Source organism: Mya arenaria, chromosome 11 (assembly GCF_026914265.1).
Source record: "Mya arenaria isolate MELC-2E11 chromosome 11, ASM2691426v1".
In the NCBI taxonomy this organism is placed as follows: domain Eukaryota; kingdom Metazoa; phylum Mollusca; class Bivalvia; order Myida; family Myidae; genus Mya; species Mya arenaria.
In genome coordinates this window covers 6,237,260-6,381,438 of record NC_069132.1, presented here as the reverse complement: position 1 = coordinate 6,381,438, position 144,179 = coordinate 6,237,260, and the positions used below count along the sequence as shown (strand labels likewise).

General features: G+C 36.0%; 4 protein-coding genes across 7 annotated transcripts; 3 read left to right on the top strand and 1 right to left on the bottom strand.

The window, feature by feature from the left end:
• The first annotated feature begins 8,734 nt into the window (after positions 1–8,734).
• LOC128209255 (damage-control phosphatase ARMT1-like) lies at positions 8,735–22,727 on the top strand. The gene is made up of 7 exons (XM_052913209.1): positions 8,735–8,787; positions 10,527–10,632; positions 11,527–11,637; positions 12,165–12,289; positions 13,688–13,853; positions 16,077–16,219; positions 17,052–22,727. The coding sequence occupies exons 1-7, from the start codon at positions 8,747–8,749 to the stop codon at positions 17,653–17,655; spliced, it is 1,296 nt and encodes a 431-aa protein (XP_052769169.1). The 5' UTR covers positions 8,735–8,746; the 3' UTR covers positions 17,656–22,727.
• Positions 22,728–37,094: 14,367 nt separating this feature from the next.
• Positions 37,095–48,186, top strand: LOC128209312 (homeobox protein Nkx-2.2-like). The gene is made up of 3 exons (XM_052913296.1): positions 37,095–38,104; positions 43,902–44,142; positions 46,408–48,186. Exons 1-3 carry the CDS (start codon positions 38,027–38,029, stop codon positions 47,247–47,249), a joined length of 1,161 nt encoding a protein of 386 aa, XP_052769256.1. The 5' UTR covers positions 37,095–38,026; the 3' UTR covers positions 47,250–48,186.
• Positions 48,187–79,384: 31,198 nt separating this feature from the next.
• Positions 79,385–101,174, bottom strand: LOC128209830 (uncharacterized). The gene is made up of 17 exons (XM_052914070.1): positions 100,868–101,174; positions 99,128–99,312; positions 98,815–98,885; positions 97,166–97,332; positions 96,535–96,635; positions 96,111–96,220; positions 90,314–90,416; positions 89,936–90,022; positions 89,438–89,528; positions 89,028–89,079; positions 87,702–87,811; positions 87,312–87,413; positions 86,642–86,819; positions 85,947–86,088; positions 81,332–81,415; positions 80,219–80,328; positions 79,385–80,065 (listed from the first exon to the last, which is right to left on the bottom strand). Exons 1-17 carry the CDS (start codon positions 101,166–101,168, stop codon positions 79,759–79,761), a joined length of 2,301 nt encoding a protein of 766 aa, XP_052770030.1. The 5' UTR covers positions 101,169–101,174; the 3' UTR covers positions 79,385–79,758.
• Positions 101,175–101,332: 158 nt separating this feature from the next.
• Positions 101,333–143,432, top strand: LOC128207927 (5'-3' exoribonuclease 2-like). Of its 4 annotated transcripts, XM_052911133.1 has the most exons (31): positions 101,333–101,544; positions 108,411–108,538; positions 108,781–108,892; positions 109,121–109,182; positions 109,506–109,617; positions 109,947–110,109; positions 110,386–110,436; positions 110,847–110,864; positions 111,024–111,113; positions 111,470–111,645; positions 111,900–111,979; positions 112,391–112,448; positions 113,185–113,242; positions 113,419–113,516; positions 115,585–115,806; positions 116,307–116,377; positions 117,458–117,542; positions 118,891–119,049; positions 119,643–119,805; positions 120,164–120,247; positions 120,634–120,737; positions 120,974–121,053; positions 121,546–121,602; positions 122,062–122,130; positions 122,459–122,632; positions 126,144–126,217; positions 139,883–139,931; positions 140,705–140,746; positions 141,728–141,857; positions 142,178–142,318; positions 142,792–143,432. In XM_052911133.1, the coding sequence occupies exons 1-31, from the start codon at positions 101,470–101,472 to the stop codon at positions 142,837–142,839; spliced, it is 3,033 nt and encodes a 1,010-aa protein (XP_052767093.1). In that variant the 5' UTR covers positions 101,333–101,469; the 3' UTR covers positions 142,840–143,432. The 4 variants fall into 4 exon arrangements, with proteins under 4 accessions (XP_052767093.1, XP_052767094.1, XP_052767095.1 ...); XM_052911134.1 differs by lacking the exon at positions 140,705–140,746; XM_052911135.1 differs by lacking the exons at positions 139,883–139,931; positions 140,705–140,746.
• The last annotated feature ends 747 nt before the right edge of the window (positions 143,433–144,179 follow it).

Genomic DNA, 144,179 nt, shown 5'->3' with positions numbered 1-144,179 from the left:
TACACAGATAAAACTTCTCTTCTCTTCTCTTTAAAATCAAATTACCGGTTTGGGCAGCAAGTCGTAGCAAAGCAGGATTACAGAGTATAAATTTCAACGTTTCAGTATTACTCATAATTAAAAATAAGTTATCAGTTTCAACGGCCTTAGCAAACAATGTAACACGGTAATCATCATAAAATTATGTTCTTCAATAAAGGATAGCATGAAACTCATTTTCTACAGTATCACAAAAAGGGCATTTTCTAGCTTCAACAGGTAAGTTTTCATATCTGCCAGTTTCAATTCGTAGAGGATCTACGCCACATCTAAATTTACTGTGTCGACCTGTGCTGCAGCGGCATGATTATTTTACAATACTTTTCTGTACAAAATTCAGTTTTTAACAAACAGTATGTACGCAATTTGTTGCGCCCTCTACCTGATGTACCAACGGTACTATTAATCTGAGCCAACCAGCCTTGCGAAAACTTATGCAGCAATAACTCCTCTACTTTACTTAAAATGTAAATGAGTGTAATACGTTTATTGAGCCATGATAAACCAAGATTAGAAAGGCGCGACCAGTAAGTACATATAAATTTCCACCGTTGGACTTAAATTGGCAGCCACCCCATTTCCCCTATAACTGCGGCATTGGTAGTATATCTACCCACACCAAGGAAAAACCGCACGGCCCCGTTACATACAGCATTTATACACTATAAAATGACTTGTTACCGTATACAGCTATCCCACAATTAATAACAGACCACACATCAGAATCAAAAAGCTTAGTGTAAACATCATAGGGACCCCCCCCCCCCCCAATTAATTTGCACTTGGCACCAGGCCCAATGCCCGGCTTGCACTCTGAGCAGTAATATTCCAGTCTTAGAACAAACAAGCAAAACTAAACCAAGATATGTGTTTCTCTCAACAACACCAATAGTATTTGACCACATTTAAAAATTGTACTTGTTCTTTCATGAGACTTTGGTCTAAAATGAACCACACTGCTTTTATTACAGTTAATCTCTATGCCATGCATACAACGCCAGTCATATAATGTTATGAACAAAAACTGCAAATCAGCTGAATTTTCAGTCACCAAAACAATATCATCTGCGTATTACATAATACATATACATTCACCATTGAGTGTTACACCTTTACCAAATGATTCAAAATACACAGCAATATCATTGATGTACATGTTAAAGAGCAATGGTGATAAAATACAACCTTGACGGAGACCGCAGGGTCTCTCAAAACAGTCGGTTTTAAAACCGTTGATTCTTACACAAGAGAGAACAGATGAATAAATTGACTTAATAGCTATCAACATTTTACCAGTAGTTAAGCCGAGCCCAAAGTTTATCTCTGTTAATAAAGTCGTACGCTTTACGTACGTCAATAAAGGGGCAGAATGTACTAAATTTCTTTTTTCTCCGAGTATCAATGAGAGAAGTTAAAGATAAAATATGGTCAGTGGTGCTCCTAGGTTCCCGAAACACGTTTTGTTCATCAACAAGCAGATTATTCGACTCCACCTAACCACTGAGGCGTGCATTTAAAATATTACAATACAGCTTGTATATAACGGAAGCAAGGACAATGCCTCTGTAAGACATAGGATCACTTGGATCAGTGGCTGAAGCAGATTATTCGACTCCACCTAACCACTGAGGCGTGCATTTAAAATATTACAATACAGCTTGTATATAACGGAAGCAAGGACAATGCCTCTGTAAGACATAGGATCTCTTGGATCAGTGGCTGAAGTCTTTGGGATTGGATTTATAATTGATTTACTCCAAATAGACGGTACAATTCCCTTATTATAACATATATTATATAAAACATGTAAAAACATAACCGATGTATCATTTTTAATAACTTCTGCAGGAAGTTGATCTATACCGCAATATTTTTCTGACTTCGCATCATCAACTGCTTTATTAACCTCCATTACACTTATACAATTGTTGAAAAAGAACACATGTTCATTGTTATTATTACAATTGTTAACTACCGTTGGGGTATGAGTCAACCTCGAGTTATTAAACAAAGAGCTATAATCTGACGTCTACTTAGTTAATACATCTGACAACTGATTGGAAATGTTGACATTATCCAACACCACTTCCATTGAAATCTGCTTAGAGTGGCCGACATCCACTTTACCAATATATTTTCAGAAACGACTTTACGGTCAACATTGCAGTCATTTAAAAGTTACTGTTGCATTGGAAACCAATACATACGTTTCGACCGCTGAACTTCTCTATCAAATATTTTACGGCTCTGAATATAACAGATTTTAATCGAAGTTTAGCATGTAGGTGTCCACTCTCTTATGGTTTGCCGGACTCCGGACCATATTGGGTGATATTAGGTAATTCTGCATGCCGGGGTCAGGTACGTCGGATTCCACTTTTACAATACACTGGATTCAGATTCCATAAGAAAACAAGCAGACATACATGACAGTAATGTATTGACTTTAATTTACTAATAATTATCGAGATTATAAGGGCCTCCGCACCCCTCAGCTCATTTAATCCTAAACTATTATTATTTTAATAATAGCAATGTATTTCTTGAAAACAAGTGAATGCAGTATAGAGTATGCATAAAAAGGCCAAAACATGTACATTTGCTGGTTTGTCAGGTATTTTGGCATGATTTTGTATTTTCAAAAAGTTGGAAAACTTTTCCAATTTGGAAAGCGCAGGCGATGAAAAGATCAAATAACGGAGTATGCAGAAATTAGTCTGCCCTATCTGACTAGCCAATAGGTCAGCTATGTCATAAGACGTCAGACTTAAGTTATTATTCTGTGTTTGGGATGGATAACAGGGCATGCTTGAAAAATAAAAAGTTATTTTCATGAATGTGTAACACTCACTCCAACCAGCGTCGTATACACTATTCAATCGTTTATTCACAAAATCAAAACAACCACGTCTGATGAAACACAGTTTATTGTAAGCAATTATTTATTTCTTAATTGTCAATTATTTTGTCCTAATAATCGGGAGGAAAGCTGACCCTCAGATCTTAACCAGGTATACTATCAGAATCCAAAACAGAAACAGACTCCTCCGCGAACTCCCAAAATGACGGTTTTCCTAATTACCCCTTAATAGTTTAACGATATCATGTGGTACCTTTAACCTCACTTGACATTAATCAGCTTATCGATCAATAGTTTCAGTGACGTAATATTTAGCTAGACCAAACCCTTTTTACAGAGTTTTAGTAAACAAGGTAATTAAACTAATTTCTGGACAGTACTGAAATTAGCTATTAGCGGTTGACCTTAGCCGTAGCCGATAGATCTTCGATGGAACCAAGTAATATATGAGTTTAACAAAAGGCAGATCCTATGATAATTATTATTCAAGTCTAAGTGCCATTCTAAACATATGCTAAAGCAATTGTCTGTTCCATCAATTCTCAAAATATCCAATCCACACCTGCCGGTAACGGTAATAAAGCTCCTATGAAAATATACGCTATGGCATTTTGACCACTTAGTTGCTTAAGATAGAAATGATGACTTAAAAAGGGATGAGTTAATATTGGCGAGGGTCATTGTGCTACAAATGAACAAAACATTAATGCGTACAAGCACTTAATGCCTACACCAAGCATTCAAATGGTTAGCATATCTGACACTGGATCAGGGGAACCTTGTTTCAATTATACAATGCAATCTGCGGCTCCATGAATTGGCATAAAAGAGTGGGGGACATCATGAAGGTTCAAACCTCGGGCATGCACCCCCTCCACCGAAAACCAAACCTCTTTGATTGAAAGGGGGTTTGGGGTCACCCTCTAGAAATGATTGGGTAAATTTAGTGAATTGGTGATATACTTCAGCTGAATCTCTCACGAACAGCTCTTGTTGGTATTTGTTAACAAAAGAGGAAATAACAGTAGACAGTTATTTTCTTAAGTAATGATATCATCTTTTTTTCCTGAATTCAAGAAAGCTCTCAATCTAGAAGTTGTGCTTGTTGCCGAGTTATACCCACCATAGGGAGGCAAAAGACAGATATATATTAAAATTATAAAGGGGGAGGTTTCTATTTTTCTTTTTGGTACAAGTTCCAAAGTACTTCAAAAGGGGCTGGGGTCAAATGTTCTTCCAACAGTCTGCTTGAACACTTCCTTGGAAATTTATATTCACAATTTCCTTTAGTTCCTTCAATCGTTCTTGACTATTAAAATGTTGTTGTTTTTTCATCAATTTACGACAAGTTTTCAAGGCAACTACTACCAATTCAAGAAACAGTGCCTTGATGTTTCATCGATAATTATGTCGTCATTGAAGTAGTAGTATTTATATCAAGTTAAAAAATGGGTAAGTATTAAGATGTATACAAAAGAATGATTATATTTGTCTTATAATAGCACTTAATTGAACACAATACGATTGTTAGAGTATATCAAAAGTTAAATCAAAGTGAAATAAGTTCAATTCTGATAAAAAAAAATGTATTTTGTATCCAAAGGTTATAAAGAAAGTTTGCATTTTATACAACTTCATTCATTTGATCAAACTGACTATCTGTTTAAAAATAGTCTTTCAGTGCAAATTGATCTATGCTGGTCCAGCCTAAACAAGTATTAACGGCTTTGATTTGTATGCGTTATTCATGCATAACCAAATATTCAAAATTATTAAAGACAATGATAAATTATGTATGGTTTAAGGTATTGAAAGAAGGATAACAATATGTTATAACAGTTATATTCAAGTGCTCTTTGGTATTAACTGCATTCACGGTTAGATGAAGTGTTCCATGACATACCTCCTTAGTCCTAGAACACTCTCTAACTATAACATGGTGAAGATGAAACAGATCATTTATAATTTGCTCTACAATCCATGATCCATCTTGTGGATATGCCTTCCCAGTGCTGACCTAAAGCAAGGCACGTTTCTAATTTCATAACATGGACAAGATCAAGAATTATTGTAATGAACTTCAACAAAAGGACTTAAAATGACGGGCTTGCTCACTACAATGTCTGTTTGGATCACCACAAAAATGAAAAACTAAAAATGTTATACAAGCAGTGATACAATTAAAACTACAGGGACAAGCCCAGTAGTCGAATATTCAAAAATAAACCTTGTCTGGAGGACCAAGATAAGGCCACAAACGACAATGAACAAGAGACACAAACGTATAAGCACTACATACACAAAAACAAACACAACAACGGACAACAAACTCTTTAAAATTGCTTTACCGATAAATGATGGGATAACTGCCTTGGAACGGTCAGTGAAACCTGAGTTCACTGGAGCACGGGTCTACTGGGGGTCTTAAACTTGTTTGTTTGGCCATAACTTTACACTTGTCCCAACATATATCAATAATTAAAAAATAAAAAATATAAGCCTCATCATAGCAAGCACATTTAATTATGCAAAATCATGTAGCAACAACCACTGAGGCAAGTCGATGCTCTGTCATTTAGCACTGCCGGGACTCCGTACAATGTATCAAACCTTACGGCAGCGCTTTTTTGCTCGCGCACTGACGGCATGAATAGAAAGGGTCTCCGTATTGTTCAAAATAATTCCGCATGAATTTTACCCTACTGTAAACAATGGCGGACATCGCTGTAAAAATGTTTTCATGGCAAGATTCGGTTGTTTTTTCGATTGCGCCTGGGTTTGCGATTGGCCTTGACATATTTCGAGTGGTTGGCACTGTCGGTTTTATAGAGACCATTTCAGCTTCAGTTAGTAACTGATCCGTTTGTAGATCTTACAAGTTGAAAATAAAATAAACCGCCTTGTAAACTTCAAGAAAGATTAATGACATCTAAATTTACCCGCATCGGAAATAGAGTCCACGGAAAAGATCCTCTCTTCTTATCCTATCAATTCCAATGTTTTAGATTTATAATACCAATAAATTATTGGATGTTCTATTTTGGACATGCTTAAATCTAGCTTTAATGTAAGAAATACATAACATATTAAATAGCTGAAACATAGAAGCTCCAGGGACCGAGTGGTTAGCACGGTTGCGTTCAACATGGATAGGGTCACTGTTTTGCTGGGATTTATTTATATTTACTATTATGAGTTGTTTTACTTTTCAATTTTTAGGATGATTTGACTATAGCACTGCTGGCTGAGGATATAATGTTACCTCGCCGAAAAGTCGCCAACTGATTGTACAACTCTTGCTCGTTAGCTCTTTGTGGTATGTGATATTATTTTCTTATTTATCTGTCTTGCATATTACGACACGTCTTAACTATAACTTTTATCGATACCCGCCGGTTTTTTCATGAATATAAATATGATAGATAATTTTGGAGAAGTAAGGCTAGCTTATGTGCTCACAAATAGGTTAACGGTGATAATGTTAATGTATTTTTTTTCAGGCGAAAAACATTAACACCTTATCTCCGTCATACAGTAGCTCAAGAGTAGCACAACAACGCGTCCAGGTATATTAAGGATCATTTTTTGTTTAAAAGAAGTTGTTCAAGAACAGAACATGTCTTATAGCGTTTTTGGGATTGTGTTTCAAAATGTACTTTCAAACCCTGACGATTAACATATTTCTTTTACACTGGAAACAATTTCGGTTGTGGGTTGAGAACATATGAGGACAAGCGGTGGGCAACAATTCTAATCGTGATGGGACTGAACAATTTTCTTGGAAGAGAAGTTCGTTCCGTATATCCCGATATACCATTGAATTACCGTGGTTTAAATAGTAATTGTGTTTATCCTGCTCGTGAGAAATCATTTTTATTTCCACAAGAGTGTGAATAAATATCTCCTGAAACAATAGTTATACTTTGAACAAGGGATAGCGATCAAAGTCAGACTGACCATATGTTTGTTGCCAACCACGAAGCGACTTCAGACATTGAAGCTTTCACTTACCAGTAAGAAACGGTAAACACTAACGTTTGTCAATACACCAAACGGATATTCTGCGATTAAGGTTTATATATGCCTCTGGTAACGAAACTGATGATTATTATATGAGGCAGCACCGGCAACCAAAAACGATTTTAAAGGTTACCTCAATCTTCTTGAAAAGCATTCGCGGACTCCAAAGCTCTCCTCAATCGAAAACGGTCTTAAGAACACTATTTTAATATCGGAAAAAAATAATTGAAGCATTAATTAATTCAGAGTAAGAGAAACTAATTACCACTTGGGAAACTCAAACATAAGTGGTATTGGTGTCATTAATGTTAGTCAATTAATTCCGTTGTAGAGAGGCGATACCAACACTGGTTCTTTCTCCAAGAAACTCTTTATAAAATAATATACGAAAATTACTCACCTTATCGTCATATCATATATCTGTGATGAAATGTCAGTTTGCAATCCTATGACATATTCTGTTCCTGTGAAACAAGGTTTACCAGTTCAGAGATGCTTTTGCAGAACGGCAATTAGTGGATTCTACAAGAATAGACACGACTCGTTTGTCATTGGCAAAACAGGCCCGCTCATTGCATGGTACTGTACAGCAAAAAATGTATCTCACGACAACCCAGAAATGTGTGTGATCTTCCAGTAGACATCGTTCTAGCTAAGGTTCCAATATGCAAAGTGGCCTGTGTTTACCGACCACCATCAACACCTTTGACAATGTCAACTGATGCATTAACCATTGTCCACGCTGAATATTTAGCAGGCTCAAAGGCCATTCTGATTGATGACTTTAATGTACACTTCTACGAGCAAGCACCGCAACAGCGTATTCTACGTACATAAGTTTGCTGCAGACCATGGTTATCATCAGCATATATCTACATAGTTTTCCCTTTATGTAACTCATTATTTTTATGTCTGTATCACCAAATAACTTCCAGTCGTTCAACAGCCTAAATAACATTACAAATTAAAAATGTTTAATCCAGTGGTTAGGAATTGCTTAACAATTGGTATGTATTTTTGCTAATATGCGATTAAATTTGAGGATGTCTGAATGTACGTACGTCTGTGTTAAATAGTCTGATTGTCTGACCGTTGTCATCTGCAATTTGTTTGTTTACACTATGTACATGTCACACTAGATGCCACAGTGTTTGTTTGATTTTTGGGAAACTTGACATTATGTATGTCTCAATGATATTTAAGTTTAAATACATGTACACACATGGAATATCACTCTGTTTAGAATTGAGCTGGTTTATATTTAATAAATACATTGCATGAATTGCATACTCATTTGTTTTGGGGTGTTTTCCCGTGTATGCTTGAGTCTTTTGAACAGAACGGTCATGTCAGGTTAAAAACGGAACACAAATATCACAATAATATGACCCGACTGTTAATAATTATGGTTCTTGAATTGCTGAAATTTAAAAAAAGTTTATATGTTGTTACTCGATGAGCCTTTGTCCGATCATCACCAAATTTAGGCAATATGTTTATGGGGAGAATATCTCGGCCTGGTTAAATAACCAGCTACGTCATCAATCAAGGATGATGACCCTCGTCCTCGAATTGGCAAAAACTATATTTACAACGTCCCCTCTCTAAATTGCAATACAACTAATTATCTTCAAACTTGGTGTCCTCAACATCAAATCAGTAAATTATATTCAAATTGTACAAAAATAACACCGATAATGTATTTTTACTAATATAACAACAATAATAAAATTTATGTTATTTTTTTAGAATTTGTATTCCAGCGGGAACATTCCAGCCGGCTTAGATTAGCTGGTGTACTGTAACCTGCTGCAAACGTTTATCGACATGGAGTCGGTTCCGCAAGCTCTTTCTGCCCGAAAGAAGAAGTACGACGTTAATATTATTGTTTTTTTAGAATCATGAACTAACGTTGAAAAGGAATTATCTCTTGTACTGTAATAATTATGTGTAATGTTTATTTACATTACTTTTTTAATCGTATGTTAAATAATAATATTATTTCGCGACTGAATATGATGCTGAGACAATTTGAGGTTACATTCAACCATATTGTATTTCTGTATTAGAACACGATAAAGTTTTGTACATTAGCTCTAATTATAAGTGTGTTTTGTTTTATATTTTGAGGTCCCATTGTAATTGAATAGATTTCTATTGAAATTAGCCAATATGTCAACATAATGGTGTGACATGCCCCCTTACCTGTCAGGATAAAGATTAAGGGCAAGTTGGGATTTTTACTAGTCCATATACATGTAAACAGCCGCTCCAGAGTCTTTGACGATTTTTGTTTTGGCGACACTACGCGTCGATATCCCACTTGTTGTTTTCCTAGCCAAGACAAATACCAGTGCTAAGTATATTGAGTGGAAAGATAACGCGCTCCTGCTAGATAGTTCCAAAATGGCGATGCTTTGTTGACAAATGCCGATCTGAATAAGTTTTTTATGAAACACTTATGTAATAAGAGAAAGATATTGGCTATACATAATTTATGTGTTTGTTTTGTTTTTTTTTATTTTATAAATGCAATGTTAAATATTGTGGAGTTACAGTTAAAGAATATATTTTTACATCGATATGAATAGGTCGACTTGTGGCGTTTAGGGAACAAAATGAATATCCAAATGTAAAAAAAATCGCTTAAGGCGCATTATTGTGGCTAGGATTTTTACTTATAACTTCTATACCATTCATCCAATTGACTTAATACTTCACACAATTGAGGACCATCTTACCATTAGGTTACATAACACCATTTCATCCTAAACACAAATAATGGCACCTGATTGAATTAGGAAATTAGGTTAAAGTTCTAGGGCACATTGCGTCTTGTTCAAAGTTCAGGGCAAGATGGTATTTTTCACTACTTACTTCTATACTCTTTATTCAATTGACTTAATATCTCACACAGTTGTTTACGGCCATCACTTAATTAGGGTACATAACTTCATATTATCCTTAATTCAAATATGGCCCATTGGGCAACTTTCGGTTTTAACTCATCTCAACATACTCTGTATTGCCTTTGGATGCTGATGTATTTTTTAATGCTTTGACTTTTAAACGTGCTTGTGCAACTTCAGAAACGACTCATATACATGTAACTGTATGATTATTTTCCAATTATGAAACACATTCAGTTTAATAATATGAGCTTCTTGGTTCCTTGACGCAAATGTTGGGTACATCTTGTGTTTTTTCTGTAAATGTTTCATCTTAATGCTCTATTCTAGATGCGTCATAACTCGCAGATAATTGTTTATTGGTGAAGAAGACATATAATGTTACTTCTTTTGTTCTGATTATTGATTGATTGGGCAATAATTGCCCCATTGGACAAGTTTCACCAGCCTGTTTAGTGCATGTTACCAAGAGACAGCCTCAAGAAGTAAATGAAACGATTAACAGGAATTTTGAGAAAATAAATTAAACAATGCTACATGCAGAGAATACAATTTCTCCTCAAAAAGATTTTTTACTTGTTCCATTTTATTTCTGCTAAGGACAGCTCAAGATTCAGTATTAATAGAACTTTGCTCCTGGCATAAGTTAAAACAATTTAACCTTTCAATTTTTAATAATATTGCCTTCTTACTTTCAGTTCATTCGCGTACAAGACAATCAAGGAGAGACTTCCAGTAATCTTAGCTAAAGTTGCAGATTCAGTCTTTAGAGCCAAAACTGTCATTAAAGAAAATCATGGAGAAGTGAGTATGTTTACAAACTCTACTAGTAGTTCAAGGGTTCATCTGCCAGATACATTAAGTTAGGATGTATTTATTATCATATAATAAGCTTTTAAACAAAACAAAAGAAGTGTTTGATTATCTAAAGCAGTCCATTCTGAGAAGGCAGAAGGGTGCAATGGTGATGCTGGTTTACATTAAGTCAGAGTGGTGCTACCAAAAAAGTACAGGGTGCAACACTCTCCTAGATTACTAATTAGCTTAAACCCTACATGTTCTATGTTCATGAAATTTAGCCTTGTAACAGATTTATATTAATATAGAAGATAGTTTGAAGGGACACTTTTCTGATGTCCTGTATCACATCAAGTTTGGGGTGTAGACACGAACCTATCATGAATGCATAGTCACGGTCGAAGCAGATGCATGTTTCCACACAGAACGAGAATGATACATTTGGTTATAAGAACATCCTATCATATTATGCCTTTTAATACATCTCTTCTTTGATTGCACTGTTCATAGTTTTAACTAATGATGCTGCCATTAGGTTTAATACAACATTTTCTGGAATTTCAATTCTGGATATAACATCTTCAATCAATGGCAAATGATTTAGTGCATTTCTTGAATATATTCACAAATCAGCAATTCAATTCTTTTGAAACAGTTTCTTAGGAAAATACAGTATTTTCCTGAAAAAATACTGTGTGTTATTGATTTATTAGTAATATAAACTAAAATGAACATCATCTTGTGAAAGGCAGCACTCAACACGCACTACTATGCTGATACAGGAGAGAAAATGATAGCAGCGTGATTTTTTTTTTCAGTACACCTTTCTATTATTTTCACTATTAGATATGGAGGAGGCTATGAATAGGCATAAAACGAATGTGCATACTTCTGTTTCAGCAAGGACAGGAAGATTTAAAGACCATTGCAGGCTGTGTTTCCAAGATGAGGAACGAACTGATGACCAGTAAACCCCTCATTCCTCTCGAAGATAACAGGTCTGATACAAAAGTATGTGGATTCCACTTTAGTTAGATGATAGCCATTTACATGCATTGTGCTTGTATAACATTAACAAGATGATATTAAAGTTATATATCCTTAGTCTGAATAAAATTATCTAAGTAGGGGTTGAACAATTGTAACAAGAGATATGTAACAATATATGGTTTCATTTTATGGAGTATAACTGGAGGTGTTTTCATACTCAAGCAAAAAATCTCTATGAGATTGAACTTACTATAATTATTAATATTAAATGATTCCCATAAACCTTTCATATGATTTTAGGGATGGCAACAAGTAGTCAAATCCATACACGAGTACTCAGACAACTCTTCCTATTGAGTACTTGGAAAAATTGGTTTTCAGAAGTGACATGTTCATGTTATCTGTAGTTGGTCATCGTAATATTGGCAAAACCCATCTATGTTTTTCATCCTTAAATAAGTGTCAACTAATGTACTTTATCAGAAATATACAAACATTATCACCGAAAATGTGGTTGCTGTTTCATGCATGATATTGTTACTGTGTAGGTATGGAATGATTACCTTGAAGAAGTAGCGGAGCGTGAGGAGGAGCCGCCATCTTGGTTCACCAGTTCCTGGCTCTATGTAGAGACCTACATGTACCGGCGCATACAGGAGGCTGTTGAGAAATGGTAGGGCGGGGCAGTTAGCAATTCAGCATTCATAAACATGATTTTAAATGTGTCAGTGGCAAAAACTCAGAAACCCTGCACTGGTTAAAGAAGGGTTTGCCGAGCTTGGTTCAAATCTGAAGTAATGTAGTTCTTGAAAGATAGGGATGCAAACAAATGGCAAGATTGATATTCAAATATTAGGTTATTCTTTCGATCGAATATTTGATTATTTAAATACATCTTTTAGAAGTTGTAATAAACTTTTATTATTATTATTATTCGCTAAAGTGCATTTTAACCTACTTTGTCGTAGCCAGTACGCTCAGTGGACTCTGAAATTCCCCAAATGAGTCTCTGAAATTCCCCATTTTCAGAAAGAAAAAAAGCATTACATTATGAACAAACAAAAACCAAAATCGAATAAGTTCAACCACTGCCTTCATATTTGTAAACAATGTGAAATTAGATGGATCCTAATGAAATGGCTTAATGCGCCAATGGAGGGTCTTTTCTTAGGACGAGCAGCCTTGTTCGGGGATAGACCTCTACTAAATATAACTGTAGAAAAACTGAACCAACTCTGGAAATAGTGAAATAATAAATAGCACCATATGTGGAGTTTGACTAATTGTACATCAATAGGGGAAATATATCTTTAAAAGCTATAATATACAGTTTCATTTCAAACCACGAGCATTATATCGAAAACATGGAAATAAGTTTAAAGAACATACATATAACTACATCATTGTAGCACATGTCATTTATATCATCACAGCGATTTGAGCAATGTGTCACAGCTTAATTTTCAGCCAAGACAACGCATTGGTGTGACGGCCGTTTCCTTTAATTTCTAATTGGCAAAGGCATTTGAATTTACCGAAAATAATAGAAATTTTTGATGTCACTTGTCTAATAGCCAGTTGTTGTAAAATGTTTTTATAGTACCCGACTAAATGTCCCTTAATGACATATCATATGACACATGTATAGTGTATTGTCAACACATTCACACCTCTGGTGTTATGGGCAAATGGCTTTAAAACATGACAAACGAACTTTATACACAGCAACAGAGTGGTAGGCAAAATATTTATTTTATTTTTTTTTATTTATTCAATAACAAAAAAAAAAATATTCGAATACTGATTTTGACATTCGAATACCAAGCGTTTGATCAAATATTCATTTGCATCCCTAGTTAAAAGCCATGAAGAATAACATAGATTGAGACTCTCCTTGCTGGCATTGGACTTATTGGCAGATGCTATTGCATAACTTTTAACGGTTAAAAATTCAAATAGTACGATGCCTCAGTTTAAGCATAATTAAACAATCCAAATAATCAAATACTAGAACATGAACATGAACTCCTTTTCTGTCATGTATTTGCTGACATCTAAAACACTTTTCCAGTGCAGTTCTTAAGCAGTATGACGTGTTCCAGGAACAGAAGGAGAAGGCGCTGTCAGACTCGCATGAGGCAGTGATGATCCTTCTCAAATACCTACTCACACTTGTACAGGAGATTGAAGAAGGCAAGAAGATTGACACTCAGCTGCTCTTCAAAGAGTTTATGCAGGTCAGTGGGGTGCTGCTGCATATGAATTCAGTTCTAATAGCAATTGATGGAGTTTTGAAATGGAAAATGTTATTATAATGCTATCTGAATGTTTAATTGAGGTAGCTATTTCTTATTATAATAGACGGTGCCTCTTATTGTCTACAACACAGATAAGTAATATTTAACCCTTTAGCGCATGTAAATGAGTATGGCAGACTTTACCCATTACGGCATGTAAACACATGTGGTCAACTCTTTCGACTACTGGCCCCAATATCATGAAAATACTTAATTCAAATCTCAATCTCAACTCATTTTACCACATAAAAGCATAGTATAACTCTAAATCTTGCATATTTTTATACTTTTTATGCCCCCTTTTGAAAAAAGTGGGGTATATTGTTTTGCACATGTCGGTCGGTCGGTCGGTCGGTCTGTCTGTCTGTCGGTCGGTCGGTCGGTCGGTCGGTCGGAATACCAAATGGTTTCCGATCAATAACTTGAGAACGCTTTGACCGAGGGACCTCATACTTGGTATGTGTATTGGTCATCACCAGCAGATGAACCCTATTGATTTTGAGGTCAGTGGGTCAAAGGTCAAGGTCAGTGTGACCTTTACATGAAAAACGGTTTCCGATCAATAACTTGAGAACGCTTTGACCCAGGAACCTCATACTTGGTAGGTGTATTGGTCATGACCAGCAGATGAACCCTATTGATTTTGAGGTCAGTGGGTCAAAGGTCAAGGTCAGTGTGACCTTAACATGAAAAACGGTTTCCGATCAATAACTTGAGAACGCTTTGACCCAGGGACCTCATACTAGGTAGGCTTATTGGTCATGACCAGCAGATGAACCCTATTGATTTTGAGGTCAGTGGGTCAAAGGTCAAGGTCAGTGTGACCTTTACATGAAAAACGGTTTCCGATCAATAACTTGAGAACGCTTTGACCCAGGAACCTCATACTTGGTAGGTGTATTGGTCATGACCAGCAGATGAACCCTATTGATTTTGAGGTCAAAGGTCAAGGTCAGTGTGACCTTAACATGAAAAACGGTTTCCGATCAATAACTTGAGAACGCTTTGACCCAGGGACCTCATACTAGGTAGGCTTATTGGTCATGACCAGCAGATGAACCCTATTGATTTTGAGGTCAGTGGGTCAAAGGTCAAGGTCAGTGTGACTGTAAGCTGAAAAAAGGTTTTCTGATTGTCCATATTTTATTTTCTTATATAGTAGACAGTAGAAATTTATATGTCACTAAATGCATGAGTTGAAGTATCAGTTTTCAGTGAACATCTAGTTTAATTATGCCCCCCTTCGAAGCAGAGGGGTTATATAATTGCTTTGCACATGTCGGTCGGTCTGTTGGAAGACCAAAGCTTGTCCGAGTGATAACTCAACAATTCCCGGACCTATGGTCATCAAACTTGACATGAAGATTAGGTATGACCAGTAGATGACCTGCCTCATATGCATCCAATGACAAATCAGCTGTCATTTCAGTCCATGCATATTTCATTCAATTGTCCAAATATTTCTGGCAACTTGGCGCTCAGGGGGCATAATGTTTGACAAACATCTCTTGTTGAAAATGTATTTTCTCATTGAATGTGTTTTTGAAAGATTTTGTCAATTTTTCAACGAATACTTATTCTAGAGCAAAAAATACTTGAGTGATTGTTAAAAGGCAATGATTTGTACTCAATTGTTTTGGCTGTAGAATATATTCCATTGGAATATAGACCAAAGGTTTTATTCAACATATTCAATGATAGAATGCGGTTTAAATAATTTGTAAAAACACATATTTTTGTCAATAAATATTGATGTTATATGGTAAAATGAGTTGAGATTGAGTTTGAGATTTGACTTAAGTATTTTCGGGATATTGGGGCCTGGATGTAAACAAGTTTGAGCGCATTTTAAATGGGTTAGTTAAATATTGAATATTTTTAAAAGAAAAATTTTGGGCTTGTATGATTAAAGAAAAAACAAACAAAAAATACTTTTCAAATTGTAAATGACATTTTTCCTCCTTGTCAAGAAAAATACTTCATTCCAAAATGACTCATTTTAATAAATGGATTTTATTGAATTAAAAACATTTGGCTGAAAGAAAAGAATATTAAAATGTTACTGCCTGAACTCTCATCACTGATATTGAAACGTTCATACAGCTTAGTTTTGCTATTCAATGATTGCTGTATGATGGTTATTCTCACTAAACGTTGTTTCAGGTGTGTCTATGGGGGAACAAATGTGACTTGTCCATTTCTGCAGGCCTGGAGAACTCCCAGAAGTCGTGTCCCCTGGACCAGGTTAACACACTCCGACCCTACATACTGATAGATGATCTTGATACAGTCTGGAACAAGATTGTGTATGTACAGTAGGGGTTTACAATGTAGTTGTGCATAATTAAACATAAATGTATTGTATTGTTAATCTTATTAAGATTTTATACATGAATTGTTAATTATTCCATTAAAAAAAGGTCTACAGAGAAATTATTGAAGGTAAAATGTATGAAGAAAATTTCTAGAGTTTATTCCTTATCTGGTTAACTGATTTTTCACTATTTTATATAATACATGCCTCCAAGCCAAACCTTTACCACCTGTTATAACCTTCAATTTATGGAAAATCCTGGCAAAAAAACTTTTTCTAAAAATAGAACACTTTAAAAACCTGTGATTCACATTTCAAACCTTAGGATTTTTTCATACAGTTTGCCGCATTATTTTGAGCCAATGAATATATCATTTAAATCATTTATTTTGTTCATATTTTAATATTTATGACCTAGCAAAAGTTTAAATTCACAATGGAATGAAATTGCACATTGAAGATCTAGTTAAAATAAACCCCAGCAAAATAGGAATATGTAGGGTTGTTTACCATTAAAAAGTTTTAGGTGGGAATTAATTTTTAAAAAATAGCTTTATTTGGTCTTGATTTTTACAGAAATCACTCTAAAAGACCTGCAAAATTGCATCCTTGTAAAAACAGTTATTTTCATTAGAGGCTGCAAGGAGGCATCTATTATAACATATTTATTTCATAATGCAATTTGGAAACAATTTGTTTAATAAACCAACAGTTATCTCATTTAAAAACTGCCTTCAAATTATTATATATAATGAACCAGTTGATTTCATTTCATAGTTTGCTCTTTGAATAGAATATATCAACCTTTTTTATTCATTTTCCAGATCGTCTGGCCCAGGAAGAGTGGACATCATACTGGACAATGCCGGGTTTGAGGTGGCCACTGACCTATGTCTGGCTGAATTCCTGTTGACCAGTAAACTTGCAACTTCTGTCAACTTCCACGCTAAGGCCTTTTCCTGGTTTGTGTCTGATGTCACCCCAGTGGACTTTGAAAACACCCTTCAACGTTTAATGATGTGCAATAGTATGGCTACAGACTTCTTCCTAAAGAGGTGGAAAGGGCGGTTAGAAGACGGGACGTGGAAATTGCAAGTGCACGATTTCTGGACAACTCCTTTTCCTTATTGTGAGATGAAATCCAGATCTCCTGACTTATATGAAGAACTCAGCAAATCTAAACTGCTCATTTTCAAAGGTGACCTTAACTACCGCAAACTGTTATCAGACCTAGACTGGCCCACAACAACCCCATTCGAGACCAGCCTGCAGGGGTTCGGTCCTTCCCCGTTGGTGAGCCTGCGGGCCCTGAAAGCAGACCTTGTCACCGGACTGCAAGAGGGGCAGGTAGAGAAAGTTGCTGCTCAGGACGCTAACTGGATGGTTGATGGCAGCTGGGCCGTCATCTCCTTTGCAGATAAACAATAGAAATGGGACTTTGATGGTTCCATCTTTTACTTCACCTGTAGATTTCAGGAATTGACAACAAGTTTAGAATCCAGATGTTAAATAATTACATTCATGATTGGGTCTCTATTATTTAACAATTTTTAACAACCTTAAAACATCTTTATGTATATCAGCGTCAGTGCTGTTACACCACTTTAAGAATGGGGCTGGAGCCTTTCTGATTGGGAAAAAGCATCATTTTGACTAAAATTGTGAACTTCACATAGAAGTTTTCAAGAATACATGAGAAAATAGACAGAAAGATAATATGCAAAAACAATAAAAACAAAAAAAAATGAAAAAACAGCATATGTTTTTGGAATTTTATTTCACAGTTGGGGGAAAAATTGTTTAACATCTGTAGTGGAAGATCTTTTGGCCTCAAATTGGTCAGATTTTTTATGCCCCCTTTTGAAAAAAGTGGGGTATATTGTTTTGCACATGTCGGTCGGTCGGTCGGTCGGTCGGTCTGTCTGTCTGTCGGTCGGTCGGTCGGAATACCAAATGGTTTCCGATCAATAACTTGAGAACGCTTTGACCGAGGGACCTCATACTTGGTATGTGTATTGGTCATCACCAGCAGATGAACCCTATTGATTTTGAGGTCAGTGGGTCAAAGGTCAAGGTCAGTGTGACCTTTACATGAAAAACGGTTTCCGATCAATAACTTGAGAACGCTTTGACCCAGGAACCTCATACTTGGTAGGTGTATTGGTCATGACCAGCAGATGAACCCTATTGATTTTGAGGTCAGTGGGTCAAAGGTCAAGGTCAGTGTGACCTTAACATGAAAAACGGTTTCCGATCAATAACTTGAGAACGCTTTGACCCAGGGACCTCATACTAGGTAGGCTTATTGGTCATGACCAGCAGATGAACCCTATTGATTTTGAGGTCAGTGGGTCAAAGGTCAAGGTCAGTGTGACCTTTACATGAAAAACGGTTTCCGATCAATAACTTGAGAACGCTTTGACCCAGGAACCTCATACTTGGTAGGTGTATTGGTCATGACCAGCAGATGAACCCTATTGATTTTGAGGTCAAAGGTCAAGGTCAGTGTGACCTTAACATGAAAAACGGTTTCCGATCAATAACTTGAGAACGCTTTGACCCAGGGACCTCATACTAGGTAGGCTTATTGGTCATGACCAGCAGATGAACCCTATTGATTTTGAGGTCAGTGGGTCAAAGGTCAAGGTCAGTGTGACTGTAAGCTGAAAAAAGGTTTTCTGATTGTCCATATTTTATTTTCTTATATAGTAGACAGTAGAAATTTATATGTCACTAAATGCATGAGTTGAAGTATCAGTTTTCAGTGAACATCTAGTTTAATTATGCCCCCCTTCGAAGCAGAGGGGTTATATAATTGCTTTGCACATGTCGGTCGGTCTGTTGGAAGACCAAAGCTTGTCCGAGTGATAACTCAACAATTCCCGGACCTATGGTCATCAAACTTGACATGAAGATTAGGTATGACCAGTAGATGACCTGCCTCATATGCATCCAATGACAAATCAGCTGTCATTTCAGTCCATGCATATTTCATTCAATTGTCCAAATATTTCTGGCAACTTGGCGCTCAGGGGGCATAATGTTTGACAAACATCTCTTGTTTTATATAATATCAAAAGGTACTTGATTTCAACTGCTTAACATAGCTTCTAAATGCTTATTTTGTATTACAAGGTACAGAATGATAATTTGGTAGCTCATTGATTGAGTAGTCTGCCAGTCACTGGAAGAACCCTAGCATCAAGTTTTTTTTTAGTTGGAATGGTAAGCAATTTGAAGTATTTTGAGGTCACAGTTTTTCTCCATCTATGCAAAAAGGTTGTGTCCTTTATGCTAAAATCAATCCTTCATTGTAAAGCAGACATTATAGTATGAGATATAAATAGTGATCTTATAAGTTCGACAAAGGTATCGAATTATAAATTTATTTAAATTTTTGGATTTTTTGATAAACTTTAAATGAAAGAAGAAACATGCTTTTTAAGGGATAACACCTACTTTACTGTGACCTTAAAAAGCAGAAAAAAATGAACAATTTTGCTTAAACTTGTCCTTGCAGACGACAATACAATTACAACAAACCCATTTCAATTGCTTCTATGAGCAAAGTTATTGACAACAATTGTCAAAATAATGTTTTCCAGTTATTTTATATACATAATAATTACACTGTTATGTTTTGTGATTATTAAAAAAAAAAGTTTTTTTTCAGAGACTGGGTCATAATATTTGTTGTTGATAATAACCATATTATCTGTGATCAGGAATACTGTGTATAAGTCAATGATTGAAATGTAAAGTAGCTAGTTCCATGTTGTCTTCCAATATCTTGCCTTGTAAGCTTTCTGTCTTTGGATTTTTGCTGTTTTTCACCTGTTAATATGTCACATAGGAACATTTTTCTTGAATTAGGGACAAAACACAAACAAGCCAAAACGAACCAGGTTCTCTATCAAGATCGCAGCAAACAATCAGATTGCTGCCATTAAATATAACATTATCATTTTTATTGACCCGATTCTGATCTGTGGAAATAAGAGAACGTGAATAGCAAAAACCATATAAACAAACATGTATACATGTGCATGCACAACTATAGACTTGCTTAAAATACTAACGAAACTGCTGAAGATGGTGTTACACAGTCACTGGTGTTGATATCCGCATGGATCCCTCGATGTTCTACAGAGGTATTACCTATGGACGTTCATGTGTTGCTCTGTCGGTCTTGTTTTGTTCAAAAGCTGGGACTCCTCGAAGCAGCCATCCAGGTTTTCTGCCATTACATACAGGCATTGACCAGTGATATCGATCACTGTATGCCGCTTGTGTTTGCAGAACTATAAATGAACCTCGTGCTCGGATGCCTGAAATATCATAGTTGGTCATGCCTTCTCCCTGGACCACATTGATGAGGATTATAAACTAGTGTTTTTGTACTTTACCTCTCCGCTGTCGTTTACATTGGTGTCGGTGAATGTATGTCAGTGTGAACACTCGGTCACATTTATTGAGGTCTCTCATTGACAAACTTTATAACCGTTTCACTATCAACTCCAATTGTTAACACTAACGTACCTCTTGTTCCTGCAACTCAATTTCTAGCAATGACGCCACCTCACCGCCGAGTTCCCGTTTTGCAGCTATGGAAACGGCATTTTTCCTCTGTAAATTAAAAATGGCCTTTCACAAAACTGTTTATTTTCAAAAAAACTCTGTGATGTAAAATGATAGTTAATAAATCAAACTAAAAGTTCAAATACTTGGTCGTGGATACTTATTCTAAAAGCATGGCCGCTGTCGCCTACCTCAAATATATGGTTAATTCGGTAAACAAGAATAAACAAAATGCAGGTTATCACCAATGGCGTGTACTATATATAACAGAGGTATCATCCGTAGAAATGCATGTTCAATCATAAATACAAATAAATAAGTGTACACACTGCCTACAAGTTAAACATTGGCGCGATCATAACACACATGTATTGTAATAGGTAAATATCTCGCGACATATTAAAACCTATAATACAATCACTGAATACAAAGATAAACACTCGAGTAATGGATTTAATGAATTACATGCAGTAATGTATACATAGGTATTATCGCACAGGTAAAAAGTGACGCAATGCGGGGTAAATCTGTTTTAACATCAAATTGAAAGCAAATATAAGGTGTCGGTTTGATATAAAATACTAACGTACGAGTAAAAGTTCAGGTTAATAATTGCTATCAATCAATATCTATCCAACTACTTCCACTCACTATAGTCACCACACCTGACAGTTAACGGGGCGGGGTAAACATTGCCATTGTGGGAAGTCAAGCGAAATGCAATTAAAAAAATAAATATAAAATAAACACCCTATGACATAATCAGCCCGGCCGACATACAACACATATCGAAAAGTCCAATTATTCCTTAAATAAACAAAATTATACATGATTCCAAGGAGCGAACCCTCGCTTTACAAACCATATCAAAGCTTATGCAACGCTATACAATATGTCTCGAAATTCGAAGACTCATGTAGAATAAAAACCAGTATTAACTTAACATATCATTTTTTTAAAAATACAGTCTAAAATTATCAATCAATTCCCTGCGAACGTCGGATAACAGGTAACAAGATATTGTCACCGAAGACTGGTCGACGTTGCAGTATGACGTACCTCGGCGGCTCCTGATACGTGTCTCTGGTAACAGCTGTCACGCGAGAGGCCAAGGGAAGCAACACGTTCAGATAAAAAGTACTAATCTTATTTGCGCGATGGACGCCTTCCCCTCTCATCAAACGCATTATTAGTTTTTTGCCAAATCATAGACTCCGTTGGTTTCACGAAACATACACGAACTTCGCTTGACCATTTACTAATACCCAAAAGACATGATGTGTTTACAAATCGTAATATTTGTACGTGTACTAAGCATGTTGTTTACTGTTCACTTTGCTCATTGCTAATGCTTTTGCACTCGTAGATAACACTTCCCTAAACACACGCACGTGAAAGGTTTTAAATTCGACGCTTCGAAAACTACGTTTCTAGTTTCAAGCATAAGTTGACAGACACTTGAACAGCCTGTTTGATCCTCCCGAACCTGGTTCAACAGATTGTTTCTTCATTTGCTGCTCTGCAAGCTATTACCTTTTTATTGTCATTTCGAAAATTGTACGTATACATAATTAGTTTTTTATTACATATTTATCGATGTATATATAAAATGTGTATTTATTTATCCTTTTGCTTCATTTCTAGTTGTCAGGATATTGAGAAGTGTTGCCAATACGCGGGTCATTCGGATGCTGCTTCTGTTTGTAAAAATCAGGAATAATTTGACTTTATAAAAGACGGCTTCAGATTCAGTTAGAAAGAGTTTAAGCTCTTGTCACCTCGCGTAATTTAACAAACCTATATTTGCAAGCATATCCCTGACAGGCATTGTTTATAACGTTATAATTTTTCTATGAGTGTATGTGTTGTTTTTATTGGTGCAAGTTCTTTAATTATGTATTTTATAAATAAAATTATCTGAATTCTGAATTGTCTACATACATGTCTTTCCCAACAGAACGAAAGGCTGACGTAAAGAGTAAGTAACAAGATCAAATGTATTACCATTTCCCGTTGAAAACGTTTGTGTCATGCATATGCAAAAATAGTTTACCTGCTATCACTGAAGTGCATAGGAATTGAAGCAGGTATATTTATTATGGAATGTTGTGCAGGCATTGATGTGTTTGTATGATTGCATCGTACCTCGGAGGAGTCAGCGTTGTCACCCCGGCTGGATTCATTCATTAGCGGGTGATGTCTGTATCTGGTCGTCGAGTACCTAAACGTAATACATTAATTGATAAGATGTTATTTGTTTTCGTTTTACTACTTCATTGCATTCAAGATGATGCTGACTTCGATGAGGCTTGTATCTTTCATTATGCACTTGCTGATAAATGGTTAGGGTTAGGTTAGGCGCCCGCAAACCGGCTTAAACCCCCAGAGAGTTCTTGCTTAGTTTTCAGGGACCGTGCCAAGACGGTTACCCCAACATGTAGAACTCAATAGTTTGATAGCTTTTTAATGTTGTCTTGTAACGGTGTATCGAATGTTTCGGGAGGGGGATATTGTTTTGGCATTGTCCTTCTGTCCATTTGTCCGTATGTGCGTTTGTTTCTGTACGGAACCATATATAAATAGGGATTGGTCAAATTGTTTTGAAACTTGGTCAAAATATTCCCCTTGATTGAACCTCGATCGCTTCTAAAAATAGGTCACTAGGTCAAATCTTAGAAACATATTTTGGAACACACTAGATGCATAATATTTGGTCCACTATTCATCGAACTTAGTCAGAAATAACACTGGGTCACAGGTGATCGAAAAATAGTTCAAACGTTATTTTTTGTCACGAACCATATAATGGGGATGCTAGGTCAGAATATGTTCAAACTTGGACAGAATGTTATCCTTGATCAAATCTCACCGTATTTGTGGGTCACCTGTGATAAAAAATAGGTCACTAGGTCAAATCATAAAGACATCATTGAAACACAGGCATTATATCGGATTAATTTTCTTGAAAATAATCAGAATAAGTTTGAAGCTGGGTTACATAGGTTCTTAAAAAGGCGCTAGGTCACTAGGTGAATTCTTAGAAGATCACTCTAGAGGCTATAGTTTTGCAATACTACTTGCCCAATCTTTATCAAACTTAATTAGATTGTTTGCCTTAATGAAATATTTTATCAGTTTGAAACTGGGTCAGGTGGGTTTAGAACAAGGTTTCAAGGTCAAGTTTAAATGCTACACTATATACGTTATTATTTAACGAACTGCATGAAAACTAATATCTCATATACAACGTACACCACTTCGCAGCCATATTGCATGTTTTGTATGGAAAATTTCACCAACACTTTGTTTCCATTCCATCTATTTTGCCTATTCAGGCGGCGGACCAATTCAATGAACTTGCTGGTTTTGTGTTTGTATGGCTTCTATACATGTGCCTTGAAACAACACCTTGGTTAAATGTAAGGCTACCGCGCCTGTCCCTGTAGTGTCCATTGTTTAAACAGCAAAACCTTCACCGAGTGTGTTGCGCTCATCCTTTCACATATTTGACTTCCAAAAAGGTTCTTGCATGGTTTGTAAAATGTACTTTAAAAAATGGGATGATGTATCGTTGAAACATTCAACGAAAAATGGCGTTAAAAGAAATAAAAACAAAAAACACTTTCAATGAGAGAAAAAATATACGATGTACGTTGTATAAGTTCAAGTAAAACAATTTTAGAGATACGCGCGATGCATTAGTTTTGCAATGCATTGTTTCCAAATACAAAGCCATTTTCTTTGGGCTTGCAGTGAGAAGTGACAAATCGTAACCTATTCATGTATTTATTTCACAAAAGGTGCATCTGGTATACCTAGCCACTAGGTGTAAAACATTGACATATTGTGAGATGACGACCTGAAAAGTAATATAAATATTCATAAGCGTGTACGTAGCAGTCCATTTCTTGACTTTACTTGTAATATGCTAGTTTGCTTTCTTTGGAAATTGTCTATTTTTATTGTGAGAGAAACTTTAAACAGGTGGTCCCCAATGTCACAATACTGCAGAAAATGTGTATTTCACGGCATTAATTGCGATGTCAATTCATGGGGAAAGCTCACTTTAAATACATTATTTTATTAAGATATAAATACATGTTAATGAAATTCGATAATTCATTCATGTGTTAATAGTTGGTTTTTGGTCATTGTCCAGATACCCTTTGAATGCGGATAGGGTCCCAAGCTGACCAGGGTGTTCTCACGCCCCGATTTTATGTCACAATATTCATAACCACTTTTATAACTATCTTCATTTTCCCAGCGTGTCGCACGATGATCTGTCATGATGTTAAACCAATATTTGCTGTATGATCACTTAAACAAATATGTTATATGTCTTGCGTTCGATTCGCGGGCCAAACAAAGCCGCGCTGTTGTTGGCATGTGTCAGGCAAGTTTTGTCAACACCGGCCACTGCCTTTTTAAACAGTCCAGCACATTAAAGATGAATCAATAAAACGCAAACAAGTGTTAAACGCATTATTCATGCGCAATTTATCCTTTTTGCAAATTTTTAAACATTTCAACATTATCATTCATCGAAATTGCAGCAATTTATTTGCAATTGTAACTGATCGAGGTGCTGCAGCCTCTGACACATATGGACAGCCTCGTGAAATGCTGACTGATGGTCAATGGTCATCGTCCCAAAGTGCAGCGGAATCTTTGTCATTGCAGCACGTCCATTATCCCCCTGTCGGTTTACTCTAATAGGCGCAAAAGATCAAAGTTCATAACAATATCAGTATGCTAATGTGCGCGAATATTTGAATATTGCCGATTAAAATCAATTTTATGCCGATTACCCATAATGCACGGGCGGAAAATCAAACACTCCAGCAATGGTGGCGATTTTATGAGTCTTCATATCCTTGCGAGGGATGTCAGTTTTACTGGTTTGACAGATTAATCCTTGCTGATGGACGGTTATAGGGGTGACAGAGTCCCGGAACAGATCTTTAACAACGTAAATGATGTCAATAATTAAATGCATTTCTCATTCTGTTTCATGTTTGACAAAATGTAAACATGGATTCGGTTTATCTGAGCTTTATTCTTTGTTTCCAATCGATAAACAAACCAATTTTTTTATTTAATTTTTTGAAAACAAAAACAAAACATTGATATTTGTGCAATTAAATACCAGCAATGGTATAATACCTGCTTTCTTAAATTAATTTCGCGTTATAACGCAGTAAAAATTATATATCCTTTTATGAAACAACGACTAGCGTACGCTTGTCTCGTCATCATGTAAAACTGTATTATTTTTTTTAAATACACTTACAGCTACAAAATCAATGACATTTTCACCATCAATTAATGGAACATTCTGTCTCCTGGAAACGAGGCTCATCGCCAAACAGCCATGTATTTCCGATGTTGACTTTCGATGGCTGGGTTTTACCTCGACAGATGGAATGAAGAGCTTATCAGTTGCAAGCTGCTCAACTACAACTGGATTATTCGTGGGACGTTTTATCATTAATAGTTTATTGTTTATTCCATGATTTGAAAATACCAAGCATACTTCCTGTTGTGAGTGTTTTTCATTGCGATTTTTTTTAGTTTATTTTAAACAATGTTTCATCTGCTACGGGTCTTTATATAAAAGATATACATGTATATATCGTCGAGTACTAGACATGAAAGCGAATATTGATTTAAATGTTGCATTAAATCCATTATTTTCAGACCTTTTGTCTACAAAATTGATCACCTTGGAATAAGAAAATGCGAATGATCAGCAAATGACAACATGCAATCGCCAAAGTTTTTGTTGTTGTTTTTTTTGTTGTTGTTTTGTATTGTTTGTTTGTTTTAGGTGTTGTTTTGTTGTTGTTGCTGTTGTGTTTTTTTGTGTTTTTTAAGTGTTGGGGCGGAGTGTTTCTTGTCACATTTGCACTTAGTTGCATTCAGATATATATTTATGTTTCCGCAAAACACCCAACGCACGGGTTGGGATGAACCAACGGCCATGGCAGATACTTGTATTCTTGATACCTTGTTCGAATGTTGTTCTTCCGAAACATCCACTATTTCAGAATGTATTGTATGTATGTTTTGTAAATGTATGTCATATGACAAGGAACATAAACGCCTTGCTTGGAAGAAACTTGACGTGAGGCCGGTGTAAGAATGATAAACAAAGAGCGCTTCGGATTAATACCAAAACAACAGTTGTTGATTTAAAAAAAATGTAATACAACTGACGCATTAAGTATACAACACAATAGTACAAATACAGCAGCATCATTGTGGAACAACTGACACATTAAGTAAACAACATAATAGAACACATACAGCAGCAGCAGTGTGAAACAACTGACGCATCAAGTAAACAACACAATAGAACACATACAGCAGCAGCAGTGTGAAACAACTGACGCATCAAGTAAACAGCACAACAGAACACATACAGCAGCAGCAGTGTGAAACAACTGACGCATCAAGTAAACAGCACAATAGAACACATACAGCAGCAGCAGTGTGAAACAACTGACGCATCAAGTAAACAACACAATAGAACACATACAGCAGCAGCAGTGTGAAACAACTGACGCATCAAGTAAACAACACAATAGAACACATACAGCAGCAGCAGTGTGAAACAACTGACGCATCAAGTAAACAACACAATAGAACACATACAGCAGCAGCAGTGTGAAACAACTGACGCATCAAGTAAACAGCACAATAGAACACATACAGCAGCAGCAGTGTGAAACAACTGACGCATCAAGTAAACAGCACAATAGAACACATACAGCAGCAGCAGTGTGAAACAACTGACGCATCAAGTAAACAGCACAATAGAACACATACAGCAGCAGCAGTGTGAAACAACTGACGCATCAAGTAAACAGCACAATAGAACACGTACAGCAGCAGCAGTGTGAAACAACTGACGCATCAAGTAAACAACACAATAGAACACGTACAGCAGCAGCAGTGTGAAACAACTGACGCATCAAGTAAACAGCACAATAGAACACATACAGCAGCAGCAGTGTGAAACAACTGACGCATCAAGTAAACAGCACAATAGAACACATACAGCAGCAGCAGTGTGAAACAACTGACGCATTAAGTAAACAACATAATAGAACACATACAGCAGCAGCAGTGTGAAACAACTGACGCATTAAGTAAACAGCACAATAGAACACATACAGCAGCAGCAGTGTGAAACAACTGACGCATCAAGTAAACAGCACAATAGAACACATACAGCAGCAGCAGTGTGGAACAACTGACGCATCAAGTAAACAACATAATAGAACACATACAGCAGCAGCAGTGTGAAACAACTGACGCATCAAGTAAACAACACAATAGAACACATACAGCAGCATCATTGTGGAACAACTGACGCATTAAGTAAACAACACAACAGAACACATACAGCAGCAGCAGTGTGAAACAACTGACGCATCAAGTAAACAACACAACAGAACACATACAGCAGCAGCAGTGTGAAACAACTGACGCATCAAGTAAACAACACAACAGAACACATACAGCAGCAGCAGTGTGAAACAACTGACGCATCAAGTAAACAACACAATAGAACACATACAGCAGCAGCAGTGTGAAACAACTGACGCATCAAGTAAACAACACAATAGAACACATACAGCAGCAGCAGTGTGAAACAACTGACGCATCAAGTAAACAACACAATAGAACACATACAGCAGCAGCAGTGTGAAACAACTGACGCATCAAGTAAACAGCACAATAGAACACATACAGCAGCAGCAGTGTGAAACAACTGACGCATCAAGTAAACAGCACAATAGAACACATACAGCAGCAGCAGTGTGAAACAACTGACGCATCAAGTAAACAGCACAATAGACAACATACAGCAGCAGCAGTGTGAAACAACTGACGCATCAAGTAAACAACACAATAGAACACATACAGCAGCAGCAGCAGCAGTGTGAAACAACTGACGCATCAAGTAAACAACACAATAGAACACATACAGCAGCAGCAGTGTGAAACAACTGACGCATCAAGTAAACAACACAATAGAACACATACAGCAGCAGCAGTGTGAAACAACTGACGCATCAAGTAAACAACACAATAGAACACATACAGCAGCAGCAGTGTGAAACAACTGACGCATCAAGTAAACAACACAATAGAACACATACAGCAGCAGCAGTGTGAAACAACTGACGCATCAAGTAAACAACACAATAGAACACATACAGCAGCAACAGTGTGAAACAACTGACGCATCAAGTAAACAACACAATAGAACACATACAGCAGCAGCAGTGTGAAACAACTGACGCATCAAGTAAACAACACAATAGAACACATACAGCAGCAGCAGTGTGAAACAACTGACGCATCAAGTAAACAGCACAATAGAACACATACAGCAGCAGCAGTGTGAAACAACTGACGCATCAAGTAAACAACACAATAGAACACGTACAGCAGCAGCAGTGTGAAACAACTGACGCATCAAGTAAACAGCACAATAGAACACATACAGCAGCAGCAGTGTGAAACAACTGACGCATCAAGTAAACAGCACAATAGAACACATACAGCAGCAGCAGTGTGAAACAACTGACGCATCAAGTAAACAGCACAATAGAACACATACAGCAGCAGCAGTGTGAAACAACTGACGCATCAAGTAAACAGCACAATAGAACACATACAGCAGCAGCAGTGTGAAACAACTGACGCATCAAGTAAACAACACAATAGAACACATACAGCAGCAGCAGTGTGAAACAACTGACGCATCAAGTAAACAGCACAACAGAACACATACAGCAGCAGCAGTGTGAAACAACTGACGCATCAAGTAAACAGCACAATAGAACACATACAGCAGCAGCAGTGTGAAACAACTGACGCACCAAGTAAACAGCACAATAGAACACATACAGCAGCAGCAGTGTGAAACAGTTGACGCATCAAGTAAACAGCACAATAGAACACATACAGCAGCAGCAGTGTGAAACAACTGACGCATCAAGTAAACAACACAATAGAACACATACAGCAGCAGCAGTGTGAAACAACTGACGCATCAAGTAAACAACACAATAGAACACATACAGCAGCAGCAGTGTGAAACAACTGACACATCAAGTAAACAGCACAATAGAACACATACAGCAGCAGCAGTGTGAAACAACTGACGCATCAAGTAAACAGCACAATAGAACACATACAGCAGCAGCAGTGTGAAACAACTGACGCATCAAGTAAACAGCACAATAGAACACATACAGCAGCAGCAGTGTGAAACAACTGACGCATCAAGTAAACAACACAATAGAACACATACAGCAGCATCATTGTGGAACAACTGACGCATTAAGTAAACAACACAATAGAACACATACAGCAGCAGCAGTGTGAAACAACTGACGCATCAAGTAAACAACACAATAGAACACATACAGCAGCAGCAGTGTGAAACAACTGACGCATCAAGTAAACAGCACAATAGAACACATACAGCAGCAGCAGTGTGAAACAACTGACGCATCAAGTAAACAGCACAATAGAACACATACAGCAGCAGCAGTGTGAAACAACTGACGCATCAAGTAAACAGCACAATAGAACACATACAGCAGCAGCAGTGTGAAACAACTGACGCATCAAGTAAACAACACAATAGAACACATACAGCAGCAGCAGTGTGAAACAACTGACGCATCAAGTAAACAGCACAATAGAACACATACAGTAGCAGCAGTGTGAAACAACTGACGCATCAAGTAAACAGCACAATAGAACACATACAGCAGCAGCAGTGTGAAACAGTTGACGCATCAAGTAAACAGCACAATAGAACACATACAGCAGCAGCAGTGTGAAACAACTGACGCATCAAGTAAACAGCACAATAGAACACATACAGCAGCAGCAGTGTGAAACAACTGACGCATCAAGTAAACAACACAACAGAACACATACAGCAGCAGCAGTGTGAAACAACTGACGCATCAAGTAAACAGCACAATAGAACACATACAGCAGCAGCAGTGTGAAACAACTGACGCATCAAGTAAACAGCACAATAGAACACATACAGCAGCAGCAGTGTGCATAGAAATGACTCTGAAAGAATAACTCAAAAAGAAAAATGTAAATATTGTACGATTGAAAGACAAAGCTCGAATCAAATTGGATGACAGGGGCCTACAGTGAAACTTCATCAAACAGGTATTGTTTCAGCGATTTACTGTTGCAAAAAGAAGTATAAATATCACTTGACTTCCACAGCTGCATACCAACCTTCATAATTTGAAAACGTGTTACTAATAGGCAACCTATACACACTTCTAAGCCAATGTATTGAAATCCAAAGACAGCCCATGTTAGCAAAACAAACTAACTAATGAATGTTCAGGTCATGTCAGTGAAGGATATGTGACGACTGATGGAAATGCTTTGAATAGTTTTAAGTAAGCTTCATCAAGAACACATTCAACAATGCAAGTCCTGTCGACGATTTGGTCTGCAGATTGATAAAATAGCAAGGATATAAGCCCCCTGGAAATAACGTTCGTTGGGGGAAAAGTATATTATCTCGCAGCATGCATTTATTAATCTGTTATCTCAGGAGATGATTACAGATGGAATAGAATCATCACATGCGGATGGAGACTACTTCCGTACTGCTGTGATATTCGCTTTCACAAGCCACACAGGAGCTCAGTTTCGGTTCAATGATTTGGCGTTAAAGGAAGCGTAACTTAGGGGTCTCAAATTTGACATGCGGCGCCACTTTCAGGACCGATATTTGATAATATGGTACCAATGTGGGCAGAGGGGACATTTTTTATTTTATTTTTACTATGATATTTTTCATAGATGCTGACATAAAGATGTTTACTTGGATACTTTAGGGAGCATTGGGGGCTTTAACCGTTATAGACGTTGACGTTTATGCTTTGATGGTTGTATAGCCAGGCATCGACTGTAAACAAGAAGCATTTTTAAAAACATACTAGGCCGTGGTAAACAAGCTGGATGACTTTTGTCCAAATGGTTTGAATATTAGACATTTCATAGATATTGTCTTTTGGTTTAATCGGTTTTTGGTAAGACCTGGGTCAGTGCAGATCTTTTGAAAGGAATATTATAACCATGCACAGTAAGCAGTTTTGCAACATTTGACTAAACACGTGTTATGTTTCAAAACAGAAATGTTTTCACCCCTGAAAGGGGAACAAGTCGACATGTGCTGTATTATTAGATTTATTGTAGGGCGTCATTATATATGACCAACAGGAACTGAGTTCTTGAGAACGTTTGTTTATTCTATAATGATCGACCTTGAAGGTAGTAAGCCAGTTTGCTTGTGGCTTGCAACTAAACACTCTTATAAAATATAATATCAGCTTTAATGAAATATCATTATACAATTACGAGTTATAACTAATAGTGTATTATCAAACATAATATAACTTTTCATACTTCTTTCATTTTATTAGCAAGTATTTCCTTTTTTATCTGGATGGTCAGCAATTGGTCAGCAGTTTCCTTCTATTTCTATATCGTCGGCTAACTAGTCGGCAATTTAGCATGACCCGAAATGACGTCCTCAACACAAGTACGGACACCAAGGCAGGACCGTATTATTCATAAACCAACCAAGTCCATAATCACTGTGTACGCTATTTTGAGGGTTTGACTCGTTGTGTTTACTCTTAAATGATGACCTGTCTTACTTTTTCTAGAAAAAAATCGTTCGCGGAGAAATACAATTCTTCAACTTTTTTAACAATCAGAGATCTAAAAAGCTCTTTCCGATTCTCCTTTATTTTATTTGAATAATTTTACAATGACGGATGAGATTTGTAGTTTATAAAGACCAATGGAAATCTTGATTTTAGTAAGTTCAATTCTGTGAATTTCACAGGAGGTCAGGGTAGAGAAGGCATTTATTTGTTTGTACAATGACGAACCAGGCAAAATTGTAAAGAAAATGGCAAACCAAAATTGCCAAACGTGAATTGTTTCAAACAAGCTTTCTCCAACATCAGATGCTTTAATTACCTCTTTAGACGCGTTTTCTTGCAATGTGAAAACCCCAGTCCTATCGAATACTATGAAAAGTATGCAATGTTCATGTCAAATGAGGTGCAGAACACGGAACATGTAGTTGCAAAACAGGATATGAGTGAAACCAGCCGGCTCAACTCGCAAGGAATTAATTAATGCAAAAGGAGTTTCAACCAACCAACGGACCAACTAGTAAGAGAATTGTGGATGAACGGTGACCCCATATTATTTTGGTATCATTAGATATCATTTCAAAGGGCGTTTTGTGAATAAAAAGAACACGTAGGAAACTATCGAAATATTAATAAAAGAAAAACATTTTTGGACTTCAAAATAAGGCAAAATAGGTCATTTTAAGTACGATTTAAGTTGAGAAAAGACCAAAAATAAAAACTGTAAAAACTTTACAGCTGATGTGTTTCGGTCAAATATTTAAAAAAAAAGTATTTAACAAGCAAATACCAAATACAAGGCATCAACATTTCACATTAATGCTCATGGTGATTTAAAGATGCACTCTTACTCCCAAACAAGACTTACCACAATTAATACAAATGTTTTAATATACCACAAAGGTTAAACAAATGTCGGAGGCAATGGTTCTTATGAAGGATACCGAGTTTAATTTGAAATAAAGGTGCAGAAAACACCGTATTTCTACCTTATGAGACGACAGTAGATCGCAGTAAATATTTTAGTACTCACCAATCATTTAATATGTTTGCGTGTTCAGCTATTAAATACCCGGTAACAATCGTGTTATCAGTAATCAATGTTTTCCAAAATGCATTATTTAGTAAGTAGTTAAAGGTTTATCACTGAAAATATGTTTGTTATGCATATGTATGTATTGATTTTGAATAAGAGTGACCCACCCCCGTCCCCCCCCCCCCACCCCAGGTATGGGGAATACCGGGGCCTTTGACTTTCGGTCCAGCCAATCCCCGACCTGCAAGTACAAACTGCTGATAAAATCCCCGCCAAATGCCCCCTGGATATCTAGGTTAGGCCCATTCCCCGCTATTTTCGGAGCGAAAACAAAACCTGCACCTTATGGATGGATATAAGAGATATCCATCGGAAGTACATCCAAACTATGATAATTTATAGCAGTCTCGGTTTGATTGAAATTGTTCATTGAAAGAAATGGTAATTGCAGTACAGTCAACGCGCCGCATTACCGACTGATGCAGTATTCTAGTAAACTCGTGTTGCACTGACCGTTCCAAGGAGGTATTCCCATCATTTATCGCTAATGATATTTTGATGAATGTGTTCTATTTGTGGTGTTTGTATTTGTGTATGTGATGTTTATACGTTTGTGTCTAGTTCATTGCCGTTTGAACCCTTGCATTGCTCCTTGAAACAGAGTTTATTTACAAGCCTTTGAAATAATTGTCAATAATGCAACGGATATAATTAGCGGAAAACAGTCACCCCCCCCCCCCCCTCCAAAAAAAAAATAAAAAAAATATGAAATAATAATAATAATAAAATCCCACCTATCCCAGACCAATTGCGAGAAAAAACAATGTCCCATTGAATGTTTGTAGCGTACTCATTTGCATTTGTACAAGTGCAGTCACAGACGGCCATATCCCGTGCCGAAATAAGAACAGCATCAACTTTGCCTTACGATAAAGGAAAACAATGTAAATGAACAAAGGGTGATAACTTGAAAAATACTGCAGCCAGAGTTATAGTTCTTATGCACTGCACCTCTCCTAAGCAATATATATCTTTATGATTATAAAGTTTGAAGTGTATATCTCAAAGATTTTTCAAGTTATGCCCCGGACAAAAACAAGAATGAAAATAATCAAATGGCAATAACTTAAGAAAATACTGCACCCAGAGTTATGGTTCATGTGCACTACATTTCTCCTCAATGAGATCTATATGTTTATGAAGTTTAAATCAATACTTTTCCAACTTATGATGGCAATAAACTTATAAACTACAGCAGCAAGGGTTGTGAATCCTGTGCACTGCACGTATCCTAAATGAGATTTATCTGTATATTAAGTTTGAAGTCAATATCATGAAGACTTTACATGTTATGCAAAAACAAAAAGTGATTATGAAAATTAACAAAGGGCAAACTCTCAAAAAATACGGCACCCAAAGCTATGGTTCCTGTACACTGCACTTTGTGCTCAATGAGACATATCTATATATGAAGTTATATAACAGCGCCTACAATTATTCGACCCCCTTCGCCTTTCGGTGGAGGATAACAATGGTCACAAAAGTACGTGTACAATTAACATATTATATCGAAGAAGGAAGGGTACTGAAGGCATTTGAATTTTACTATTATCAAAGCATTTATACTTTATACAAATATGGTCTATAATGATATCATCTTCATTGAGGAAAGCAGAGGTTCCAGTCACAGTGCCACACACTATATCCTCATGCATCGCATTGTTTGTAGCTGATGAAGATAAATGTATTTGAATTAATAGAAATGCATACACCATCGAAACCGGAAATAGCCCGATTTGCTTAGCGTTATGTCGTGTCACGCACGCCGATAATTCTGATTTTCTCTTCCATGATTTGTACGTCATTATCAATTTTAGAGAATTAACCTGACAAGTCAGCAGGCACAACGATCGTGAGTCGTGCGCTATTCGTCCTAATAAGTTTCAAATGAGATAGTCATCACCCACATATTGATTTCCGGTTCTGCGCAGCAGTCACTTCCGTAATCTCTAAACCGAGAGATTACAAATTAATTTTAAAAGGTTTTCAACTAGGCAGAACTCGGGAATCATTATATTGCAAGTCTCTAGAGTTTGCCTTAAATGAAGATCTCTTGTAGCTTCACTGATCACAGTATTTAAATGTTATATTCAACCTCTGCACCAATGGTATTGCTACACTTTCTTAACGGCTGTTCAACTTCTATCTAAATGTCTTAAGCACTGTGAACAATTTATCGACACATTAAATTGGTGGTGTCTACATACAAAAAAACGCCGGTATTTTTCCCCCTCAAAAAGGTGTCTATGTTAATCGGTGATCGCAAATACAAGATTTTACCAGGGCATTAATTTGTATTTACACATTGGTAACATTGCAATGCAGTAGAATATGTCACCTTTATTTATGACTGTAAACAAATTCAGGATACAAACCTTAATTGGACAAACCCCATAGACAGATGCGGCAGTAACGTTGTCAGTAAAGAATACGGGTATTGTTTAAACCCCAGCGAAGATGTCCACCCCGATTATCTGCTCGTATCGTAACGGATGTGATCGGGCTCTCGCTTATCTAAAGTGGGGATTTCGTGTTTATACATAGCAAATAAATGAAATTCTTAACGCAATTTATTGCATTTGTATTTCACTTTTATTTTTACTTTTTCCTTCGTGTGCGCAATATTGGGGTAAAATTAATGTTGATAACCTGGCCGACAATAATGATCCTGACCAACAGCAGGTGCGAGCAAACAGGGCATAAATTCAATTCGAGAACTGTGCCTCCTCTTCTGGTTTAGATGTAAATGCGTCTTTGGGCTATTCTAGCAAGTCAATTGTCTCTGCATGCAGTCAAATAATGCAAAATTTTCTTTCGGCATAGTTAAGAAAACTAGAAAAACGTTTATATTAAAATTGAACAAAAGTAAAATGGTAGATCGAGTTTGCTGATAAGATTTCATTAATATTTGTAATTGCAAGTATTGCTGTCGAAGAATTATTGCTCTTTATTTAATAACAACAACAACAACAAAAACAACAACAACAACTGTATAACTGCAGTCCGAAAGCCAGAATAATGAGTTTCCAAACATCTTCTTTTTTCTCAGACTTTTGCTGTGAACGTTTATAATCTAAATCTACTATAGTTTTAAGGATATATGTAGGCTTGTAAATATGTTCACCTTTAGTTTACTATTACAGGTGAAATGAATTATTTTTTCAATTATTACCACCTATAAATTGGGAGTTTATGGGACACATGTGAACAATATCGGAACATAAAGGGACGTGGGCCTGTTTTATCATCTAATAACGAGAAAAACAAACATGTTTTTACCGACGATTGAAGGGGCCTATAAAACGAGAGGTATTTGCATATTAGTATGGCATCATAAATATTGTCAAATGTGCTTATCACGTACCTAGGGTTTTGATTTTAGTTTTGATTTTAGTCTTTAGTTCGATGTCGGATAAGAAATAAACGAAGGCAATTGATGATAAATTATTTCGAGTATTGAGACAGATGATTGCGCATCAGTATTTAGTAAACAACCAATGACTTTTGTTGAATACGTTTACTGTTTGTGTACTGTTTGTGTTTGTTGTTATCAAAGTTTTCGTAAAAGGATGTGACCACAATAGGTCACCGAAGCGGCCTGTTATGTGAATACATTTAGCGAGCTGGGATAATTATGCATGAACACAAATAAAGAAAATCATTGAAACAAAGATAAAGGCAAAACAGGAAGAAATATTCAGGAACCAGGAAACGGATGTTAAAATCAAGAAAAAAGATCATGTACATGAGATGGACAACAGAAGATGTCAGATAGTTTGAGGGGCTGTATAGTACCGGACATACCGGATACTCGGGCAATAAAGCCGGATAAGACAAGGCTGACACGGGCTTTAACTGTCTTCATTACGGTCCATAATACAAAAGTCAAACACTAGACAGAGTGATAGTACTGCTATAGTAAGGACTAACGACTAATGGTATTTAAACTCAAGTCATCGATGGAGCTGTGATGGGTTTTTAAAGAGTCTTTAAAAAGGCCTTTGATTTTTTGCATATACATGAACGTTTATAGTACTTATACAATTCATTCATACTCCCACTCATCGTGCCATAAGTGACCAACCGGAATACATTATTTATGATTCATAAATATATGATATAGAAATCAGTAAAATATACTGGTTACGTTTTTTATTGGATTATTTCTGCAATTTTGTGTGGCTACAAAGTGACATATTATAAATCCTTTGATTGACTGTGTAATCCATTGAGTTTCGTCTTCCCATGCGTTTTGTCAGAATCGGAGTAGGAGTATTTCAACGACATACCTTTCAGAGAACGTTGTGTTCTTCAAGTTTAACACTTTTGAATACTACACCCGCGTAAGCGATAACCACTTGAAGAAACTGTTTCTGGTATAAGCGTGTGTATGAGGACGTTGGGGATGATGGACACCGATGCCCACCTTAAATCCACCACCGACGCCATCGCCGAGGCCTGGTCCGCGGTAGGTACTCTATCACACATACATGCACGTTATGCACGTACCAATATCGGATACTTGTTCTCAAGTCTTTACACTTTAGTGTTTTGTCTTATCTCACTTTGGATCTGGTTTTGGAGAAAATTGAAAACCTTGTTAAAATAACGTCAGACGATTGATATAAATATTGCCTTAGTATCTATGTATAGTACGCATCGATTTTCAAATTATGATTGCGTTCATATATCGGGCCGCCATACATATTTCCCTTTTGTTCTATAGACTACTAAATATTCATATTAAAGCAATAATCAGCTTTAAGTCAAACTATCAAATACACAATGCATCTTGGTCCTATTTGGTTGTGAATATAAAAAGGATGGGTCTTTTGAAATGTCTGTGTATTAACCTACAGCTCGTCACGCTTATCTATTTTTTAAAGAAAAAAGATACACTTTTATACCTTTGAAATCATTCGTTTGAAATTCATATTCAAGCATATATGGCTATACTTGGTGTTTATGTCCGGCATTATTCGTTCTTTTGCAGGTAATGTCTGTATCATGTCCTTGAATATTTAGAATTATTTATTTTTAAGTTGCTGACGGCTCTGATGTTCCTTGTATTTTTAATATTGCAATTATTGATAAATGTGGGGACAAATGCCGGGTTATAGCCCTATGTACTAGTTGAACCCCCAGTCGACTCGTGTTCCACTTACACTATAGTTTCACTGACCATTCCAAAGAAGTTATCCCACAATGTATCGGTAAAGCCTATTATGGTGCGTGGCTGGTATGTTTGGTGTGTTTGTGTCTCTCGACCAGTGTCGTTAGGTGTCACCTTGTGTCTCTAAACCGGGCTTAAATTGGAACTTTTTGGCTATAGTTTTCATTGTATTATTGTGAATAGCGTTTGACAGATTTCTTGGAACATCACTGACTATAATTTTCTAATCCCAGCATGCCTTTTAAGTTTGTCATAGCATTGAATGATAAGCTATGGTTATTGTTTTTAGGAGTGGGTTGTCCGGATGAAAAAAACTAAATCTGCTTAAGATTCGAAATTCCTTCTAACAGGAACATGAGCAAATAGATTAGATTATTGGCAGCTTTCTTATCTCATCGATATTATACGGTTTATGAATGATAGCTATTTTATTGAATAGATAATCCACGCAAACAAGTACTCGTCAAAAAAGGGGACGTGTATTATGTTTGGTAATCCAGGCGCCCATCCAACACCGTGAGTTTTGACCCCTACAAGTAGAAACTATTATCTGAATCACCTAATAGTAGATTAAACTCAACAGCTCGAGTCTGTGAAAATTTGGAGAAATGGCGATAAAGAGATTAAGATGTGCAAAGAGGTACCGTTGAATATTGACCAAAATGTGATGTGTTTTCAAAACGAATGACAGCATCAACGAAACCATTTCTACGGTAAACAGTTGCATTTTTAGGTTACCAAATCTGCCCATAGACACCGGAATGCGTAAAGGCCAGTTTGGTTGTCAGGTTCACCACTTTATTATCAAATCAAAGAAGCAACGGGTATTTAGATTTCCGTTTTCAAAGCATATTTTAGCATCAAAGGATTTGCATCACATCTGAGTGTCACATGTTTACAAATAAAAAATAAATACAGAATCCGCGTATTGTGTATTAGCCGTTGGATATTAACACATTCTCAATGCCTCCATAGCTGAATCACCACGCAGCTGGTCAGCGGACGTGTAACTGGTGTCCGCAATAAATTCTGGTCACATTTGCGCATCTGGAAGAAATCTTAATTATTTAGTTTTGCGTAACGCTTACTGATAATGCTGAAGAGCAGAGGCCAAACATTTTCAAATTGTGTGAAAGTTTTGCAGTTTTCTCTCGAGTTTTCCAAACATTTACCAAAACATGTCCATTTTAAATTGGCAAGTGTATAAGAAAAGTAGGCCGTGCGCAACATCACGCCTTTTCTCGCGGGATTACTCGGGATGATAAATTCATGGGAGGACACTGAACATCCACTCTGTAAAGCGGGCTGTTTTGGACAAACGATGAAAAATTGCCTTGTTGTACCTTGGATTAGAAGAGTCCTGAAATTAAAAGAATAAACCTGTTGATAAAAAAGAGAAAAGGACTACAGATCAAAATCGTGTTTTTCTTAATGCGTCCTTTCACCCAGGTTAGTGCACGAATTGCAAACAGATCGAATTATCGGCCAGACGAACTTCTTTGCTTATAATATTAAGATTGTTAAATTATGTTTAAGATATGCCTGCTCAAAATACCTTGTGGAAACAAATTAATTTACCATGTAAACACGGTAAAAGTTTTAAACATTAGAACGACTGTCCCTAATATTTAATGGAAATGCAAATCTTTCCGTCTAAACATTCAGATCAGGGTAAAATGTAAACATGCAAACTTAATCTTTATTTAAAAATGGAAATTACAAATCACAGCCATTATCTTGGATGTACGGATTTGGCATAAATGTTTGGAGTATGTAAATCTGGCCTTTCCGTTGTATAAAAACCAGCGAAGGAAAAGGTGCGTTCAAATAAAACAAAGAGAAAATACAGTTTATAAAAGATGCACGCAAACAATTGTCAACTATATGTAAATTTGTCATGAATGGCAATTTAGACGTTTTAAAAAAGATGTAGCATGTTTGACCATTATCAGCGCATCCCAAACTATAGGTATAAAGTATAGTGTTGGCAATAAAAGTCGGATGGCTTCTGCATGCCCTGAAGAGTGCCAGTTTGAAGGAGTTATTTTTATGAAATTCGCAAATTGGGATTGTCCATAGTTAAACTTCATTAATACAATGAAAGTTTGAATTACGTGCAAACTATTTTTTCTTACAACTGTCTACAATACCAAGAGTAATGGTTGTCATGTTAAAAGCAGGCAGGTGAGGGGTGACTTCCGTCTAAGATCGATATGATTTTCTTACTGTATAAAAGTAATGTTTTTACTTAAAACACAACACGGAAAAGTGTACAATATTAAGATAAAGTCAATTTTAAATCAAAAGAAGACGGACGTGATTTCCTGTTGTTCGAAGATACCACAATAAATAAATAAAATGGCCATCCAGTATTAGCTGTAGATGCCTATGGGATACAGAGTGGCGAATCTTATTATGCAGAGTAAACTAAGAGCCCCACTTCTAGTGTTTGTCTGCGGTGATTTGACAGTGACTAGAGCCCTAGTTTACACATTCCGTGAATAGAGAACAAACTCTTCCATGATTGCCCAAACATTGTCCATCACAACTTTCCCCGCGATCGTTTTCAACTTTATTTCCATGAAAACTTGTATACGCGAGGATCTCTACTAATCTTGTTTGTTGAGAAAAATTGTAAATTTGTTTTGATAATTTAAGGGTCAATTTTAAAACAGCGATCGTGATGCTAGAGTATCATGTTCGGGACGAATAAAAGCGAGTTTTCCTTGTGGAGGATCTTTGGGGATTTGTAAGGAATCGCCTGGCGCCAGTTTCTTCTGAACAATCGTCTCCGAATGTTTCGTTCAAAACAATCTTCGATAGTTGTGAATATAGTAAATTTCATGTGTATTTTTTAAAACCACTCGGGCTACATGTTTACTACAAAAATACACATTTTCAGTCAGATTCAGTTACTTAAAAGTTGAACCCGTCGCTATGTCCATTTGTCCAATTATCAATGACACATGCTTAACTATATAATATATATATACTTATTTGTCATTAACGAATCAGAGCATAATTGCTAGCATTGTTTAAAATATGGTTGTTAAAAGAATGCAAAACACGCTCCCATCAATCTAGAGTACACCCCAGCTCGCCGATATGCCTCTACCTAACGATTTACTCCAGCAAACAAGGGCCTGGTCTACAGATCCAATGTTTGTTTGCACCGTACATGGCTTTAAGTGGGTAAATGCAATGGGCTTTTCGGGTGTTAGACGTTTTACACGGAGATAAGGCCGTGTTTCAACCACGCTACCATCTCCCGCGGGATGGAACATCGAAGTGTAATTAACGCTCAGTGTCGTATAAGTGTTCCCTGCTGCGCAGAAATCAAAATACATGAGCGCTATCTTACAAATGGCTTAAGAGATTTTTTACTTCCATCTGCCATAACGTGTTTTTTTGCGGAACGCTAAAACTGTTCTTAATACCTTTTTTGTATATAAAAGGAAATATAGATACCCCCAATTCAATATCTCCAAACGTGCCTTTACTTACAAATATTTGAACATGCTCCGCGGTTTCCTGCAGTCCCTGTTTTAATGAAGTAAAATGGTAAATCTTATACAAAAAGCAAACTTTGAAGGGAGATTTATGTTTATATTGCAAGATAATCCGGCCATCTCTCACAGACGACATTTCCAAACAAGGTTGTGTAAATTTTCTTCTTAAAACGCTTTCTACAAACACGCAATTTCGGAAAGTCAAATATTGCCTTGCTCCTAAAGTAAACTGCCTACATGGGACCATATTTGCCCTGTCTGTTCACTGTCAACATGTGACTGATCTATGGGCATGGTGTATAACCATCTATCATGCATCGAACATGATCAGTGCATCTAGATTTGTTGTAGTTGGTGACCTTGGTACTGTAAAACACCGGTACCATGTTTGAGTCTGGGGGCTGGTCTGTCCAAAATATAAAGCCTACTCTTATCATGCCAAAACTTGTGGTTTCGGAATAAATACTCATACACGTATGTACTAAGTTTTAAAAAAGTAAGTTCAGAGTTACTCAGCCGATTATAACTATATCTAACGTCACAATTATACAAACCTTTAGACAAAATGAATGGTAGTACGGTAACCTTTTGCTCGAGTGTTCAAGATTCTTACTCTGTGCATTTAAGATTTTAATCTGGCTAAAACGATCATTTAAACCTCATCAGTCACTTGACCACGTGCGTCTCTGGCAACTATTACTAACTGTTGGTACCAAAATACTTTAAAATAACTTCTTTAATCAGCATTGTCGGTTCAACTAGATCATTAGGAGCGACATCTTGTTAAGCCGTTACGCAACGAGCCCCGCGCTAGCCTCGTTAACTGTCAGGGCTCGAGCCCCGAAAATCTGTTAAACTGTTTTCCATTACCACCATGAGTACTTGAAAGCAATAAAATAAGAAGAGTTTCGTCAAGTTTTGTAATGGACTGGCGCAGTAGTAGACGTTTCCAACACATTAATTGCCGGGGTTTTGGATTAATTAAACACAAAACCTTTGTCTGACAACTGGACAATTATCAGAGGCAATAAAGTAGCTCTCTAAATGGAATAAAGCTTTTAATTCCAGCAGAGAGCTTTAAGTTTATTCTATCACCACAAATGGTTGAAATCTGAAGGCTCATGGCTCTGCCACTCTTAAAGCTGTCTCCGCCTCCTTGGAGATATCGTGTGTCGCTTCCCCTCGGCAGCCAATTACCGACCACACGCTATCACTCTGAAAGGAAAGGCAAATATTTCTACTGGTTGGTTGGCTTTAATAGAAAATTCCCAATGAATAGAGTATCTCCTCCTCCGATATTGAGGACAGTTGCAATGTCAACAAAAACCTCTGTGAAATATAGCTATCATTCGAAAACCTCCTTCATATTGGCATGTGTTAATCACATTTCGATTTTTCTCCTTTAAACTTAAGAGCGCGGTTGGGTGCAGATTTACAGGAGACTTTGAGGACTTATAAGTCTAGAGACTTAACACTCATCTTACTTTTATCACGTATATCAGTTACAAGTGATCACCTTTTGATTTACACTGAAGGAATATTGGTTTGATTATTAAAGCGTTGTTTTGCTTACAAATGAACAGATGGATGGCAACTTGGTGATGAAATCAAGCAGCTTCAACGTCAAGGACATTCTGGACCTACATCCAGACGGAAAGCTAGCGTGCAGCCCCGTTTCCAACGGGACGTCAACGACGGCGGCTTTCCGGACAATCCCGAACATTCCCGAGCTGCCGTCGGTGGATTACGGCAGCTACGACGTCGGGGATAACCCGTACGCCAGATGGCTGCAGAATAACTCCGCTGACGTCATGCAATATACACGTACGTTTTCAAGATCTTGGTTTAATGCTGTAAGGTATTCGATGAACAATTGTAGTAATTTTGGATGCCTTGTGACCCTATATAATCTTGGTTATGTTTGAAAGTGTCGAAGTGAAGAGAAAGAACCTGTAAAAATAATACCGTGAGCATATTACAAACAAACGTTTTTGGCATTGAAATTTTGCAAAACAGGCCATTTCGCGTCTGAGTTCAGATTAAAGCAAAAGAAGCACAAACTGCAATAACTTCACATATAGTGTATTTTCAGTCATTCGTTTTACATATTAGTTATCCGCAAGTAATACTTTTCCGACTGATTATACCTACATTATATGTTGACACCTGGCATCCTTATTGAGCATTATTGCAAATAAAGGAGACAAGATGGAATGGCAAACTTATTGAAGCAACGGATACCTTGACTCCAAACAACCAAATAGCATAACAGTTGTTCCATCGTTTAGTAATGTTTTAGTTTTAACTGCCTAGCGAAATGTATACATGCGTCTATTTTCATTACCAGTATACGGCAGGTGGGGCAACATTGCGATCATTGAAACTATAACAATTATGACCCTGTCTGGCTTTATATAAGCCCTCCAAAAATCTTTATCTGCTAAATAATATGTACAACAATTGTCCCCTTGCGAAATAATAAAGTAACACCATACCCGAAATATAAAAACACATCAAAAGTGGCATGTTAATTGTCTTTAGAGATTTCATTCACAAAGAGAAAATAGTTTTCTGAAGAACAAAACCCCATCAACGCATATTTTCACATATTTGCACAGTCTTTTCAAATGCTATTTAGATTAAAATTTACCTGTACAATATATGATTTATACGTGCATATATAATTATATATGTATTTTATTTTAGATTTTACTATCATTATTATTATTGTTGTTATAATTATTATTATGATTAATTTATTTTATCATTATTATTATTATTATTATTATTATTATTATTATTATTATTATAAAGAAAGTATATTTATGTATATACTAAACCTACTCTTAGACAAATATTCAATTTCAATTCTATGTATATGACGGGAATCGTAAAAGCAGATATATGTATACATTATTTTATATTCAGGGAAAATGAAGCGAACTTTACTATTTTAACAGCTGCCATTAATTGTTTACGGTCATGTACAAAGTTATGAAACAAATAAAGAAAAAAATACAGTTGAATGAAAACTCTCATAATCCTACAGATAAATTCAATTAATATCTGGTTTGATACCATTAAAAGGATAAGACTCTAAATGGTCAAAATGGAGGAAACCTTTAATTTAAAATTTTAATATATCGCTCCACCGATTCCCAATTACCTTTTAATTAACACATCTTTTCTGATAATGTATTTCGCGATATATTGTGGTCTAATATTTCTGCAACCAAGTGTAAATTTTTAACCAGGTGTTATGTCAAAACGGCTAGACCTATCCTCTTATCTGTTGAATTATTTACTTTATCCACTTCAAAAGCAATTGAACGCACATTCAGTGAAGTTTTGTACTATTTGGATGTCCCAAACTTTCCCTATACAAATACAACCAATATTATTTTATCATCGCCAGTCCACTTTTGCTAATTAACAACTGATAACTAGCTAGCATTGTCATGATGGAAGATTAATGCGCTAAGTTTTCGGGGTTACAGAAAAGTCTTGTGAGTTTTTGCGTCAAACTGTTAATCAAGGGATTAGGGGATTACTTCATTAGTGGAAGTATCCCTGATATACAGTCATTGCAGGGCCACGTTGGCTACCAAAGCATCCGAAGGCTGTGATTATGTGGTTATTTTGTCCACTAACATTTTGCACCGTTTGTGATGTAAATGTCATAAAAAGGTTGACCTGTGCATGGTACAAAACGATTTAAAATATTAAAGATAACACATATTCGGAATATTTTTGAACCGAGGATGGTGCATAGTTTACAATTGTTTTAACATAATTATTATCCTGTTTAACCCTCGTAGAAACCCACGCTATACGGTACCGATAACTCTACATGTACATACTACGTTAAACTGTGGATGGTTTTAATAATCGTGACAATGCTTAAAGCTTGAATTGTGCAGTATTATGATACTACTCTCATTTCAACACGAAGTTCTTAACCAAAGAACTTAGACGTGTATGTCATGCGAAACTCTATATAGAGAAAACAAGGAATAATTGTACTAGAATACAAGGCTAAACATTGATAGACATACAATATATATACATACATATGATTTCTGTTTACAGATCTGAACCAGATGAACTCTCCCGGAAGCAGTTCTAACCAGTCTGGCGGGGAAATCACCCCTCACGATAACCCGGTGAACCACTCTACAAAATCGGTCAAATCCGAGCACGAGGATGCCTTGGAAGCAGACGACAAAGATGACGATGACATCATAGAGGAAGACGACGAGGAGGGTGGGGATGGGGATGGTGAGAAGAAAGAGGGTGGTAGTTCAGAATCACAGAAGAAGCGAAAACGGCGTGTGTTGTTCTCTAAGGCTCAAACGTACGAACTGGAACGCCGTTTTCGACAACAGAGGTATTTGTCTGCCCCTGAGAGAGAACATTTAGCCAGCATAATCCGTCTTTCACCTGTGCAAGTGAAAATTTGGTTCCAAAACCACAGATATAAGTTAAAAAGAGCTCGACAAGAGAAAGGGCTTGACCTGAATCCACTTCCTTCCCCAAGGAGGGTAGCAGTACCTGTATTGGTCCGAGACGGCAAACCCTGTCAACCAACTATGAACGGCGGGCTAATGAAATCTAGCGACCACCATCACAGCATGTCCTCGAATCTCAGTTCCGTCCCCCACATGGGCCACCATGGCTCTATGGCCGCCTCAATGAACAATGTGAACTCCATGAATGCCCTGCCGTCCATGGGGGACAGTCTCCAAGGAATGAACTCTCTCAACACTTCCCTTTCCTCCCCTATGAACATGAGCTGTGCTTACAACATGAACTCTGCAATGAATTCCATGAACGGGATGAATTTACCAAATATGAACAACTACACAAACAATATGAATGTGTTGCCTAGTTACAGTCACCCTCTCATGCAGCCACAAACTAGATGGTGGTGACGTATGTTCTAGTGTTACTATGGCAATCTCACATTGTGCTTTATGAACCTAGTATTTTTTTCAAATTAAGTTATTTTTCTACTGTTATCATGTACATCGCGCGTGTGAAAGAGACTTTGTAGAATAAGCCGCCTGGCGTTAGAGTGTGGATCTGCTCGAAAACACAGTAAGTTACTATAGTTTCGTTCATCTTAAAATGTTTGTCCCCTGCAATATAGTTCTGAGAAAATGTGCTTACCTAGATTTTTGTTCTCATTTTCCGAAGTAAAGGATTCCTGAATCATAAAATAAAATATTGCAATTGTTGCCAATGTTTTTTTTTTGGTTTGTTATGTAACAAAATACTGACAATCTTATGCAATTCAACATAATACAAATGCGTATTTAAGACGCTTACTCATATGTTTTACCGTTTAAGAAAACGTTTCACGTTACGTTTAAAACTGCTTAGATACGTGTCCCTTTCTGTTTAAACTCTGTTTTCTGTTTACGGAGTGACACTGATCAAATAAGCTGACTTTTACTGATCATTTAACTGCATTACAGTTTTGTTTTACATTTGCACTTCTCACTTTTTGTTTCATTTCTTGAAATGTTTTTTTTTCTGTTTTAATATGTCTTTTATAAATCAAAACGTGTTGGCCGTTGTTATTGGTGGCGATGTAAATAGACAAATCTGAAAAAGTAGTCCTCTTTGTTTTGTTCAACCATCCGTCCCGGTAGCATCAAATATATATAGTTGATGAGAACAATAAGCACTGCTGTTTTATATGTATGTGTTAGGATATTATACATACTATTAAATAAAAGCTCCATTTCATGTCGGTCATTTATTGACTAAGGCTCAAATTGAGAAAGTGACAGAGGATATTGAGTACTAGTGTATGTGCGTGCCAATAACTGGTAGAAGATGAAATAATCACAAACGTTCTCGTGTTCAAGCTGAATGCACGTGTAAATCCACGAACTTTCTTCTTTTTAAATAACTATGATATACAGAGCGTTTTTTTATCAAATAAATTGGAAATGGCATTTACTTTTACAAATATTTATTATAGAATGTATAATTTCAATTATTTTAAGATAAATATGGCAGAACAAAAACTCAAAAAAGCGTCTGAACATGCAACAAAATACATATTTATTTCGAGTTTGACAAAAAGAGATACATATGCATGCGTCTAAAACGAAAGCTGTAAAAAACTGAAGAAAAAAAACTAAAATCTTTGCAATATTTTCTGACAATGGATACAATATACAATAATATAGTCGGGTACAACTCGAAATATATCAAAATGTTATTTATATCTTCATTGATTTTATTATTTATCAGAATTCTGATCACTTTTCTCATCTATACTTACTAATAAAAACCGCACATTCAATTAACCCTGATACTGGTACGCCGTTTTATGTACATATTTTAAAAAAATGCATTTGCTTAATGTGTTATACTTTTATTAATTGTTTCTTGTTAGTTATATGATTTCCGATGCTTTATTGAGATTTATCAGTGAAATAAAAATGGCTTTTCACTATTTTATCACAATTTGATATTTTTCACTGTTTTGAAATTATAACCCGTTCTGCAGTCCACATCAAACATCAGCGCGAAAGACTACACCTCTCGCAATATACTTGTTGTTGCTTTTTCGGTGAAATATAAACAGATCTTACACTGAAACAAACATTTATCTTTATGTATCTGCAACAAAATTGTGCATACAATCAATGATAAAATGGAAATAAGTTACTGACAAAGGATGTATGATTTACGCATAGATTGTGTAATGGTTATTGTTGATTTGGAGGTCTTTATAAAGTTTAAACGTTCGTCTAGCTGCGCTGTTCCTGATTTATGACGGTACAAAATGGCCGGAAATATTTTTTGAAAACTGACAGAATGTTCCTTACTGACATTCTGAAAGACAATACTGGAAGGATATTTTGAAAAATAATTCCAACCATTTTGTTACTATTATAAGCGTTATTTTTTGTGCCATAATGTTCAGATACTTCAAAAAACACTCCAGGTTCTCATTGACCAGAATCATTTAATACACGTATCCATCAAAGTTCACATTACATGTAAACACTCTGTACACAGTGTACATACTCATTGTTACATTGTATGCTTTCCAAAGTATGGTATACAGAAATAATATATTATTTTTTTCAAAAACTAAGACAAAAAACGTATGACACCAAAAAGGCTAGAAAGATTGGATTGCGGGTATTTAGGCAATAACAGTGATGCTTAAACTGATTGTATATATGTCTTAAGCATATTATTTATAGTTTTTGGTAACAGAAAAATCTCAAAAAAACCCAAACAATTTTATTAATGAAAATAAAAAAAAATCATTTTCGAACCTACCTACCATATTGTTTTGGGGCATGAAACCGGATACCAACATATTTTTACACCTTAAATGAAATAGGTCGGGTCAGGCCAAACATACTTTTAATTAAATGGAGCCTTATATCGCAGGTTGTAGCCGTTTATTGTTATGTTTATTTTTTTCCTGGTCTGGTCAAGTCAAATTTATGCAGTAAACGAGTATAAAATAATATGGACACAGTTTGATGTTGCAGTAAATGACTCATCAATCGGAATCAAATGGAATGAGGCAGATCGAAAACCTGCAAAAACACAATAATACAACAATATGAACAGATTTACAAATGCAACTGTTTGGTGTTGACTACCCTTCATAAAGACAATCGACCCAGTGTTGGTCATTTCATAAAATCTGGACACGGCAAATTATTCCCTATACAGGCATATCAAACAATGAAGATACACTGCAGCTAAATGATAAACCATACACTATTTGAAAATTGGAATACCTGTACCTTTATTTGAGTCATTATATTTGCTCGACCCCAGATAACACCAAACGTAGATGATAGGCAATACCAATAAATTAATAAAACACTAGGACCCAATGACAAAACGCGATACGGGTAGGCCTATGATGTGGAATTCTTTAGATCTCTTTTGAGCGCTCATACCAGGCACAGTGTCCTTTGAAGTTAAAATTTACACAATGTTTGCAGCCCAGGCAGTATCTGGGAGATTGGGTTCGAGGGTGATTTATATCGACTGTCTGTATGCGGCTGAACCCTCGCTCATTCCTTTTGCAATCAGTGTTAAACATGCTCCTTGCGTAATCAGGTCCGTTATATCATCTTCTACAAACCTTTAAAAATCTGCAACGAATTTGGCAATATTCTTCGTACAAATGCGTTCATATTTAATATATTTTACCGCGAATGCGTGTGCTTTCGAAGTCTTATTGAAACATGTGGAACAATTGTTCTCGTTCAGCAGTTATTTCTTATTCTATCACTGTACCAATGTCGTATTAGAGATGGCAAACAACTGAACCGCTTTCTTCATTAAAACAATTACTAGAATCACATCGACAAGAATCTTTCGCATTTGGACTTCAGACCCCAGCAATTCCTGACGTCTTTGCATCCACACGAACATCTCGTGGCCATAGAGCGAGAAGATAAGACGAAGCCTCGATCCGCCGGTTTTATGAGTTAATTTCCAGATCTAATTGGACTATTTGTTAGTCTGTGTTGACAATAGGTAATGACAGATAAAGGAGAGATAATGTTTGCTGATATTCGCCCTCATCAAGTAGATAAAAGTGATTTACTGGTCAGACGGGCTCGGCTGGAACGCAGATAGCTGCAGACTTTAATTGATATTGGCGGAAAACTCATTCCATAAAGGTGAAGACCAATATTGAACTCTTGATTTCTCACTGCAGTTTTGCTTCTTTATTGGAAGCATATCAAGCCGCTGTACTTCATCTGAAGATCTTCTCTCTTAAAATCTATTGCCTCTCCAAGTCAACAGTGGGTTCAAGATGTGTGTAGCCCGAGGCTGGGGGAAAAGTAAAACTGTCAAGTACGTGTACTTATCTTGATACGTTTTCTTTTACAACTCTGACATTTACTTTAAGTATGACATAATTCAAATGTTCCAAGTCAGCATTCAAAAAGTTCAAAATTCAAAATGCGTATCATTTTCTTCTCTTATATTTCTGTGTTCATCAATAAAGATTTCAATTTGTATCGCAAATGGTCCAATTATGAACTCACTCCAGTTTAATCATATGAGGAAATAAAGATTCAGTAAGTTTATCTTTTGGGTTTGTTTTGTTAAGCATGTGTATTTTATCATCAAAGGTTTTCTTATTGCACTACATCTTATAAAATGGGATGCATTTCCTTCCGCTTGATTATGGGTTTAAATCAGATCTCAATGAAGACTGATCATGGAGAAAAATCAATGGACACAACACCCAGGTGTGCTTTTCAGAAAATTTGAAGCAACTTTCTATTAAAGCTTGAAAATATTAAATGAAAGGGAAAATACAATTTATTTGGTTTACAAAAGGTTTGTTCTTGATTTGTGTTAGCGCCATGTCGTAGGCTAGTCAATTTGGAATTTCCCGTCGCGCTAAATTACCGGCGCACCGGTATTGCTAGTTAGGTGGTCCTGGATTATCGGAATTGTGTGGTATTTACTTTTGCGAACAATCATGATCGAAATTGCAATATGATACTAATTATGTCAGATGCCATATTTGATCATGAAAATCGGTAGACTTATTGTGGCGTCGGTGCAGTATTTGTCAGTTTACATTACGAACCCCCCTTCTAGTTTCTGGAAGTGTTTATGTAATTGGTAAACATGTGCTTGCTGCACTGGCAATACAATACAAAAATCAAAGTATTGATATATTAGGTAGTATTTATTTACTGTTTCTCTTCTTTGTGTTTTTGATTTCTATTTTGTTAAACGCAGAAATAAACCAAGGTCTGGTTTTAAATTCTAACCACGACAGTCAGCTATTAAGAAACAAAAAGCTTCACTTTTAAGTATGTCGTTGAGAACAATTCCTCCACAATTAAGAGCTCTCGTCTGCAAAGTGTCTTATACTTGATTCCATACTTCAATTTAGCCTCATCTTCTCGCGGCTTATCGCCCAGTGAGACTGCGTTTATAGTCTGTAATTGAAACTTTTATATTGACGTTTCGTTTATCAACGGAGGTGTTTATGCAAATATTCCCCGTGTAAACGGGCCTCATTTCCTTTCCGAGCACCGTAAAACTGTTTGCTAATGATGCCTGCTAATTTAAGCACGCGACGTTTGATCACGGCATCACGAAATTGAAAGCAACTAAAGCGACCATTATTACCACTGTTTCCAAAGTTATTGGAAAGAGAAAATCCTGCTTTCGAAACAGCTTACGTCTCTTGCTGAAAATCCGTCTGCAAGGCTCCATCAAAGAGAAAATGAGAGGCATCGCTCCCGCTTGATGAATGGATAGATTTCACTGAAACAAGATTAGGGCAGAGGCGTGAGTGGCGCGGACATTAATGACGGAGAAGTCACTCGGCCAAAAGTAACAAGGTAATAGAAACAAGATATCCAGTAATCGGAGAAATAAGTGACAAGATTAAAGAGTGATGGGTATTAGGAATAGAATGATTCAATGATATCTCAGTAATTAAGATATCAGACACCTAAGTGAAAATATATTAACGTGTAACGCATGGCAGATGATGAACACGATTGCATTGAGTTCTTATATTATACAAGGTGTGAATGCCAACGTGTGAAATGTGACAAACTCAAGGTTATGGTACTAACTTGGCATATGCTTATTTGCATTGTAAACTTGAGTACCAAATTGCCCAATGGAATCTACAGGGACACGCAAAGTAGATCTAGGTATAAGGCTAAGGCCGAATAGACTCTGAACGAGAGACACACAACGTAAAAAAACACAGACAGACGCATCAACATATTTTTACCTTTTGGGGTCACTGCTTCAGAACGGTTTAATGTTGACATATGTAAAGGGTTTTAACGTAGGGTTCAATATCAACATTTTTGCTTGACCAAGACTGCGCCGTCTGATGAAATGGAGACGACATAAAAGCCTTGACAATACCACGCTTTGAATTGATAATAAAAGTCAAGCTAAAATATACAATACCGAACAAAAACAAAAACAATCTAACAATAAATTTGAATAAAATAAATATCATTTCGATGATTGAAATAACATTTAACTGTAAATTCTTTATATGATCGCCAACACGTATATTGACACGCACCCAGCTACTCAGTATATTTCAAATTCATTTGACAGTCTGCAGGTGGGCGATTTATTTATTGGCCGTGTCCTCTCTATGTTCCATCCACGCGGAAGGTTCCATAGCTGCCAACACGGCCGCTGAGTCGGCCTCCGCAGTAGATTTTCTACTCTCGTTCACGGTCGGCTGATCTAGCTCCGGAGCAGCATTTACCGGAAGTAACTTGACGTATTTGCCACGTGCTGAAGTCAGGTGGACAAATTTGCCGGATGATAAGTTAATGTGTTTTTGAATAGATGAACATTTTATAGGCGTCATAGTTTATTTTATATTAATCAAATTAATTATATACAGCAGAGGAATTAATTTAAACGGTACATTGACGGTAAATAAAACACCACGAAAGACCGCCATTGTTACTTGGTCATATTAATCTAAGCAGATACACTTTTGCGTGTGCGTTTAAATTTCATTTTTCATCACCACGACGTCACCAGTATTTAAATTTCTTAAATTTTATATCATAAGCTAACAATAAACATTATAGGCACAACATAATTGACAAGTTGTCGACATGACTCAAGAGTGATGAAAATGGTCATTGAAGAGGCAATGGACACGTCCTAAACACCAGAACAAACACTGATAGGGGTGTATCGGCGATGGAGAGGGACAGCAATGAATAGAAAACCGGGGACAAGTGACATGGACACGATTTCGACATGACATAAAGAGGCTTCACTATTGTATAAATATCATCTTCTACCACCAATACTGATTAATGGTGATGTAATGGCTGATAGCGAAGGGGTGGTCGCGATGTCAAGGAAATGTAATATGGCTTTCCAAATATTTGTAAATGATATTTCTAATATGAAAATGGATGTGAGTATAATCTTCAGCGGTTTTGTATTGATGAATTGGAATGATCCGAAATAAATAATAAAAAAAGCTTTTAAACCTTTTTGACAGAAACTCCTTACATAAAAAGAATAATTTTGAGTTACATTATGGATGCTTATTTTTTAACATTGTAATATGTATAATATTGTATAGGGCTTGCACTTTAGGTTGTGATGTAATAGTCAACACAAGCTTTCATTGAAAGTGTTGGCCTGTAAATTAATGAATAACTGTTATTAGCAGGTTTTATTTTTTTTGTAAATCATATTATCTGGTATGTTTTTTTTTAAATTATATTTTGAATAATCGTCTGTAGATGTTTCTGTTATAGTTTATCAAAATTCCATTATAGCATGCCTGGTAAGTCTTGACGAGCTATGACCAATTCATGTGTTTCATCTTGGAAGTTTTAGAATGTCGATGATTATCTTTGTCTATTTATGGAAAACTTATTTTAGCACACCGGATAGATATTTCTGGTTAACTTACTGGAACATTCCATCTGGCAACCCCATGCCAGATGAGCCACGCGCTACAACGCGCCACTTTTTACTTCGTTTTACTGCATGTTTTATGAAAATATTATTATGAAAATTCAGTAAAGCACAATTAAATATATCATTATGCATGAACTGTATTTAAAAATGAAAATAAATAATCGTAAATCGCAATATTTATGGTTCTATTTGACGTCCACATTAATATAAAAGCAATAAACGTCATGACGACAGTAAACAACGTCGCACGCATTTTTTTGTGAAATGTACAAAACAAAATGATGATTCAATGTTTGCAAGAAAAAAGACCAATCGTGTGTTTCCGGTCAGGATCGGAAAATTCGACCCTCGTGCGAGCTGCGTGGCCGGTAACTCGGTAAACCTCGTTACCGGATAACGGTCGGGCCCTCGGGTCGGCCTTTGAAACACATAATAAATATTTTAAAAGTTAATATGTTTTGGGTCCTCTAAATGCTTTCCGTTGCGCATTAAGGGAACACAAATTAAATAAACGTTTCAGCACCAAGAACAAATAAGGACAAACACAAATTACACCAAATCCAATGTACGAGTAAATGAGCATGGCGCTTACTTGATAATTATTTTAAAACGAATATAAACTATTAATTGCTCTTCATTGTACCTCAATTCATTAAACATCTAATATTAAAAGGAATACTGTCATTGGGTGTCAGTTAGGCGTTGAAACTTTTGGCTCTAATACGGCTCATCGTTAGTTGTTTGGCTACTAGGCTCGACCATTGTATTTATGTATGCATATATAGTATGTACTTAATACTAGTATACATAGACCTACATGTACTTATCAAATGAATTTAGTATATGATTATATTACATGTTTGTCATTCGGCCTCTGTTTCTGTCCCCCAAACCATGCTCAAATAAGGCTTTGGTTTGTTGTTCCACAAACCATGCTCATAGTAGGATTTCGTTCTTTGTTATATTAACCATGCTCAAATAAGGCTTTGGTTTGTTGTTCCACAAACCATGCTCATAGTAGGATTTCGTTCTTTGTTATATTTACCATGCTCATATAAGGATTTTATTCTGTGTTCCACAAACCATGCTCGTAGTATGCTTTTGTTCTTTGTTCCACAAACCATGCCCATATAAGGATTTTGTTCTTTGTTCCACAAACCGTGCCCATGTAAGGATTTTGTTTTTTGTTCCACAAACCATGCCCATATAAGGATTTTGTTCTTTGTTCCACAAACCATGACCATATAAGGATTTTGTTTTTTTGTTCCACAAACCATACCCATATAAGGATTTTGCTTTTTGTTCCACAAACCATGCCCATATAAGGATTTTGCTTTTTGTTCCACAAACCATGCCCATATAAGGATTTTGTTCTTTGTTCCTTAAACCATACTCATAGTAGTATTTTGTTCTTTGTTCCAATCCATGCTCCTAGTAAGCTTTTGTCTAATGGACTTTTTCCTGTAGTTTCTACTGTTTTATAAATTAAGAAATATACGTTTATCAATAATTTATAAAATCTTTCAAGTGCCACTCTTTATAATATACATCTTTGTGTTACCGTTTTTTTTATATAAACTATTTAATTGGATGATGATATGCATGTTGCCTTTGCTACACAAGGTAAAGAATTTACTTGCAAGTGAAACGGTCAAAACGTTGAATCTAGTCATTGTCGAGAGGACGGACAATGTTCGACGTGTCATTTCAACAAAGTGAATAGACATCTATGAGAATCACCTTGTCACGAAGCCAACACTGCTGTACGTCAGCTCAATTTTATTGAAAAAGAAACCATTCTTCAAACGTTCTTAAAGTTTGGCTCTGAATGGATAATGTCCAATCCGAATAAAAAATCCTCTAAAATCTGAAATTCAAAATTTATATGACAAACACTTTGAAGCAGCATTCAAACATATTTACCCCAAATTTCATTTAAAAATGGTAAATGATAAAGCGAAATGGTATACACTGATGGGTCATACACGTTTCTACATACAAATTCTCAAACACGTCATGGGTTTCCATCTTTACATAGGTATATCATTATGATAAACACAGCGATTGTACCAACAACTGGGAAATGCATAATGTATTGTTCCATTGTCATACGTAGCTATAATTATTTTATAATGAAATATAAGTAAGTAGCCATATGTATGAAGTATCTATAAAGTAACCCAAAAATACATAGGACGATTGGGGAGAATAGTCAGAAGACACTTCTGGCCCACGACTGTAGGTTTATGCACAGGTAGATCCACATGAGTCGACATCACCCCGGACAAGAGCAAAGATGTGCACAGGTAGGGCCACAGAGGTCGACATCACCCCGGACAAGATCAAGGATGTGCACAGGTAGAGCCACAGAGGTCGACATCGCCCCGGACAAGATCAAGGATGTGCACAGGTAGAGCCACAGAGGTCGACAGCACCTCGGACAAGAGCAAGGATGAGAGAGACTCAGCCCGACAGTGCTCTTCTGATTATAGCTTCCTCATCTGATCAAGGCGATAATGTCAGCTTCCTCCAAGAGTAACCCTCTAGACCAGGCATGATTCTATTGGAAATAAATCTATCATTTACCCGGTCCTGATTTTTCTTCAAACAATTTCCTTTATCTTTATGCTAACTCCACTTTATGTGTTTGCAATGTTTTAACGAATCAATATGGTTCATAATGAATCGTTTGTTTGCTAGATATCTTTATTAAGGGTTTGGAATTATATTGTGCTTGGTTAAACATTGTTACGGGATGTCATATTTGATAAGAGGGCTGTTAATTTCTGCGGCACAATCTAAATTACCTGTTTTGAGTTCTGCTCTAACTAACGACAATAAAAGCTATATGCAACATCTCATGAAAGCTTGATAACGCCATCTTCTTGAGAGAATGGTGACTATAAATTTTGCATAAATGCACTAGAAAATAAACGTTTTTGGAAAAAGGATGCGAATGGAACAGGTCAATTGAATGATTTTGAAACCACCTGTAACATCGAACCATTGTACACCTAATACAAACTTTACCAATTGATTCAACCAATATATATATATATTATTTTTACTGTAAGAAATAACTTTTTTAATCGCAGCAGAGTTTTATGAAGTAATATAATACATTTTCAACATCATCTGAAAGAAAACAGATAAACATCAGTGGGTTACAGAGAAATAAATCTCCCGTTTCAAGCACAATTTGAACGCCCCTCTGTCACAAGGGTATAAAGAATCGTGTAACATTCAATACGACACCCGCCCCATTGTTTTTATGTTTGCTCGACTTAATTGAGGACCATTTACCTACAGTCGACCGTGTCCTCGAGATAATCAAAGTAACAAATGTGATAAAATATATTTCATTCATAACATAATTTGTATTTACATTGAAAAAGTCGACTTTGGAAATGAAAACGAGCGTGAATAAAAGTTAATCATCAAATGGTAACATTTATCGGGTAAAAAATGTCATCAATGTTCCGCAAACACTTAGGTTTCCCATCGAAAGTGTTACGTTTTAGACATTTAAACGTCTGTTTTATTATTTCACAAATAGCACCAACTCAATTTAAAAACGTTTGTTTAACACAGTACACTTCAATTGATAAGTAAATTGACATTTCATCATTTGCTGCCAATGCCATTTCGACATGGCCATTTTCTACCCAGTGTACAGTACATATGGATGGGCAGCAACATATCGTAAGTATGCAAAATTAAGTATTTGGTAAGTTGCCTGTTCTGTTTTTGATTTCATATCTGTCCGACAATAACTTGTCTTGAGCTCTTCTTTTTCATCATAGCGGCTTGTATTTCAATTGTTTCACTTTACATGTATGAGATGGTTATTTTTTATGCCGCGAGTGAAAATTGTTATGCCCTGATGCTGGATTACGCATCCTTCATTTATAATCCTGCAGGCAATTGTCAATTTTATATCAGTTAACGGGCTCATAAGTGATAAAGACAGCAAATATGGGACCCAATTATCGCATTGTTCTGTCCTAAAGTCAACATTTGGGTTATTTCCTTACCATATAACGTAAACTCCATCTTAAAACCCAGCTCATGACCAAACGATAATGGCCGCTTAAACAAACGGAAGTAAGATAAAAGACGCAACCCTATGATAACAACGTAAACCTCAGTTTCGCACGATAAGGTATGTTTCTCGTGGACTGTTAAATACCAAACAAGACAAAACATTATGACAGTTGGGTATGCATGATAAATGGAGTTGTTTCCGTGACGCGCTGGTCAAAGTCCATTAGGTTTCTACAAGCTCGGCGGGTGAGATAAAAATATGAAGTGTTCTCAGCTAATCTCTTGCTGTTTAAACAATTATAGAAAAGCAGATTAAGCAGGTTTAATGCTTCTATTTGATAATGCGGTGTCGAAAAGGTGTTTTTCCATTTAAGGTATCCTTGTATCACTTTTAGCTTCGCTGATTAGATCTAGATAGCCACTAAAATTCGCCGACTTCTTGACACTTCAGTTATAATAATTCATTGAGTATTTGAACTTCTCCATTGCTATTTTAGATACATTATATGGAACATATTCTCTCTTCCAAACTGTAGAAACATGACAAACGCGATTTTACAACAACCTTTCTTCCTATTCGTTCTATATGATCTCTACTAAAGCCCTGTACAATCGGTCAGTTTTAAAACAAATAATTCATCTAATTCGGGTAATCAGAAGAGAACTATTAAGCCAATCTCTTCAGCGGTTACACGTAATGGCTACAAGGTTTCAAGAAGCCCAAGATCTCTGTAAATACATTGGAGAGTCCTGGGCTTCGCACATACTCCAGTTTCAACAGCCCATCTAGGCGGCAGCTAGGCTTTTGTAGCGAACGTTGAGAGGTCCTTATGGTAGCGCTAACCCAACTCGTTATGTTTTATACAACGGGTTTTGATACAAATATGCTCGTTCATTTATCTCGATATCCAGTACTCATGGTGAAGAGCTTAATTAAATGTTTGTGTGTTCTATGTTTTAATGTGACAATATGTATTAGCATTAGATTTAAGAGTCCTGCTCACGGAGTTTGAGTGTGCGTCACTTGAAAATGTATCGGACGTCAAGGGGTGTTGAACAGGTAAGTAAATACATAAAGGGGAAACAATTATTTGATGAAGAGCATACTAGTGATATGCCGTGAATAGAAAATCACTCCTGGTTAAAAGTATCTCAAACGTAATCAACCTCTTAACTGGTAATAATGGGTTATCGAAATTTTGAAACAACGATTCCATTATTTAAAACTTGATTTAATTTATACAGTTGTTCAAAAGTTATAAAAAACTAGTACAGTTGTTTAATTTTGGGTCAAAAGCAGAGTGTAGATCTATGAATATTTGGTCTAAAGGATAGTGCGATTTCCATAATAAAGAGTATGTTATACATCAAGGATATGGGTCCCTTTGCAATCTAGCTTAACTATTTTACGTTATTGGTAGTTTTAAAACCATATTTTATACATTTTTCTTTAATCTTAAATATATGATTTCCAAATATTACACTTGATGTATAATTAGTATAACCAAGAGTACATCGGATATCTTCAAAAGGCCATCCATGAAATTATCAGTGATTTATAATGAATTTCATGGCTTTAATCTTTTCTTCTTGTCTTATCTTATGCAATATACCGTTAGAATATTTCAATCACGATGTTTACATCCAAAATTTTCTTTCCTCCACTGTTTGCAGACAAACGCAACATCAGACGACAATTATTGCTCGTTGTCAGATCGAGGCTTTGTCATGTCATCCGGGTAACATATCACACTGTTTATTTCTCTTGGCTGGCAGAAACTACTCGGTGTATTCCAATAACTGGGTCGTCATAAAAATCTACAGTAATTTTATTGGATTCATTGACTTGTACAGTGTCAACAAATGGACAAGCATCGTCACAGAAATTTATAGCACTTGTCGTAAATATGTGATGACGTCATGTTATTATGACGGATAAGTTTCGTTTGCCATCTGTCCACAAATATGAAAAGTTCAGAAATGGATATGTTTCCAATTTGTGCTAGACTAACTTTATTACAGTATGAATTCGTGTATATAAGATACAATTCTAAATCTCAGTATTCAAACATATTTAATAGAATGGAATGTTGAACAATGTCAGTTGTCTTAATAACTTTGACCACAGTTGTTAATCATGAAAGGTTCAGAAATGGATATGTTTCCATATTAAGCTAGACTTAATTTTTTATAGTATGAATTAGTTTAAATGGGATAAGTTCTAAATCTTATTATTCAAACAGATTTTAATAGGCTGGGATGTCGGGCAATGTTAATGGTTTTGAAATTTTTGACCACATTTGTTAAACTGTTATCCGCGATGAATATTTATCGATCAACATTAAACATGGCTTGCTTGTTGTGCAATATAGCGTTTATTCTTTCATTAAACATGGCTTGCTTGTTGTGCAATATAGCGTTTATTCTTTCATTAAACATGGCTTGCTTGTTGTGCATTATAGCGTTTATTCTTGCATTAAATATGTTTGTTGGAATTTCAACTTCAACTTTATCTTTTAATCAATTAAACGCAATGTCCTGCAATGCAGTACGAACACAAAGCAAATAGAATTCACATGATTGTTTAAGGAAAACGGCTGACATATATCTAAAAATACACATTTTGCTTTTTCTAAAACAATATAAGTCAAAATATTCCTAAAAATGTTTAATAATCAACTGCATAAAATATTCTACTCAAATGGATACAAAAAACTATTTGTATAAATATCTTAGGCTATATTTCTAAAAGAAGTTTATTAAAAGTATGCTAAAATTCAAGAGATTGATAAAAGAAAGGTGTCTTTAATGGAGATGACTTTTATGTTGATTATGGAATTAGAATTGCCTTTATGGCCATCTTCTTTTGTGTTCTACTACTATGTTTATACATGTTTATATATGTGTAATAAAGATAATATGATCAAACCGTTAATAAAGTTAACATGAACCAACTATATTTATCAATATTAAACCAGATTCGGGGCGGAAATCCAAGTTTGTATTAGACTGTTTTAAAAGCGCATGCAGTTCGACAGTTAATTTATCAACTTTCTCTTGTAAAACATTAATAAAACGAGTATTCGAATTATAGAACTTTTACACTTTCAATTAGTAACAGTACAGGCCCTATTTGGTTTTATGGACGTGGAGCAAATGGATTAAATGGTAGTATTGAAATAGAAACAGTGCACATCAAGTCAGTCATGAAAACTACTCCTTTGTATAAGAACTTCATCAAAGTTTGTTTTCGTAATTAATATCTTTGTAAAAAATTGCCAATATTATTAAATATTCGTTTAAATATGTTAAAAGGTGAGAAATATGATATGGTAATATGCAAAATATACGAATCCTACATAGCTTTCAAAGACATATGTATTTGATAGTTTTAATGTGGACTTACTTCTTATATTTTATTGGGGTTAAAAAACAACATCGCAGATTTTGTTGTATCGTTTAGGAAACGTTGTCAACGTTTAAGGCTCAAAATGCTCCAGACAGAAGTATTGAATCGAAACGATAATTTAATTCCGATAATAAATGTATAAGTCAAGTCTAATTATGTTATTAATTTGATTTAAATTCTGTATTGTTAAGTGCAATGTAAGGACTAAACTGTAACATCAGAAAATAAATGTCAATATCTTATTTCATTCAGAGTGTAGTCCATTATTCTACCCTCTTCATAATTTGTTTTATTAAGATGCGCCAGTATGATACTATATTATTCAATGCATGTCAATTATAATTCAATAATAGATTTAGAAGTGTGCCTATTTATGCCCGGCACTTAACTTGCGCGAATGGGAAGCATTTTGAAAACGGGTTGAAAGAGACTCTTAGAGTTACTTCGTGTTGAATAACTGGTAAATACTTGAACTCTCCACGTTGAGGAAATATTTTGAAAATGCGAAGTGTCTGGGTGGCCAATTTCTTCATTGAACGACCATTTTGTAATGGATAGAGTGATCTCATAACCAGTGAAATGTGATAAATTTAGTTTGAATGTAATTTGAAAATTCAATTATTGAATCAGAGTTGGATATTTGCTTGGTTTCATTCACGTTCATTTAGACGAAACGACTTACAAGGGGAAAACATTACACGTCTTGTCATTATAGGCTACACACTTAATATTCATCACGTTTTCTATTTTTTCTTCCAAAATTAAAACTTTTATAATATCAATCCATAATAACAGGTATGAACGTATTTACGAAGTTTCTTGTTGCTATGGCGGTGCACGTGAGGCGTTGGACGCCATATTGGCTTGTTTAAGTTGGACAAACCGACGTATCTCAGTGTCAACAACATTTTCCTCTTGTCTGATACCATTTCGCGCAATAACAGCCTGCTATCGAAGGTTTTATCACGCCGACGACTACATATCTACGGTTTTAATGCACATTGATTTCGGTTTTCCGGCGTCCATATGGTCCGGGAAATGTCAGGCGTCCAGAGTATGGATAAAAAACATTACCTCGCGTCCTTAAACAAAGCATGTAAACTACAAACAGGAAGCTTTCCGGGAAGAAATTAAATATCAGTATTTCCTCGGAGATTAATATCGAGACTTTTAACTTCTTTTTTCAAAACATATGAAAGCAAAACATTAATAATAGAACAAAGCAAACATGACGTTTATTCCGTCACCACAATATTGAGTTTTGCGGAAATAGTTTTTAAATATGTTACCTTTTTTTAATTTTAAATCGGAGTGTTTGTATTAGGACCAAGGGTCAACAGCAACATTCTTCTCCTGTCCGATACGTGTGAGCATGTTTGCTCCCGGGATCGCCACACCGTGCGCATCGTCCCAGGTCGATCATAACCATCGTGACCACTCTCCCCACCTGGGCAGGGAGCGCACTGTTGGAAATTAACTTTGTCATAACATAACACAGTCCAGGCCTTAGATCTATTTTACCTTGCGAACCAAACGTGCGATTTTCATTACCGTACCAGGTCAGCGTTGACAGGGAGGGCGAGGTCACCTTTCATTGGAACATAATGGTCAGTAATGAATTTACTGCCCTCAAGAAAGGTCTTTTAATTTAAGGTGTTATATCACGCCTGTGTTGGCCGATAATTGTGTAAGAATTCTACAATAGATCTCATTTCAACGGGCACCTGTACGAGCGAGATCTAGTTTAGATGAGCATTTTATCCTCGTTTGATGTGGCCGGTCCGTGTCCGCGATATGTTTTCTCCAATAATATTGTTTTTGTGATTACAGGCACCACTGAAGACGGCTTGAAAGATATACCATAGATTATCAGTGACTGTAAGTAACGCCGGGGTGATAATGACATGGGGGCGAGAGATGACTGCTGCGAGGAGATCGTCCTCCGTAAACGACCAGTCATTATGCTTCATCGAAAATACATCTCGTCAAAGCTCAAATGTCCAAACTTGCATCCATAATTTTTTAGCACAATTTGTGGACTTGATAGTAACAATTGCATGTATATTATGATAGCTAAGGATTGACAATACAGGATGACCAATGCTTTGCAAACACGAATATGCATGCAGACCTCTTCGAAATCTTACCTAATTAGATTTAAATAAGAACACGGCCAAACTATTAGCCAAAAATGTATTGTCTTTTTTTTCTTTTCTCTTTTGTTGTTTGGCTTCTTATTATTGTATTAATTATCCTAATAGATATGTAGCTACAGTGCATTTCGATGTAGTTTCTTTAAATGCATTCATAAAACAATATTTACACCTCAACTTCCATTCCTTAAATGAACTGCCTTCCGGCAGTTGCGTTCATCAATCGATGAACGATTGCGTTCATAAATTGATGAACGCAACATCTTCGGATATGTTCGGATCGCAATTCATTGCATAACAATATACATGAAAACTATTGATCTTGTTATTGTTTGTATTGTGTCAGCAGTCCCGTAAAATATAAATTAACATTTTAGAAAGGTTTAAGTTATTATATTTTAAACGTTTTGTTGCCAAAAGTGTTTCAATTTTACGTTTAAAAGTGATTTCAAGTGGTTGATCTTTTCCCGCGTTATTGTGACGTCATTTAAAAAAAATGTTTCCGGTAACAGTCGGGTCGTCCTATTTACAGAATGGGTAAGAAAGGATTACTGATGGGTAATCCGAAATGAAATGAAGTACTTTTTTTAACGTTTCTTGAATAAAATAATGTACTATTGGTGTAAATATAAGGAATGAATTGCGGGGTTGATGTCATTATCGGGGTATGAACGCAGTTGGGCTGGTCTAAGTGTGTGGAGTCCGAAGGACTCCACGCGTACTATGAACGCAGTTGGGCTGGTCTAAGTGTGTGGAGTCCGAAGGACTCCACGCGTACTTTGACCAGCCCAATTGCATTCATATCCCCGATAATGACATCAACCCCGCAATTCATTCCTTAAATATAAATATACCATTAAATGTTAGTCGTATGTGCGCCGATAAAAATAAAGTGAGTAAAGAATCCCTTGCATTACCTTCATAGGGATAACTTCCAAATGTGTGACACCAGGGACTAAAATTCTGGTAGAAACTGCCCAGTATGATGAAAAAAGAAACATTTAAAACAGGTGGTACAACTTTATTGAAAGATGAAAATCCCGACGATCGTTTCCAGGGAAAGGGGCGAAAGCTAATCAAAGGACTGTGAACATTTTCGAGTGTTTCCAATCGGTTTAGATATTCTCTTTTTCTATCCGTTTAATCTGGCCCCTTTTTGTGCCATTTCCAAACCCTTTTTTATCTGAAAGACTTCGTCATCAGTAAGTGACACTTCTTAGGCAATAAATCCCACAATATGCAAATTTGTTTAAGTAATATTAGCATAATAAACCAATCATCATTCGTTTGGTAAGAAGCTGACAATATGAACAATTTGTCGTCTGTTATTGACACACTGTCGTCTGCGATTTTTTTCCAACCGCGCGAGGAAATCTGCGCGAGCGACACACGTGAAACCATGACGACCTGTCCAGCTGGCGGGATAATGTCGTCTGATTCGAAACCTATTCTACTCACAATAGCTCAAAACGAGTTAGTCTGTCATGGGAAAATTATTCCACCATTAATCAAAACACACTGTGCAGTGGACCAAAAATACCACTTATAAACGGTTTCGCATTAGAATGGCGATTTGACTTAAGAATTTGTCGTTTAACCCTTATTAGCATTTGGAAGTCAACTGCCGAATCGAAACGTCTTAATCACACATGGGAACTACCAAAAATGAGGCAGGTCATTTAAATCCCGACTTTTGTGCCCATATTTGCTTTGCATTAGCGCTGGGGCATTAACAAACGTATCAACGTGTATTCAATGTATTCATATGATTTTATTTAGATATTTAATTGATTAAATCTTGTTTAATTCGTTCAATATTGCTTTTGTAAACACCGGGCCAGACCCGGCGGAGGAGGAATAGTAAGATCGGACCACGTGATTTTTGCTGCTCCGTTCTGGCAGTAAAAGTTACTTACACATACTAATTCCATCACTGGCAGAATTTATCTTACCGGTAGGTATAGAAGTATACCATGGTATACTAACGCTCTAAATTTGAGGATTACTGTGGTTGTGTTTAAAGGCGCACAATATAGGTTAGTGTAAAAAATATTTTAATGCATTATCGTGTTCAACTCATTTAACCTTGACGATCAAAATAAAAAAAATACATATGATTTAGGTAAAGAAAAAAATAATAGTATTTTTTAACTGGGGGATTTATGGCCACGTACCTATTTTTTTTTAAAGAAACATTAAGATCTATAAAGGCTAATATGTTTTATATGTACCTAAATAATATGTGTTTTTTTGTGTGTTTTATTATTAAAGTCAAATGCGTTAAATGTGCGCCTTTATTGTGTACTTCCTTAAATATTTTTGCATGGTTGGAATATTGTTTCAAATTTGTTTTAAATTTGCAACATCTATTTCTACGATTAAATTGTTTGAAAACAATGTTTTTTTCTTGCGCCAATAAATAAGGCGGAAATAAAGATAGTCCGGTCTTAGATGTGTCATTTCCGAGAGACCGTGTTCATGTCAGAAGGAGTTGTTACCTAGGTTATAACTCATAATTGATAATGATTGTCAAATATCACATAACGTTATATTGCTACTCAAATAGTTCGAGTTAAATAACCATTAACTCGGACAATACATAAAACGAATTGGACATCCGGCCAGAATTGTAATCATTATCAGTGGTCAATAAACTTTATTTACGAGTTGACAATTTAGAAATATTTTTACTTTTAACAAGACATTAAGTGAATTCGCTCGCGAATGACACATTATCAAGAAAACCTAAACAAAGTTATCAAGGGATTTAGCCGAATGAAATTGAAATATATTGAACTTAGTTGATGTTGAGCCCGTCAAAGGCGTTTGATGTTCTATGGCCTATTTGATGTCATCAAGGAGCACTTGACCACAAAAATTACATGTCCACTAATAAAGCAATACCAGCAATGGCATTTACAACTCGCGCGCCGCAAACAGAGATGGACAATATTAATACAATCGCAGAACAAGCTTACTAGAAATGATTCAGTTTAGGTACATACTGTGATAAATTGAAGGAGAAAATATGCTAGCCGGGCGAATAGTATTTGTTTCGATTGTTTTTCAGTTTATGCAGGACTTTGAGTTTAATAAAAAAAAAACGGTATAAATTCCAAGTTTACTTTTCTCCTTTCATTTGTGGATTATAATATTAATACAAATGACATGAACAAGCAATATATTCAATTGCTTTTTTACACAAATACAATTAAACTATCTATGTCATATTCAATAATAAATACTGTTTGTTAATATTAAGTGTAAGATTCAATAATAACTTGTAGAAAAAAAATACTGAGAGAAGGGTTCGGGTTCTAAATATGGGAAGTTTGAAAAATGCGAAGAGGGTTTCACTTAACAGGGGTGCTTCCGTTCAAAATAATTCGTGTTTTCCCAAGTCTTAAAAACCAGTTATACAGTACTTTGATATACAAACATTATTTCACCATTTACGTAATCCTATTATAGGCGGTTTCCTACTTATACAAATATGACACTTATGAGACAAGAGCGTACAAACATATATTTTTCGGTCCACATGCCATAAGATGTTTGTTTTAAGCATGTTGATGGGACGACTTTGGATGAGTTTGGCAATACTTTGGGGCGATTACAAGACTTAAGGAAATGAATGTTCGATGTTCTTAGTTGTAGTGGGGTCAAAAGTGGATTTTCATCAACGGAAGGTCAAAAAGATTCCAATCCATCAATTTCTTTAAACACAGGAACACTTAAATTAAAATATTTAAAAATGAGGCGATGTTATCTTTGAAGACGATCAAACAAAAAACAAATCTGCATCGTTGCGTTGATCCCGAGGACGCTTCCTTATTCATTTATTTTAAAATATTTCTTTATCATCTTTTAATCAGACACTGTCTGTAATACACAATTCAGCTCAACTCATCTTCATATTCACCTCCGATAATGGTATGTGTAGTAATCATTAATAATGACTGTACTAGATACAAATTGCAAAATGCCCTATACAATTAGGAATGGAGCTGCTATACGAATCTCACATACTGGATAAATCTCAACTTAGACCCTCAAAACAGCTATATATATAAATACAAGGTCGCCTCAAGAATGTTCCGCGCCAAAAGACGGCAGAACAAACGTTTCTTCTGCCATTGACAACAGTTCTTGAGCAAGGTTGATGTCCCCCTGTCCGACACCAGCAATAAAATACCATCAAACACGCCCATGCTGGCTTCGTTCGTATATACGAGGTGAAGTCAAAAAGATCCCGGACTGGTTTTATATTGCGCAATCTTGACGTCTGACTATGACGATACTTGTCACACATAAATCCTATCAACATTTTTACATTTTGTAAGCAAAATTAGTTACATACCATTATTTTTTCTAATCCAAAAACTGACAAAAGTACAAAGGCAGTCCGGGAACTTTTTGACTGCACCTCGAATATATACGCTGTGGCTTTTCATATTGCACTGACAAGTATTACATGTATAGCATCGATGGAGGGAAATTTTCAAAACATTTTTAGCAATTCAGCAACTATCTAAAAACAAACACGGCCAAAAGAAGATTTTCTATTATCAAATGATGTGTTACTATACACTATACATTGCATTTTAGCTGCGATTGAGGGTTCAGGCAATGTCATTTACGGAAATCGTTCAAGGATTTCATAGTATGGCATATTCCTATAATCTTGACGATTTTATTTATCGGATTGAATATTTAAGGACACAATTAACACCTTGTTGGTTCTGCATCTTTATCTCAATTATGCACAAGCATTCGCATAGACAGACACAGAAAATACAACAGCTGATCACCAAATAAAACAAACATGATTTAAATGTAATATTTCTTATATTTTGTCCAAGTTCATGTAATGTTTGTAGAGTTAAGAGTTTATTTCAGAGACATTAGGCAAAATGCCAATGTTTACACAAGCAATAAAATGTTTTATGCAAAAAAACATGGTCCATGGTCTATCAATCTTTAAATTATACAAATACAAAATGATTAAACAATTACAGTACCAAAGTAACATATACGTAGCGACAGGAACATTGAAATAGTATCCGTAATATATATAGTAGGTCAACTTTGAATACATGCATCGGTAGTTTACTATTGACACTGGTATTTTAAGAGATGAATAATTCCATGATATTATTTCTCATATCCGGTCTAACAGAATAACATTTTTCTAAGTTAGCTTTTCTAACATCAGTCTACAATTTACATTCAAGAAGGAAACAATATCAATATTCTAGTTCTTGTAAATCCCTTTTACCAGTCTCTACTTTAAAGCTGTGCGCAGACACCCTTAATATTGACAATGCAATTCTATACTTATCAATATATACATCTTTCTTACCTGGTTTCAATGAGAAACGACGCGTAATGGGCACATGACATGCGTCTCCCTCTTCTACATTGTTTATAAGTTATTGTTGGAATCATCTGTTACAACTTCAATATCGCCAAACACAACTTCAGAATATGAGCAAACCTCTTCGTTATCGGGTGCACTTTCTTTCTCCATGTCAACGTCAATACTTTAAATAATGACATTGGTGATGCTAAACATGCTTTTCATGCCCCTCTATAACATATGGCGAATGTATAAACTTACCAAAAAAGAAAGATTTACCCCGCTTCTTTTCTTCTTAAGTCCACATAATAATTCTAATCTCCAGTTTCAACTCGGCATATGTAATAGCTATGTTGTTACCTACACCACCAACCATGTGGTTTAAAGGCATAACAAGCAAGATCGTTTGTTTTTCATATAAAGAAGAGGTATCATCGAGGTTTTAGGAATGACATCCGAAACATAGGACGCCCGCTCAGCAGAGCATTCAATGAAAACTGGAGGTTATTTAAAGAAAAACTTAAAATAGTCAAAGAAACAAGATAAATCACAAAAATATCACACTAAAATGAACCATGGTAACCCTGGAAATAAAACGTTCTGAGGTTTTTTTAACGGAAAACCTTAAATATTCAATGAAACAAGATAAACCACACAAAATATCACATCAAAATGAACCATGGTAATCCTGGAAACAAAACTTCCAGCTGAAGGAGAGAGCCTTGCAGTCTGGTGAACATAACCGGTATAGCCATCCATGGAAGTGATAGTTGTATCTATCGCACACAGTTGAAAGATCTCTGGGAAATACCCACAGACAATATTTTGACAATAGTCTTTACCTCAGGGTTAATGAATAACCTAAGAATCGTATCAATTTGTAAAAAAGAAGAGCAACCAGAGCGGCATTCCTTTTCTTAAACGTAATAATCAAATTATGGGGTGAACCTGAGCGGCAAAATCTGAGGCTCTAAATGAACAGAGTAGCTCAGTGCTCACCAGGGAACCAGTTGATACTCTCTCTAATATACCAGAAAGTAAAACTCATGAATGATGTCAAGTATAATACTCCAGGAATTGAAATAACAAACTATTAAATGCAACCGTACCAGACCGTATACCATTCTTACAGATCAATATCATAAACATAGAGATATATCCGATCTTCACCATCTTTTACCATCAATCGTTGGCACTGTTAAAGTAACACTTGACTGGAAACAAACTAACATCACTGCAGTACCCAACAAGGGAGACAAGACGAACCCCGCTAATTATTGCCCTGTGTGGCCGATTTACATCATTTGTAAAGCAATGGAACTCAACGCATTTAGCCAAAATGATGAGCCATCTTGACCAGAACAAAAACCTCGTCAATTTCCAACAAGGCTTCAGAGCTTATCAGTCCTGTAAAACACAACTCCTACGTACGGTTGAGGGTCTTACCGAGTCGATAACTCGCAGACAAACCAACAACCTTCACATACTAACCTTCAGAAAGGCCTTTTGTGTTCCACAGGCGCATGCTGAAAAAAATATAGCACTAAGGAGTTGCTGGCTACACCAATAGCTTGATCGGTCGAGTCCAAACTATGCTACCGCCATGAAAGAGTAGTACTGGACGGCTCTTTGCAACAGACTCTCTAGTTATTTCCGGGATGCCCTTGCGCACTGTGTTAGGACCCCTGATGTTCATGTTATATGGTAACCGCATTGCTGACAAGTATCTACAACAACTGACATTAAGCTGCTTGCTGACGATCGTCTCCTCGATAAAACCATCAACAACGTATAAGATCAACACCGACTACAATGTACAATGGTCAAACACTTGGCTTATGAAATTTATCGCCTCCTTCCCACCAGACCTTCTCGAGACCACTGCAATAACAACTTCTATCCGCGTACCATCAGAGACCGTGTAATGCCATCCCACTATACCTGCCGGAGAACGATGCAATAACAACTTCCTCTCGCGCACCATCGTGGTGTGCCCTTCCACACGATTTTTCGGAAAACACTGCAATAACAGCTTTTTCAATGTAACTTCGTGTGTATTTGCATATGAAGCTTTATCAAATGTCGGAGATTTTTTTAGAATACTAAGTTATTGTTGTTGTTGTTTAACATTTTCTCGAGACAATAGAACTGTGAATAAACCTCAAACGTGAAAATCACAAGATATTTCTATCCCGAGATGCCGGAGAGGGCTGAGTAGTTACGTTTGTTCTCGTCGTTAACCTAACTACATGTATGATGTTATACCAGCAAATCAAGGGGCGGGGCGCTACTATCTTAATAAGTTTTATAGGGAGATATAATGTCAATAATATATACATGTGCACATAACACACACCTTAGGACTAATATTAGCTTAAAAATGCTTGTGGAGTTCCGCAATGCTCCTTATACAACGGCTTACGCCTCTATTATTTGATTCTGGGGAAGAACACACCGCCCCAAAACTCCCTCAAGATGTGTCCCACTAATGTCAAAGTTTGGATCCACTCATGTACATAGTGCTGACGACTTGGGGGTCGGAAGGTACCTTGTCAAGTGTGTAGATCAAAGTTTATAGAAGTATGGTGGTTTCTATATTTACCAAATGAGAACAGTTCAGGTCTCAAACATATCTCCCATTGCAGTTACACTTCATCAGTGTTCGTTTCACGAACATGTAATCCTAATATGGACCGCACAAAATTGTTAGGCGCATAAGGCAGTTAATGCAACCCTGTAATTCAGTACAGACATTTTAAATGAGAAAAATATATGGTGGGTTGCAATTTCCGTAATATAATACCAGTATGACTGTAAATTTGTTTTAGATATTTGTTTTACATAAACATTCAATTTATACGGATTGAATATTTATTCGTTTCAAGAGTATACATAAAATCATGGGCTTAAAATGAACATGCGGATTAGAGGAAACTTTAAACAAGGGAACGCGGGCCGTCTAGAAATTTAAGATTAATGGTAAATTAAAAGTGTTTGCCAAAGTCTAAAATTAAACATGGTACCGACGTAATTTGAAATGCAAAACCTCGATGCAAACAGAGCCATCAAACAAGGTGCATTTTAGCGAAGAAATTGTATTTTACTGAAACAGTAGATTCCTGTTTTATAGACAATCGCTCGAATCCAATTAAATTTCAAAATATTTGTCAGTTACGGCTTTAAGTCTGATTCCCAATTTCTAAATAATTACTGGAAATCGATTCGTCGTCCTAGACAAAATCACGATAAGATGAATTTATAAACTATATTTTAGAATTCCTTTACCTCTCAAGTGTATGAGAACAACGTGCACTTGGTTTGTTGTAAAACGATACTTGATTCAAGTTACGCTGTAATCTTCTAAAACACGTTTTAAGAACATGCAAAAAGGTAAAACCATTAAAGCCTTCATGATTGATACCAACATCAGTTTTTCCTGATAATTTCAATGTATTTGTTGTTGTTTTTTAAAAGGTTCTGTTTTTTCCAACAAAACGCGAGTCCAAACATTTAGGCAGTGGTTTCCTTTTGAATAATCTTGACTATTATGTGTATCTCTGAAAGATCTGGATGATTCCATTGAAATGCCTTTACTTCTCTTAAATAACAAGCCAAGAATCACTTGAAACAATTTGTTTGTTAAGATCTTTAAACGCGAGTGGGACTATTGAAAATATAAGTATACTCGCATAACATTGTATTAATCAAGTGTTTCAATTATTAACCGCAAGTGTTGACCACTTCGGCCGTCATCACACCCAGTAGTGTTCACGTGATAGGGGCTCATAGATGGTACTCAACGCCAAGTGCCTCGCCAAGCTTTATACTCAAAAGTGTTTACAAGTATTATGACAGTCTTAATTTTGAGCCTGCTACTTTAAAGTGGAATTTATGAAAAACTACAAAGATTGCCGAGTAATCTAAGATCGAAGGTCATTTAATATGTTTCACAAGATAACAATAAGCCTTTACACCCTTTCTGAAGGGGGACATAATTCGCGGATTCACATTCAAAGAGTGGAACAGGCTGGGGGTATTATGGCAAAAGATTGTTCTTTTCAAACGCGTATATCCTTGACGTAGTATAAACCCAAATTAACCACAATTTGGCTGAAACGCACGTTCAAAAGGAGGCCTTGAAGCCTCGCGGCGAACCACAAAAGTCCAAATATGACCCATGCTTTTTTTAGTTCATTTATTCATAAACTAAGGAAAATGGTGTTTTCGAATATCTCATATCTGTTTTCATCAAGATGAAACTAGTGTGAAAGACAGATGCTTCGGCATCACAACGCGCATCCAAACTAGAATTAGAACTGTTCAGTTTATACTAATATATTTTTATCTCGATTTTAAAGACCGTTGAACACTGAATTGAATCACTCTCGTGTCCGTTTCCTGGGTAGAAACCAGTACTGGTGTCATTTTTGAGAGGCCACGAGAAAGTATCCAATGTGGGGATCGATCCCACAACCTCTGGGGTGGAAAGCAGACACCTATACCACTCTCACCATCTTAAAACCATGGCGTGTACAGCTATGTCAACGGTTCCTGACATACGTAAGTGGTTTTCTCTTTTCAATTATAACTTGGTCGTATTCCACGATACCAAAGGATTAGTAATTTACATGAAAAACGTGGCGACTTTTTACAGCCGTCAACTACAAAGATTTGAAGGATAAATCGTGTACATCAAAAACGCAATTATTATCAAATTGACAGCCAGAACATACTTCAAGTAAGTGTCGACGATTAATTGTTCATCCCGAATCAATCAGGCATACCAAAATATAACGCCGAGATTACTGGAACCGCCATGGGCTCTAAATGGATGCTATAAATCGTCGAGCTGATGTATTTTACAAATATGCCAACCGTTACATGAAAAGCCGAGATTTAATTTTGGACAAAATTTTCCTTTTGAGCGCAAGATTTACGTAGAGCTCATAAGCCATAGTGTATCATCCTATAGTTTGTAGATGAAGGTATCAATCTTCAAGGATTAGCAAGTATCTATAGGCGGAGGGCCACAGACCTGATCTTCCGAGATTAATCAGAGCGCGGGCTCGGGTTTATTACACGGGCTCTCAAGTTGCCAGGATGTGGCCAATGGCCGATTATGTAGCTGAAGGTTGGAATGCGTCCATTGTTATCAATTATCTAGATAGTTCTTCTGTGACAGATAGGAGCAGAATTAATTAACTGCTGTAGATGTGGAACTGTTGTATTATTGGCTGTCCGAATTGTTTACTGCCTTTGTAGAAACGTGGCCAAAATGAGTCAATCCAAACGTTGGTCAAAAGAAAAGGAAGCTGTCGTGGTAACCAACACGTCTTAGCTAAATTCAATGGCAATTAATATGGATTTACAACCTAAGTAACATTATTCCAACATTGTTTTTATAAAACAAACAAAGCAATGTTTGGAGAAAGTTAAACCGATCATAAAAATTCATGCTAAAAAGTTCAGTGTCATAAAAGTGCCCATATTTTTTTTGGTAATATGTTTATGTTTTTTATTTAAGTAAAAAGTGATCCCACGTGCAGGTGCAGTGTAGCAATTAAACCATTTCTTACAATAAACTATATCCTACAGTTTACACAAATAAATATGGCTTAGTCTTGATAAATGAAAACAATCTCAAAAGTTTAACAAGCCGTTGAAAAGACATCGTTTACTGGGTATTAAGTTCTGTTGGTATAACATTTGAGACAGGAACGTGACTAAACTGAGTTTGAGAAGATTTGAAAGTCTCACCAGTATAAAGGTAAGGCCCGATTCCTCGACAGGATGAAACTGCGTTGTGTATGACCGAAGATCGCTAACTATGACTTGATTCGTTTAAATCTCTAAAATAACAGAACGACAGGGACGTGTGGTGCGTTATAAATAGTAAATGACAAACTCATACCGGTATCCTATCGATAAAAATTGTGAAAACAGTGAGTACTCATTATCAGATAATGTTAACATTTCTTTTAAATGTTGAACAAAACACAACCTACACGAAGGACTGAAAACTAACCATAGACAGGTGGATTAATTTGAGGAATGGCAAAAACCATTATTTTGACTGTCCTTAATTATTAAATGACAGAGAGTTCTATAAATGCACCTTAAGACTGTAGAAAAGCTATAAAATTACAGAACCAAGGGGAAATAACTTATTTCCTAATCACTAAGCAATAAGTAGTTATCTCCCATTCAACAATTACAGCACATCATTATAAAGATCTATACATGGCTATGATTCCACAAGTTTCAACTGCCTCATCTTCTTTTCTAAAATATTTATTTGAGTAAGGAGTTAGAATATTATGATATCAGTATAGAAAATACAAATTTATATTAAAGATTCAAAATGCTATCTATTTATTTAAACCATGCATTTGTAGAAAAACAACAATTATACCATCAACAGCCATGATATACATGTAACTGCGCCTTCTACAACAGCCATGATATAACTGCACCTTGTACAACAGCCATGATATAACTGCACCTTGTACAACGGCCATGATATAACTGCACCTTCTACAACAGCCATGATATAACTGCACCTTCTACAACGGCCATGATATAACTGCACCTTCTACAACGGCCATGATATAACTGCACCTTCTACAACAGCCATGATATAACTGCACCTTGTACAACGGCCATGATATAACTGCACCTTCTACAACGGCCATGATATAACTGCACCTTGTACAACAGCCATGATATAACTGCACCTTGTACAACAGCCATGATATAACTGCACCTTCTACAACGGCCATGATATAACTGCACATTGTACAACAGCCATGATATAACTGCACCTTGTACAACAGCTATGATATAACTGCACCTTGTACAACAGCCATGATATAACTGCACCTTCTACAACGGCCATGATATAACTGCACCTTGTACAACAGCTATGATATAACTGCACCTTGTACAACAGCCATGATATAACTGCACCTTGTACAACGGCCGTGATATAACTGCACCTTGTACAACGGCCGTGATATAACTGCACCTTGTACAACAGCCATGATATAACTGCACCTTCTACAACGGCCGTGATATAACTGCACCTTGTACAACGGCCGTGATATAACTGCACCTTGTACAACCGCCATGATATAACTGCACCTTCTACAACGGCCATGATATAACTGCACCTTGTACAACAGCCATGATATAACTGCACCTTCTACAACAGCCATGATATAACTGCACCTTGTACAACGGCCATGATATAACTGCACCTTGTACAACCGCCATGATATAACTGCACCTTCTACAACGGCCATGATATAACTGCACCTTGTACAACAGCCATGATATAACTGCACCTTGTACAACGGCCATGATATAACTGCACCTTCTACAACAGCCATGATATAACTGCACCTTCTACAACGGCCATGATATAACTGCACCTTCTACAACAGCCATGATATAACTGCACCTTCTACAACGGCCATGATATAACTGCACCTTGTACAACAGCCATGATATAACTGCACCTTGTACAACGGCCATGATATAACTGCACCTTCTACAACGGCCATGATATAACTGCACCTTGTACAACAGCCATGATATAACTGCACCTTGTACAACAGCTATGATATAACTGCACCTTGTACAACGGCCATGATATAACTGCACCTTGTACAACGGCCGTGATATAACTGCACCTTGTACAACGGCCGTGATATAACTGCACCTTCTACAACGGCCATGATATAACTGCACCTTCTACAACAGCCATGATATAACTGCACCTTGTACAACGGCCGTGATATAACTGCACCTTGTACAACGGCCGTGATATAACTGCACCTTGTACAACGGCCGTGATATAACTGCACCTTCTACAACGGCCATGATATAACTGCACCTTCTACAACAGCCATGATATAACTGCACCTTGTACAACGGCCGTGATATAACTGCACCTTCTACAACGGCCATGATATAACTGCACCTTCTACAACGGCCATGATATAACTGCACCTTCTACAACAGCCATGATATAACTGCACCTTGTACAACGGCCGTGATATAACTGCACCTTGTACAACGGCCATGATATAACTGCACCTTGTACAACGGCCATGATATAACTGCACCTTGTACAACCGCCATGATATAACTGCACCTTCTACAACAGCCATGATATAACTGCACCTTGTACAACAGCCATGATATAACTGCACCTTGTACAACAGCTATGATATAACTGCACCTTGTACAACGGCCATGATATAACTGCACCTTGTACAACAGCCATGATATAACTGCTCATTCTACAACAGCCATGATATACATGTAACTGCGCCTTCTACAACGGCCATGATATAACTGCACCTTGTACAACGGCCATGATATAACTGCACCTTGTACAACAGCCATGATATAACTGCACCTTGTACAACAGCCATGATATAACTGCACCTTCTACAACAGCCATGATATAACTGCACCTTGTACAACGGCCATGATATAACTGCACCTTGTACAACGGCCATGATATAACTGCACCTTGTACAACGGCCGTGATATAACTGCACCTTGTACAACGGCCGTGATATAACTGCACCTTCTACAACGGCCGTGATATAACTGCACCTTCTACAACGGCCATGATATAACTGCACCTTCTACAACGGCCGTGATATAACTGCACCTTCTACAACGGCCGTGATATAACTGCACCTTGTACAACAGCCATGATATAACTGCACCTTGTACAACGGCCATGATATAACTGCACCTTCTACAACAGCCATGATATAACTGCACCTTGTACAACGGCCATGATATAACTGCACCTTGTACAACAGCCATGATATAACTGCTCATTCTACTTCTACAACGGCCATGATATAACTGCACCTTGTACAACGGCCATGATATAACTGCACCTTCTACAACGGCCATGATATAACTGCACCTTCTACAACGGCCATGATATAACTGCACCTTCTACAACGGCCGTGATATAACTGCACCTTGTACAACGGCCATGATATAACTTGGGGAGAGGGGAATAAACATGAACATAATTCCGCTACGAAGTCGAGTGTAAACAGCCTATAAGTGGCATGTTTACACTACCAGTATAAAGAAGACAGTACAGAGTCACGCTCTAGTAAGTTTTCAAAAAAAGAACAAATACGGAAAAGGCCGAGATTTATCTCGAATCTTTCCGGGATGCTCCGAGACGTGCATGATACAAAGTGAATACATATGACGTAATCACCTAGCTCAATCATTGGCTCAATTTAGCGCTTTCGCGCACTATATGAAAACCCCATCACCCTTTGAATATATTTCCGCCCAACTGTCAAAGTGAATTGACTTCGACGATCGATATATTTCATGGTCCAAAGCATCCACGCTACATTTACTGTTGCTTTTATTTATTTGAAATTGATAATGTTATTGTGTTTAATACTTCTAGACTTAATTAAATCTGTAGCGTGCTTGCCGAATGAGTATTACCCGATGGCGAGGGTAAATTTACAAAGTGAACAATATCAAATTATTGGACAGCTTTGTTATCAAAAAGCGGCCAGCATCTGATAAGTCTTTCAGTACCCCCAAAAAGAATAAGCCATCAACAAGTTCTAGTAACCGAGTTACTCAAGATTGATACTTTTTAATATTCAGAATATGTCTTAAGTGTAAATTTCTTCTTTAATTAGACAATATTATAAGGGAATAAAGCAAATAATAAAATTGCAAGTTGATTTTTCATTTTGCGAGTTGCCTCAAAAAGCACTCGCGAAATTTTGCGAGTGCTCCTCAAAGTTAAATTCAAACCATGTTAATGCAACATCAGCATATACAAACACTGCACAGGATGCCATTAAGATTAACAGGTAGCACACTGGAACAAAACTTGAAATAAAACACTAAAATCACCAAATGCAAACTATTTGTTCATCACTTGTTACATCACAGATGACTGGACAACTGTTTCACAACATTCTCCATCTAATTCATTCTATACAACATTATTTTTGTCCACCATCCTGTTGTGGCATGTTCCCATTCCGAGAGCCTGGTGAGTTTGAGAGTCCAAGCCCTGCCCTGGGGAACACTGTTGTGTCTGACCCCTGGGGTGGAAAACCAGGTGCCCCTCCCCCTGGGGGCCCTGGAAAAGGGAAGGAGGCGCCCGGGAAAGCAGTGGGGCTGAGCCCAGAGAAGGGTGGGGGATGGTGTGATCCCATCGCTAGGGGTGGAGGTCTGGCTCCCATCATTGGAGCGTGGCCCGACATCATGCCTGGATGGTCAATGTCTGGAGGCAGTCTCTCCAAGTACCTGTAAGATTTATATACTTTGTAAATGAGTTATGAAATGCCCTGATATATAGCAATGAGAAATATAGAAAAATCATATGTCTATACTGTTTTAAGATTTTCTAGTCTACATCTACAGTAAAATATATAATAGAATTCTGGCTATTTAACTAACCTTGGATTATATTGTTCAATGCGACCCTTGAGAATGGATGGGCCCAGAAACTTGGCCAGCTCAGACAGACAGTTGTGGGCTGCTGTAGATGTCAGCGCATTGTCACAGCCCTGAAAATATATCAGTCATATGAGTGTATTGATCATTTCCAATGTTCAAACATTAAGTAAATGGGTAGTATAACTTTTTATTTTACAGGAATCTCCATTTACATTGATTTGCTTGGTTTATATAGCATAATTCCAAAACAAAATACAGACATGGTAGCGATGGATAAAAATAAAAAGTCAGCATTTCTTGTACATGTACAACTACTAAATGTGTTTCAATATTGATGTTTGAACACGTTATTCAACTAGGAATACTGGCATTACTAATAATAATGTGTTCTGAATTTTCCTTAAATTTGATTGTTTTCAGAATGAAAATGTGCATACAAAATGAAAAATTCTCTGTAAGAAACTCTTAGTACACAATCTGTTACAAGAAAGCTCAAAGAAATCAGAAGGCTAGAAAATTTTAAATCAAAGAACTTGCAAGGCTGGTGAATATGGCATCAAAGAACTTACAAGGCTGGTGAATATGGCATCAAAGAACTTACAAGGCTGGTGAATATGGCATCAAAGAACTTACAAGGCTGGTGAATATGGCATCAAAGAACTTACAAGGCTGGTGAATATGGCATCAAAGAACTTGCAAGGCTGGTGAATATGGCATCAAAGAACTTGCAAGGCTGGTGAATATGGCATAAAAGAACTTACAAGGCTGGTGAATATGGCATCAAAGAACTTGCAAGGCTGGTGAATATGGCATAAAAGAACTTACAAGGCTGGTGAATATGGCATCAAAAAACTTACAAGGCTGGTGAATATGGCATCAAAGAACTTACAAGGCTGGTAAATATGGCATCCAAGAACTTACAAGGCTGGTGAATATGGCATCAAAGAACTTACAAGGCTGGTGAATATGGCATCAAAGAACTTACAAGGCTGGTGAATATGGCATCAAAGAACTTGCAAGGCTGGTGAATATGGCATAAAAGAACTTACAAGGCTGGTGAATATGGCATCAAAGAACTTGCAAAGCTGGTGAATATGGCATCAAAGAACTTACAAGGCTGGTGAATATGGCATCAAAGAAGATCTCTAGGTACATCTTGAAATACCTCTTCCCTAGCCCTGTGGCAATATGAGGTAGCTGAAAAGACAAGGTGTTGCGTAATTTGATATTCCAGCCTGAAATATTTAATGACATAAGCTTTGAAATCCCAGAAGTAATCTGAAAATAGGCTTTCCATAGGGGGAAAAGAAAATCATCCTTAGCAATTCGTAGAGGTTTACTGTAAAATGAATAATGTTCGTGTGCCATTAATGTTCTTGGTTTTAGTGGAAAAGGTGATACACAAATTAAAGATCCCACGAAATATAGACCTTTTATTCACTTTTTCAATTGCCTTGCTATGTACATACTCTAGTATATTCTTAGGGCTATTCCAGTTAAACATATGTCCCACCTCAGGACGGCAAAATAAAGAAATTCTGTAGGGGGTAGGTCTTTTTCTTAATTTGCTACTGTAGGGGGTGGTGATAAGTCCAATTTCGCTTCTATAGGGGGGGCGTCATTTTCTTTTTTGCTTCTGACCGTATCTGCTCATTTATATTCACTGCCCGATGGTGAAATACCGGGTTTTTTTTATCCATATAACATATTTTACCGAACGTCGTGTACAGAATTGGTTTGGATACAAATTTTCGCGATATTACGAGTCGGTTCCGCGGTACCGGAAATCAGAAGAAGTTGCGTCCCTTGACAACAAGATGGCGGAGGCGCCAGAATTTGTAAAGTCGTGGTCGAAGACCAACCTACAAAATTGGCTAGAAACCAATAGTTGCGCCGCATGTGTGGATACGTTTCGTGGTAAGTATACCAAATTGACAACAGTTGTCTAGAATTTTATTAGAAATCATAATTTGTACGTATTGCGTAAATGTTATAAATCCGAATGTTTCGTCCCCTTAACATTTCGACCACAAGTTATTTTTAGGTTGTATATAATTACATGGGTGAAAGTTTCTTGCCGTTATCCACCGTTCTTGCCGTTATCGTAAATCGTACATTCTCGGTCAGTTCCGATCTTCCACATCTTTTTTCCAACATATAGATCTATATAGGAAAAGTTCTGTCAACACAATCTGTTTAGTTTTTCCGTCATTTTTTAATGATTTTTCAAAGTTTCGGAAGTTGCTATAAATAACTATAGAATGACTGAATAACAGAGAATTTTTTAACCAGAAACGGAGAATGGTGTCTTGCGGACTGTCAATAATGTATATGTCTAGTGAATTTGTAGAGGCATATATGCTTAGGATTTAAACAATAAAGCGAACATCAGAATTTGCATGATCTAATCAGAAGACTGGGATAACAGGTAACAGAGTTTTATTGTCTATCTAACTGGGAAAAGGTGGTATTTCTGAACACGGGCACTAGCCAATTACGAGTCAGAAATACTAGACCAAGCCTTTTCTATTTCTGTCTTGTCCAACTCCTATTTAAAAGTCATGCAACAGTATTATATAAATCAAATTTGGCTCTGTCCTATGGGGAAGTGCTGCCGATTTTTTTTGTACTTGTGGACTTTGTTGCATTAATACATGATTTTGTTTTTCATCCATGCGGTTTCCCATGGCTATTTCGGGCTTTTCAGTTTCAAACACTTTCACCCATGTATTAAATGATGAGAATTCACTCTCTTTTTTTGTGAACTTTGAAAAAAATGTTCCGTAAATACTGCTATTGAATTGTAAAAATGATATATTACAGCTGCAGGAGTAGCTTGTACTTGAGCGATCCCCAATCAATGGTAAACATAGAATAGTGGTGGCTATAGTATAGTCCCCAAATAATGGCATTTTGACTTCATTATGTTGCACTTTGGGGATCGTTCAATTATAAGTGTTCCCAATTGGAGAATCAAAGGTAATAAACTGGTGTGGTGAATCTTTATAGAATAGATCCGTATTAATGTATCTTTGTACATAGATGCTAGATTAACTTGCAAAGGCTCAATACCAATATAAACATTTATTATATGCCTCTCTCTGATATCGGGTATTTTCCCTTGTATTCCTAGAGTGGAATACGGAACCTTGTATTCCACTGAGTGGAATCCGATTCCGTATTCCACTGTAGCTCACGTCGAATAGCAACCATTGACGTCGTTAAGTAAACAATGACGTCAAAACGTCAACTGTTATTCATTGCGGAATTTACAACAATCGTTTTTGTTCTTTGTTTACAGTGGCAATGTCACGTATCATGTTAGAATCTATGTTACTGTGTGAATTTAACCCTTAGACACAGAATAGAGGCATATAATAAACAGATTACCAACGGAGGGTGGGATACGAATCGTTGTATCGGACTCTCGGCGTACTTGGTAATATGATATTAAATGTTAATGCTCTTCAAAAATAATTTTTGTTAAATGTTTATTTGATTTAATACTTGTTTAAAGTTCTTTTGTTTAATTGTTAAATATATAAAAATATATTTGTATTTGTGACCCTACATTTGTCCATCTGTTCATCCATCCATCTGACTGCCGAACGAGGCATCCGTGTTCCATGGACACATTTTCTTGTTCAAATTTAATTTGAAATATCTAAATAATGAAGGCCTCGATGACACAGCTGGTAATATGCTAGGTTAGTAACCTGAAGGTTCCGAGTTCGAGTCAGGCCTCCACCTCTGCGATTTGGCTTAGTATTGTTTCACCCGGGAACAGAGGGTAAGGATAACCGACCGCCTTTAAATGACCAAAGATGTTGAAAATCAGTGTTATACAGGAGTATAGATCCCATTTAATGGCATCTCTACATTGCAGTGATTGTCACTTGATAGTTTAATGTTTGAATGGTTCTATGAAACTTATAGGTATTACTTTAGCTTATGGTGAGCTTTTGGGATCATTAGGTGTCTGTTATCCACATTTGGCCTGCGAGCATTCTAGTCCAACAAATGAGCTGGAAATGCTGGAAGAACATCACATCTTCCGTCGGTCATGTTCATGTGTTAATTCAATATACATTTTCAGTTCCTTGAGCTAAATATAACAAAATTATTTCCATACTTGGATAGGAATATAAAAGAAACAATTGTTAGGTTAAGGCCAAAACAAATAATTTTATTCAAGAAATATACACCGATTCAAGGGAACAAACAAGCAGCCTCATGTGGCTTAATATGCACTTATAGCAACATATGAAGAAACAAGAGAACCGTGGTGTGTAGGTTATAGTCCATATAATGGAAAATAACCAAATTTATTAATGGAAAATAACAAAATTTATTACAAGCGAAGCCCAGTAATAAGTTTTGTTATTTTCCATTACATGAGCTGTAACCGACTTATAGTTCACCCTAGTTTCTAAGCCAATCATCGAACAAGGCCGTATACAGCGTGCCCATTGGCTGCTCGAAGTTCATTTGGCGCGCGCCATGTCTGTTGACCTAGTTATAATAATTAACTTATTGGGTGCAGATGTGATCTTATATGAAACCTATTCGAGCAAAGATTTGAAAATCTATGGGTGATGATTGGCTAGGGTGAGCTATAAGGTCCTATATAGCTCACCTGATCAAAGAGTTACAAAAGAGTAATTGCAAATAATCTTTGCATATAGACGTAAAAAAAAATAAACTTCTCAAGGGGGTCCGAATTTGCTCAGAAAATATTCTAAAGGGGGTTCTTTTCTCATCAAATAAACTTCTGAAGGGGGATGGTCCATTTTGAAAGTGCCTTCCTGGGGTGGGACATATGTTTTACTGGAATAGCCCTTAACAGAGGTCGCAGTATACAGCGTAAATACCGAACTCACTGTATGTCTTACTATAATTGTTTTGTTAATATATGAATCTGCCTTTAAGAAATAATAAAACAAATCATTTTATTGTGTTTTTATCAACCAAATGACAGAAACACGTGCTGTTACGTGTGCTGCTCATGAAAATCTCAAGTTTTACGAGATGTGTGTGTTGAATGTAGGTACTCGAATATTTTCTTGAATGAAATATTTAATCAATTACATTGATTGTTTACTCATATATACACACCTTCTCGGTGTTTTCACAGTTTGCACCATTCTTAATTGATATTTAATGGCTTCGCCTATCTTTACCTAGAAGACAGAAATCACGTGCCCAACACGTGGAGATTATGCAGACGATTGCAGTTTCTGAATTTTTTTCAAAACAGAAACACCACCAATTCAAGTACTCACGAAAATGTAAACTTTCGTAAAACCACGAAATTCCATTCCAACAAATATAAATGATTTCGCAGTATATTTTAATTTTCTTGTTTTTTTTCTTTTTTTACATGAGAAATATATTTCCACATGAATATTTCCACTGAACAAACATTGAAGTCAGAGTTATTGACATTGCAATACATGAATGTATAGTCCCTGGCAACATGTGTACCAAGTTTCAATTGAATGTCTAGAACGGTCTTTGAGCTATGGCCAAGGTCAATGCTTTTGAATGACAAGGACACCATCGGCAACAACACCAAGGCTATCACAATTCTTTTTTTCTTCTAAATTCCTTTGAAAAACAACGCAGCTACAAATTTTACATGTATATCATTTATTTCAACAAATGATGTTTCTCTTTTAACTGTTAATGATCTGAATCTTATCCATGTACATTGTATGTGTGAACCTACCCTCTGACAGAGTGTTTCCTTCATATGGAGGTGGTGGGTGTAGTGTTCAAATGACACAGCCTTCACCACCAGGGGAAGCAACTCAGCAACCTTAGCAGCAAACTTCTGTAGCTGGGCCAGCTCAGCAACCACGTTTATACAGCTGCAAAAAGATTGTTACTGGTACATCCATCATCCATTTACATGAATATTGTAAAATATCAGAAGTTTAATCTAAGGTATCAGTAAAAACAGATGCCTTAAGCATTTTGTTTATTTCAAGAACATTTTTAAAAACATGTACAAGGGCTTTATGAATGTACATTTCTTCAAGCCTTATATAAACCAAATAAGACATTTTTTTCGTGGTACTTCCCAAAGAATGAACATCTTCTGGCTCATATTTCTTAAACAATTTATCTTATTTCCATTATAACAAGATCAAGCTATGCACAATGTTTTTGTTTTTAAATAAATTGTGCAATGTTCTCCTTTAATATACACATGTTTTTCAAAAACAATGGTAAAGATAATGAATAGAAAGCATTTTTCATTGGTAAAGTTAAGTTTAAGGAAGTAGTTTGGCTAAAGAAAACATAACGCTGATGTTTCGATAATTTGGGGCCTGGGGTTTGTAAAATTCTGCTGTGAAGAACTATTAAAACCACATTCAATATATGGGTATTGTTTAATTAATGAATAAAACATTTAAATACCCATCAGCAAGTTCCCATGGCTCCGGGTCCTTACGGAACTTGTGATCCATACATCCCCCCTCCCTCTTACCCCGCCCCATTTTAGGGGCCAGGGACCCACATGAGTACATCTGCCTGTCCGTATGCAGATCCTGGTCATTGTCACGCAGCTTCTTCGCCACACCGTATGTAGCTGGACCTGATAAAAACAATGTTCCATGTAGCTTAGAAAATAGTGAAAAACATGTACTTCTTAATGGTATAATATAATTATATACAAAGCAATTGAATGCTATTCATGAAATTGTTAAACGATATCTAACTAAAAAATATGATGTGATCATTTAAACTGTTAAGCTCTACCTTACAGTGGGCCAATAGTTCAGAAATTTGTTTACAATGTTGTTAACTTCATTGTTGTTAATTTTCAAATGTTGAAATATGTTTTGATTGGTTTTATGTATTTCATTCGAACAAGTACAGCTGAAACAGTTTGATGAAGTAAAATACCGCAGACCACAAGTGAGTTCTGAAATCTTTCAAAGTAGTTAATATTTTAAAGTTAACTAAGTTGTTTACTTTAACGAAGTGCTGAACAATTGGCTGAGTGTATCCAAAGATGGACTCCTTGACATGTAAACGGGCCTTATGAAAAAATGACATAAAGCTGTAAGCCCTATGGAAACCCCACCTTTATCCAAGCTGCTGTATTTCTCTGCATTCTCTGGCTGTTTCTCAACTCCAGCAAGCCCTTCCTTAACCTTCTGATAAATCTCGTTAAAACATTCCTCACCTGAAACATGTTATCACAATTGCTTTCTTAATCACTGCATTTTGGACTAGGAGGTCAACAAAGGATTTGATAATATGCTGGTCTAAAACACAAGGGTTTCTCTCAATGGTTTACCCTATATATTATCCATTGTCATTAGATTATATATAGGGTACAAAATCGTGAGATACCCTTGTGGTCTAAGCTATACAAAATATCAGTGCCAAAAACAAAAGTATCCAAATACAAGGACCAATAAACATTTTAAGAAACACAAATTGAAAAGGGCAAAAGTTTTAATGTTATTACCATAAGCCTTAACAACATTAGCTAGGGCGAGTGCTGCCCCCTGTCTGACGGAGGGAATGTTGTCCTGGAGGTTACTGAAGAACAGTGGGTACAGAGCTGGCAGGGACGACCTGGAATACAGAGACAGCTATGTTAAATAACAAAGAGAGGGTGAGCTCAGATCCCTGGCTCACTGACAGAATGTTGTCCTGGGGCTTACAGAAGAACAGTGGGTACAGAGCTGGCAGGGACGACCTGAAATACAGAGACAGCTATGTTAAATAACAAAGTGAGGGTGAGCTCAGACCCCTGGCCAACTGACAGAATGTTGTCCTGGGGCTTACAGAAGAACCATGGGTACAGAGCTGGCAGGGACGACCTGGAATACAGGACAGCTATGTTAATTAACATAGTGAGGGCGAGTGCTGCCCCCTGCTTGACAGAGTAATGTTGTCCTGAAGGTTACTGAAGAACAGTGGGTACAGAGCTGGCAGGGACGACCTGAAATACAGAGACAACTGTGTTATATAACAAAGTGAGGGTGAGCTCAGACCCCTGGCTCACTGACAGAATGTTGTCCTGTGGCTTACAGAAGAACAGTGGGTACAGAGCTGGCAGGGACGACCTGAAATACAGAGACAGCTATGTTAAATAACAAAGTGAGGGTGAGCTCAGACCCCTGGCCCACTGACAGAATGTTGTCCTGGGGCTTACAGAAGAACCATGGGTACAGAGCTGGCAGGGACGACCTGGAATACAGAGACAACTGTGTTATATAACAAAGTGAGGGTGAGCTCAGACCCCTGGCCCACTGACAGAATGTTGTCCTGGGGCTTACAGAAGAACCATGGGTACAGAGCTGGCAGGGACGACCTGAAATACAGAGACAACTGTGTTATATAACAAAGTGAGGGTGAGCTCAGACCCCTGGCTCACTGACAGAATGTTGTCCTGGAGATTACTGAAGAATTTTCTACCTAATTGCATAATATGGTCATTGTCAAAATAAACTACAGTACAACAATTTACAGTGATATCTTTCACAGTTTCTGCATGCAACAGGTGATGATAAAAAGAAGAAAAACACCAATGCTATGATAGTACCTCAACTTTTTTTCTGACAAATATAGCTAGATACAAGTGTGTTTTGTATAAGTCAGGGAGCCTACAAGTATATTCATATTCTAAAGAATCAATGTAAGCACTATTCAAACATATCTATATTCATATCTTAGTATAAAAAATACCTCAAGTAAAATTGATTACAGACCTTAAATATCACCTTACATGGCAATGCAATTGTTTAAATTTCTACAATACCTGTGCCCTGAAGGAGCAAAACCCTACCTGGAATCTTCCGGGAAGCAGAGAACAAAGTTTCCACAGGCCACACAAGCAGCTGGAAAACAACAACAACTAATAATGAGTGTTCTTCATTGACATAACATTGATGCAGCTATCAGATAATGATGATCTAGTGAACACAACCTGACATTTCTTATTTGATCATTATTTCCTTCATTAAAACATTTTCACATAATAAGAACTAAATATCATCACATTTTTCTTGTACAGACAGACAGAAAAATGTAATACTTTTAACATATGACCAAATCAATCATACAACAATATACATAACCAATGGAGCTACAACTAAGGTTCAAAGCTGTAATTACATTCAAGGATAGTAATTGCTGTTAAGTTTCAACTATAGTGACTGCCAACCCAGACTAAAATGGAGCGAAGCAGACACGTACCATCCCTGACTGGCCAGCTATCGTCACTGAAGCATACAAGCAGGGCATCCAGTAGACGGGGGATTTCTGATTGGACCACTTCTTTGCTGACCTGTTGGTTAAAATAACAATAGTCCATGTAAAAGTGCTTTAATCAGGGGTGGAAACACACTTTACATTTGTGATCAAAGGAATGGTTGACTTGTAAGCTGGCATACCGGTACTTATTTTGTGGGGGAAAATAACTGAAATACTGACTCAGTGAAATTTTCCATAACAACTATATGGGGGTTATTTTGGATTGCATAGAGATAACCTGAATTAGGGGATATTTACATGTTTTCAGATAATATTTCCCATATGGCATAGGAGAGGCTAATGGATTGCTCTTGAAAAAAACAAACAGTTGTTGATCACATTTTAGATCAGGTTTCCAACATATTCGGTATACTTTAAGCATAAGTGAATGATTGCTTCATCACAAGATTATGAGAGTTGAGTTATTAAGGGACAATGTGCCTTAGCTCCCAGTTCTGCAATACAAGCACAGGCCGCCTCCCGTACAGCATGGTTATCAGCCTCTGTCGCCTCTATGTAGTAATCAACCTGTATCAGGGAATACAAGTGTCTCAGTTTTATTTAATAACATATCTATTATGATATGAAATAATTTTATTGTTTTACAAAAAAGATTTTTGGTTATTAGTAGAACTGGTAATAGGAAATTCATTATTTCCAGATTAAAATATAAACTGTTTTCAGTGAGTTTGTGTGAGAGTATCTTTCTACAGCAAAGTCTGTTCAAAATATATGTCATACAATTAAAATATCATTTCAAATTTGCAAAAGAATATTCATTATTTTAGACAATCAAGTTGAAAAGATATGAATCCATACCACTTGCTGTATGTATTTTTCCACAAGCTGTTTGCCCTCCGTCCCTGCTACTAGCTTCCATGTGTCTTGAGAGTAGATCCTTACACCTTCCGCCACGTAATACCTGTAACATAGCACACACTTATAGGAACAAAGTACCTGTTAAATGACACACACTTATAGACACATGAAGATGAGCATAAAAACACTGTTGCAAAGCAAATGCAAGTCTGTTGTTGTTTTTTTCAGTCAGAAAAGGGGCACATGTATAACAAACATATATTTTGTGTGATTAACCTTTAACTATTATTTATGCCATTTTCGCACCTCATTTAAAATACTAAGTAGTGAATAACGATATGCCAGTATTTTCCGTTTTCCATTGAGTTGTATCACTTTCTTGATATACTACTTCTAGAAACTGTCTAAACAATCAGATCATTTTATTTAAGGATTAAAATTCGAATTTTTGCATTTTATTGGGGTATGGTATGCAATGGGGCTGTTCAAAATGGGTGGAGTCCAAATTATATAAAATGATCTGATTGATTTGTATACGAAAATACAAACATATGTACTTATATGACTTGAAATATTTGAAAGTTGCTTTTGTGTTATCAAAAGCACATACCAGTACCATGTGACATCATAATGATGCCCACCTATTAAAGAACTTGCCCACATGTTAAAGAAAAACTAATAATTCTCATGAACATCTTTGTACCGACATCATCAACAGCAGAATCCCTCTCAACACAACAGAAGGATTTTTGTTTAAATTCCTCTAAACAAACTAGAACTCCGCGAGTCGGATGTGTCGCCTGATGAATTAATTACTGTCGTCATTATAGCTGTTAGATTGGCATTTTATTCATTTATAGACGCCAGACGTTGATATAGATGTTGCCATTAAACTTTCAAGTGTAGGTCACCCAGGCATTTGAACTGAAGGTAACAACGTTAAGCCAGGAGCAAGCAATTGGTTATATAAGCAACAAGAGTTGTCGTAAGACAGCGCGCTCGACTTTGCCGCTTTGACTTAGAAGTGAATACAATAACAATGTAATATTACCATGTTTGGTCTATTTATGTCAAACCTAACTAAAAAAAGAGATGTTTGTCAGGATTATATGGACAATTGAATGAAATATGCATGGACCGAAATGACAGCTGATTTGTCGCTAACATTGTATGCCGTTGAGGCAGTTTTAAGATTATGACCATTCAAAGTTTGAGGATAGAGTGTGTTATGACCATGACCTTTGACTCTATGACCTCAAAATCCATAGTAGTCATCAGCTGGTCACCAAAAATCTAAATGTTAAGTTTGAGGGCCATGGGTGCAAGCATTGACAAGTTATCACACAGACAAGCATTTTTCATTCAAGGTCACTGCAACCTTGACCTTTGATCCAATGACCCCTTAAATCATAAGGGGTCATCTACAGGTCAGACACAACTCCAAGTCAAGTTTGAGGGCCATGGGTGCAGGCATTGTCCAATTATCACTTGAAACATTTTCGCATTCAAGGTCACTGTGAATCTAACCTTTGACCCAATGACTCCTAAAATCAATAAGGGTCATCTCCTGGTCAGGCCCAACTTACATGTCAAGTTTGATGATCATATATTTAGGCATTGTTGAGATATCACTGGGAGAAGATTTGCTAACTTTTTGCGTTAAAGGTTACTGTGACCTTGACCTTGGCCTGATGACCCCCAAAGTCAACAGGGGTCATCTACTGGTCAGGCCCAACCTTCATGTCAAGTTTGATGACCATAGGTCCAGGAATTGTCGAGTTTGCTTTCAAGGTCACTGTGACCTTGACCTCTGACCCCTTAAATCAATAGGGGTCATCTACTGGTCAGGCCTAACCTCCAAGTCAAGTTTGAGGGCCATGGGCGCAGGCATTGTCGAGTTATCACTCTGGCAACCTTTTATTGTTCAAGTCACTGTTACCTTGACCTTTGGCCCAATGAACCCTAAAATCAATAGGGGCCATCTACTGGTCAGGCCCAACCTCCAATTCAAGTTTGATGGCCGTGGGTGCAGGCATTGTCGTGTTATCACTCAGACAACCCTTTACCATTCAAGGTCACTGTGACCTTGACCTTTGGCCCGATGACCCCCAAAAACAATAGGGGTCATCTACTGGTCAGGCCCAACCTCCAAGTCAAGTTTGAGGGCCATAGGTGCAGGCATTGTCGAGTAATGACACGGACAACCTTTTACCATTCAAGGTCACTGTGACCTTGACCTTTGGCCCGATGACCCCCAAAAACAATAGGGGTCATCTACTGGTCAGGCCCAACCTCCAAGTCAAGTTTGAGGGCCATGGGTGTAGGCATTGTCGAGTTATCACATGGACAACATTTTACCATTCAAGGTCACTGTGACCTTGACCTTTGGCCCGATGACCCCCAAAAGCAATAGGGTTCATCTACTGGTCAGGCCCAACCTCCAAGTCAATTATGAGGGCCATGGGTGCAGGCATTGTTGAGTTATCACTCGGACAACCTTTTACTATTCAATGTCACTATGACCTTGATCTTTGACCCGATGGGCCCAAAAAACAATAGGGGTCAGCTACTGGTCAGGCCCAACCTCCAAGTCAAGAATGAGGGCCAAGGGTGCAGGCATTGTCGAGTTATCACTCGGACCTCCTTTTACCATTCAAGGTCACTGTGACCTTGACCTTTGGCCCGATGACCCTCAAAAACAATAGGGGTCATCTACTGGTCAGGCCCAACCTTCATGTCAAGTTTGATGACCATACGTCCAGGAATTGTTGAGTTATCACTTGGACAAGCTTTGGTCTACCGACGGACCGACCAACCGACCGACATACCGACATGCCTGTGCAAAGCAATATACCCCTCTTCTTCGAAGGGGGGCATAATTATTCAATACATAAGGTGACTTTGATGCTGCCCTCCCACCACCGAAAAAATGACGCAAGTCATTCAAATAACTTGATTTCCCATTATGAAAATGTGGTAAAGAATATATAAATATGCCTTTCAAAAGAAATTAAAAAAAAAAATACAAAAAAATTCAAGGGCCATATAGTATAGCCCTCCTAGTTTTCCCTTGGTAAAAATATGGTTAAGAATGTAAAAGTGTCAAAAGAAATTTAAAAACAAATAAAAAAATATTCAAGGGACATAATTTGTATTGAGGGTTAAAATGGAGTTATGTTTCTTGTTGTAAGATGGTCGTAAATAATTTTGAATTTTATTAAGTGCATTGAATGAAAGGGATAGAAGTTTTTTTTATTAAAATCCCAACTTGCCCTTAACTTTTACTTGCCTAAAACTTTAACCTAAGTCAATCAGGGGCCATAACTTGTATTAAGGATATGGAGTTATGTAACCTCATTGGGTGATGGTCCTGAACACTTGTGTGACGTATTAAGTCAATTGAATGAAGGGTAAAGAAGTTATTAAATAAATATCCCAACCTGCCCTAAAACTTTAACCTAAGTTCCATAGTCAATCAGGGGCCATAATTTGTATAAAAGATAATATGAAGTTATCTAACCTCATTATGTGATGGCTCTGAACAACTGTGTGAAGTATTAAGTCAATTGAATGAATGGTATTGGAGTTTTAAGTGAAAATCCCAACTTGCCCTAAAACTTTAACCGAAGTCAATCAGGGGCCATAACTTGTATTAAAAATAATATGGAGTTATGTAAACTTATTGTGTGATGGTCCTGAACAACTGTGTGAAGTATTAAGTCAATTGAACAAAGGGTATAAAAGTTATTAATAAAACCTAACCTGCCCTTAAACTTTAACCTAAGTTCCATAGTCAATCAGGGGCCATAATCTTGGTAAAGAATAATATGGAGTTATCTAACCTCATCATGTGATGGCCCTGAACAACTGTGTGAAGTATTAAGTCAATTGAATGAAGGGTATTGGACTTTTAAGTGAAAATCCCAACATACCCTAAAACTTTAACCTGCCCTAAAACTTTAACCAAAGTCCATCAGGGGCCATAACTTGTATTAAGGATAATATGGAGTTATGTAACCTTATTGTGTGATGGTCCTGAACAACTGTCTGAAGTATTAAGTCATTTGAACAAAGGGTATAGAAGTTATTAATAAATATCCCTACCTGCCCTAAAACTTTAACCTAAGTTCCATAGTCAATCAGGGGCCATAATCTGTGTAAAGAATAATATGGAGTTATCTAACCTCATCATGTGATGGCCCTGAACAACTGTGTGAAGTATTAAGTCAATTGAATGAAGGGTATTGGACTTATAAGTGAAAATCCCAACTTGCCCTAAAACTTTAACCGGACGCCGACGCCGACGCTGGAGCGAGTAGTATAGCCCACCTATTCTTCGAATAGTCGAGCTAAAAATATGCACAAAAAAAACTGAAGTCAATGACATTGAAAAATAATTTGAAGATAATGGATAAATACGATTTCAGGTGTGAAATGAGCATTTCTGTCTTGCTTCTGTCTAAACTGCTATCCAGACCGGTTCATGATGGCTGAAGTAAGACTCCAATTCACCAACAGACAAAATTTAAGCATGAAAATTAACAATGGGCAATAACTCTAAACATAAAGATGCAAGAGTTACGGTTTTTGTGCACAGCACTTTCCCTCAATCAGATATACCTACGGAATAAGTTTCAGGTTGATACCTCCTATAGTTTACGAGATATGCCACGGACAAAACCTAAGCATGAAAATTAACAAAGGGCAATAACTCTAAAAATATGGCAGCAAGAGTTACGGTTCTTGTGCACTGCACTTGCCCTCAATGAGATCTATCTAGCTATGAAGTTTCAAGTTGATACCTTATTTATTCTTCAAGATATGCCCCGGACAAAACTTTAAGCATGAAAATTAACAAAGGGCAATTACTCTAAACATATAGATGCAAGAGTTACGGTTTTTGTGCTCTGCACTTTCCCTCAATCAGATATACCTACGGAATAAGTTTCAGGTTGATACCTCCTAGAGTTTAAGAGATATGCCACGGACAAAACCTAAGCAAGAAAATTAACAAAGGGCAATAACTTTAAAACTAAGAAAGCAAGAGTTACTGTTATTGTGCACTGCACTTGCCCTCCATGAGATCTATCTACATATGAAATTTCAAGTTGATAACTCTTATATTCTACAAGATATGCTCCGGACAAAACTTTAAGCATGAAAAATAACAAAGAGCAATAACTCTGAAAATATGGTAGCAAGAGTAACAGTTCTTGTGCACTGCACTTGCCCTTAATTAGATCTATCTTCATATGAAATTTCATGTTGATACCACTAACAGTTTAGGAGATATACCCCGGATAAGCGAAAATGGGACGCGGACGCCGCAGCCGACAAAAGTAACCCCTATATGTCGTCTTTTCAGGCGACACAAAAATGTATGTAAACAGTTGCCATACTTCTTGCACAACCCTTGTCCATATGCATCTCAGGCAACTTATATACCAAGTTTCAATTAAATGTTTAAAAAAGTTCTCGAGTGTTGGCCAATGTTAAAATGTTCAAACAATGATGCTATCACAATACTGCTAATAACAAATAAGCTAAAAACAACTAGAGCAAAAAAAGAAAGAAGCATAATGCTCATGAAAATCAGTTAAAAACTGTAATGTAATTGAAATGAGGAATAATTTCTCAGTACAATCTATATAACTTAAATGATTTTTAAAGACAACAATATGTTTAACACAAATTAAAAGATCTACTTTCAGGGAACAACCTATCTGCAGATCTTTAATGAAAGCAGTTTCAGTCAGCTGGTCACGCACTTGATTGCAGTCCTTATAATCAAGCCTACCTGTTCAGACACATGCGGGGCAGCAGGACGGGGAAGAACTGGTGTCTCGCCTCGTCTGATGGCAGACTCTGCAGAAACTTCCTGGTCGCAACTGATGAAGCCAGTCTCACCTGTACAGTACAAATATTTGAAATCAGGATATTTTGTAAATCAGTCTGTTTTTTCCAGGCTGCATCAAATTTGAACAATGTTTTCATAAGTGGTGGGACATAAAAAAAAAACAGTATGTAAATGTTATTGTAAGTTTAATTAAGCTTGACTGAGTTATGGTCAAAATTAATGCTACGACATCAAAGCTAGAAAAATATTTTAACATTTTTCCTCGTCAAATATACACTTTTGTAAGAAGCTAAAACATTCCTTTACTTAACAACAGGAAACAGGGAACATAATGAATTTTGCAATATAAGAAATAGATAATTACCTGACTCCAGTTGTCTGCCAGCCCCCGACCCAGGTAGTCAGCAAACTGGTGACCAAACTTCAGTATGGCATTGTCCTCATCCAACAAGGCTGACTCTGAACCTGGATAGGTAAACAGCTTGTACAGGTAAACATTCAGGATGTTCTTTGTTTTAAAAACTAGAATTTACCATTGTACAGGTAAACATTCAGGATGTTTTTTGTTTTCAAAACTAGAATTTACCATCATTTTTGGGGTGTGATTGTGAAGAAAGCTATAATCAAATAGTCCATTCCTGGGTAGAAGCTAGTGACCATTTTAGAGAACATTCCTTATGAGGCTCAAATACACAAATGTTTCAGTGATAGGCAGAAGCCTATACCACAATATAAATCTCCCACAAAAGCCTTCATCATAATTTGATTAGCAGCCTTTGGCTAAATTCTAATAAAAACATTCAGATACAAGAACTTAGAATATTTGAACTATTTTAAAACATAAATGTGAGCAAAATGATCTGATTCAAGCACTCATAACATCAACAATACAGAAAAAATTTATATCCAAGAAATCAGTAAATTAGCATATTATGATCAGAAAAATGTAAAGAAAAGAAATACAAATAACAAGAGTAGTAAATATATATTTTCACCTTCCTGGACACAGCCACAGGCAACCAGGCTGGAGCACACATAGTAGCCAGTCTCCCGCACGAACCGGTTGGTGTGGGTGAGTGCCCTGAATATCAGGTCCAGGAGATCCTGGTCCACAAAGGGGTTAAACGCTTGGCCTAGACCCTCTATAATACACTGCAGGCATCTAAATAGATAATTATTGATTTCTATAAAATGCGATGCCATAGGTTCAACAATCACTCTAATTTATTTTAGCTCAGATTCAATACCATTTCAATTCCATTTCATGGGTAATACTATAGCTATAAGATATGTGATGAATACCCCAAGATACCTGGACACAGGAACGGATTAATATTGATTTTGGGAATTTAAAACATAAGCATTTAATTTTGGCGAATCTTTTCATAATACTTCACTGATAAATGTGTATTGATATGCATTGGCAGCGACCAATATTAATACAGCTCTGTATTCTCATTACCATCTCATCCCTTATGAACATCTTTGTCACAACAACACAGTACCCGGATTTATAATTATTATGTTGCACAACTAAATGAAATTAAATGTTTTTGCTCTTCTGGAAGCATATTGAAATTAATATTAAATCCATCCCTAACTATCTTTAAACAAGAGGCCCAAAAGGGCCTATGCTCTACTGGCATGGCTTTTGTGGTCATATCAATCCAGAGCATGTATGTATGGGTAAAAGGCAACCGACATATAGTTTATGTTTTGTGTTTGGGTTACCTGAAAACGTAGCACGTTCAACATCTGAGCCCAGAAAGTATTGTAAGCAGATTAGCTGCATGAACTATTTTAATATGTGCAAAGTAAAAGTCATCCGACAAAAAAAAAATGCTTTCAAAACTGTACTCATAGTAAAAATTTCTGTAGTTTTAAAAGTTAAAAAAGTTGGTCAAAAGGTCAAAGTCAAGGGCATCCTAGGACAACATTGATCAATTTGAACAAACATTCACAATCAGTTGTGCTGAGATGGATGCACGAACACACAAAAAGATTTTCAAACCTTTCCAGATTTATGTTTACCAAACCTGTGAACCCTGGGTGTGGCCAGTAATGACACCAGGTGCATAACTTAAACATTCACAACCAATTTTGTTAAGATGAATGCGCAAACTACAGAACTTAAAGCTAAAAAATGGTCTTTGGGCTTTCAACAAGAACAAGGCAGAGTAATTCACATAATCAACTGCAGAAGCAAAAAGCAAATTGTCTCTCAAAATCCTAGTCTTGCAAATTTTCTCCCTTAACTCTAGACTTGAATTTACATGTACATGTAAACTTGGCTAAAAATAGAATTCGCTCATGCAGACCTGGCTAAAAATAGAAAGCATTTCTTTAAAACTTTCATGGCCCATAATCTAGGCGTTCATGGGCAGATCTTGCTGGTTTTCGAAAGGAACCAAGCTCTAATGGATATCTAGATACTGTACAAGTTTCATCGAGATACAATCAAAAATGAAGACTGTATCGTGTTCACAAGCAATTGTTTACAGACGCACGAACGCACGACCGCACGGATGCACATACTACGTACACATTACCATCGCATAAGCTCTTCTGGCCTTTGGCCAGTAGAGCTAAAAACAGATCATTCCAGTCCTTGACTCCCTATTATCAACATGTTTCCCTAACTCACTTCATCCATGTTTCCAGAGATTTCCAGCCTGCTGTGTCATGAAATATCTGGGCTGCTTCTGTACTGTGCCTCTGTAAGATGTAAACATTTATGAAATAATTGCTGAAATCGTGTACTGAACTTCTGTTAGCAATGAAAACAGTACAATGAAAACAGTAATATCAATTTTACTAAATATTGATAGACAAGAGAATCACATGCAAAACTCATACTTCTCAACAGGATTTAATTTGGAAGTTTTGACTTCTGGTCCCTCTTGTTTTAAAAACAGTCAGCTAAAAGCAGAGTTATTAAAATCATTCAAAGGTAAAACCTTCTCTCCACGAGGTGAACTGGACAATTTTTCTATGAGTCTTTCAGTCTCGTCTTGTTCTGAGATGACGCTGTCTGTGAAAGGATCCCGTTCCAGATTTGTAGCTATTCCCTCTAGTACATTGGCCTTCACTGTGATGTAGATATCTGGTCCAAACTTTGCACAAAGGCTGCCAAGCACATCGCCTGTTTTTTTAAAAATCATTACAAGATTCAATTGTCACTGTCTATTATTTAAAGTTTATTAACAGTAAAAATTCAATCCATTCTGAAGAATGTAAGCTATTGTTATAAGTTTAAGACAAACATTACTTAAGTTTATTGTTTAACATTTCACTTTTTACAAACAATAACTACAGAATGTTTATTTGATTCAAATTCCTAAATTCCTAAGCAAGCAATGCAACTTTCTACAAATTTAGAAATTTTAATTATCCTTAAAAATCCCTGTCATAGTCCCAAGCAGCTTTAATGTAAATATGTAGGACAGTAGCACGTGGAGAATGACGTCACAGACCATGTGCACATTTTTCAGATCTGTTTTTTGTTACAAATAAACAACTGTAACTGTTATATATATGCAGACACATCTATGTTGCCAACTATGCTATTACATTGTTATTTTTCTTCCCTCTTATGCAAACATAACATATTTGTGTTATCTGGTTTCTGATGAGTTTTGTTTAATTATTATATAATTGCTTATTATATCTTTAATCGTAATCATTGCCATGGGTAAGAAATAATAAAAAAAATTCTTGCAAGGTACGACACTCTTTCAATTTCTAATCTTTCAATTTCTTAACTGATTTTGATTGAGTTTATTCCCATTCACAGCACAACAGTTATGGAATAGCAATTAATTTTCATATACAAATTAATTTTAAAAGCGATCAGAATTTACATACTCCAGGACATCATGTATAGGGTGATTTAAGTATAAAATGAAAGGTTTTTGACCATGAATTAAAATATTTTGTGAACACTTTGGAAGATGTTGAGGTTAGAACCAAAAAAGTTTCATGCCAAGTTTGAAGTTACTATGTAACCAAAACCTGTATTGTTAAATAAACCGTCAGAACTGTTCGGATTTACAACCTAAACCAGAATATAAACTTTGAAGTCAATATCTTGTAGACTTTTCAAGTAATGCTACAGACAATATTGACCCCATGTAGACACTCCTACAATTACTTTAGTAGTATCGTCCTAGTCCCAAAAACGCGACCAACCATGATTTGCACCCATTTTTGTTTTTACCTGGTTTCTTGCTGTCAAAACATAGCGATATATACATTAAGGACACCTGCAAGGCTTCAGGGCACAATTTTTAAACAATCGGAATATTTCGGCCATGGCCGAGTTGCTACGATTGTATTTACGAGGTCTATCTCGAAGCTTGTCGGAGGTGGCCCAGTTATTACGATTGGGTCGAGTTGTTCCGCTTGGCATAATTGTTGTCTGTGTCAGTCAACTTTTGTTTTATTGGAAAGGTAAATAATGTGTTTTAATGCATTAAATGCTTATTTTGTGCAAAATAACATTTCACTTACATGATAAAATATGAATATAAACCTTTATGATCAATTTAAACCATAAAATACTTCACTTAATACAATTTCAATATTTTTCAAAACACCCCTGGTTTTGGCACAAACCCATTTAGACGTTAGGGATTGGAAGAATCCCGTATAACACGTCTATAATTTTAGACTAGCGCACAGATTAAATATAAATTTACCAGCAGCAATTCGAACTCTGAACTCGCTCTCATCAGCCAATTCACCCACTTTTGATATCAACATTTGTGAGAAATCTTCGCTACTTCTCCCATGCTTTATAAGAGCTTTGGCTCCCATGAGGGCTCCATGTTTAGTTTCCCATTCAGCTGTGCTATCAGACAACATGTCAGCAAATTTTTTCTCAAGCTCCGGGATGGCAGCATCTTCAGCCTCGTTCAGAAAGTTTGTTATATCTTCAAAACCTTTGTCTCTGTCTAATTTAGCTTTACTACATATTTTTTTCAGAATATTTTCATCCATTTTGTGTTGTTAGAATAACAACTAAGGCTATCCGAAAAGGTCAAAAATGTAACATGCGTTGTCATTGGTTCCTTTCGGCACTCAAAACCAATGCAAATCGTTAAAAGATATATGCCGGGTCTGGTTTCGGGCTGCTTATTCAAAGCTAAAGATGAAAGCAGAGAACCATTTATCCGGAAGTTGATCTGCTTCACATGCTGTTCGTAAACAAAACTTGAACAGAGCCTTTTTATCAATTTCTTTCTTAAGTGGGTTATTTTTCATATCAAACACATTGAGATCGTTTAAACCAAAATAGAAGATGGGAGTTCCAGCATTTTTCCGCTGGCTGAGCAGAAAATACGCCTCCATTGTAGTGCATTGTGTTGAGGAAAAGGTCAGAAAAAAATCTAAAATGTTTTCGATGTTTTGTAGTCCAAATAAGTACGTGTACTGTTACGGATTTTGTAAGGATTTTTTTATGTGGCAAATCCTTCCCGTACAATTGTATGTCGTACCGTAATTCACCTAAGAGTTCGGACACTCAATATTCGGACACCCATAATTATTTTCCAAAATAATTTATTTTGCGTACCTAATTTTCGGACACCCAAAGGACATCAATCATAACTTTCACAGATACCAAGTTTCACAGACGAAGATTATTGATTTTTATCTTTACAATGCCTGGCTAGATTACCTAACCGTTAGTCTAAAATAATAGACGTGTTATACGGGATTCTTCCAATCCCTAACGTCTAAACGGGAATGTGCAAAAAACGGGGGTGTTTAAAAAAAATTGAAATTGTATTAAGTGAAGTATTTTATGGTTGAAATTGATCATAAAGAGTTATATTCATATTTTACCATGTAAGTGAAATAATATTTTGCACTAAACAAGCATTTAATGCATTAAAACAAGTTGTTTACCTTTCCAATAAAACGAAAGTTGACTGACACAGACAACAATTATGCGAAGGGGAACAACTCGATACAATCGTAATAGCTCGGCCTCCTCCGACAAAGCTTCGAGATAGACCTCGTTATACAATCGTAATAACTCAGCCATGGCCGAAATGTTCCGAGCGATTTAAAACTGTGCCCTAAAGCCTTGCAGGTGCCCTTCATGTATATATCGTTATGTTTTGGCAGAATGAAATGAAAAAAAGCCGTCAAACTCATAATTATAAGTTGGATATTTATTTTTTTGTGTACGGAACTAATATAAAATAACATTATCTGGTAATATTTCTTGTTTTTATGATATTTTATAGACGCTATATGCTTTAACCCGGAATCCTGATCGGAACAACTACCCACTTTTGATACTAAACAATTTGTACGTGAAGGATTTGCCATATCAAAAATCTAAAAAAAATCCGTCAACGTACAATTATTTGGACTAACCTAACCGTATACACCACTGTGACAAGTTAATTAGTTACTACCCATCCTAAACGATTTATTGCCTGTTGAGAAGGAAGTGTGCTATATTTATTTGAGGATTAAAGAAACAACAAGGGCAATCAAGGCATTAAAAAAACATAGACCTAACATGTTTGTAAAACGATCTGCCAATAAACTTTCAAACTTGTACCACACTTATAGACTATATGAAGCAATAATCGTACAATTATACATTAATCCTTCATAGCAATATCCATGCTCTCCACAAGATCCTCGTGGGTATAACTGTAAGTTATGTGACGTCACACAGTGTGACTCTTTGATCTGAAGCCCATAGAATGTGTTAATTCAGTTCAATGCATATATCAAATGGTGTTTTAATTAACTTGATGAAGGATTTACACTTATAGGCGTAATAAATAAGTTTATGACCATTGATTACTACGGATAAATTAATAAGTGGTAATAAGTGGTAAAATGCAAACATGAAGAAAAAAGGCAGGTTAAACAAACATGTAAATAAAATGTAAAAATGATAATTTTCTATGTATTCGGACAGCGAAAAAAATAATTAATTTAAGGTCTCCGAACTCTTAGGTGAATTACGGTAATTAAGAAACCATTCATTTTGATCGTGATTTAGGGTTAAAGCACAGTATGTCTATAATATAAGACAATATTTTGCATCATTAAAACAAGCAATATCACAAAATTTTATTTGTTGTATCAGGGATACTGGACTTACCGAAATACGATTATTTACCAAAAGACGGATAAAATTACCGAAATATGCATGGAAGTTACCGAAAGACGCCTTATAATGCATTTATTTTTAAATAATCTTGTATATATATATATATATATATATATATAATGATTATACGCATTGTAGCCAAAAATTATATAAAAAATATTTAGAAAAAATGACTTTATTAACAAAAGAATTTCCCTTTTTTAGTCAAATAGAGTTATCTCCCGTCGTCAACCAAAATACGATTTATGGATATGGTTAAACTGAAAGTTACCGAAGGAAGCCTGCTATTGTATTTATTTTTTAATAGTCATGTATATTTGATGATTTTACACATTGTAGCCAAAAATTATAAAATAATATCTAGAAATAATGAGTTTAATGACAAAAGAATTTTCTTTATTTAGCCAATAAGAGTAATCTCCCGTTCTCAACCGAAAAACGATTTATGGATATGTTTAAGGTGAAGTAAAAACATGAAAAATATATACAGTTAACCTAATACTAATTTTTTATTTTATTTTTCATCATTTTTTTACATACATGACATATACATTTGAATAACATCGAATATGGAAGGCTGCATAGTGCATAAACATAAGTCATAAACATAATAAAATTACATGAAATATTGAACGCTGCAAATACAAAATAAAATGATTAACTTGCAATATGTATTTAAATAATTGACAAAGACATATACATATGAATGACATAAGCTATGGAAAATGTACATTGCAATCAGCAGTGCTTTTTTAGCCAATTTTATTGAAAATTCACCTTGTGTTACAAACAAATGTGTCACACATACAAACAATAAAATTGGGATTGAGTTATAAGAATATACTAATAATGACCTTTGAATGCACCATGCATATATATGACCATAAAGAGAAGAAAGTTGTTACTACCTAAGTTCATATGTGCATGGCAAAAATGTTGCCGGAATCGAATTATGTTTCATTATTATGTGCAATAATTATTGCTAACTATGTAGATATCTTCATCGTTGAAATCAAACAGTTAAAATTAAAATACTTTATTTTTTATGTTTGAGCATGGTGCATTAGAAATAATAGCCTGCATTTCCAGTGTCTGCAATGGGTTTGGATTAGTCTGAGTCTTCTGACGTACGTGGGCGCTTAATGCTGGTTGTGCGGACATTAACCGGGCATCTTGCTCGGACAATTCAGAACATTTAGCATGTACCCAATTTCTACAATTAGAACAATATATGCATTGATCACTACTACAGTCAACAGCACATATAGCACAAGGAAACTCATCCATCATTAATGATTTCAGAGTGTAAAGTTCTATTAATTTGGACTTCTTTAATACTTACAGCAATAACTTACCTTTTTACTCGCGATTGTTATTTATGAATCTTCAAATGAAGCCGTCAATTTGTGTAAAATCACCCACAATTATAAATGTACACGTACTGCGGTCCTTTAATGCGTAATTATTATGGTATTAACTCAACACGTGTCACAGAGCCGAAAAGGGTTTACCAAAATTAACACACTTCCAATTATAACAAACTGTCCCCCAAAAAACGTGCCGCTACTTTGTGGGGTGTCATATAGGGGGTGATAATTATGTTGTTTTAAACATCGCCTGATTTTGCGTATTTGGTGTGGTCTGGTTAATATTGTCCATAAGTAAGCTAATTTATCTGAAGATGAGAACTTCGCTGTTTAAAAACTTCTTTTTTTCAATTTTTATATAAAGCAATATTATAATTTGAAAGCCCTAAACTATACTGTAGATCTAAGTTAGTTTAAAAGAAAATGATTTTAGTGACATTTTCGACCTATTTCAAAGGCAATGTTTCAAATATATTCCAAAATACTTTCAAATGCTGTTTATTGATCTAACATTTCCATAAGAATATAAATGCTATTATTTGAATCAAAATTCATAATCATATTCATAATACAACAACTAATAAGTTAATTTTACCTGCGTTAAATTGTCTTTCGGTTGGCGAAGGGAGACAACTATTTCACTATTTTATATTGTCTTTATATAATTGACAAATAAGTAAATATTTTCATTAACTTTTTCACTTTTCTGAGTGTGTTTTAGTTATATGAATAATACGAGATCATCATTAATTGGAATTATTGTTTATTTTGGAAGCTTTTATCTGTCTTTTGGTTGGCGAGTCGGCACACGGAATTTGATCTCGAAAACTGAAATTTCTGCCTATTACATCATTGTATTTTAATATTTTTCTCTAAAATTTGGTTTGGTTATGTATTTGTATAATATTAATATAAAAACAATAAAATAAATGCATAAGAAGGCGTCTTTCGGTAACTTTCATGCATATTTTGATAATTTTATCCGTCTTTCAGTAAATAATCTTATTTCGTTAGTCCAGTATCCAGTTCTATCATATTAGTTCCATGCACTTAAACTCAATATCCAACAAACAATTGAGTTAAAGGTTTTTTAGCTCGACTATTCGAGGATAGGTGGGCTATACTACTCGCCCCAGCGTTGGCGTCGGCGTCCGGTTAAAGTTTTAGTGCAAGTTGAGATTTTCACTTAAAACTCCAGTACCTTTCATTCAATTAATACTTCACAAAGTTGTTCAGAGCCATCACATGATGAGGTTAGATAACTCCATATTATCTTTTATACAAATTATGGCCCCTGATTGACTATGGAACTTAGGTTAAAGTTTTAGGGCAGGTTTGGATATTTATTAATAACTTCTATACCCTTCATTCAATTGACTTAATACTTCACACAATTGTTCAGAACACCCAATTAGGTTACATAACTCCATATCCTTAATACAAGTTATGGCCCCTGATTGACTTAAGTTAAAGTTTTAGGCAAGTAAAAGTCAAGGGCAAGTTGGGATTTTAATAAAAAAAACTTCTATCCCTTCCATTCAATGCACTGAATAAAATTCAAAATTATTTACGACCATCTTACAACAAGAAACAACTCCATTTTAACCCTAAATACAAATTATGTCCCTTGAATTTTTTTTTTGAATTTTTTTTGACAGGCACATTTTTACATTCTTAACCAGTTTTTTACCAAGGGAAAACAAGGACGGCTATACTATATTGCCCTTGAATTTTTTTTATTTTTTATTTAAATTTTATTTTAATTTCTTTTGAAAGGCATATTTGTATATTCTTTACCACATTTTCATAATGGGAAATCAAGTTATTTGAATGAGTTGCATCATTTTCGGGTGGTGGGAGGGCAGCATCAAAGTCACCTTATGTATTGAATAATTTTAGTTAGGTTTGACATAAATAGACCAAACTTGGTAATATTACATTGTTATTGTATTCACTTCTAAGTCAAAGCGGCGAAGTCGAACACACTGTCTTATGACAGCTCTTGTTGTTTATTATTCTTACTGTGAAAACAACAGCATGCACATAAAGTGTAGTCCAAATTATTGTACAAGGACATATTTTTTATATGGAAATCCTTCACATACAAATTGTTTTGTCGCCATTTTGGGCCATTCATTTCAATTGGATTCTGGGTTAAATCATGTAACATCTTAGTCTGTAATAGATCATAAGAACAAGCCATAATTTATGATATTTCATATTAGTTCTGTGGAAGAAGAGTCAATATTGAAAGAACAATTATGAGTTGGAGGTGTTTATTTCATCTCAGAACTGTCAAAAGATAACAGTATGAAGGTCATCTGCAGCGCACAATGATTTATAACGTGTTCATTTCCCATGTACTGCGGTACCAAAATTACTTTTTTTATTATTGTTTTTTTTTTTCGTTTGTTCATATATTTACCTTGTGGAGACATAGATTAAATGTTATTTTTCAAGGTTTCTTAATTTAAACTGAAATATAGCTTTAAAAGTATACCTTAAATGTTTTTATAAGGCTTATTAACATGCATGCCATGATAAACCAGCTTGGGGTCTTTTCCCAACTCAGGCACCAGGGCAATTTTACAACTATTCAAAGTTTTAAAAGTTTTATGTGCAATTGATCTTAGTAGATAATGAATAAATATGAGTCAGTTTTGTATATAAGAAATAAAAAGTTCAAACCTCAAATGAATTAAAAAAAAAATCATCACAATTATTAAATAAAATGAATGCTTTTAAATACCGTGAATGTTGCTACATTTTCTACCCATTAAGAAAAACAAACATTCCTTATTATTGCCGAAAGTTGTGTTTTGATATGTAGAAGACATATGTTTAGTGGACCATTTTATTGATCTCTGATTGGTCATAAGTGGCCTTTCAACTCCGCCTATGGTCAAGGTGATGGGTAATTGTGACTAAAGTTAAGTAGTCACTATTCCATATTTTTTACTGTATATATGACTAATCATCGATTCAACTTAAATTTTAAGCAGATTTGGAAGAGTTTGCTGAATGTGGAAAATGTTAATAAATATAATGAATATTTAGCATGAATGGTTCTCAAAAAGACTGGCCCTGCACATCCGGACAGTTACTGTACTGCACATGTCATATTATTCGTCATTTTCATGCAGCATTTTAATATCCAATCTATGCCCAAAATCAGACAAAAACTAAATTACTAATTAGTACATAGGTAGAAATTTTGCTCAGTTACTCAGTCGAATAGGCATGAGCTTCAAAAAAATAAAAAGAAGGACTGTTGCTTGTAATGTTAGCATACACCATATTTATTATAAAAAACACTTTTACAGTAACTTTACTAAAAGATAAATATGTTATCTAGGCTTGTATTACCTTTTTTTCATAAATGCTAATAATAGTCGAATTAAACACTTGTTTAACCAAATAGTTTGACACCCATTCTTGCAGCCATTTTACTGTCTCGCTCTAAATGGCGAACAGTCAGCATATAAAAAGCTAGTATAGTCATGACAATCACGACTATTAATAGGTAAAATGCCAAAGCCACAATATATCAGATATTGTGCGTTTACCATCATACAGGGAAACAGAGAGATATTCTAATGTGACAGAATTAATAGACTTTGATATATCAAGTAAATAATACCTTGAGTTATGAAAATAATATCATTATGACATGCATACAGCTTTACCCCGGGCATGATAACTGATGTAATATCTTGAATTGTGACTTATTTTCAGCCAAAGGAAGTAAATGGGGAAAAGTTTCCCGTGGACTCGAGCAAGCCCAATCCAAATGACATTGAGTTTGACAACCTGTACCTGGACATGAATGGGATCATCCATCCGTGCACACATCCTGAGGACAAGTATGTCTTCTCCAATTATCATGTATCAGATACCATATAAACCTATTGGCTGCAATTTTGAAGTAATACTTTGAAAAAAAACATATTTAAATTATTGTGTTTTTTTTATACAACTTGAGTATGAAAGTTACCAAAGTATTACTTGTAATTCTATAAATATCATAATAACAAGAAAAAGAAGGATAAAAATCCTGTTGTATTTGACCATTGCTGTATGATTTGGATATGTGTGTCTATTTCAGGCCAGCCCCAAAGAATGAGCAGGAAATGATGATCCTGATATTTGAGTACATAGACAGAATTTTCTCCATTGTGCGACCTCGACGCCTCCTGTATATGGCTATTGATGGAGTGGTATGGGTTTCTATAACTTGTTTTTGTTTTGTGGGAACAAAAAATGTCATCAAAAAAATGAAATTTTTAAATTCTGTTTGTTACATATTAAAATCTGTGATGGCAGACAATTACAATGAAAAACAGCAATTACAATGAGGTTTAGTGCCAAGTGCATGTTATGTAGCATTGCTGTAGCATTGCCCTGGTTTTAGTAGGATTTGTTACATTTATCTTCATTTATTACAGGCTCCTAGAGCAAAAATGAACCAGCAGAGAAGTAGACGTTTCCGTGCTTCTAAAGAAATGGTGTAAGTCATGCTCAAGTATCATTTTGTTACCATGTATGTTATACTTAATGATTTGCGAATATCTTAAGTTCAAAGTACATACTTAATATTTACTATTATTGTTAAATGAAAAATACAAATATAGGGTCAGAAAGAGCAATAATAAAAATATATGAAAAATTCTCTTTCTAAAAAAGAAAACAACTGATATTAATAAAATAGTGTTCAACATTTACAACAGGCAATGACATGTTTTTAACTGCAAACATTAAGTCTTTCACAAAATCATTTAATTATGATATTAGTTTATCTTGTGTCTCTAAAAAGTCTTGATAAATTTGTAGTGAGACAGCTGAAGAGATATCTCGCATACGGGAAGAACTGCGTATGAAGGGCTGTGAAGTCCCACCAGAGAAGCCGGCATCGGAGAAGTTTGACAGCAACTGTATCACACCAGTAAGGCACTCAACATTTATAAGTTTAATTTGAATACAGGATGCTTGGAGATCTGTTGTGTGAGGCACAATCTATATGTTCGATAGAACAGATGTTTGATGATGTTCGGAAGTCATTGACTGGCATTGTTTTCAATGGAAACAAATGCCCATGCAACATGATGAAAACATTTTAACTATAAGAAAATAACAAACAGATAAAGTAAATCGATTTAATATTGGAGCATATTTTAATTATAGAATATTACATAAATTTCCACTTCTTATCATGTTCCTGTATTAGATTTCTTAAAACAATTGTCAATAGATAAATTTCCAACCTATTCCTAGGGTACTCCATTCATGTTCCGGCTGGCGGACTGTCTGCGGTTTTATGTTCATGACCGCCTGAACAATGACCCGGGCTGGAGGGGCATCAAGGTCATACTGTCCGACGCCAACACTCCCGGGGAGGGCGAACATAAGATCATGGACTACATCCGCAGACAGAGAGGTAGAGAAGTGTAATTAGCTTGTTTATCAAGATAACTTGTTCCTTTTATTGTTACATGCCTTGATATTTCAAATGATATTCATACAAACATGTAATTAAACTGTTAACAGCTCTTAGCTCATGTACATGATGTCAGGATTTTATGAAATAAGCTGGAAAATCTTATGTATGAGTAGACTGAAAATGGCAAGTTGCTTATAATAAAAAAAATTGTAAAGCATAAAATGCTTAATATAATTGTGTGATATTACAGTACGTTTTCTGATCTGTTTCCAGCCCAGCCTGACCATGATCCTAACACCAGCCACTGTCTGTGTGGAGCTGACGGTAAACATTTAATATATGTCATTTATTCAGTTTAAAATCAAGTTTGTAATTGTTTCGCATACACATTTACATGTAGTAGGATGAGGTAAAACAAGTGATATATTGTGGCTTTGGCATTTTACCTATTAATAGTCGTGATTGTCATGACTATAATAGCTTTTTATATGCTGACTGTTCGCCATTTAGAGCGAGACAGTAAAATGGCTGCAAAAATGGGTGTCAAACTATTTGGTTAAACAAGTGTTTAATTCGACTATTATTAGCATTTAAGTTCAGTTTTGGTTCAAGATTTAAACAGGAATTTCTTGTATAAACATTGATTGGTTTTATCAAAGGTTCCTATTATTTGAAACATTTATTGATGATAAATCATCATGAAAATAATCTAAAAAAAATTGTTGTTTTTTCAGCTGATTTGATCATGCTTGGTAAGTTAACATTGTCTTTCTTATGTAACATATGTGTTTTTGTAGCTGTAGTAAATGTTTAATATAGTTCTTTCATGAATAACTTCAACGGTAACAAATGCTTTAACACATACACACAACTTTATGCATGAACATGAAGCATTCCTTGTCACATTTTAGGCTTGGCAACCCATGAGGTGAATTTCACAATCATCCGAGAGGAGTTTAAACCCAACAAGCCCCGCCCCTGTTCCCTGTGTGGACAGATAGGTGAGTTTGCAAATCTATGTCATGTGCAAACAATTTGTCATGTTGATAGTATATAGGTCTGTTCTTATGAAACCTTAGCTGTGACATATTTTTTTTATGGTTCACTGTCCAGGTTTGAATGACTGAGATGAGGCTGATATTGATGTTGGCTTATCAAGATTTAATGCAAGACTGTCATAGATCACAATAAGGAATTGCATGTACTTAAAACCCAAGAAAAATTTACAGGTTATGTCATTTCCCCATCTGTCCCACATTGCATGAGATGAAGAATTGCCAGGGCCTGACCAAGATGCCATTTATCTTCCTTAGTCTTTAACCCACAATATTTATATCATTTTCTGTGTTCCCCCCAGGCCATGAGTTGAAGGATTGTCAGGGCCTGGCCAAGGAGAAGCAGGGAGAGCATGATGAGGTTGCCGCCCCGTTCTGTGAGGAGACGCCGTTCATCTTCCTGCGTCTCAACATACTGCGGGAATACCTGGAGAGGGAGCTACAGATGCATGGGCTGCCCTTCACATATGATTTTGAGGTGGGTGACTGGAACATGTAGATGTGCAGTTTTAGTAGTTTATCAAGAAGCATTGCCTTTTGTAGATTAAAGGCAACATTTCTCGTTGATTTGCATAGATTTTATCTTATCATTTTTCAAAATCTTCTGTTATTCACTTAAATTTGAACTTTCAATTTGATATTTTCTGCATATTTTGTTTTTAATTAATCAAAATCAGCTGAACATGCATGTTGTGTATCTTTTTATGCTGAATCCTTGTTTCTGTGTTTCAGCGAGCCCTTGATGACTGGGTGTTCATGTGCTTCTTTGTGGGCAATGACTTCCTGCCCCATCTGCCCTCCCTGGAAATCAGGTACGCAATACATAATATCACATTTTAGATGAGTTCTGGAGCCATTGTATAAAACTTTTTGTATAAAGTTGATATTTGAAGTTTTCCACAGGTTATCTATTGGCTAGTTAGCTCATCAAAAAACGATTTGATTGATTGATAGATATATAATGTTTACCAATCAATAACAGTTGGATAACTCTGACCAAATTCAAAACTTAAACAACCTTTTACAATTGGCTTCTGATTATAGCTTTGGTAACAGTAACATATCACTGCATTTGAAATTTGCTTAAAAATAGCTACTGGTGCAATAATTACTGCTGATTTTTATTCACTGTAGTAACTAGCGATTGTTTATAGTAATGTATATGTTCCATTAAAGCATAAGTTTTTTATTTGTTCTTCAAATATTTTGCTGATGTCTTTCAGGGAAGGTGCTATCGATCGATTAATCAAACTTTACAAAAATGCTGTCAGAAAAACTGGGGTATGTCATTCTCATGAAATCATTAGTAAATGAAATTGTATTAAAACAGTTCATTATTATTTCTCGAGTTTAAAACTTTTATGTAAGGGTTTTATATTTTAAAGATAATCAACATCTCTAATGCCCTTGTGACACAATAATGATCAGCCAGTCAAGTCTTCTAAATTTAATCTATGATTATGTCTTCCCCATACTATGCTATGCTATGTCAACATGTCTGTCTGTAATACTCATTACTCTTGTGTCTGCTTTGTATCTTCTCAACCTCTTAAAGTATTTTTATGAGACTCAGGTAAAAAAATGTCAAACACGACAACAACCAAAACCCACTTTTCCTGTTCGCTCCTAAAGTCAAGGAAGAATTTCATAAAACTATTGTCAAATTTTCACTTCAATGAGACAACGATCAGAACCCACATAACAGCCGTGCTAGTTCAAGGTCGCAAGTTTGAGACATAGATGTCATGTCCACTCCATTGCTCCAGACTCCTAAACCTTTTGATGGTATCTTAATAACAATTATACAGTAGTTAGATATCCATGAGAGCTATGTTCCTTAAACCAGCCATGCAGGACTGTATTATGCTTGAAATGCTTCGGCTTTGGCCAAAAAAATCTAAGGGAGACAACTTGGGGGAGACGTCTGATTTTGTATTCAGAATCAGTAGACAAGTTATGATTCAGCGTTTTAAATTTTCCCTTGGCTAAATCTTTGATTTTCTTATGTTATTTTCAGGGTTATCTGACTGACTCAGGAGTAGTTGCTTTGGAACGAGTTCAACTCATCATGCAAGGTACAATTTGAATCAAGAACTATGTATTTCCAGTTTAAAATTGTTAATTGTTCAGATGTTTCAGTATGCAGTTTGAGTGATTTATTCCCTCTGTTATTAGGCATTACACTCTTGGAGATCATAATACCCAGTAATAGTTTTTCCTTGTAATTTAGCCATTTATTGATACATTTTAGATCTTGGGGAAGTAGAGGATGAAATCTTCAAGAAAAGACGCACAGATGATGTACAGTTTAGGAAAAGAAACAAGGATCGAAGGAGAAAAAATAGAAGGGTTAGTCATTTTTTGCTCGACTATTCTATTTATTAATAACTTCTATACCCTTCATTCAATTGACTTAATACTTCACACAATTGTTCAGGACCATCACCCAATTAGGTTACATAACTCCATATCCTTAATACAAGTTATGGCCCCTGATTGACTTAGGTAAAAGTTTTAGGCAAGTAAAAGTTAAGGGCAAGTTGGGATTTTAATAAAAAAAATCTTCTATACCGTTCATTCAATGCACTTAATAAAATTCAAAATTATTTATGACCATCTTACAGCAAGAAACATAACTCCATTTTAACCCTAAATACAAATTATGGCCCTTGAATTTATTTTTTTTAATTGTTTTTATTTTATATTTTTTAAATTTCTTTTAAAAGGCATATTTGTAATATAATTCTTAATCACACTACAATAATGGGAAATCAAGTTATTTGAATGACTTGCGTCATTGTTCGGGCGGGCAGGTGGAAGGGTTAGCATCAAAGTCACCTTATGTATTGAATAATTTTAGTTAGGATTGACATTAAGAGACCAAACTTGGTAATATTACATCGTTATTGTATTCACTTCTAAGTCAAAGCGACGGCTCTTGTTGGTACAGATATTTACAACTTGTTACATGGTGACTATACGTCAATTGATAAATGATATTAATTAATAATTAATAACTATTGTTCAATTCTTATGGCTCTACTAGTAAATAATAAAAAAATTATATACAGTTCTTAGAGCAGATTGCAGCAATAAGAATACATTGAACAGAAATAAAAAGTATCAGTGTGTTAAGACAGTTCATGTATAAATTTCCCATTCTTTTTTAGCTGTACTGGCCAAAGGCCAGAAGAGCTTATGCGATGGTAATGTGTACGTAGTATGTGCATCCGTGCGGTCGTGCGTCTGTAAACAATTGCTTGTAAACACGATACAGTCTTCAGTTTTGATTGTATCTCGATGAAACTTGTACAGTATCTAGATATCCATTAGAGCTCGGTTCCTTTCGAAAACCAGCCAGATCCGCCCATGCATGCCTAGATTATGGCCCTTGATAGTATAAAAAAATGCTATTGTGTAAACAATTGGTTGTGAACACGATACAGTCTTCAGTTTTGATTATATCTCGATGAAACTTGTACAGTATCTAGATATCCATTAGAGCTTGGTTCCTTTCGAAAACCAGCAAGATCCGCCCATGAATGCCTAGATTATGGGCCATGAAAGTTTTAAAGAAATGCTTTCTATTTTTAGCCAGGTCTGCATGAGCGAATTCTATTTTTAGCCAAGTTTACATTTATATGTTAATTCAAGTCTAGGGTTAAAGGAGACAATTTGCAAGTCTAGGATTTTGAGAGACAATTTGCTTTTTGCTTCTGCAGATGATTTTGTGAATTACTCTGCCTTGTTCTTGTTGAAAGCCCAAAGGCCATTTTTTAGCTTTAAGTTCTGTAGTTTGCACATTCATCTTAACAAAATTGATTGTGAATGTTTAAGTTATGCACCTGGTGTCATTACTGGCCACACCCAGGGTTCACAGGTTTGGTAAACATAAATCTGGAAAGGTTTGAAAATCTTTTTGTGTGTTCGTGCATCCATCTCAGCACAATTGATTGTGAATGTTTGTTCAAATTGATCAATGTTTTCCTAGGATGCCCTTGACTTTGACCTTTTGACCAACTTTTTTTAACTTTTAAAACTACAGAAAATTTTACTATGAGTACAGTTTTGAAAGCATTTTTTTTTTGTCAGATGACTTTTACTTGGCACATACCGGGTATTAAAATAGTTCATGCAACTAATCTGCTTGCAATACTTTCTGGGCTCAGATGTTGAACATGCTACGTTTTCAGGTAACCCAAACACAAAACATAAACTATATGTCTGTTGCCTTTTACCCATACATACATGCTCTGGATTGATATGACCACAAAAGCCATGCCAGTAGAGCATAGGCCCTTTTGGGCCTCTTGTTTCAATATATTATGCATAATTTGGAATAATGTAATGTATAATGTAGATTTTTTTCATAATTTGTCAAGAATTGTTTAATGTTTTCTACATACATGTATTATAGATGGATGACAAGCCACGATATATTCCTGGTGGTATGTTGGCCCCACGGCCCTTGGGTCGGGATGGGGGTGGAGGGCGTGGTCGGCCGGGGCTGGGCTCCTCGGGTAATGTCAGACAGGAGGCTTATCAGCAGAGAATGCAGGGATTTTCCACCTCCAGTACAGACCGCGACCTTGCCAACCTGGATGCTGCACAGGCTCTCAAGGCCATGATGAATACTGAGGTATGTTAAGGTCAAATTTGGAATACAAATATGATTTATTATCACTAATTAAATGCTTGACTATTCCTAGAGTAAGGAATTACATTAACTTAGCAAGAATAGTGAAATGCAGTCTCTTCAAGCAGGTCTTGGTGGATCATAACAAATAAATGGTCCAGTTAATGAAATATTTGTGAGGAAAAAATCAATACTCTAACACAAGTTTCTATTTTAGATTTTGACCTAACTTTGTAGCATGATTCTTTCTTGGACAAGTTATTGTATTTAAAAAACGAAACTGTTGGAGTATGGCTGTTGTAGTCTCTGTTGAGGGTTTCCACTGTGTATTTCAAAGTTGTCACCACTATAGGGGGCTGAGTTATGAATCCAGGGTAGTGCTCTTGTGGGGTCACAGGTGGAGGAGCCACCTGAAGCTTCTGAGTTTGAAGATTTAAGTTTTACTCCAAAACTCTTGATAATTGATGAATATAAACAATAAATTCTGCATTTGTGTATTTCAGAACAGTGGAGAGAAGCGTAAAAGAGATGGTGAGGACAGTGACAGTGATCCTGAGCCTGATGATGAAGTCAAGTAAGAGTTGTCTATCTTACACTGTGTCTACTTTTCATATTGTTGTTCAGATTAAAAGAAATGTTAGTGTCAGAGAGAGAGAAATGTAACAGGGAAGTTAGGACAGTGAACCAAAGCCCAATGATGAAGTGAAGAAAGAGTTGTCTGAATTAAACCTTTATTCCATTTTGGCGCTGATACAGTATTACGTTTTTATATGTTTTCAGGGCTTTTTCTATAGTACCCACGGGTCCGACTATCGGACCCATTCCCAAAGCAAAATATAAGATATTTTTCCCAATCTTCAGAAAAAAAATCCCAATCCAAAAAAAAAAAAAATAATTTTTTTTAGAAATCCTTTTAACCTGTACTGGTTCATTTTCATCATCCTAATAAATTATGTTTTGTGAAATTGTTTTGGTAATTGAACTCAGAAATCATTAATTTTCATCACTTTCAGCGATCTGAAATATGAAATATAATCTGTCATGATTTATTGCAATATATATTTACACCCCAAGGATTGATATTTCAGCCATTGTGGGTCTTTTAAAGGGAAAATAAACTAATATTAAATAATTTCCTAATTTGTAGGAGACTAGACCGCTTTTACTTTCAACTGTAAAATTTCCCAATTTCGGCATTTTCACGACGCAAAATTTCCCAAAATGTCTAGGGTCTTTAAATGGGCAGAAAAAGCCCTGGTTTTGATCATACTTACTTAATACCTTTAATACAAAATTATTGCTATCAATTCTAAAACCATTATATGGTGGTACGTTTGTCTATCTTTTTCCTGGGTTCTCTGATTTGATCTCTGGATCAGGTCACACTCCTCATGGCCTTAGGGATCAATTATTCAACAAAAGAAAGTTTCGGCAGTTAAAAGTAGTTTATTGTTATTATCTGATTAACAACATCTCATACCATGAGGAAAATAAAAATAGTCGCTGCCATCTGGCTGGTGACTGATAAAAACTGAGAAAACTAGATTGTGACTTAAATTAGTGAAGCCTGAAGGTCTATCTTCACAGTTGGGTTAAAACTATTAGGTTGATATGCAAGTTTTACAAATGTGATAAATACTGTTTTTTACGACAGGCTATGGGAGGATGGTTGGAAAGACCGATACTACAAGAGCAAGTTTGATGTGGAACCTCAGGATATGGCCTTCAGACACAATGTGGTATGTTCCAGCTTTAATAGATAACAATATGGCTTTAAAACACAAGGTGGTATATCCTCTCTTAAATAAGGAAATGGCCTTCAAGCACAATCTTGTACATCCCAACTTAGATAACAATATGGCCTTCAGATATAATGTTATATGACCCTGCTTAGATAACAATATGGCATTCCGACATAGTAGTTTATGACCCTGCTTAGATAACAATATGGCATTCAGACACAATGTGGTATGTCCCAACTTAGATAATGATATGGCCATCAGACTCTATGTGGTATTTCCCAGCTTAGATAATGATATGGCCTTCAGACACAATGTTGAATGCCCCAGCTTAGATAACGATATGGAGTTCAGACTCAATGTGGTTTTTCCCAGCTTAGATAATTATCTGGCCTTCAGACAAAATGTGGTATGTCCCAGCTTAGATAACAATATGGCCCTTAGACACAATGTTGTATGTCCCAGCTTAGATAATGATATGGCCTTCAGACGAAATGGGGTATGTCCCAGCTTTGATAACAATATGGCCCTCAGACACAATGTGGTATGTCCCAGCTTAGATAACAATATGGCCCTCAGACGCATTGGTGTATGTCCCAGCTTAAATAACAATATGGCCCTAAGACGCATTGGTGTATGTCTCAGCTTTGATAACAATATGGCCCTCAGACACAATGTGGTATGTCCCAGCTTAGATAACAATATGGCCATCAGACACAGTGGGGTATGTCCCAGCTTAGATAACAATATGGCCCTCAGACACAATGTGGTATGTCCCAGCTTAGATTATGATATGGTCTTCAGACGCAATAGGGTATGTCCCTGCTTAGATTATGATATTACCTTCATATACCTACCACATTGTTGTATGCCCCTGCTAAGAATATTTCACATTTTGAAAAATTATAAGGATGTCAAAATTTGGTGATCTGAATATTGAGTAATTCTCATAAAATTATTGAATTATCTGAATTAATGTTGGGTAATACTGAGAAAGCAAGTTATATTTTACAGAGTTGATAAATGAATTAACTTCTCATTATTTGCTATATGATATAAAATCAAATGCTCTTGACAAGATATAATACAAATAATACAACACATTTACTAAACAAACTTGTTATCTCCCCAGGCTAACCACTATGTACGAGGCTTGTTATCTCCCCAGGCTAACCACTATGTACGAGGCTTGTTATCTCCCCAGGCTAACCACTATGTACGAGGCTTGTTATCTCCCCAGGCTAACCACTATGTACGAGGCTTGTTATCTCCCCAGGCTAACCACTATGTACGAGGCTTGTGCTGGGTGTTGCGCTACTATGTAACATATTTCTCCATCTCTCCCCAGGCTAACCACTATGTACGAGGCTTGTGCTGGGTGTTGCGCTACTACTACCAGGGATGTGCCTCGTGGAAGTGGTACTTCCCTTACCACTATGCCCCCTTCGCATCTGACTTTGTCAACATAGCTGCACTCTCAAATGACTTTGAGAAAGACACAGAACCAGTAAGTCGCTTGCTTATCAAATTTTAATGTAGAATACACATTTTATCATAACATTATTTTATTCCTGGCAAAACCAAAGGTTTCAACATAAGAATATGAGTTTGCATTGACCATATGACTGTCTTTGTGAATGTCAGGAGCCAATTATTATGTAACTACTGGACAGAAATTAAAACCTTGTATCAAATATGTATAACCATAGTGATCTCAGGCAAGTGCAAAATTTGTCTGGATCAGGTTGGTTACACAAGATTTGTTGCCCTTTAATTAATGAAAATGAGCATAAAATTTTATATCTGGACTCATAACTTATTGACAAAAAGTAAAAAAAGTTATGTGAAGTGTATATAAATATAGTGCTGTGATTTTTGCCCTTTTATTACACTGTTAGCACAGCTTTTCTTCAAATTTAATAGAAAATTGAAGAAGAACTCTGATCTTCAAAGCTATGTCTCAGATAATGTATACCAAAAATGTAACTTCAGTTGTAGCCTATCAAACCTTTTATAAACTTGAATACAGTGATATCTTACTGTATCTCCCATTTTAGACTTTTACTGTACAACTTTTAGCCTTAAATTTGTCAATTCCAGTTCAAGCCCCTTGAGCAGTTGATGGGGGTGTTTCCCGCGGGCAGTCGTCAACATGTGCCCCCCTCATGGCAGAACCTTATGACTAATCCAAAGTCACCAATTATAGACTTCTACCCAGTTAACTTCAAAATTGACCTCAATGGCAAGAAATATGCATGGCAGGGTAGGTATATGTATACATGTCATTCTGTAAAGTCTTATAGGTACAGTGTGGTTTCAGTGCTCAATGGATTTAACATCTCACATTCTCGACCAGGATAGAGTGGTCTATTGCTCTAGGTGTCTGCCTCTCGCCCAAGAGATCACCAGGAGCTCATTCTCTCTCAAAAAGGACACCAGTACTCACTCAGAATGATCCATATATATCAGTCATTGCTGTTTTTTAAATAAATGAAGTAATGATATATAAGTGTACATGAAAAGTTAAATTTTTTAACAAAAAATTGTTTTCCAGACTTTATAAAGATTAAATTTTTTTTTTTTTACAAATAATAATATTTCCATTTGATTATCATTTTAAGGTGTGGCATTGTTGCCGTTTGTGGATGAGATACGGTTATGGAAGGCACTGGAATCCGTATATCCTGACCTTACTGAGGCTGAGGGTAAGTAGTCCTCCTGGCCACTTGTCGGAGGTTGATTGTCAGATGTTGTCTAAGTAATCTATTGGATTATACAATCATGTTTTATTTATTATTGATGAAATATTAAATAGTTGAAAGACAAACCAGTTTCATGTATATTACACTTGTTGGCATTATTGGTGGGTTATTTTATGTATGATTGGAACCCACTTGGTCAGTTTAGTGGCCCAAAGCTAGCTCTCATTGGAACCTAGCTTGGAACAAGTTGATGTGAAGTCCACACTCAAAGATCATCTTAAGGATATCTTTCAATAAGCATAAAAAGATATGTTATTAGAATGGTTTTGTAATGTTAAACATGAAAAAAAGTTGTATTTATAATGTTCCGAGGTATGGTCTTGTTTCAGTAAAGCGTAACATCCGAGGTGGTGACCGTCTGTTTGTAAGCCAGGACCACGCCTCCCATGCCTTTATGGAGGCACTCTATGAAGATGGCGGGAATACTGACCTTGTGAGTGTTGAATCAGCATCAGAAACTTGAGAATATATATTAAAGATGCTGACCTTTTTAATAATAAAAATTGATCAAAATAATTATAACAGCTTTTGAGAGATTAAGTTTTTTGTTACCATTACTAATTGTTTATATTCTTAACATAAGAACAAAAAATATTAATGCAGTGATTGATGTTAAACCTTAAATGATGAAAACACTGGCATACATGTTTCTTCTTGGCATTCTATCAGAGACTGGAGTTGAACCCGAAACAAAGTCAGGGCATGGCGGGCACGATCTGGGCTGATGAGTTTGTCAACCTCACAGGAGAGTAAGTTTCTGGAATTAACTTTTTTATACAGTACTGATTTAAGTTTACTACTCTCTTCTGTTTGTGGTGAATTAAAGCTTTCTTCAAAGGTTTTTAGCTTATTGTTTTTTTGGAAAAAAAAAAATGTTTATTTAGCCTTGGTGTTGTTGACTTGTCATAAAACAAAATCCAAAACTATTCAAAGTATTCAAATTATACTGGGTACACATGTTGCAAAAGACAATACAGACATGTATCGAGGCCTGTAACTCTGTATTTAATAATTGTCAAGTTAGGCCCCTTGTTTGACTAAGAGCAAAAAAAGTGAGCGTGGAGATCGCCCTCTTGTGATAGTATAGCTTGCCATTTGTCTTACTGGTATATGTGTCTAACATGTACACATAATAATTTTATGCTTGAAAACTTGTCTCATATGGCTACATATGCAATGCTCATGGATGCCGACATTCTGGATATTTTATGACATGAACTAGGAATGTTTATGCGTTTCAGGGCTGTGAAGAGTCCCTTACCCCAGCTAACAGATCTCAAGGACAACAGAGTCATCAGGTATGCAGCTGTTTGTTTGATGTTGGTAACTGATCTATCCTTTTGAACTTGGTTAAATTTATTGTTGAGTATGCTTTACACCAGAAAGGGCCATGAGAATGTGATATCTTTGTGATATCTTTGTGTTATAAAATTCTAGATAATGACCTTAAATCACAAAAGTTGGTCTAATTGTGTCCGAGGCACATGAGCGGATTGTAACCAAAAGATATCTCAGGTTTGGTTTGTTTAGGCTTTTGACTTATAAATAAACATCAACAATGGTTTTCCCAGGAAGCAGCTTACCAGGGTTCTAGGCGTTATTAGCATGTTAGAAATGACAATACTCATCTAACTAGAAAGTGTTGTCATCCTGGGCAAAATAATTTTTCTCTTGCCAATTTAGCAACTAAGGAAAATAAACAAGTGTTGCTACCATTATGCAGTTCCCATCCTTTTTTGTATATATATATATTTCAGTGTACAGTACCTGGATCCCCAGTTCCCCAGAGATTTTCTGTTCGAAGCAAAGATTCTTCCTAATGCCAAGTAAAGGAGACTTTTGTTACATTGGTTTACGCTGGTCAAGACTCAGTGTAAACTTTCCTTACATTTGTGTAATAACCCTTTAGATTATAGAGATGAATAATATTTGAAGAATTAAAAAGATAATTTCGCAATGGAATGAACACTAATTTTAACCTTAGACTTAGTGTTTAAATGCTTAAAGAAAATGCAATTTGTGAGTGCAATAAATATAACCTTATTCATAGTACTAATCATTATTAATACATACACTTGTGGAGCCAACAAAACATAGATATATGTTTCGCTACTTACACCATATATTATATATTCATGCCATTCTACCCGCCAGGATGCCTGATCATGTGCTGAAGCCTGAGGATTTTGAGCGGTTCAAACAAGGAGGCAACTTCCGAGGCAACTACCGTGGCAACTCCCGAGGCAACTACCGACCCCAGCTGGGATTCCAACCACACAGTGGTTACCGCGGCAACAAAGATGCTGGACCAGCTAACAGAATGATCAGGTACAAGCTTGCTACACTTTCACATAGTTGCTCCATTTATCTGTGGTTAACATCGATATTATTCAGGCTTGACTGAGGAAACAATTGTAGGATGATATGAATTATGCCTCAACTGGACTAGTGTCCATAAAGACTATGAGAGGCTACTCAAAATGTTCCAGGTGGGGATTGAACCTAAGACAGTTTAAATGATACCCACATGAAAAAATAATATGAGATCATCTTTGTGATATCTTAATGAAGGTTATAAAAAAATCAAATGCAAGATCTTTTCATTGATTATGCCAAGGTTAAATTTTCTTTTTTTGGCATTCTGTGTAACATAACGGATAATGTATGGTTGGAACAATACAGATGGAATGCCTTATTTATGGTAAATTTAATGAAAAGCAGGGTGAAAAATAGAAGTGCATCATATTGACCAATAAAAATGTTTTATATAGTCATTTGAGCACTTGCTAACTGTGTATTTTAATGTCAGTTCTTATCCAAATTTTGATAAAATACTATTTTATGTGTTGTTTTTTGTTTCGCATTTGTTGTTTTTATTGCTGCACATAAATCTCCTGACCAATAGTTTCAACAGTTTCTTGTTTGCGCATTTTTTTTAACTTTGTTGAGTTAATTTGAATGTCTGTTAATTGTTGCTAGATTTTGGTTTGCCGTTGAAGTAGAAACATTTCTGTTGTGCCCTGTCGCATTGTACATTATGCTTTGCTTTGTCACTTTTCTGACGTTAATAGATATGGCTTGCCATGGTATGCATTTTGTTGTGTTCTTTTTTTATGCTTTCATGTTTATAAGGGCCCCAAATGAAGTCTGAGGGTGCCCGATATTAATCAACCTGTCTGTCCGTCTGAATGTCTGTTCACATTTTTTTACCTTTTTATTTAAAGTAACCTTGAAACCATCAGTGATATCAACTTCAAACTTTACACATGATCTCAGTAAAAAACCCATTTTTTATGACAAGTCACAAAACTCTAATTAAAAATATTGTTAGATTTATGGTTGTTTGTAATCTTTAATATATTCAAATTTAACAAATGAATATTCTTCTTATCATAACTTCAAAACATAGAAGGAAGTGAATGAGACTTGAAGCATCAACATATCCTACTGAGAAGTGCCTTTAATACAATAACTATAACTCTGTGACCAACTGTGACCAAATTGACTATCTGCATATGAGAAAAACATGTTCAGTACTCTAAATTGAAAGAAGTTAATGAAAGTTGTAAATGGCGAATAATAACTGTGTGACCTGTTGTTCCCTAATTTTCTTCCTTGACAAACAAGTGTGTTTGAAATCATTCAAGACACGAATGATTAATTATATCATAAATGATGTCGTCAACATGAAATTAAGACAGAATATTTTTTATATATATAACTAGCGTAATAATTTTTTAAGAAGTTTAAAGTTACATCATTAATAAATAGCGCTGAAAATAGCCGTGCTATAAAGCGACAATTTATGAATTTAGGGCTGTAAATAAGTATTTATGATATAAAAAGACTTTAACATTCATGGTCTTATAATACGAAATTTATTACACTTTTTTACTTAAATGGCCAAAAAACTCGCCAGGACTTGTTTTTTTATCAGATTTAGAAGTTTGTTTAATGAATTTGGTATTAAATTTCCACTCATGTAAGATGCTCTTTTTATTGGAAAGTGGGTGATGGCAATATGTGTTCTTATATATGAGCAACATTTTGTCATTGGCCCAAGTGTGCATAGTCTCCCCACTGTTAACATACCTTTGAATTGCTCCCTCTTTCCAACATGCTATCATTTGGGGGCCCTTATCATATCCTGTGATCGCATTGAGACTTTATACAATGTTACTCAACCATCCAACCTACTTAATTAACCAAGTTTAATAACTCTACTTTGCATTTAATGCCAATAATAGGCCTTTATTATTTGACTTTGACATTCTGGTTAAGGTTTTGCGTGCAAGCACACATAGGTTAATATCTCAGCAACTACTGGATGAATTGCATTGAGACTTTATAAAATGGTACTCAACCATCCAATCTACTTAAATAACCAAGTAAGATAACTCTACATTGCATTATATTCAAATAATGGCCCCTTTTTTATTTAACATAGAAATTCTGGTTAAGGTTTTGCATGTAACCACTTTTAAGTCAATGCTTCAGCAAATACATCATGTATTGCATTGAAACTTTACACACAGGCGCCCAACCATTTAACCTTCTTATTTAATCAAGTAAGATAACTCTATCTTTCATATTATATAATTTTTGCCCCTTTATTGTGCGACTTAGAAATTCTGGTGAAGGTCTTGCATGTTAGCACACATAGGATAATATCTCAGCAACTACTTGATGTATTGCATTGAGACTTTATACAATGGTATTCAACCACCCAACCTAATTGAATAATCAAGTTAGATAACTGTGTTTTGCAAATAATGGCCCTTTATTATTACACTTAAAAATTCTGGTTAAAATTTTGCATGTGACCACATTTATGTTAATATCTTCGCACATCATGTATTGCATTGAAATCTAATCTAACAGTGATCCATGCATGTTTTGCCAAAACTTTTCAATCCTTACACTGAAAAGCGGCGTAATAGTCGAGCGCGCTGTCTCTGTGACAGCTCTTACATTTTATTCGTAGTTCTCATGTTCCCTGTGTTTCACTAAGCATAAGGAAAGGTAATTCTGAATCATGAATTACTACTTCATGAATAGTTATCTCCCTTATGCTGGATCTTTTTTTTATTCATTAAAAAAGTTCACTATGTAAGAGATAACTTTCAATTAAAGTTGTGCATATACCAAGCCACTGACTTCCTATATTACAATATCAAGTATAAATACTGTTTGTGAGAGCTATGAATTCATTTGTAGTACAGTTTATTATGTACTTGGTATATTTCATTCAGTTATGTTGGTTGAGAGGCTGTCATGTCATACACCATAGAAAATGATATTCACTGGCAAAAAGCGGGTTTTTGTAAACAAATTCGCATTTATTTCAGGACGTGATGCTTTTATAAAATAAGATACAGAAACAGAGTTAACGACAATGAGGTTACTTTCTTTAGCACTGCATATTGAGCAGGGCGTATTGAATTAAAATGTTATGTAAAAAAAAAGTGCTTTGAAAGATTATTTCATAAAGCATATAATAGAAGACTAACTGAGGCAACGGTGTATATCCCATGTAATGGACCACAAAAAGTGATATTCACCTTGGCTTCGATTAGTTGAATATCACCTGCCCATTATGTGGAATATACACTTCATTATCAGTCTATAACTGTATTAGGAATATATATATATATATATATATATATATATATATATATATATATATATATGAATATATAAGTTTTTTTGGCGGAAGACCAATAGACACTTCCTACTATTTATGGATAAGACATGCACCAAACAATGTATGGATTACATTGTGTTTATGTACTTAAGTAAGCCAGTAATGTTGAGACTGTATCAATGTATGTATTTTCAGGGGAGGGATATCCATACCGCCTCCATCCTACGGACCCAGCTCAGGGGGACGTGGAGGCTACCAGCCAAACCGAGGTATATTATCTGTCTAACACACTTATATTATATACTAAATACTGACAGCTGTGTGAGTTTTTTGCCCCTTGTAGAGTGGAAAATATACATTCATTTATACCTGTAAATCTGTGAGTCTGTTTGTCAGTCCAAAATCTTAGGTCATATTTGTCTCCAAGTTGTATTTAACCTACATTCATAAAACCTTATGAGTGTTGCTCACAATGCAAGTTACACACAAGGGGTTAGGAATTACATTTCATCATGCAAAACGAGAGTTATGGGCCTTAGTTTTCCGAAAAGGCAGCACAATCATGTTCATCTTTAAAGATATAGAATGTAATTTAAGGCAAATTAAACCTTTAACAATTAATTAAAATTATGGTAAATAAAAAGCAGGCTAGAAATACATTATAATTGCAATAAATGATTTAACATCCTGGCCCAAATTTCTTGTAACTTCTAAAGTCCCTTATAATAGGATTAAGCTAAACTTACTATTTTTGTTTTTCAATAATTTGCATCATATTTACTTCTTTAAGAGTTGTTATGCTTTAGATAGGAATTATCTGTATGTTTATTACATTCAACAATTTTTGGTCAAAATTCAATTTAAGTATGTATTTTTGCTAAATAAAATATGCTTAAGCTTGTTTAGCTTAAGAAGTTTTGAGAAACTGGGCCAGAAGTTAAAATAACTGAGTAGAGGACAGAGTTTACTTTTCAGACAATCTTTATTGTCATTTATAAGAATAAAATTATTCATCTTAATCTATCATAGTACTTCCCTTTTATCTTCTTCCTTTAATATATGCTCTTTACTTGGTACTTTGGTAAGTGACCTGAGGTAGACTGGGGTTATTTAAGGACTCACTTACTTACTGTATCTACAATTATCACCGTTAAACTGATAAAATGGAGTATAAGATGCTGATAACATGATAAATTCCTGCCCGTACTTGAGAGAAAAAAAGTACCCCCGATATTGTTGATAGCGTTTCAAACATTTTATGTCATATGCAGATTTCGGTCCACATAAAGTTGATATCCACCGTTTTCAAAATATGACCCTAAATCATATTTCATATGTAAAGACATCTTATCTTATGCAAATTTATGTTTTAATACTCTGCAATAAATAGTTCACTATAAAATGCTAGTTATAAATCAAACTTTTCTGCATTATTTAGAAAAACTTATCTTACTTCTACTAAATGACCATTGATTTAAAAGTTTAGTACAGTGATGCTACATAATCTCTTAATTTACGGTGCTTTTGAAATTGACAAAAAAAAGAGCAAAGACCAACATTACTTTGAATCTCACAATTTTGGTGACTGCTATATAGCACCCTGTCCTATGTACCATTCTTCGAGTTAAATAATTAATCATTTTGACATATGAATTTCTTATTTGGTCTTTTCTTTATTCTTCATAATATAATATTCAATATCATTTTCGCATATGGATTTTATATTTGGACCTGTCACCATTTCATCATTAAACAACAAGTATTTGACTTCAGTGTGTGAATATATCTCTCGTATTATGTTATGAACATTAAGATATATTCATATCTTTGTAGTATTTAATATTTAATCAACTTGTAAGTTAAATGTTTACTTAAGGTAGATAATGGTTTTGATTCGGTGGTTATCTTTATTATCGGACAACAACTCACTGGGATCTTGTTGAGCTAGTTAGCTCACTGATTTTGCACTATTTAATGCTATTAATGCAATATACATTCATTTCTTGTGATAGAACTTATTCATTGCTACTGCTCAACTTTCATCTCTGCTGCTGAACTTTCATCTCTGCTACATGAAAACTTATTACTCTTACACAAAAGTACTAAATTTACCATTTCTTTCACCTAAATTAAGATTAGAAAAAAGCATGTTTTCTATTTAAACATTGAAATGGACAGAACGAATGTACACCCATTACATTTATTGCTATTTTCTTTTTATCATAAAAAGTTATATATTACTTTTTAGTAGTAGTCAATACTTCATTGCACTTTTTTGTTTGCTTTTAAATCTCAATTCATCAAAACGAAAAATGACAAAAAATACTCTTCTTTAAAACTCATTGAAAACTTGACATATGAAATCCCTTAAGACCATGTTTTCCCGCCTTCCGACTCTTGTCTTCAAGGGCCCACTGGTCGTTGATAAAATTTCAACCACTATCTCCTGTCCATATCATCAACAAATAAACTAGTCTTGTTTAGAAACCTTGCCTCAAGGACACTCCATTTTACCTGAATACAACTTGACACTTACTTTAAGTTACTTAGATTATGTACTTAAGAATCGAAACACTGCACTCTTTCATTAACTGTTTTGTCTAGACAGAGTTTACTGAGCTATGCTGATCATGTTTGTAAATAATATTAATGGAAATAAAAAAGAGATATCATCTCTGCTACTGTACTTTCATCTCTACTACTGAACTTTCATCACTGCTGCTGAACTTTCATCTCTGCTGCTGTATTTTCATTGCTGCTGCTGAACTTTCATCTCTGCTGCTGTATGTTCATTGCTGCTGCTGAACTTTCATCTCTGCTGCTGTATGTTCATTGCTGCTGCTGAACTTTCATCTCTGCTGCTGTATTTTCATTGCTGCTGCTGAACTTTCATCTCTGCAGCTGTATGTTCATTGCTGCTGCTGAGCTTTCATCTCTGCTGCCGTATGTTCATTGCTGCTTCTGAACTTTCATCACTGCTACTGAACTTTCATCTCTGCTGCTGTATTTTCATTGCTGCTGCTGAACTTTCATCTCTGCTGCTGTATGTTCATTGCTGCTGCTGAACTTTTATTTCTGCTGCTGCATGTTCATTGCTACTTCTGAACTTTCATCACTGCTACTGAACTATCATCTCTGCTGCTGTATGTTCATTGCTGCAGCTGAACTTTTCATCTCTGCTGCTGTATGTTCATTGCTGCTGCTGAGCTTTCATCTCTGCTGCCGTATGTTCATTGCTGCTGCTGAACTTTCATCTCTGCTGCTTTATGTTCATTGCTGCTGCTGAACTTTCATCTCTGCTACTGAATGTTTATTGCTGCTGCTGAACTTTCATTTCTGCTGCTGTATGTTTATTGCTTCTTCTGAACTTTCATCTCTGCTACTGTATGTTTATTGCTGCTGCTGAACAATCACTGTGTTGTGATATCTATACAAGAAATTCAAATATACATTTTATATTTGTGTTTGCACTAAGCAGAATTATAATCATTTGACAATAAATGAGCACTGTTTTATTGTGATAGAGACACAATATGATTTGAAGCAGACAAACATGACTGCATGCCTGTTTCTGCATTGTTTGCCCAGCATTTGTAAAACACATCTATATAAAGTCAAACACTGTGGTTGCAATACGTTGCAACGATCCATGTTTGACAGTCAGGTCGAGTATCAGCTGGCTGTAAGGTCGTGTCGGGTCATGGGAAACATAACTCACATGTCCCAATCACTAGATGGCTCTGGGTGGGGTAATGAAGCTATAATTATGGTGTGGAACATTAATGTTTGACTTTGTTTTGTTGTATGTATATGAATTTCATACTGTTCGTTTGGTCTTATCTATTTAAGCTCATTGTAGAAATATTTGAAATTTCTGAAATAAATCATACTGGTGTTTGATTGAAGGGTAAGAGATGTTCAAGACTAGCACTGATGTCCATTATTTGTGGTCACAAGCCTTATACAGTTCCTAGAACATGTATTTGGAGACCTAGAACCTTTGATGGGAGCCCCAGAACCTTTGGTAATAGGCCCTGATCCTTTTATTGGAAGCCAAAACCTTTGATTAGAAGCCCCAAACCATTGGTGAAGGACTCAGAATCTTTTGATGAAAGGCAAAGAACATTTGGTAAGAGCCATGGACATTTGGTGGGAGACCGTGGACATTCGGTGGGAGACGGTGGACATTTGATGGGAGACCGTGGACATTTGATTGGAGACCGTGGACATTTGGTGGGAAATCATGGATATTTGGTGTGAGGACTAAATATTTGGTATGAGGACTAGAGCATTTGATGGGAGGCCTTGGACATTTGGTGGGAGGCCGTGGACATTTGGTGTGAGGACTAGACATTTGGTGGGAGGCTGTGGACATTTGGTGTGAGGACTAGACATTTGGTGGGAGGCTGTGGACATTTGGTGTGAGGTCTAGAGCATTTGGTGGGAGGCTGTGGACATTTGGTGTGAGGTCTAGAGCATTTGGTGGGAGGCTGTGGACATTTGGTGGGAGACTGAGGACATTTGGTGTGAGGACTAGAGCATTTGGTGGGAGGCTGTGGACATTTGGTGTGAGGACTAGAGCATTTGGTGGGAGGCTGTGGACATTTGGTGTGAGGTCTAGAGCATTTGGTGGGAGGCCGTGGACATTTGTTGTGAGGTCTAGAGCATTTGGTGGGAGGCTGTGGACATTTGGTGGGAGACTGTGGACATATGGTGTGAGGACTAGACATTTGATGGGAGAATGTGGACTTTTGGTGTGAGGTCTAGAGCATTTGGTGGGAGGCCGTGGACATTTGGTGGGAGACTGTGGACATTTGGTGTGAGGACTAGACATTTGATGGGAGACTGTGGCCATTTGGTGGGAGAATGTGGACATTTGGTGTGAGGACTAGAGCATTTGGTGAGAGCCCATGGACATTTGGTGGGAGGCCATTGACATTTGGTGTGAGAACTAGAGCATTTGGTGGGAGGATCAGAACATTTGGTTGGGAGGCCGGGGTTATTTGGTGGGAGACCAAGAACCTTTGATGGGAGGCCGTGGACATTTAGTGGGAGGATCAAAACATTTGATGTGAGGATCAGAACATTTGGTGGGAGGATCAGAACATTTGATGGGAGGATCAGAACATTTGGTGGGAGGATCAGAACATGATCAGAACATTTGGTTCACGGGAGACCGTGAACATGTGGTGAGAGACCATGAATATTTGGTGGGAGACCGTGAACATGTGGTGAGAGACCATGAACATGTGGTGAGAGACCATGAACATTTGGTTGGAGACCGTGAACATGTGCTGAGAGACGGTGAACAAATTATTTGGAGACCGTGAACATTTGATTGGAGACCGTGAACATTTGATTGGAGACCATGAACATAGGAGGTAGGAGGACCAGGGCATTTGGTGGGAGGACCAGAACATTTGGTGGGAGGTCATGGACAATTGGTGAAAGACTCAGAACCTTTGATGGGGGGACCAGAGCATTTGGTGGGAGACCATGAATATTTGTTGGGAGGACCGGAACATTTGGTGGGAGGACCAGAGCATTTGGTGGGAGACCATGGATATTGGGCAGGAGTACTTGGGCATTTGGTTGGAGGACCAGAACATTTGGTGGGAGGTCGTGGACAATTGGTGAAAGATTCAGAACCTTTGATGGGAGGACCAGAGCATTTGGTGATAGGCTCAAAACCTTTTATATGAGGCTCAGAACCTTTAAAGGTTCTTTGTTCTGGTCCTCTCAACCGTTATTGGGAGGACCAGAACAAAGAACCTTTGATAGGAGGCCCAGAACCTTCAATGGGAGGCCAATTACCTTTGATAGGATTCCCAGAACCTTTAGTTGGAGAAAAGCCCCCAACTGTGGATGGGAGGCCCAGAACCTATGGTCAAGAACCCAGAATTTTTGATGGAAGGCCCAGAACCTCTACTGTGGGCCCAGAAGCATTGATCGGAGGCCTTTTTCTTCCATGAGAAGCCAAGGAACCTTCTTGAAGGCCAAGAACCTTTGATGGAAGGCCCAGAACCTTCGATGCAAGGCCTACAACCTTTAATTTGAGGAACTGAACCTTTGGTAAGAGACCCACAACCTTTGATGAAGGCCAAGAACCTTTGATGTGAGGCCAAGAACCTTTGATGCGGCATCTAGAACCTTTTTATGCAAGACCAAGAACCTTTGATGCAAGGCCTAGAATTTTTGATGGGAGGCCCAAAACTTTGGTTGCAATGCCTTGAACCTTTGATGAGACACTCAAAAACACAAATTGAGTGACCGCCTGTTGGTTCACTTCTCTGCAAAATACATTTTAATGTCACATTGTGCTTTGATTGCATTATGCATGTTTAGCCTTGTTATGACATGCTTTACATAATCTCATGTAATCAAAATTTAACACAGATAAAACAAAGCTTTGACACTAAACTCGATTAAATTGTAATCTACCCATCAGGAGGTTTTACTCCATTGTTTACTTAAATGATCAGGCTATGAACTGCTCTACACACTTCTATATTTGCAACAATCAATTATCAAACAAGGCTTGCAGATAAAACAGTTAAAGGGTTTTGATTTTATAGATCGTCTGTCTTGTTTATTTTCATGTTTCAGACATAAATGTGATCAAAATGTTATTTTATGCTAAACATTGATTTCCAGAGAATAACAGTAGAACAGTAACATTTAAAGATCATTGTGCCTTATTGCATGAGTCAGTTTTATGTTATTATGTCAAATATGAAAGAAAAAAATGTAGTATTTTCGCAAAGTGAAGATGGAATGTTCATTCCTCTGTGAGAGTAAACACAGACAGAATAGCCCCTACACCGCTGACACTGGTGTGTCGTGTGTGCATGTTTTATAGCTGTGTTTGTCCACGTGTATGCGTACAGGGCCGTCACCTTTCACACACATGGCCCCTCGTCCCTGACATCTGAGGCATGCTGCTTCCTCACTGATAGATGTTAAAACTATGGACCTACAGCATTCACGAACAATGCTAGTCCGATACCAGCCATACCTAACATAATAAAGCAAATCAATGCCAGATACTTTGATACCAGCCATGCCTTATAAATTTAAGATAGTCAAGGACAAATATTTTGTGATCCAATCCAAAACAATACCAGGTAGTGTGGAAGTCATATGTTTGTAAATATTTATTACCCTATTCTTTTGCCTTTTTACAGTTTCATGAATGTTCGATAGTTTCCCTCTTTGCAAACATTTTAATTAGAATTGGGAGACCTTTTTGCTTTATTTCACCATTAAGTTGGCAAGTAGGAATTGCGATATAAATAATGTTATTTGAAAGCAATTAGCTTTGATTGTAAATCAATCAAGGAATTTGTCAATTGTGAGAAGTTTGTGATTGATGAAATCTCATAACCTCTAGCAGATTACCCGCCAAATCAGCAGAAAGGAGACACATGGTAAGCTGATTGGGCCATCAGGTGAGGGAATTAGGGTCCAACATTGACAAGGCACTGGTCACCTGATCAGCCGATTGCCACGAGATGATTGAATGTTAAAGTCTAGGATACTAGTAAATGGAAAGGCATGTTGGAAAGCAACTCATTTTCTTGGTCATGTAAAGTGGTCAAAAGAGTTATTATAGTAATTGTCATTTGGTTGTGTGTGTTTTTTTAAATAAATTTTCTTAATACTATCATTATAATTGCACTATGTCTGCAGTTGAAATGATGATCATTGTGTTTGTTACCAAGACTTTTGTGTTCGTGTTCTTTTGAACAGTTAACATTTGTCAGTTTTGATGCTTTTGTTTAAGATCGAGTTCAGAAATTGAGTTTATTTTACCAAGATTAGCACGTAGCTGTGAATAGGGGTCCATTATATGTGTTAATGGAAGGGCAGATGGGTGGCAAAGTCCTCATTTAATTAGCCTGGCAGTTCCCTCCCCTGAAGGAGCTCTTCACAAGATGGAGGTCTTGATGAGAGCTCTTCACTTCTGGAGATAGAAAAGATGCTCCTCAGCTGGCCTCTTCACGATGGAGGTGCATTTGGTCGCTTGGAACTATTAGTGAGCTCCTATTGATAAGACTGGAAGAAGACAGAAGGTGTCACTATCTTGATACAGTTCTCAACAACTCTTAACACTTTTAAAGTATTGTAAGACAAGCCTTAATTATATTGCTATGCTTTTAACAAGACAAACCCTTCACATTTTTCAAAAGATATGTGGGCATTTTCAAGAATGGTAGTCACTAACTAACTTACTTTGATTCAATCTGCCTGGTGATTAATACCAAGTAATGACCTCATCGGCTTCATTTACATTTTAAAATTTTGTTTGATAACTACTTGAAATTGAATCAAGCCATAAAATTTGAAACTTGTAGATGCTGGTATTAACAGTTTTTTAACAGTTTTCTGCTTAATATTGTTTTGCTTTGCTGACAACCCATGATCCATCTTTTCGGACAGATCTCATACCTAGTAATATCAGTATATTGGTTGTGATTGAACTTTGCACTTAATATGTTCAATGTAATGTTTGCAACAAATACAAGTCATAAAACTTTTTGTATAAAAAGAACAGAAGAAAAAATAAAATTTTGCTCTTTTGAAACAAATTATTATGTGGTTTTGCCATTATAAAAATTATTAAAACCTGCAAAAAGTAAATTCTATTTATATGTAGTTAAACAGTGAAGAACCTGGTAAAACCGATTTCATTGTGTTGTGGGAAGTCTTGTACATGAATAGCTTAGATTCCTTTTTTAGATGATTTCCAACAAAACATGTTTTTTGTGACGTAGTCCCTTTAAAGTGTGGGCTGTGTTTGTCGTTGTGTTTAAGGATGGCATTTAATCTGTTATTGTGTGCACAGAATGGATGGTTTTGTGTTGACATTCCGGCTCTAGATGGTAACATGAACAATGGACACCTGTATAAATCTCAGGTAAACTTTGCTTTTCAACCCAATTAAAAACACTCACCGGACCCTTAAACTGCACGGAAAACTCTCGGCCACCATTCAGTAACGTCGATATCTACGATATAATACTTCATGATGAGCCTCAAAACCCTTGACAGAAAATTAGGTTTCTGTTTACAGATACATGTTAAAACCCTCTGCACATCCACTCTATTTGCTGATTTGGTTACTCATTTCAAAGATGATGGGAATTTGATAGATTAGAAGGACATCTAGAGTCCTTAGGTCCCATCGCAAACTTAAAACCTCATCGAAGCCCTCTTTACTTTCTCAACAAAACATAACAATAATCAGGTTACATTGGAAAGTACCTGATGTAAAACAAAAGTGGAATCTCATTTCTGCAAATATTCGACTTGAAGAGAGGTGAGAGTTGTTGCTGGCTGTTAGATGTTTTGAGGATGTGACAAGAGCTATTACAACGGTGGAGTGTTGACCCATGCCGGGGAGACACCAATAATCGGGACTTGGACTTCACCTGATGGCCTCTCACAGCGTTGTTAAGAAACTGCCAACAGGCATAGGATGGGGAAGACGTCCACTTAGACGGCAAAGATGCAAGTCAAATTGATGGAAAATGCTTGGAATAGCTTTTGGCCATCTTGAAATGACAAGAACGATGTGAGCTCTAACTTGAGACCTTCGTTGATTTTTTGTCTAATGAACCAACTCTTGCTAATATGTCATTCTTGGGACATTATTAAGGACAGGCGTGATTTCTTTCAGTGATTTCTGGCTGAAAAAATCTCATGATTAACCAGTCTGACAAATCAGGTTCCCTTAAGTGTCTGAAAATGATGGTTGACATTAAGTCATAAATACGGATCATTATTAGAGATTGAAATCTAGCTTTTCTTCTTGGAGCTAGCCAACGGCTATGGAGGAAGTCAATATGTCTGTTCTAAGGGAGCTTTGTTTGCGTCTTTTTGTATCTGGTTTCAAAAACGGACACAGTATGCTTTCAATTAAAGCTGAAATTTTCACAGACTCATTTCTAGATAGCATCACATTTTGTAAAGCATACATGCCATATTTTCTGGAGACATTTAGGGGGATTTGTTCAAAAGGCTAAATATTCAGGGGGATTTTGGTTGTATTCAGGGGGATTTTTTTAGCAGGTCTAAGTTGGCGAAATTTTAAAGTATTTTTAGACGCAAGTACGAAAAAATGTATTCACATATAGTTTGCTTTGAAAACCTCTTAACTTTTTCATTATACAGAATTATTTTATGTCATGATTTATCATATTCTTATGATACACTGTCATGTCATACTGTAATGCACTTGCAGAACAAAATATGTCATTGGAAAAATATGTTTTCAAGACAATTAAATTAAATTTACCATCCTCCAAAGTCTTTTAAAAAATTTGGCTTAATTCTATCAGCTTGATGACTTTCAGACAATAAGAGAATAGAATAAATATTATTAATTTCTTCCTTCCAAAATAGTAATATTTTTTTGCCTTTGATAATTACTACAAATTAATTGATCACTTGTTGTAAAAGTTTTCTTTAGGCATTTCACCCTTGTGGAGTTGTTTCTTTACATTCAGTTTCACTCACATACTGTGGTTTCACTTATTGCCTGCAGATGTAAAATTTCTAAAAAAAAAAAAAGAGAATTTTTTTTATTTTTTTTTAATTCCGGGGGATTTTTATCTCCCACCGGGAGACCGGGGGATGGATTGAAATTCCGGGGGATTTTTCCCCCCGCCGGCGGATATGGCATGTATGGAGTAAAGAAGTAATGTAAAATAAAAAAAAAAGGATTTTTTTATCAAATATTTTGATGAATTTTCAGTACAATCAAATCAAGGCAGATCAAATCTTAAACCTAAATCAAATTTTCTAAAATTGGCAAAATAACCACTTTGTGAAGTAAAAAGTGCCTCTTCATCTTTTAAAGGACTTGCTGATGATTTGTAAAAGTTCACTTATTTTTTTTTACGAAATAAGTGTTGCAAATCATAAGGAGTGTTAAAACTAAAATACCAAAAGCGGGAACCATTCAGCAAATGTTGATATTTACTCAAATATTGTCTTTGATGTCCACAATTTTCAATGCCATTAGTTATGGGTTTCTGTGATTTCATTGTTGCATGATTAATTGTTGATTGACATTATCATGTGATGTTATCAATGCATTATTAAAGCGTCAAAATATCTGGAACTTTGTGGTAACGGTAAGTCATTAAATCGTCAAAATATCCAGAACTTTTGTTTAAGTCCTACTGGCCTAGTGGTTAAGCCATCAATTTTTTCTTTACTTTATCACCGTGTGTTTGCACCCCACTAAAACAGTAATACTTTTTTATATTATAATTGTATTTGTTTTTGAAATTTTAGATATCATAGAGTAAAATAATTATAAAATGAAAATTTTCAGAAGCATTACTGGGAAATGTAATTTTTAGTCTAAAAACATGAAATAATAAATAAAATAATGAATAATAGATAAAATAAAAGTTTTATAATACTTAGCTGCCACAATTAACTTATCTCAGGAAAGAGGTGCAATGACATCCAAGGTAGATTATGGCGAAGAGTTGCAATGTAAATAAAGGTCAGGTGAAGTTTGAAGGTTTGGAGTTGTTGCTGTAAGAATACCAGAAAGAAGGAAATCAGAGAAATTGTTTGACCCTTTCCTAAATCATCATTCCAGGCACAGAGGTCACCAATTACCATCAATCACATCAACAAAATCATCCCATAATTGAGTTCCCATCCAGAAATGGAAGAATGTACACTGTATTCATGGCCGGAATCGCTTGTCAGTCAAACTCAGTCCAGTTTTAAATGCCTTTGTTGTCAAAATTATGGTGGTCCGATAACCAGTTTCTGGTAGCCTTTTATTTCTTAATCTTTGTAATGACAGACTAGCAACTATTTGACAAAGACACTTGAAAACTATTTTATAAATGGTTAAAGCCAATTCACAAAATATGGCTATTAATTATGTATAGACCACAGAATATTGCTGGGGACATATTCAAGGAAGTCAAGATAAACTGTTATAGTATATTTGCACATTGTTATTTATTGCATTAAAACAGACGACATTTTATGTTAATTTTGAACATGCATAAAAGAATGTAATTTTAGAAAATTAGAATTATCAGATTTTTTGCGTTGATGAGAAGTAAATTAACTTAAAAAAATTGGCACCAGTGTAACAAACGATACATGTTTATTTAGTGCTTTGGTTGTATTTTCAATGAAATGCCATGCCTCTGGGTGCATTGAAATTGTTGGAAAGGGGACGTGTCATCATCAGGGATTCAAGTCACTTGTTTGTCAAGTACCTGGCCGGCCTAAGCTTCATTGATTCACTTTCCAAGAAGATTAGGACATGTTTAATTTGCCATCCAAACAGATTTGTCCTTTTCTATGCGGCTGTCGTTCCAACTAGGTGACGGGGAAAATTGGTATTTTGTTTGCCCGCTAGTGGTCGCTCAATAATCACTGACGTTGGACAAAAACTCCACGGGACGTACATCTGCTTTAATGAATTGATGTCACAGCAAATTACATAGTAATGATTGGTTAATGATGGATTTGCAGGTTTTAACCACGATGCATTACAACATTCAAAGTATAGCTGGAGATTTTAATGATGTGTTTCAATTTTCACAGAACATCGAGACTTTGTTAGACAAATATCCGATCAATCAGGCTTTTGTCACCTTTACTCCTCTGTGATGTCTGCCTACACGGGAGAGAGAAATTGTTATGTAAAGTTTGATACTTCACTTTGAGTACTTTTCCTGCGTAACTCATTTTGAGGATGTTTGATGAATAAATATGACCAGGTGAGATGGGAAGTGCTTTCGCCTTAGAACTTCATTAAATCAAACATTTTTTATTGAAAAAATCAAGGAGCAGAAATTGAGATGCATTGAATCCAATTAGTTTCATTATTTAATAGTTCATTTTTTACCCTGCAAATGACAGATTCACTTTTTTCCAAATTTGCAATTATTTTTTAGTTCTGTTTTTAGATTATTTCCACCATCGCATTATTTTTACCTTTTCTACTTGACGTTTGAAATAAGAGTATTGTCTTGGTATGTTTTTTGCATGCGCTGGTGTCATCATTGGTTCAATTTTGTAACAAAAAAAACCTTAAATGTTGATCCTTACTTGGAAACTTCTAGATGTTTACAACTGTTTTTTATGCATTTTAACAAATCATCAAGTAGTGTATCAAGTCCCATCACTCTGTCTGTACTCTTTGTTCAGTAATGTCCCTTGATACATGAAAATAAACATTGGCACTTGTTGTCTTGTGTTTAGCAGTGTTAATACTTTGGATGAATATGTTAAGAAATAATGTACATAGCAAGTCAATTAATTAAATATATACCACAATTTATAATGAAATGGTCTCAACATAAGCCTCAGACAGGTGTTTAACAGTAAAACTGTTGGATGTAACCTCAAACTGTGAGGTGTAGGTTTTTGTGTGATGTTTAATTGTTCCTAATGCTTGTTAGGGCATGGCCCATTCAAATGTAACAATACTTTTTTAAAGAAAACTTTGCGTAACCAATGGTCAGTGGAATTTTCATCCATCGTTCAGTTAGAGCAGCACTAGGAGCGTGTATACAAGTGTTAGGGAGGCCACACACTAATCTGGTCCTTGAGATGTGTCATTCTCGCGCCTGTCTTTGGGTTAATGGTGAGCTAATGGATGGTTAATCCATTTCAAGTATGAAGTAATTGACAGAGGTGTTGAAGTGTACAATTAGTACTATAATAATGGAATGTCCTTTATTTTGTATGCTTGTGACATTTTGACTGCTGTTTCTCTGACCATAGATGTTTGTATCTCTTAATAATTTGGATGTTATCTAACAGAACATCATCGCTAAGCTGTTGTATTATGAGTGGTATTATATATATATTGCCATGAGTATTATAAAACAATAAATCTGAATACCTAACTTCTTCTTTCATGCATTGTTTTTCCTCTATTTCAGGTGGCTATGGGGGTGGAAGTGGTGGTTACGGGGGCAGACAGGGGCAGGGGTAGGTTTATTCCCCTGTATACAATTGTAAGGTGTTTTTACCCCTTACAGGACACATAACTCTGTTGTTCATTAATCAAACTTGAGTATCAGAATCAGAAAAGCTGTACATATCTAATATAATGTTATAAATTTGTAAAGTAAAAGTGTATATCTGATTTCATAAAGTCTTAATGCATACATGTTTTTTTATTATGTATAAGAGACCACACCAGTGACCGAATTTTATTTTACAATTTTTCCAGTTAATTTTGCAGTTAAAAACAGGTTCAGGCCAAGTAGAAACTATATTTTCCTCTATAATTTTTATGATAATTTTGATAATAACTCTTTCTCCCCTCTAAGTCTTTTTTAAGCAAATACCCTGAGAAGTATTCATATTATATATAACTCACTAAGCCTTCCAGGAGGTTGTCAGAGACATATAATAACATTTTTTTTGCGTTGTTCCATGAAACATAATGTAAGAAGAAGGGATTTCTGTTATTAATTGTTTTAATTTTTGGGTGAAAAGCTGTGACTGAAAATAAATATTAAAAAGGTGCGTTAAATCTTTGGAATGAAATGTCAGTTTGGTGTGGCTAATTATATACTTGTAATTTGTTCTGATTCTTCCAAAAAAAGAACAGGAGAAAACAAAGATGCAAAAAGAGTTAACAATCTTTTTTATTTTCATGACTGTAATATAAGTCTTACCTAGCATATTTATGTCTTGTAATAAGTAGTTTAAAATAAAAATAAATACCCTCCCTAACTATGACGGCCTGCTTCCAGGAGGATGCCATTTTTCATGGAGATGCCAGGACCGTATAACATGTAACCTTTTGATTTTAGCCTTGTTATTGTTTAAGATAAATTAAGATTCCTTTTTACATGCTGAATTTTTATCCTGCAGTATGCTTTCTTAACAGTTAACGTTTGTTTTCTAAGCTGAATTTCAAAATCTTTTTTAAGCTAACTGCACTTTGAGCACTAGGTTGCTGTAGGATACTGTTATTTCCAACTAACAAGCACCATTTCCACTAGTTTAACAAGCCTAATATTTTCCTAATTAATGTAACAGTTCCCATTTTAGGGAGGGATCATTATTCCAAACATTTGCGCTGAATTTCATTTCCATAGGGCGCACATTTCTAAGTGAAATTCTATGAATATACAACTTCAACTGCAAATAATCTGATAATTGTCTTATTTGGTTGGGGGCGAGGGGTCATTTGAGGAAAATTGAAAATGAGGTGCTATAGGGACCAGTAATTGGATAATTGGGAGCTAGTTTTGGGGGCTGCTTGATTCACCTGGTATCTCCCAGCAGGGGACCTGGGAAATATGACCACCTTATCCGGCTTGATAAATTTCGCTTGTTTTGCAAAATAAAATAGAAATGAGAGTATTTTTGTGCATTCCCGTTGGCTTTTCACCTGGGATGTCTTGAAATATTTAATGATGAAATCAATTTTTAAATGCTTCAATTTTAAATTAGGTTTTGCTGTATGACACTCACATGTGATGTCAAATATTACCAAATTTAATTTGATTTTTCTAGAATTTAAATGAATTATGTTGTTAAGTTACAAGACTACGGTAGATAATGTAATAAAAAATATTTTTGATTCTTATCTAAATGATTTTAGACCATGCAAGAATTGAAATGATTCTTGAACTTCATTTTGAATTTGTATTTTACATGTAAAATGGTCCAAATTTTATCTTAAAACCATTACACAATTGGCAATAGAAAGAAGAATTGTCGTCTCCAATATATATATGTGTTTATTTGATGTATGTAAACTGTTATAGGGGGTATGGAGGTCAGGGCGGTGGCTACCAAAGAAACTCCCAGGGTCAGGACAGTGGTAACAATCGCTATGGTAACAGTGGAGGAGGTGGTAGCCATGGATACAACCAGGGGGCATCAAACTACAACCAGGTATTGGCCTTTGATTATAATCTGCTTGATGCAGTGAATTAAATTTTAATTAGATTGAAATTGTGATTATATAACTAATCTTCAAGTACCTTTTATCTAATTAAGATAAATGAGAAACAAACAAAAAATAATGGGTTTTTGTGATATAGACATGTTTTGATATAATGATAAACTCAAAATTCTATTGAGTCATTTTACTCTGTGAATATCATGAATAACTTTAAGATGTACATAGATGTATAGTATTTCGGAAAAAAATCCTTAACATTTATTTCATTAAACTGCAGATTTTATGTAGCATCTATACCTTCATACTACAGGGCGGAGGTGGTTCCTATGGTGGGTCTTACAACTCTGGTGGCTCCCGACAAGGCGGCAACTCTTACCCTAGTAGTTATGGGGGATCCTACTCTACGTCAGGGGGTAGTCGAGATAGGCAGGACAGGAGTAGGGGTAACCAGGTAGGTAGCACAGGCAGGACAGGAGTAGGGGTAACCAGGTAGGTAGCACAGGCAGGACAGGAGTAGGGGTAACCAGGTAGGTAGCACAGGCAGGACAGGAGTAGGGGTAACCAGGTAGGTAGCACTTGACACTTAAGTGTGAGAACAACCAATGCTTTGATTCAAAGCATTTACCTTTAAAACATCTATTTTCAAAGATTAAAAGTTATGGTATTGAAATTTGTCTGTTTTCGTTGACGATAAAGTGGGCTCATGCAAAAGCTATAATCTTCTGTCTTAACCTCAGAATTATTTAAGGTTTGTGTATGAATCTCACTGCATATGGTTAAATGACAACCTGGTCATATGTTGCCAGTTTAATCTTTCTGGTCAAAAAGCTAAAAATATGACAAGAGTTTAAATGTAATTGTGGTGCTCTTGCTTATAAATGAATTAGTGTTCAATATTTTTACGAAACTGTCTTTTTTTTACAGGACAACAGAAGTAATTACCCTCTCCCACCAAACTACAGAAGAAGGTGAAGGCTGGACTGGATGGCATAAAGTGGGACACTAAACCAGGCTGGTTATGCAATACAATTGTGTACCAGTCTACAGTTGTCATGGTGACTAGTTCATCAGGTGCAACTCACATTTCTGAAAGATTCATTACTTCGGATTATTGAATACAACTGTTAAAACATGGATCTATCAGCCTTATATTATGTGTTCCTTAAGTAATGTAAAAACTCAGTGACCTATCAGTACAGTGCCATTGCAAAAAAAAACTGGGCTCGGGACCTAGAAAAGAACTAGGCTGAATTAGCTGTATAAGCATTACGCCTTTCAGCTGTTGTTATATATTGTAATGAATTGTAGATCTTGACTTTGTGGTATCAATGATGTTATGGAATGTAAAAGGTCAAATGTCGAAAGAAATGTTGTTAAAATGAGAGAAAGATATCTGTGAGCAGATATTGATGAATTAAACTGTATGATCAATTGATTGATTTTAGACTTTATCAATATTTATCTTATCTCCAAAATTCAAGTACGGAAATATCATATACATGTTTTGTCATCGAAATAATAAAATATATACTGCTTTGAACAGAATAAAAAAATATTTGAAAATTTACTTAACTTTATGTGAAATTGTTTGCTTTTTGTTGCATCCAGGTGTTTCGAAGACTTCAAGATCATCAATTGTGCAAATAATGGGTTTTTTGAGGACATCTACTCAACAATAATAGTAGTTTTTATAATTCAGATCACTTTTATTAACCAAAGCAGTTTCAATATGTGTTCTTACATTAGCACGCAAAAGGACTTATGTAAGTTAATATTAGTGCATGAATAGATTGACAAGGCTTTCAAAGGGAGGAATTGTGGAGAAAAAAACATTTTGAGTGAATATCAAGATGTGATTATTATTTATTTGATCAGATCTTGAATGTTTAGTTCAATCTTTTTAACCAAATATCCGCGTTACCGCAAATCCTATCTGCGTTCTTGAGACTAACTTCTCAAATTTGCCCTGTGACCTGAACAATTTGTCAAACTCTTTTGATTAGTGGTAAATGTTAGACCCCCCACCTTGGGCTGAAATACTAGCATAAGGATGGGACTGGGGTATCCCCCCACCTTGAGCTGAAATACTAGCATAAGGATGGGACTGGGGTATCCCCCCCACCTTGAGCTGAAATACTAGTATATGAATAGGACTGAGGTATCCCCCACCTTGAGCTGAAATACTAGTATAAGGATGGGACTGAGATATTCCCCCACCTTGAGCTGAAATACTAGTATATCCCCACCTTGAGCTGAAATACTAGTATATGGATGGGACTGAGATATTCCCCCACCTTGAGCTGAAATACTAG

Bases quoted from the DNA above. Each gene is read 5' to 3' on its own strand.
- LOC128209255 (XM_052913209.1), top strand. From the start codon at position 8,747: ATGGAGTCGGTTCCGCAAGCTCTTTCTGCCCGAAAGAAGAA. The intron at 8,788-10,526 runs GTACGACGTTAA...TCTTACTTTCAG, and splicing joins CTTTCTGCCCGAAAGAAGAA to TTCATTCGCGTACAAGACAA. The intron at 12,290-13,687 runs GTAGGGCGGGGC...ACACTTTTCCAG, and splicing joins CAGGAGGCTGTTGAGAAATG to TGCAGTTCTTAAGCAGTATG.
- LOC128209312 (XM_052913296.1), top strand. From the start codon at position 38,027: ATGAGGACGTTGGGGATGATGGACACCGATGCCCACCTTAAATCCACC. The intron at 38,105-43,901 runs GTAGGTACTCTA...ACAAATGAACAG, and splicing joins TCGCCGAGGCCTGGTCCGCG to ATGGATGGCAACTTGGTGAT. The intron at 44,143-46,407 runs GTACGTTTTCAA...TTCTGTTTACAG, and splicing joins TGACGTCATGCAATATACAC to ATCTGAACCAGATGAACTCT.
- LOC128209830 (XM_052914070.1), bottom strand. From the start codon at position 101,168: ATGGATGAAAATATTCTGAAAAAAATATGTAGTAAAGCTAAATTAGAC. The intron at 86,089-86,641 runs GTATTTAAATGT...ATCTTTTTGCAG, and splicing joins CCATGGGAACTTGCTGATGG to CTGTATAAACGTGGTTGCTG. The intron at 81,416-85,946 runs GTAGGTTCACAC...TTGTCTTTTCAG, and splicing joins AGGAAACACTCTGTCAGAGG to CTACCTCATATTGCCACAGG.
- LOC128207927 (XM_052911133.1), top strand. From the start codon at position 101,470: ATGGGAGTTCCAGCATTTTTCCGCTGGCTGAGCAGAAAATACGCCTCC. The intron at 116,378-117,457 runs GTAAGAGTTGTC...TTTTTACGACAG, and splicing joins GAGCCTGATGATGAAGTCAA to GCTATGGGAGGATGGTTGGA. The intron at 119,050-119,642 runs GTAAGTCGCTTG...TGTCAATTCCAG, and splicing joins TTGAGAAAGACACAGAACCA to TTCAAGCCCCTTGAGCAGTT.